The sequence below is a fragment of the Neodiprion fabricii genome, chromosome 2, assembly GCF_021155785.1.
Source record: "Neodiprion fabricii isolate iyNeoFabr1 chromosome 2, iyNeoFabr1.1, whole genome shotgun sequence".
NCBI classification, from domain to species: domain Eukaryota; kingdom Metazoa; phylum Arthropoda; class Insecta; order Hymenoptera; family Diprionidae; genus Neodiprion; species Neodiprion fabricii.
In genome coordinates this window covers 21,652,408-21,774,303 of record NC_060240.1, presented here as the reverse complement: position 1 = coordinate 21,774,303, position 121,896 = coordinate 21,652,408, and the positions used below count along the sequence as shown (strand labels likewise).

General features: G+C 38.6%; 4 protein-coding genes, 2 long non-coding RNA genes and 2 other non-coding genes across 16 annotated transcripts; 2 read left to right on the top strand and 6 right to left on the bottom strand.

Moving 5' to 3' along the window:
- Positions 1-1,517: 1,517 nt before the first annotated feature.
- On the top strand, positions 1,518-1,590 carry Trnar-ucg. Its single transcript has one exon. It is a non-coding gene; the product is annotated as a tRNA-Arg (tRNA).
- Positions 1,591-3,736: 2,146 nt separating this feature from the next.
- On the bottom strand, positions 3,737-3,837 carry Trnay-gua. Its single transcript has 2 exons — positions 3,801-3,837; positions 3,737-3,772 (listed from the first exon to the last, which is right to left on the bottom strand). It is a non-coding gene; the product is annotated as a tRNA-Tyr (tRNA).
- A 7,912-nt stretch (positions 3,838-11,749) lies between these two features.
- Positions 11,750-60,426, top strand: LOC124175157 (cholesterol transporter ABCA5-like). 5 transcript variants are annotated; one of them, XM_046555112.1, is made up of 25 exons: positions 11,750-11,913; positions 15,551-15,820; positions 36,251-36,369; positions 40,135-40,308; positions 40,530-40,711; positions 45,932-46,136; positions 46,347-46,419; positions 46,508-46,661; positions 46,745-46,931; positions 47,084-47,227; positions 47,304-47,454; positions 47,554-47,627; positions 47,696-48,148; positions 48,234-48,583; positions 48,656-49,062; positions 49,136-49,396; positions 49,482-49,749; positions 50,015-50,192; positions 51,161-51,497; positions 51,632-51,906; positions 52,143-52,286; positions 52,539-52,915; positions 54,979-55,185; positions 55,262-55,611; positions 57,134-60,426. In XM_046555112.1, the coding sequence occupies exons 3-25, from the start codon at positions 36,277-36,279 to the stop codon at positions 57,235-57,237; spliced, it is 5,148 nt and encodes a 1,715-aa protein (XP_046411068.1). In that variant the 5' UTR covers positions 11,750-11,913; positions 15,551-15,820; positions 36,251-36,276; the 3' UTR covers positions 57,238-60,426. The 5 variants fall into 5 exon arrangements, with proteins under 5 accessions (XP_046411068.1, XP_046411070.1, XP_046411065.1 ...); XM_046555114.1 differs by having other exon boundaries at positions 54,979-55,186; positions 55,272-55,611; XM_046555109.1 differs by having other exon boundaries at positions 54,979-55,186; positions 55,257-55,611.
- On the bottom strand, positions 20,661-21,593 carry LOC124175159. Its single transcript, XR_006869108.1, has 3 exons — positions 21,475-21,593; positions 21,074-21,321; positions 20,661-20,941 (listed from the first exon to the last, which is right to left on the bottom strand). It is a non-coding gene; the product is annotated as an uncharacterized LOC124175159 (long non-coding RNA).
- Positions 34,110-43,747, bottom strand: LOC124175158 (tubulin polyglutamylase complex subunit 2). Of its 4 annotated transcripts, none has more exons than XM_046555116.1 (3): positions 39,537-39,967; positions 37,867-38,412; positions 34,110-34,124 (listed from the first exon to the last, which is right to left on the bottom strand). In XM_046555116.1, the coding sequence occupies exons 1-2, from the start codon at positions 39,778-39,780 to the stop codon at positions 37,895-37,897; spliced, it is 762 nt and encodes a 253-aa protein (XP_046411072.1). In that variant the 5' UTR covers positions 39,781-39,967; the 3' UTR covers positions 34,110-34,124; positions 37,867-37,894. The 4 variants fall into 4 exon arrangements, with proteins under 4 accessions (XP_046411072.1, XP_046411074.1, XP_046411073.1 ...); XM_046555118.1 differs by lacking the exons at positions 34,110-34,124; positions 39,537-39,967 and adding exons at positions 43,503-43,590; positions 43,654-43,747 and having other exon boundaries at positions 37,849-38,412; XM_046555117.1 differs by lacking the exons at positions 34,110-34,124; positions 39,537-39,967 and adding exons at positions 43,503-43,605; positions 43,654-43,739 and having other exon boundaries at positions 37,849-38,412.
- A 32,012-nt stretch (positions 60,427-92,438) lies between the features above and the next one.
- On the bottom strand, positions 92,439-101,068 carry LOC124175230 (zinc finger protein 510-like). 2 transcript variants are annotated; one of them, XM_046555252.1, is made up of 3 exons: positions 100,753-101,068; positions 97,086-97,657; positions 92,439-95,879 (listed from the first exon to the last, which is right to left on the bottom strand). In XM_046555252.1, the coding sequence occupies exons 2-3, from the start codon at positions 97,641-97,643 to the stop codon at positions 95,244-95,246; spliced, it is 1,194 nt and encodes a 397-aa protein (XP_046411208.1). In that variant the 5' UTR covers positions 97,644-97,657; positions 100,753-101,068; the 3' UTR covers positions 92,439-95,243. The 2 variants fall into 2 exon arrangements, with proteins under 2 accessions (XP_046411208.1, XP_046411209.1); XM_046555253.1 differs by lacking the exon at positions 100,753-101,068 and adding an exon at positions 98,222-98,656.
- Positions 101,069-101,392: 324 nt separating this feature from the next.
- On the bottom strand, positions 101,393-102,574 carry LOC124175231. Its single transcript, XR_006869125.1, has 2 exons — positions 102,505-102,574; positions 101,393-102,416 (listed from the first exon to the last, which is right to left on the bottom strand). It is a non-coding gene; the product is annotated as an uncharacterized LOC124175231 (long non-coding RNA).
- A 9,109-nt stretch (positions 102,575-111,683) lies between these two features.
- On the bottom strand, positions 111,684-118,908 carry LOC124175124 (chymotrypsin-like elastase family member 2A). The gene is made up of 5 exons (XM_046555045.1): positions 118,312-118,908; positions 117,725-117,965; positions 115,374-115,519; positions 114,572-114,846; positions 111,684-112,610 (listed from the first exon to the last, which is right to left on the bottom strand). The coding sequence occupies exons 1-5, from the start codon at positions 118,403-118,405 to the stop codon at positions 112,437-112,439; spliced, it is 930 nt and encodes a 309-aa protein (XP_046411001.1). The 5' UTR covers positions 118,406-118,908; the 3' UTR covers positions 111,684-112,436.
- Positions 118,909-121,896: the final 2,988 nt, after the last annotated feature.

Sequence of the window (121,896 nt, the reverse complement as noted above, 5' to 3'; positions counted from 1 at the left end):
CTTGTAAGAAAAAAACGGAATTCTCATTTTAAAATCTTATAAGGAAGGTAATGTCAGGAAACAAAACATACTTGCAAGTAATGATACGTGAATTAGGCCTACTGGGGGCATCGCGTCAGAAAAAAAAACAAAAAAAAAAAAAAAAAACGCAACTGAAATTCTAATTCTGCGGTAGTGTGGAAAAGGGTTTTTTCACTCAAAATAATTTGAATCACATTTTACAGAGGCATTCAGTCGTCGAATGGTTCGCGAGAAATTATTTTGACGATACTTTTTTTGTTGCCGTTGGCGTACGACATTACACATTGACTGTAGGAAAAAAAAACGTAAAGACTAAAATTATACAAAAAAATCCCTACAAGTTTGTTTATGTTTATTTATATCCTGAAGTTAAAAACAAACAAGATAATGCAATAATTTTACTTCGTCGTTTTTTGCAGTTTTTAATGCAAGAACTATCTATCTTAGAAAAAAATGCGATGTCTTGACGATTTTTTTTTTTTCAAAAAAAATGGCCGAGCTATTCAAGGAAAACCATTTTTCTTAAAATTAAAAATGGCGGACATACGCATCAGCGGGATTTAGTTGTCATTTTGAAGTTAGACTACCAGCGAGCCCCCCCTCCACTTATGAAAATAATAAAAAATAACGGCCGAATTATTGCAAGTTTAAAAGTACATAATGATTGGGTTAGGACTCTTTGAGATTTTAGAAAAGCTAAGGAGTAACATAATATCTTACAGCATCATTTTCATTCAATACTTATGCCAGCTGAAACAAACCAAGTATGTAAATGTAGTTAAAAAAATAATTCCATCGAATGTCGGGTTGCGGTAAGCTAGATTCTAAACTGAATCGTGCCCTTTCTTATCCTGCATAACCTGTCATATTTAACAGAGTAAATTTGCTGGATGCTATTGCCATCTAGTGAGAGGTTTCCATAAGCTCTGAAACTTTGAAACCGCCTTATCAATTTACCGTGGGTTGTTAACACACCTATTATCTTACTTCTTTATCAACACAGTATGCATCTTGAATTGTATTTTAGGCACATTCTAAGGCATGATTAATTTTATTGTGACGCCAGTTCTGGTAGTCATGCGTACGTTATCATCAGACAAGACTGAACCAGAAGGTAAGAGCGTTTTATTGTTTAATCACCTATGTATACATATAGGTATGTAGGTATGCCAACCAAAATCCTACAGCTCATGATAATCGACAAAATTAAAAATAAATAGATCGCAAAATATTCAGCATATTATTGGTACGTGAATTGATGCTGAATGGTTTCCGTGTGTGGGAATGTTTTTTCCTCCATGGCTGTACATCATTAACGTTCGTGGTAATATAAACGGTAGCGCGGCGCCGCATAGCTCATCGGTACACAGCTTCAAAACTAAACAACATTCAATACACGCACACTGACAGTTCGCGTTTTACGATCCGATGATGCTTCGGTAGATTGCATCGGCGCAGATTTACTAAAGTATAATATAGTGTCAATGTTAACAACAGACCGTGTGGCCTAATGGATAAGGCGTCGGACTTCGGATCCGAAGATTGCAGGTTCGAGTCCTGTCACGGTCGACGAGTAGTTTTTTTTTGCAATTACTATTATTCAACAAACTGCAAGTCCGTTACTCGGCGACGTGATGATAAATGTCGACATGAAAAATAGACCCTAACGAAAGTAAATAATTGACAATATAATACAGCGTCGCTGGAAGCATCGTGAAATAGGATCATTTGTCTACGCCTTTGGCAAATGGATGTCGTAGATCACAGCGAGAATTCGTATCGCCTTCGAGTCTCTGCGTGCCACAGCAGTTATTACGCTAAAAAAATGTCTGCATGCTTGGTAGTTCTTTTTCTCACTTATTTTTCTTCAATTTTCCAATTTTATTTTCGTTTCCAATCATATCATTTTTCCAAGCTTATGTCATTTACTCGAATTTTCTGGCAGTCGACGTGCGCATCCGGCGTGAATTAAAATCAGACTCGGCTTCAAGAGCTTTGATTGTCAAGGTTATGCCGTCAAGTTCGATTCACGTTATCTGGTTGTCAACTACTCGGTGGATGTTCTTTTGAACGTCGCGTCGCCCTGCCTCCGAGTCACCCGGTAGAAATATTCGTGCGTGCTTCCATGCGGCGTGGCGTGACGCGTGATGCGTGGCGCCAGATATATCTAACTGAGTAATCCCCCTCCAGCCCAGCGCAGCGTAGGTAAGTGTTGTTAGGGCTTTGCCAATTGTTGCGGGGGAGCCTGGAACGGGTTAATAATGTAGTACCCACGCAGCGAGGACCTTATAGCCGAGTTGATTCGATATTCTTATCCTGCGAACGGAACGTGACAGGGAGTTTCATTAGCCGCGAAACTCGAACCAATTGTTTGAATAAAATATTCAAACTTCCGGCCGCCAACTCTGGAACGCATAATGTGCATTCTCGGTTTTGTACACATCTGTACAATGTGCATATTACAGTGCATGCCGTTATAGATAGGTTTTCACTTTGCATTAATTCCGTTTTCGTTTTTTTTCTTGGTTCAATCGTGGCGGGGGGGTCACTGGGAGTCTTCAATCCAAAAGTCGGCCAAATCGGCCCCTTGCTATCGCCGCCATCTTGCATTTTATGAAAGATGGTTTTTCTTGAATAACTCGGCCATTTTCAATTTTAACGAAAAATGGTGAAGACAAAAGTTGTAGGAAATTCAATTATATCCATTCAATTCAATTTCCTACAACTTTGGTTCTTGCGTTTTTTTTTCAAAAAATGGATATTTTTCGAATTAAACCTGAAAATAGCGGCGAAGTACATCTATTGTATTATCTTGTTTATTTTTGACTTTAGGGCATAAATGAACATAAACAAATTTGTAGGAAATTGAATTTCCTATAATTTATGTCTGTAGCATTTTTCGTTAAAATTGAAAATGGCCGAGTTATTGAAGAAAATTTCATAAAATTCAAGATGGCGGCGATAGCAAGGGGCCGATTTGGTCGGCTTTTGGTTTGAGGACTCCCAGTGACCCCCCAACGATTGAACCAAGAAGAAACGAAAACGGAATTAATGCAAAGTGAGGTCGATTTTTTGCCTATCTTGACTGGACTATTATGTATAGACGGATTTTGAAATGCGTCTTTTATTATTTATCACATCCTGCATTAAGCAGTCATACAGATATATGTAAATCACGATCTATGATATTTTGCATAGGATATTTGTAGAATTCGATTTTATTAACTTGTCGGAGACTTGAGTTCTATGATCCTTTGAAGATTACAAATTGAAATCCTATTAACTTGATGCCTAAGCTTTTTCACATTACTTTGCGCAGTTAGGAATTAGTTTTCACGAGGAAAAGAAACATTTAAAACGGTATCAAAGGTCAAAACTTTATCCTAATTCAGTGATTCGGAATGAATAGAATTCATTAACGTTCTGTCACTCGGCACTTAGCTGCTGTTGTTTTTAAATAATAATTTGTTCAAGAGAAAAATACTGTTCATTTCAAACAAATAAACTTTTGTTTATGCAGTGTTTCAGTGAATAGATTTGAATGCAATATGAATCCAGAATTCAGAGTATAGGTAAAGTACTATGTACTAAAACAATGCTTCAGGACTTTCGCCAAATCTAACACACTGTACAAAATTAGTATATTATATTTCTTACGATTACGATAGTTCGTTATAACATTAAAAATATCAGAATAAAAGTCGAAAAAAATGTATCCTTCGAGCCGGATTTGAACCAGCGACCTATGGATGTCTTCTGAATACAACAATCTTGACCAACTACAGTCCACCGCTCTACCAACTGAGCTATCGAAGGTGATATTTGATCAGGCATTAAAAAAGTGTTATGACCGCTGCCATTCTCTTTATACGAAACGTACAGTTATTGGTCAGCTTCGATTTAACATCAGCTCTTATGCTAATCGTTGTATGTTTCGGTTCAAGCGTGCGTGTGATGTAACAATTGGCGAAAGGTCTGACCGCGATTCGGGAGCGTAATTTCGTAATCTGAGTTTCGGGCGCGTGGGATCTGCGAGACGACGATCTTGACTGACCGCAGACTCTTCGGCGAGGTCACACGTTGAGGTCACCGCGAGACGGAGTTCCCTTCCTCCTTTGTACCGGCCTCGATTTTAAAGAGGGGAAGTTAGGGAGGGTTTCCGCTTCGAAGCTGCTAGAGCTTCGCGGAACATCCTTATCCGGCGGTCTGTGACCTTTACGTGCCGATAAGGGTAAGCCGCGACGTCACCTGATTTATTAAATGCCAAGCCCACCATTTCAGGGTTCGAGTGTACGGGGATGAGGAACGGTCAAACAGTGGCTACTTTTACCGGCAGCGTAAGTATAATATAATAAGCAATGCGCTGCGAAGCCTATAGATCACAGGCGAAAGATCCTTTTCGCCAGAAATTTTTTGCGGTCTCAAGATTTTCCAGCAAGAGTTTAGCCACCTAGGACTACGAATTCATTCAACTTGGTTTATCCTCCTCTTCTTGTACTCTCTCCCTCTCTACCTGCAGTCGAGCGCAAATCGGTCATCGACTGAAATTACCCAGCAGCAGCTGTAGATGCGGTAATGGATTGGTTTCAAGGTTTTGATTACTAGCAGGGGGGATAAACTGGAATACTTGTTAAAGATGATGGTCCTCTCATTCTGAGATCGAATTACTCAATAAATAAGACTCAATTAGTGTGGTGACTAATTGTGGAAAAAGTGTGAAAACATTAGCATGTTATGGCCGATATAATGGCAATTAACTTACATGTATTGCCATTAGATTCTTAGCAATAATAAACATCACCATAATCCACATTGAGTCGCAATTTTATCCTCAACTCATTAATTAAAAGTTCCAGGTAATAACTGTTCTTATAAACATTCAACTGATCTTTACGGGCAACAAATTACCATACTAGACGTATCAAAAAATGATGACAATGATCATTGAAATACCCACTCGATATTTGAATCAGATCAGTCGAGTGGGTCAAGACTCCATTACGACGACCCACCGGGAAAGCAATTTAATCGTACAAAAGTCAGAATATATAAATTTCGACATGCTAAGTAATGCTGTCAAACGTCGATATTAGTTGGAATTGTTTAGAAACATTAGTAATCGTTTAATAAGGATTGCAAGTTCATTGTAACCTGTGAAATGCACAATAGGAAGCTAGGTGTTTGCCGGAGGGACATTTCAAGCGCATTATAAGGCTTCGGTCAAAGGCCTGAGCAGAAGGATTACCAGGATTTACAGGGTGAAAAGGCTTACTTTTCTCGGCGACCACACGTATGGATATACTTACGTAACATGCGAGGGTAAGCATATTATCACATCGTTCACCGGTGAGTTACAGAACTGATTCGTGTCTGCCCTTCCAACCCCAATCCTCCATTGTCCGTTCATCTTGGTCACTTATCTGAAAAACATGTTTACACGAAGGCAAAAATTCCCCTGGTGCGAGATTGTTTACAGCGGTGATGGTTATACTTATGTATTAGGGTGGTCCTTAAAAAGGTCACTTTTGAAATTCGACCGGCTCGCCCCATAATATAAAAAATAATTTCCCAGTTTTTTCCGATTTTTTACTCAAGGCCAACTCGTGCCGTCAAGAGGGTGGATTTCCTGATTCAACCCTTTCAGGGCACATTAAATCCGCCGAACGGATTTCGATGAAATTTTGCATAGAAGGGTTTTTGGCATTGCTGATTACGAATCTGAACTCAAAGTTTGAAAATCCGAAGTGGCGGATCTAATATAGTGAACCAAAATCCCAAATGTCAATTGATATTGCCATATTGCGACGCATCTTTCGAAAAGTCGTGAATCCCAGATTTCTTACGAATACTAGCATGTTGTGGTTTTCACTGCGAAAACCAGCACGTTTCGACATTCATCGCGAAAACTAGCAAGTTTTAATACAGATTAGTGAGAGTTTAGTATTGCTGGGTGTAAAAGTCCAAAAAGACTGATTTTCAGTAAAATCTTCAGTAAAATACAATAGTTAATACACTCTTGTAGAAAGATTACGTATAGTTCAGAAAAGTACTAGAGGATATAAATATAGTTCAACTAATTAATATTTTTGTTGATAAAAAATCTGGAAAAAATGTAAATCATCTGTAACGAAGCTGTGAAACAAGCCTTAATTTTTCTAAGATCTGAATCGACAGCGTAATTTCGGCGATACTCATAAGATTATCTGGACGCAAATAAACGCACTTCTGCATCCGCAAATTGACTTTCATTTCGACTACCGCACACCGCACAAATCTTCAGAAAATCCTTATTGCACTAATCGAAACAAGATAGTTTTAGCAGGGGTAACCGAAATGTGCTAGTTTTCGCGGCAATATCTGAAACGTGTTAGTTTTCGTAGTGAACACCGAAACATGCTAGTTTTCGTAAAAAGCCGAAACATGCTAGTTTTCGTAAGAAACGTCGATTGGACCCACCACTTTGGATTTTATAATTCCGAGTTCAGATTCGTAATCAGCGACCTCAAAAAGCCTCACGTACCGACTTTCATCGAAATCAAATGACTTTTTGGATTTCCCTCCATCATATTGGATCTGTTATTTCGAATCTTGAAATTTTCAGCTCAGATTCGTAATCAACGACCCAAGAAACCCCCCTATACCAAATTTAATCTAAATCCGTTCGGTAGATTTAACGTGCCCCTGAAAGGGTTGAATGAAATCCACACTCTCTGGGGCTCGGGTTAGAGTTGAGATAAAGATCATAAAAAATGATGGAATTATTTTTTAATTATCTAGAGCCGATTCAAGGGACTAGCCGAACGAAATTCAAGAATGATACTCTTAGGGACCACCCTACTATATATACATTCATATCTACTCGATTTGAATGGTGTTATAAGTAAATACGGTGATTACCGAGAGAACTGATAGGTATGAGGATTCCGACGGAATGATTTATCACCCGTTAGATTCGACATCGTATAACTCATCGCGATAACGATCGCCTTCACTTACCCCGCGGGGTGCCGCGAAGTTTCCTACGCGAGGTAGGCTTGCCGCGCCTTCAGTTTCGCACCGAATAATTTCATTGTACGCGCGCGTTTCAGGACTCCTCGTATAGGCAACCCCAGACACACGTTCACCCTCGACTTGCCAACCGTCGATTCCTTTCTCCGGTATGTCATTACATGACTCACAGTTACTGCCAGCGGAGAGGTACGTTGCTTGCATCGTACCTACTGCACGGTTACGGAGCTTTCGATAACTTCTGGCGATATTTTCATCGTTTGTGACAATGCTTTCTTGTCACAATGCATGTTTTTACGTTCATGTGTACTGTTTTCAGACAAACGGTAATAACAAAGTCGAAGAATACACTTCTGCACGCATACTTCAACACTTCAGATGGTCAAGGTGGGAGTCATTGTTTTACAACACACTTGGCAGGCATCATTCACAGAAATAGTTTAAGACCGTGCTGGTACCTGAATATCTTGCAATGACATAATCTTTGTCAAAATTAACGGTCGCTGGTATTTGCAGGCTCTTAAGCTACAAGTTTTTCACGATAATTGCCAAAATCTTGGCAAAAAACATTTGATCTCAAGTATTAAAAATTGCATTGCTGTTGAATTGTTAGTTTTATCCAAAATTACGTGATCTTAGATATCTGTCGATTCAGCATAAAACCGTCGTAAATAAAATTATTCCAAACGCAATTGGTTCTGCCCTTGCAAATCAAGTATTCCATGCGCATAAAATGATTTATCGCATGAAGTTACCATACCGGGACAATCTCTTGAAACTATACATACAATGTGCATGCGCGAGTTTTATCGGCTGCACGGGCAGGCTGGCCACTCCGAGTTTCAGCTGTCAAACCCTGTTTCTGGCGTCGATGTAGTTTATACGAATTTTTAAGGTTAGAATCTCAAACAGTCGACATAGTGACTCGGAAAGTTGATGCTAATGCTCTTTGAAAATTGGCTTTATTCGAAAACATCGCCGCGAGGCGATTTCACCGACCAATGAGATTGAATTATTTGGCGCATGCGCATTGTATGTATAGTTTCAAGAGATTGTCCCGGTATACGCACTGACTTTTAACATTTCCAATATTACATAAAATTGTTCCAATAAATATTCCAATGTGAACGTATTTCACGTAAATTATCTGACGCAATATTGTATTATCCATAGAATTCGTATATTCTATGGCATTAACGAAAAGTTGTTCGTAGACACATGACGCAAACTACCTAATAACGCGTCAGTGGCGTATGCACCGTATAATAGCAAAATTTAGTCTTATAGTTGTAAAGGACAAAGATTATTTACAACAGCAGATGAGATAAGAAAGTTATGCCTCATTTCGCCACGTATTGTGATCAGGCATGTGTGTTTTACAGTTTTTTTACTTCTCACGTGTAATGCTGACGTTATAGTGGATGTACATTAGTTATCATCAATAGAGGCGTCCAAGAATTCTATTGAATCTTTAGCTATTAATTATCATACCCACATACGATGTGAATATTGTGTGTACATTTTATCGTGAAGAGCGATTTGAAGATTATCGAGTCCGCGTACCCTCGGCCGAAAGAGTAGCAGAAGATGGATTGATGATGTACACCAATCGATCGAAATTTTCGGAGTAGCAGATTTTTGAGAAAACATACGTTATGAATCCAAGTATCCATCAGATATCTAGGAAATCACACGAATCTATCCGTGAATGCTATGCAGATTTCTATCAAATGTATTCGGCATTTTTTTCCTTCTGTGTGGGTAAAGCTTTTCTGTGTGGATTGCCCAATACCACCTTAAGCTCTTAAAACTCAGTATGACTTAGATTAAGGATAGTTTGAAGCCGTAATTAGTGAAAATAGTTTAAAGAAAACGAGTGAAATCCACGAAAAGTCCAAAACAGCCGTGTTACCATACTTCTGTATCAGTTTTGACTATACTACCCTGCACTTTTAGGTTAATTTGTTTATCTCGAGACAATGATTTTTAGTCGTCTGCCATTTTGTTTTAGCCACCACTTGAATTGATTGTTGCCTACCTTCTACCGGGTTGTAAACCGTTGTTATTCAACATATGCAATCCACTGGACTCTTTTTCGCTCTTTAATTAGGCCATCGATCACAGTTTCCAAATTATACCACAATTAATGAAATATTGACTCTATAACATGTGCATTATCTACCTGGTTCATCCGAAACAACATCAATTTACATCCCATCATCGATCAAGACATTAATTCTAAGATTAAAAAAAGAGCGAATGAAGTCCATCGATCCATGGTTTTTAAAGACCATCCTGTTGTGATGGCCATATACGACAAGACTTGTTAACTAATCGCGGGATTCAATGACCGTCTATAAAGAGGCAATATTCCACTCTACCCCTAATCGTAGTCTTTCTTGGTTCAGCAGTTTACTTTGAAGTGTACGTCGTAATTTACATCGTAGCTTATCGAAACACACCGGTACTGACAATGACTTCTCCTCGTGCACATGGTTGTAGATCCGATACTGCTGATCTTCGTAGTCAGCAGTCTCTGGGTAGACTAATCTCATGCCGTTGCCAGCATTTCGAATGGCTATTGGCGCTGTTGGTGAATGGGAATTAAAGAACCATTATGACTGTGCCATACCGTACGTTCCTTATATCCAAACAAAAAGAGGACCACGCCCCGAACCTGAGGATCCGCAGGATTACACAGAAATAATGGGTATGCAGGGTACGACATGACACGGGTAAGGGTAATAACGGTCGTAACAAAAAACCAAGACCGAGCCAAAAACGGAGAAGCTACCGCAAGCTCGACCGCGATAACAGAATACCCAGAGCTTATGTGTTCGTTCCTTCGTCTACCCTAATTGCCTCGGTCATCACAATTCTGGATCATGTTACAGTCAACTGATTGTTCGGAAATATATTTAAAAAATTGACGAGCTGGTTGATAAAAAAAAAACTGCCAAATACTTTTTCTTGACAGGCTATGAGGACCTCCGAATTGTTCATTCTATCGCCTTGTCATGATCCATGGTTGAGTCTTTAAGTTCGTGGACCAGTAGCTTATTTTATTAGCGAAAAGGTTTTGAGTTCATCAAGCGGGTACAACAAGTTTCTGAATAGGGTTGTTATTCTTTCATTTCTGATTGAATTGTGTTTTCAAAAACTTTTTACTGGTTCCAGAATCTCATTTATAACGGATTACGTTGAAATATTATTCTAAGGGTTTTCAGAGAAATGGAATAATTGTGAATTACCCAAGAAAAAATAATGATGTCGCATACGCGACTCGACTTCGATGCGAAGAGTTGGTGCGTGGCGTTAAGATTGAGAATCTACACCTGAGTATCTATTTTTCTTACAATATATTCGAAGGACCGTTATTTTTGAAGAAACAAAACGTTAAATATCAAGAATTTCAAACTTTGAATTTTTTTCCCATTGGTTAAGTACACAATCGGTATTGTCCGTAAAATTTTCAGTATCTGGTTCCTAAGCTCTCTTTCTATTTTTCTCTAATCGACCGAAATTTTGTAACAATTTTATTTTATAGGAAAATTTGATTCTCTGATGCTTTCTACTCAATTCATCATATCCATTCAGTGAAATTGCAAATGTGTTTCGCAAGCTATAAGTAATTTTTTACTCGGTCAATGACAGATGTGATTGGTTTTCTTGATTTTTGTGGGAAGTGGTGTTTCTCAGTTTTTCAAACAGATCAATCAATTATTCTGTGTAGTGTAATACTATATGAGGCGTTACCGAGATTGGGCAATATCTTTTCGAACTCGATGATAAAAATCAGATAGTTCTTTCCCATGTTTACAGCCTCGAAATTGCTTTTTACAGCATCTACGCAGTACTAGTCGCGTGGTAACTCTTTGAAAACACCAGTTACTTTGAAATTATGGATCTTAATTAAATTCTTTGAAAAGTGTGAATCAAAAATGAAAAAAGTTTGGTACGAACTATTATTGAGAGCTATGTTTGCACCTTTTTTGTTATTTTATTGGAACCAATGCCTGCAATTGGCATTGGTGAAAGAATTAAAAAAATTAATGGCAGATTCTGCGCAGCAAAAAAAAATTACGAATTTTTTAAAGAATTGCCTACACTTGGAATTGAAGCAAAGCAATTTTTCGTAAATGGAGTGGTACAGTGGAAGTAAGGATGCACAGAAAACATTCTAGGCATCATTATCAACGGGGTATATTAAATTGGATATGCGTAACATTTTTAAGGGAAATGATTGAATTCAACCCTCGAGGTATCAAAGAAATATTGAAAATACTCCATTTAATTCGGTTGGCTTTGTTTTCTTTTTCACCAAAGCGATGCTTAAAAATTCTCTTGAACTATTTCCAATGCTTACGTTTTCTGGGAACCTCACGGAACAATTGCAGTAGGATTGAAATGTACAAATAAAATTTCAGTGCGCACCACGGATGATTGTAATAAAATATGCAACTCAAGTGACTATTTTGTAGACAAAAAAAAAACAACTGACCACCAAGTAGTAAGAAAAGTGACTATGGACTCGGAGTATCGGTTGGGGCGGAAAAAGGGGGAAAGATAGCACAGCCATTGACTAACTCTCTTGGTCACTGCAGTGAAAATGAGGCGCTGTTCGTGGCTGCGGGGGTGGCGCTGGGGCGGCGGAGACGCGCGTCGTGACACTCGGTGCCTAACGCAGACGCACAGCGACGTCGGTCTTCGGGGAGTTCGCAGTCTAGCGTCGCTGGTCGACGTCAACGGATCGCAGGGTTTCCGGTTAAGTCGGGGGTGCGGTTGTCGTTTGTTTGCTTTTCGTCAGATCCCGGAAGTGAACGCGTTCAACACTGCGCAACTATGGCGGCCAAATGGTGTTCGTGGAATGAAGCTTGACGAGAGGTTTGTTCAAAGCGGCCCTGCGACGATATCAACGATTATTGGCCTGCCGCTCCCCGCGCTCCCAACGTTACGATACCGACGGAAGTCGAAGACTTTCGAAATCCGCAACCGAACTGAACCTCCGAAATGCCCATCACCCTCGGCTCGATATTTCTATACGTCTACGTGAAAAATTTACCCGGGCGAATTTTTCCTCCCGCACAATAATATCGATCCTCGACACTTACAGTCAACTAGAAACAAGTTTAACACCGATAACAAAAAGGGTGAAGGTCGTGCCGACTCGTTGCTTCGTCACGCATAAGCACAATGTGCACAAGGATTATCGAGTGTGACGAAATCTGGGGCTTTTCCAATTCCTGAATATCAACCGGTCCCTTTCGTATCCGCAATCGCTCCTACCATTCTCGCCAATCATCGGTTAGACGTAACAAATCCCGCTAATCGCCAAGCAATGCGCAATGCTCGGACCGCTCTAACACCGTGTTAACATTGGTGAACAATCTCCGCGTATCAGAAACCCGTCTCAACAGACAATGTGACGTTGAGCCCCCTCGAGGCGGGTGCGGACGAGCTTTATGGCGATCCCGACGTTCCTGTGAATCAAATTAACCGCCAACTGGGCCGTGCGAACGACTTCAGGCATGTCTTACCATTGGAGGGAATTCGAGGGAATTCGCGACGCGGAGTTTCAGGGCCTGGGACCCGAGGGCTGCTGGTGCGCGGTGAGTCATGACTCGCGACAGTCGGCCGGAATATTCGCTGAACGGGCACGTGGGACGAGGCTGATTAGCGGGACACCTGGACACCCGGACACCGGGTCGGCGGGTCGCGGTACGCGGCGTGGGGCAGGGGCAATGGCGTGATGGGAGAGAGGCAGGGCAAGGAGGGGGGGGGGGGGAGGAGGAGGAGGCTGGTTGTGCGGCAGGCCGAGGCACCGCTCGGTCGATACGGGAACCGTGCGGCGCGGCGCATAGAGCGACAGAGCCCCTAGCCATCGGCGACACGACGACTCCCCCTGAGAACTGTATGCACGTACAACGCACCGTGTGTAACATTCAATGTCCGGCACGAGGAAAGGGACATCCATGTCTCGGTCTCGATGCTGATTGTAAAATTGCGGCGGTCCTTTTTCTCTTCGTGTAAGCTTCCCTCCGTCTCCCCCTCTCCTCCTCGCCGCCCCCCCTTATCCCTTTTCTTCTGTACACTCTACGGGCAAAATCCTGAATATTTGACCGCCTCTTGACGGTCGTGGACTTGGGTAAATATGGCCTCGTAGCACGCGAATCGATCTCTCGAATATTCTCCGACTGAATTAAGCGGCTTAATTTTCCCGCACGGCCGATCATCCCTCCAGCTTTATGGCGCACCTTCATACACCGCGACGAACACTCGAATCCCGGACAAAGAGGTCACGAATCATCTTTCACTTAGGTGGTGATACCTGAGCTATGAGTTTCAGGGCGTTCGGTCTTCTCTGCCTTATCGTACTCTTTCAATCAAGCGCTATTGAGGGTGCATTACGCGTGTATTATAATTTTTCGAAATTAAGGTACCGCGATATTTTAACAGACCTTTCATATTTGAAGAGACAAAATAGTTATAATTTTTTGATTTAGAAAAGAAATAGAGTGTCGATTTCTTTTAGTCACGAAAGTGAAAGAACTTTTCCATTGATTACGTATTTAAATATCAGTAGTTGAACTACAAGCTTGCCTTTCTTATTGATATTGAGAGTCAGCTCCGAGCGATCCGTTCGTTTTCGTGCCCAATTTACCACATGACATACGCCGCACACATACAGGTGAATCTTGCGAGATAAATTCTCAGTATCTAGGAATTAGTTGATTGTGAAATTACATTTTAGTTTCTCCTATCATGATTCTGTTTTGCGCGAAATACCGCTTGGTAGCTACCGATTGCCCGAAAATGATCGTTAAACTGAAATAAAATTGCAAGTCTTTCAACGACAGTGGCCACGTTGATTTTGTGTTCGCTTTCAAATTCAACCGTCAAATACCTTGGGAAGGTCTTGAAATCTTTAATTGCGGCCGAGTCTGGGATACTTCAGCGATATTCCACGCTAATTGTAAGTCACCAAATACTCGTATTTTCAAGATAATTTCTCTGCCAACGATTCGCAAAATACTCGGTCATTTTCGAGAACTTAAGCCGCAAAATACGTTTGTACGCAAGCACATGTTTTGGTAACAAGGAGCAAAAATATGATCGCTATTATGGTTTGCTCCTAAGTTATATCGGTTCTTTTATCTTACGTGCATCGATTTCCCATTCACGCCGCGCGATTGTGTCCCTATGCAGTTTATTTGGCGGGAAAAAGTAACGATTTTATCAAAGCGCGCACAAATTGACACAAATTCCAATCAGGTGGACATAAGCACTAGTTTGGGTTGAAGAGAACAGACAATTTATCTCATGACGAACACAAAGAAATATATCGTCCAGTGATCGATATAACCACATGATATGTTATTAGATACTTTCCGTTTTTCGTTCAAACAGAATGTACATTACGGTGTTTCGTTTGGGAGCAAACTTTTTTCACTCTGATCAGAAAACCTCATTATACATAGGAAACATCCAGTCCTTGCCTTACGCTGATTACCTCTTATTGTTAATTCCAATTTTATAACGTCGTTCTCGGAGTTTGAAGTTTTTCCATTTGAATAATATGGAAAGGACGTTATTTTTTGAAAAATTATGTCTACCCCGCCACATTCAATAATACACAGACTTGATTCTGGAAGTATATCGTAAAGAATCAAGTTCCCTGCAAGGTGCAGTTCAATTATGCGTGATATCCGTAGGTCATACGGCTTTAAAGTTGTAACTAAGCTTCGAAGGTCACTTTTATGTGAAAGTTCATCTTTGAGCGTCTTTAGCCGCGAAACTAATGACTTCACAACAAAAATGCTAACCATGAATTTGCTGACAATTCAATTCTTTATGAAAATATCGGGAAAGCAAAGTCCGCAGCTTTCGCGGCTCATACGTTTCAAGTCTTGAAAATGAATTTTAAGGAAAAATTTATCTTGAATCCTCTTTAGTGGCTAAACTATAACTGTCGAGCCGAAATGATATCTCTATCATGTTATTTACATGAGAACATTTCGAATTCCAAGAACGACCTTTCAAAATTGGATCCGCTGTGTACAAGTTTTTTAAATTTGTGGTCAGAACAATGTTGTTTTCAACCGAATCACGCTTGTACTCGAGCTTGTACTGTATATCCATAATTTCATACCCCTAGATGTTGCGTCTGGCAACGAGGAGGGCGTTATGGGAATCAAAAGGGCTCGTCTTTGCAAACAAAAGCCGTAACGCCATTGCAGAAAGCGTTCGAACTTCAACTAACGAGCCAAAGGTCGCGTGATTTCCGGTAGACTTGAAGGGCGCGGTAAAGCGTTGCAAACCAGGGGCTAATATCGACTGTAAATAGGTGGCCCCCATGGATGAAACACGGGAGCGAGCGAGCGTATACGTGGTGATTAAAAATGCCGGGTAGATCCTTTCTGTCCGGCCGCGGCGGAGGGTCGTGAATCCCGTAGGCCAAGCCCATCCAATTATATGTAATGTATATGATATTGGTTTTTTGTTTTGTTTTTTATTTCCGAAGGGGAAATAAATGAAAAACTCGTAACGCGTAAGGAAGGCTGCAAGCAGAGTTATATAGCGGCTGAGGATGGCAATAACTATAACGATAATACGGAAGACCAATGATCCTCGAGGAATATTCTTCGGCGTGATTTTGGTGCCATCGTGAGTGACGCAACGTGTTCCAGCGGGTTATGACTAATTAGCAAGAACCGCAGCCGGCAGCAGAAGCAGCTCATTGTCAGCTATTAGAGGCGCTTTACACTCCCTACACTTCAACTCTAACTAGAAAGTAAGCTGCTCTATGTATTATTACTCTCATTTGTTCTTAATCAAAGAACGACTCGCGGCTTAACGGAATTACACTGCACGTTTTACAGAGATCGTTCACAAAACTTATAATGAGACTCTCAATTATATCATGTTTTAATTTTTATGCCATGGCAATGGAACACGGTTTCCTATTTGTCCAATGAACACATTTAGTTTTTAATAGCTACGCTGCCCTGCTCGTTGAATTCCATTATGATGTGTCATTCATGTCTCTATACGCAATAACTCTGAACACCACCTTCTTGAAGTGTTGTATAGCTGATTTTGAATAAAGCGTAAAAATGCGCAGTCCAAAAGTGGGAAGTACGGTTGTCAAAGAACTGGAATAGTATATTGTGTAACAAGGACGTAAACTCGGTCTTTTCGGGCCGAGCGTAAGTCTGCAATATGAATCGTAGGTGAGCCGAGGACGAATATTGAAAATGCACAAGGCGAAAAGACCCTTGCATCTTTGTTGCTCACGATTTTTTGAATAATAAGAGAATGTTACGCGTTTTTCACGACGCATGAAATTAAGGTTAGGGTCACGTAATGTCAGATTTGTTCGCGACAGATTTTTTGTCTTAGGGTGATTGCATTTACCGAGCCGAACAATATCTCAGTTTTTGCAAGTTTTGCGGTTCTTTTTGACCCAAGAATGGTAACGGGGAGGGGGGGGGGGGGGGAGGGCACTATACACAAATTCGTTATGATGTACCCGAGAGGTGGAATTTACAAAATTGGTGAATCCCCCCTTCTTCCCCCTCTTGGCAGAATAGGTGAAAAAAAAATAACGTCACCGTTCTACTAGAGTTAAACCAAAATTGAGACTGTCACAGTGAAAGTAAGAAGGTAAAAATTACGTTTTACTCACCTGTTCACGTATTGCTGCATTACTTGCACGAAAAAGGTAAACAAGGGTAAGAAATTGTTGTTTTACTTCAAAGACTTCCTCGAATTTCGCTCAGCCAATCAAGTTTAAAATAACTTTATCTGAATAATTTTATTGCAGTATACCTGCCATAACATTTTTCAAGAATATTACAGAGTAAGTAAGGTAACACTTGGAACGTCAATCCACGGAAATCTGGATGTCTGTAAAGCATAGAAATCTAGAATACCCCCACTTACAAGGAACCCTAGGTCGCTTAGTCCTTCCGATTTTAATTTAGTTCATATATGTCGTAAAGCATCGAAAACTGAGGGAACTTTTTTTTCAATAGTCGGAAAACGGTTAAAAGTGACGAAAAGGACCCTTAAGGATGGGCACCCAACGGTGCGGTTTCTTGATGCGCTTGATCTCTTTGAATGTAACTAACGCTGAAACGTTTCTATTGACGAATGAATGCGTTTCAGCGTTGATTTCATTCAAATACATCGAGTGCTTCTATCGGAAACTGAGAAACCAACCCAAAAAAATTGTCTTTCGTTTTTCTACATTCAACAACATATGTGAACTAGATCAAATTTGGAGGTGTCGACCTAACTAGGGTTCCTTGTTAGTCATCAATTTTTTTTTTTCAAATCGTGTATTAAAGAGCTACTTGTGAATTTTGCAGCCTCACAAACCAGAATTTTTGAGCTCACCTTTGTTGTAAGATAAGCCATTATGAAAAGTGGAGGTGGGGGCAGCTTACTGAAAGTGAAAAAAAAAGTTTGAACTAGTATATTATACAACTGGTGCGTGAAACGTACGCATCCGTTTCACATACGATATGTTTTGCAGTATTCTGCGGAAAATACAGAAGAGAGGTTAATTAGGAAAAAATCAAATTCAAAATACTTATACTATGAATATATGGGTACAGGTTGCTGGGAGTTGGGACGTGGGAGCGGTTGCTACACGCCCATGGAAGGTGGGGGGGGTGCGCTTTTTTGAAGTATTTTCTGACGTTGGTAATACTGTAATTACTGCATATTGTAATACTTATTGATTTCTCACCTCGTTGTCGGTCGGGGTCCGTGGCTTTTTCCTTTTAATTACAAAAACTCTCTCTTTAATGTCCATATGGGACATTTCACGTCAAACCAACGGGTCATCCACCTGACTCCTGGGATTCGGTAGCCGCACTTAAGCACTCCGAACAAAATGACTCCGTAAAAAATTATTAGACATTTGCCGATAAAAATTTCGCGGTTTTGCAAAACTAATTTCATTAAATTAAATTAAATTAAATTAAATAAAATCACAATGCACGAAATTGACGATTAAATGTGCGATTTTGACGATAAAATTTTGTTAGGAATCATTTTGTGCTAAGTAATTAAGTGTCGTAACTTTGGAATTCTGATAACCAATAGATTTCTTTATTTCTTTTGGTCAAAAATAATACTGCTAATTTTTCAAAATTCTTCTGCAATTTTTTTAAAGGCTGGCAACTTTATGAAGTGATTAAAATATCGTTTACATGAAGATGGACATTTTTAAGGTCGATTAAACTTGTTTGTCAAATCAGGGACTTAAAGACACATTTTTATGTCATGGTCCTAAAATGAGACAATAATGGAGAATATATATTTTTTTTAAATTCTGTCCTATAAAAAAAAAAAAAAAATTCGGAATTTATTTCAATAATGGTTTCTTGTAGTGAAAATAAAATACAAAGAAACTCCGTGATCAAATTCAATTTTCTTTTTTTTTGTGTCAAAGTAAAATGGAGGAAATGATGCTCAATTCTAAACAAAAAAAATAAATAATAGAAACTCAACCGACAGGAACGTTGAATAAAATACAACCTCTATTTAAAGAAATCACATAATTAGCTTGAAATTTTCCTAGTTTAATGACATGTATACAAGTACTTTATTGTAAGAAAAAATCAGTAAGTCGTAAAATATTGGGGTCGTGCAAGGAGTACCTTAAAAAAAAAAAAAACGATCATGAGAAAATTATTCGCTCGATGTGGATCAAAAAATTATGCAACAGGCTTTGATCATTCTGGATTAATTGTAAGTACAAAAGTGGATGTATAAGAACTCGAATGGCAAAAGGTTGAGAAAAAAAAATCATAGAGGTCATTGCGCACAAGGAACCCTTTTCCACTCTGTAAATCGTCACTTTGTCAATTTTTCATATTTTTAACAAAAATTTGGAGTTGGTAATTCTCAGATGTGATACTTTTGGGGGAAAATAGTAGCATAGTACTTAGGCAGAACGTTGACCAGCGGGTCGATTCTACGCAGTATGATTAAACGAAGGGTCAAGGCTCCCACACTCGAAATAGAACCCGGTATAGTTCAATGGTCGGTATGGTTGTTTTTAAACGATGTTAAAGTTTTTATTCATTGAAGAGATAGCCAATTTTAGTCTCCACAGCACTTGTCGTCATTTTCGATATTCTGTACAATAGCCAATGAAGACTGAATTGCCACTGTAACATAGTTTCGAGTTTGGATCGGGAAATATGGTCACCGGTAGTTTGGAGTATTGACATCCACGAGTGGATGATCGGTGTTCCGCAGTGCCCGGGTGAAGACTACTTATGTCCGGTGCTTGGATAGCGCAAAATTAATTATCAGGACTGCCACCTATTGCACCCGTTACTCCACATGGTGGCGAAAACAACATTCGAGGTGAAGACAGGTCATCCATGAAGCTGAAGTAATTAGTAACGTTATTGTGATGATACATGCTTCGGAAAAATCTCTTTTGTCGCAATTTTTGTAAATTCTGAAATGTAGTAAATTGAAATGAGGCAAGACATATTTATATTTTTAAAATTAGAGTACTTCAAATTTACTGTAAAATTGTGAAATAGTGATTTTTTCTCCCCAAAGTTTCATTACGTCGACGTTACTATCTTCAGTCTAATGGTTATCCGACGTGTTCAGGAATTAAATTGATTAATATTTTTTAGCAGAAATCGCAAATCTTGAGTGAAATGAAGAGACGCTCAAGGTTCAAAATTCACTTTCGATATCCTCAGACAAAAATTAATTTTTCTACGTGTTTCCCGTGGCTTTTAAGGTCTGTACAAAAATTAATTCATCCAACTGTCGCACAGTGGTTCCAAATCCCGAGTTGCTGGCCAAATATAGAAGGTATTATGGAATCGTTATCAGATTTATTACACGGGGGTTTTTGAGGTCGCTGCACACGGAACTGAAGTCAAATTTCCAAAAAACAAAATGGCGGCCCAAAAATGGTGGATAACTTTATTTAAACTTGAATCAATCTCTATGGAATTAGGTACCAAGGGGTTTTGAATAGAAATAATTTATTATTACGTACATGTGTAGGATATAGTAGATTGGGAAAGTATGTCAATGTGAATACGAATTTGAATACAAATACTTAATTATGAAGAAATTACATTAAATATTACATTCATATAATAAAATGACTTAAAGAAACTTAAACTTAAAGGCTCCAATTGCTATTATCCAATTGCTAAGGCTCAAATTGCTATCGTTATTGCCGCTAGAGTCGCTGCAGTCAGACATTGCAACTACTCTTGGTTTGTTTGCAGTTGGCGATTCCAACAAAGCCATGGCTTCACGCGATACTGATTTGCTTGACTTAGCTGGTATATTCTTTATTCTTAGTTTTATTTAGTTATATTGTTTAAATTTTTAACTATTCATTAATCGCAAATGGAAAAAAGATGTCGTCTCTTCAAAGTTTATTGTTTCTGAATGGGATCAATTTTAATAATTCGAAATTATTAGTGATTGAGAATTTTTAAATTAAATAGTATGTTTAGATTCATTCAGAAATTGTTTTTTTATTTAAATTATTGAACTATTATGAATCTGTTGAAAATTCTTTCAGTTATTTTTCGAAAATATCCAATCTGTATTTCAAATAATTGAAAATATACAATAAGTGTCGCTTGCATTAAGTTTATAGCTTGAGATTTTTCAAAAATTGTTAATGGCATAAAATGTTTTCCTTCGCAGCTATAAAAAATTACTTCAAATAAAAGTTGTAGATGATATTTTTCCCTACAAAACTAAAAAAAAGAAACGATAATCCGACCAATAGGAGTCGAGATATCGAGGATTGCCTGTTTTTCATGTTTTCCAAGATGGCGGACCCAACACAAGGAAATTTTGTTGGATTTTGGCGGTTTTAGGCTTCTCTAATGACCCTCTACTTGTCCTAAAAAAAATTAAGATTTAAGTCCTTTTTGCCAGTTTCAAAATTTTTAATAATCAGTAATGATTTGTTAATGAAAATGATAGTCGAATCCGGTACAATAATAATTATATCTATGAGAAACAAATTACTCACATTCGCACCCTTCTGTGGTGCACTTCGCACAGTATAGTCAACGAAGATCGAGTCACATAGAAGCGTACGGCTTATGGTCAGCTTGAAGCAAAACTTTCCGCGACTCGCAAATCCGGAAGATGGCTCTACCGTCGGTCGACAATAGAGAGTTAGCACGATCACCCCAACTCGCCGATCGGAACCAACACACCGACACTGTGCGCATTAGTATAGAGCGCTGTACGTGAGCTACACAAGCAAAGGCGCCACTATAGAATTATTTAGAATTATTAACTTTTACTCAATGTGAACATAACTTTTTTCCGCAGCGAGCACGAGAATTTACGGTAGATGTTCATAATTTTTGTTGCTCGGTGTGTGATTAATATAAGAAATCGCAATAACATAATAAGTGTACTTACATCCAGGAAGAGAGTCCATTTTGCAGAATTGAAATAACTCAATTCTACTTGAAGATATATCACTTTGAACACAACTAAACGATATTTTTCTAGCGTAGCGCACGACCGACTATACCAAGTCGAGCGCTCCGTTGCGAATGAGATCCCAACGGCTAAAGGCAACATCTGAAACCTACCGAGCCTTGAAAGGGTTCCTTGAAATACCCCTCTACCTGACCCCGCAGGTGAAATTCCTTGAATATAAACTTCATTTTTCGGTTTTTGGCCAGCGATTCGGGATTTGGAACCACTGTGTGTCGTAGCGAATGAAAGACGGCCGAATTTGAGAGTTGTTTTTCAGATTTGAAAAATACTGACTGGACATTGATGAGTTGACTCGGGAGTATAAGCTGATGTGTACAATGTTAGTGTAAAAACTGTACACATAACGTGTTGGATTCTGACGCGGGTTAAATGGATGGTAGTAGAGGATACCGGTGGCCTTGAATCTGTCAGAATCGAGCACATTATGTGTTACATCTATCGCAAATAAAATTCATAAGGCTGAAATTAGTAATGTTTGCAATTTTACAGTGACTTTGAAGTGATTAACTTTAAAAAATATCAGAATGTCTTGGTTTATTATAATTTACTGCCTTTCAAACATTCCTGAAATTGTGGGATAACGGTTTTTTCGAAATGTCAATCATTATAGTAACCTTTTGGTACTTACTTCAGCCTCTTAAAAGTTAAGCCACTGCAACCATCTCATGTTTAATAAATAGCACAAAATAGGAGCATGCGAAATTTTACTTGAGGCATGATTCAATTCCTTCGTAACTGATAGTTATACCTTCAATAATTAAAATAACTGAGTTGCTTATTCAAAACTTTGTTGAGCTAATCTCACGAACTTCAGCCTCGTGCAATCTTTGTAAACTTGAAGAAAATATGTAGACATTCAGTGAGCAAATAATTTATTACATGAAAAGCTACAGATCTTTCAAATTTTCTCGACGATAAAACAAAATAATGGTAAAAAGCTGAATTAAAAGAAATCATTTTATTCGCGTAATCGTTGAATACACTATACGTGATTTTATCAAGAATCTTAATTGTAAAAATATTGTTGTATAAATAATTATAAAAGTTAAGAGTTTCAAAAGAAACGAATTAAAACGAATTCAATATTTTTGCATTTGTTGAATAAAAATACAATTCCTCCGCGTGATTTTATCGCTTATTTGTATACAAGTGAATGCCCTCTGATGTAACGTTATGCCTAATAATATACATGGAAAGGCTGAGAATGAAATCCCACGTATAATTGGGAATTTCAAATTGCACACAGAAGTTGACTGGATCCTGATACAGTTGCGTATAACTTGATTTTGGTCATCTTTATTATTACCGTAGCGTGAAAGCTTGCTCTGACCTTTCAGATTGTTTACTGGAATCTCATACAATATCACCTTAGGTCACGAGATCAAGGACCTTTTCATGTACGATGAACATGCGAAACATAAACTCCTTGTGAGAATATCACAATTTTGTGGAATCTTCCATGGTTGCAGTTCTGAATAAGTAAGAACTTTGTAGACGCACCAAATAAATCACAATGTGTATATTAGGGCGGTTCAGAAAAGGGCCTTTCTTTTAGATTTCGCTCTTCTCTGAGATTCTTGCACTTTTTCACTAAAAAATAGCTCACGCAAAAGGGCTGGGCTGAAAAAATTTTACTACTGCCTCACCGATGTTACGTCCGTGAGTTGAGTTTACTCCTGAGCGGTAGGAGTAAATAGGTTGGCTTCGCTTTTACGTTCCCGGTCAACCGGAAATCAGGATGAGGATTGAATAACCTTGGGTATGTTTGATAAATCGATTATATGTTTATTGCGTAGAAGTTGAAATACTATTAGGAATGAATTGTGCTGTGCGAAAGATGTATAAGAAGTCTAGACGTCAAGTTGTTGAGAGTTAGAATAGGAGTGTCGCTAGAGATTTGAAACTTACGGGTGCAGAAAAGGTGTGAAGATGCTAAAGGTAGGGAATAGAATTTGATGAGTAAGCGCGATAGTGAATAGCGTGAGACTACGTAGAGATAAGAGGACAGGACAGAGACCATGAGCTTTATGTAAGAACTGTGGGAGAGTTAACGAGTAGGAAAAATAGAGAGAAGTGGTATGCTGGACGTAACACCGACTTTGAAATTTTGCAAAAGGCCATTTTTCAGAAATTTAAAAATTGAGATGTCGCATGAGCCATTTTTTAGTGAAAAAATGTAAGAATCTCGGCGAAGAACGAGATTTAAAAAAACGACCCTTTTCTGAACCACCCTAATGTATATATATGTGACATTATACATATATGTAAACCATATAGCAACATCGCTGTAATATCCTCACGTCACATCATCAGGTTCTATTACCATCTCACTTATAAAAGGCAAGCTTCTGCCGTCGCGAACAAGAACAATGGAAATATATTTCTGGCAAAAGTTGTCGACTAGAGGCTTCCTGCTTGTTGGGAGAAGATAAATTTTCCAATCTTATTGTTAAAGGCAGAGGTTGCAAAGGAGAATTGATTACAAGAGCGGACTAATTCGTTGTTCGACGACTTTGAGAATATTTAGTCGAGAAGTTGAAGCTGTCGTGCGAGCTCAACGACATCGAAGACATTTAATAAATATGAACCACCGTCAAGAAATGACATAAAAAGTTCTTAATTGGGTACTTCAGGAATTTTCAACCTTCTATTTGATAGTTGGATAATCTTGTTTAATCGGTAAGGATAGGGGTTCAAAAAATATTATTTTTGTATTAAGATTTTTTGTGAAAACGGTTATTTTGTGTTCCAACCATTTTTTTCCCAGAGTCATTAGCTCTAAGAAAAAGATATTGGAATCTATCAAACGATAATTATTCGAGAGTTTCGATCTGCGTCACAGAAGCTCGGGCTGCTCAGCATCAATATTTTCATTTATTTAAAACAAAAATTGAACACGGATCGGATTGTAATACTTGTTATATATCATATAATACCCAAGCCAATACTCATAAACAATTTACTCCAAAACATCGATGAGATAAAACTTTGTACACGATATTTTAACGTTGGGTACTTAAACATCTAACATGGGTAATATCATCAGACGTGAGTTTGTTTTTTCTTTTTTTTTTGTAATTCAATTAGTAATCACTTTTTTCTCACTATATGCCAGGCAATAAAATTGTCGCAGTGATATCACAGTTACGAAAATGTATTTGAAATATCGAGCAACACTTCCGTATCCGATCTGAAACACGGGGCTGTTTCTTCAAATATTTTTTCAAACGCGTGCAACTAAATACCGCAGCACCGAACTCAGTCGTACATGAACCTATCGTTTTCGTTTCATCATATCGCATATCGTTTCAGCAATCGCTCAGCCAGCATTAGTAGGTACCGGTTAGTAATGGGCCTCACAGGCAGCGCAAGAGTTGTTATCAAAGCACTTAGTCAACCCTAATTGAATTCTTTGAATTATAACGTAATAATTTCTGGCATTTATAGCTTCTTCAAAACAATCTTTCCGCAATTCTCAGTCTGACGTTTTCACCACTTTTAAGATATTGCATAGTGTTTGCTGAAATTTCAAATTTTAAGTATTACATGACTAAATTAGCGTGAAAAGAACCCGAGCGTGTGATGTGATAGTTTTATTTAGATTTTCCGTAGTCTGATGCCAACAACGTACTAGTTACATGACAATATAAGGTTATTTTATTTGTGGTGTTCAGATAATGTGAACCGTAGCATAGCAATATGAATCTCAGCTCTTAAGCACGTATTGAATCTACAGCCAGGCCAAAAAAGTGGTTGAAGCAGAAATGTGATGAAATTAAAGCTTAAGGTCATGTTGCAGTCCTACGTTTACCGAGCGAGCAAACTCTCCCGTTTTTTTCCTATATTGAATCAACAAATGAATCGAAAGGGTTGAAATTTCGACGATACATCGCTCGTTCGTAGCGAAATTCAGGAAAGTTACTCATATTCCGAAGAAAGTATCACTTTAATCAATATAATTATATGTAATGAAAAAAACTCCCGTGTCACAGGGAAAAAAAAGAATCTTTAGCTGGCATTTTGAGGTCGTTCGTAACCTAAGGGTTTATAATCTAGTCTTTCGTAACCTGAAAGTTTGAACATATGATTTAACCCCTTGAGTGCCGCGGACAAAGATCTTTGTTTTTCTCGACTTGGCCCAAAGTGCCGAGAAAGCACGAATCTTTGTTCAATGAATAAGTGCCCTAGTAACGCCTGATAATATGTCACCCGTAACTAAAGCGTATTTTCCTATATTTTGGGCCATGCTGAAAAGGATCACATCATTCATTTCCTGATAGCCCATGCTAGGAAACTACTTTCGCGCTTACAAAGTTATAGTTTTTATCATTTCCAAGAAATCTTTGTCCTGACATAGTAGTCAAGTAGACGGGAGAAATGATCACCAAATGATCAGATATTGGGCACTCGGGGGTTTTCGGGGGCGCTGATCATGAATCCGAAATCAGATTTGACAAATTCCTTGATGGCGATCTACTACTGCGCATGCGCATTAGTATGACTGGTATATAATTGAGGAATTGCTCCGAAACTGGTCACTCGGGGGGTTTTCAGGGACGCTGATCATGAATCCGAAATCAGATTTGACAAATTCCAGGATGGAGACCTACTACTGCGCGTGCGCATTAGTATGACTGGCGTATAATTGAGGAATTGAACTGAAATCGGCCACTCGGGGGTTTTCGGGGGCGCTGATCATGAATCCGATACCACATTTGCGAAATTCTCAAACGGAGACCCACCACTGCGCATGCGCATTAGAAAAAAACCTTTATAATCGAGAGCGGGAATGTTATCGAGTTCACAAAATTTCAATATCCTGACCCAGTAATGGACATATGCGATAGGATATTCCGTATGAATGTGACTGGTATACCTGAATTGATGATTCAGAAGTTTGCGGGCACACAGAGTGTACCATTCCAGAGCGAATCCTGAATTATACTGGAGCCATACCAATGCGTATGCGCAGTAGTCGGTCGCCATCTTGGAATTTTGTAAATCCGATATCGGATCCGCGACTAGCGCTCTCGAGAACCCCGAGTGACCAATTCCAGATCGATTCCTCCTTTATACGCCAGGTATACTAATGCGCATGCGCGTTAGTGGGTCGCCATCTTGGAATTTTTCAGATCTGGTTTCGGATTCATGATCAGCGCCCTCGAAAACCCCCGTGTGACCAGTTTCAGAACTATTCCTCAATTATACGTCATACTAATGAGCATGCGCAGTAGTAGGTCGCCATCTTGGAATTTTCCAAATCCGATATCGAATTCGTGATCAGCGCTCCTGAAAACCCCCGAGTAACCAATTCCAGATCTATTCCTCAAGTATAGATCAGTAATACTAATCCGCATGCGCAGTAGGGGGTCACCATCTTGAAATTTTGCGAATCTGATATCCGATTCGTGATCAGCGCCCCCAAAAACCCCCGAGTGGTCAATTTCAGGTGAATTGCTCTAAGTTTGAGTTTTAGCACTTTGGGCACATTTCATCAAATTGACTTGGCACTCAAGGGGTTAAGGTCAACGCTCACTGTCGCGGCACAGGATAGGACCGGACAGCTCCGCTGTTCGGCGAAGTTCGTTGCTATCCGCCACTGTCCGACGCTGTCCGACGCTGTCCGACGACGATCTGTACGGTACTGTAAGTGTAACACCATAATAAGACCGTTGGGCGCAAAACGATATAGTTCATTCCGCTACAACTGTTACTTGTAACGAGACCAAAGATTTCTTACGATCACTATTCGCAGCTGATCCCAATAATCGAAGTTGAATCTGTGAATTATTTCATTTCTAAAGTCTCAGGTTTGAAATTGATTGAAAAAAAATTGAAATCATGCCAATTTGAATTCCTTTTGATTCCTGTGAATCTGAAGTGTTCAAAAACGGGATTCGCCAATTCGTGTTCATTCACTGGGCTACTCTAAGAAAAAGGTGCTAATAAACTATTCACTTTAGTTATGTATACGATTCCACGTCATATATGAATCCGTTCCGACACTTGTAGTAAGTATAAACAAGTATTGAAAGTTATACGGTATCAATATCCCGAAGCCTTCTGACCAGTAGTGCAGGCAGAAGAGCCGTGCAGCGGACGAGGTATTATACAGGCAATGAGACTTCCATTTAATTTTCGATGAATTTCGAACGACGTTATCAGGGGCGGTATAATAAGAGCATGATGGGAAATTACGCTTGGGATTTGACACGAGAAAATCCATACAAACGTAGAAGTACGAAAAATATTCATTTTCCAACTTTGCTTATCAATTACGATCAAACTCGGATTAGACAATTTTATACACATAAGATGAAAAAGGATAAAATAATTAGATAAAAAAAAAAAAAATTTATTTAAAAAGATTTTAAAATCGACTAAAAAGTATAAAATAATTTCTCCTAGCCCCATACAGATTTAAAACGAAGAACGTGGGGCGCATTTACACTCCGTAAAACAAGAAACGAAGGGTGCATGCAATAGACACTAGTACGGAATGTAAATGCGCCCCACGTTCTTCGTTTTAAATCTGTATGTGGCTAGAAGAAATTATTTTATATTTTTAGGTCTGTTTTAATAACGTTATAAATTGAAATTGAAATTTTTATTTAAACAATGATTCTTGGCTTTGTAATCTTGTGTGTGTGAAATTTTGCAATCGATTTTAAACATAATTGATAAACAAAGTTGGAAAATGAATTTTTTTTGTACTTCTTCTATGTTTGTGTGGACTTTCTCATATCAAACCCTAACGTAATTTCCCATCATGCTCTTATTGTACTGCCCCTGATAACGTGGTTCGAAGTTCATTGAAAATTAAATGGAGGTCTCGTTACCTGTACTATACTTCGTCCACCGCACCGCTCTTTTGCCTGCATTACTGGTTTGAATTTTTCGGTATGTTGATACGATACAACTTTCAATACATACGCATGTAAACCTACTACAAGTGTTGGAACGGATTCGTATGTTGCGTGGATTCGTATACGTAAATTGTATAAAGTGAATAGTTTATTAGCACCTTTTTCTTAGAGTCACCCAGTGAATGAACACGAATTTGCGAATCCCGTTTTTGAACACTTCAGATTGATAGGATTCGAAATGAATTCAATGTGGGACGATTAAAAATTATTTTCCATCAATTTTAACCCTAAAACTTCGGAAATGGAATGATTCACCGATTCATCTTCGATTATTGGTATCATCTGCGAATAGTAATCGAAAGAAATCTTTGGTCTCATACAAGTGAGAGTTATAGCGGAATGAACTGTATCGTTTTGCGCCTAACGGTCTTATCATTGCGGTAGCAGTGTTGCAAAGTATACGGGGGTTATCAGCGGTGGAAATTTTTCAAAATGAATACTTTTTTTTTGGTCAACAGAATGAACCTGAATTTTTCTTAACAGTATCATATATCGACTGTATCTAGTTAATTTTTTAGTTTTTAATGTCAAAAATCATAAAAGTTATCAATTGTGTTATAAAAAACGTCATTTTTTTCACTTTTATTGCAGTTTTTCAAATTATTTACTACCTACCTTAAAATTAAAAATTATTGTTACGATCTTTTTTATCTTGTAAAAGAAACTTACGTGAACATCTAACAAAAAATTTAACTAAAAATATTAAATTGCTTCGTTACAACAGGCAATTTTCAATTGGGGTCTTTAGCAACCCCAAGGTACCAGCAATGTTACATCAAATAAAGGTGCTAGCTATAGGTTAAAACACTGTCTTCCATATGTAAAGACCACGTGATATTAACAACTATCCATAAAAATAACATTATGTCATCATTTTTAACGAAAAAATCGACATTACTCGTCCGATTCCGGTCAAAAATGGCACATTTTAATACCTATTCGTTAACTATTATTCATGAATGAATTCTCCGTAGATCATTTGACAGGTAAGAATTTGAAAAAAAATGCACGTATCTACTGACAATAACAAGTTTATCAGCTGCAAATTACAATGAATGTACACAATGACTTTTTTTTAAAATAAGTAATGAGTTTGCAACAATATGTGAAAGATTATTTTTAGTTGTTGTTTACTGAGATCGAAAGCTGAGATGATAGATGACTATAGTCACAGGTGAAATAAACAGTATCATTCACCCAAGAATCAGAACATAACGCAGAGTGGTATATGCTGAAGTAACATAGGTGTACGCGTGTCAACACTAAACTGTTGGTTAACCGTGTAATTTTTCAAAAAGACAATTACGTCGGCAATGCAGATTCAGGCCGTAGCGGCCGGCCGACAGTGGTACTGCAGACCAAATCTCCATTGCCAACGTAACTGACTTGTCGAAAAAGTTAGAAGTCTCAGAATCCATTTCCCCAAGTGTACATACACAGCAGATACTACATGCGGCATTCTGTTCAGTCAAACATTCAAAACACTTTTTACTCATAGAGCATAAGAATATTACCGAAGTGTATTCATTTCTGAATAAGATACGTTATAGTTTTATGAATATTTCAGTGAAAAAATAGGAAAAATAAAGTTATTTCTCTGGTCTTGTTAATAACAGGTTGCTTGCAGTTGAAATTCAGCGTTCACAAATTTCTTTCTTCATCACAGTGAGTTTTATAAAATTTACATTCAACTTGATGAAGTTAGTCATGTTTTTGTTTTGAAATATTTTTGACTTACCTGTACGTTCTATACATTTATAGAAATTCGAGATTCGACTTTTTTGGTGACTAGAAAAACTTTCTTCAAAATTATTCTAGCGAATACGGGTACGTTCTTAGGCACAAGTTGTGTACCGTAGCTGCACTCTGTCTACGAATGTATAACATCTCTGTGTGATAGCTGCACCCATCCGCCTCTAAACAGCATAGTCTCCAATGTGCTATGAGTGAATAAAATCCTGCATTACTAGGTCCATTCAATCTGAAACGTTTTTTACATTCATTTTATAAAACTCCGGAATACGCGAACGAATTGTAACGTATCGTCTATGGCCTATTAGCGCTGCGAATACGTTTCCTACTCTCTCACTCGCAGCACATCTATGTAATCCACTGCGTAGGTGTTTTCTGTAGTTTGTGTACGTCTAGAATAGAATAGGTACTCGTATAATTGAATTGAGTCTTGTACGACCGTAGGTATGTCGGTAAATCGGACTCCGAAAAAGTTGAGCAATACGTACGAGTCGCCACGTCTTAATATAGTGCGACGAATGCAGTGCAATACCGAATTCTTATTGGTGTGCGTGCTTAATGATAACAGTTTGATGGCGTTGAATTGTGATCTACACCATAGAGTTGAATTATGTACAATATAATTACATCTTTTGTATACCCAATACAGAACATATAAAGAAAGTAATGAATTCACCAAATCTTACTGCAGCAGTTTGTCAATTATGATCTGTGTAGAGGAAATTTCGAAGACAAATTGAACAAATCAACAGCTGTGTGCAAGGAGGTGATATTATTTTCAACAAGTCTCATAACTAAGTACAGTTATAACCTATACACTGTGGAGACGGGGCGTCGAAAATCTATTGAAAACATGTTACGACAATTGGCCTCAGCATGTGTGTACTTAAGGGGGCACTTCTATCTGGCGGCTTGGAATAAGAGTCAAGCTATGGATTTTTTTCCCATAACCTATGTGAGGAAATGAACTGATTATTCTGCTGAATGTATCTGAAATCATGCAGGCCAGCGGAGGTTATATTCCACAATTGAATATAACTGAAGTATGTCCTTCCTCGCCAAACATAAGCGGCACGTATATTATATTGTTACACAAATCAATTTTTTACGCCTAATAATGATTTTTTGGGATGATAAGGTAAATTTAATTTTTTTTCTGATATTAACATATCATTTCCGAAAAATAAGCGCCAATTTTGCAATTTTGAGCAATTCTAAAAATTCTTGTTTTGGAATACGTCGAATCTCACGTTCTGTCAAATCCCATCTTCCCAAAAATATAGCGATCCGAAAAAGCACAAAGTCATTTTGTGCATGCCTGCACCTACACCCATGGCCTGCATAATTTGAGATGAATTCCGTCTTATATATACCTATATTTCGAGTATGTCAAAAGAAAGTATTGCTTGCAAAAATGTGAGACGGGTCACACCGTTCAGGCACTGAGTTGTTAGTCGGTGATGCGGGTGTTTCTTTCTATTGCGACTGCCAACCTGCATCACTCTTCTCCTTACTCCGTTGTTTACAAACACAATTGTAATAAATAAAGTTTATTACTAATGTTACTATGATCATTAATTGAAATTGACGTACGAAAAATTCGTGAATAATTTTACCGTTTTTGCAAAATTTTTGAAAAAATGAAAGCCGATTTTGATAAAGTAAGATCGTCAACGATATGTAAGTACCTCCGCGTATTTTATGTGAATTTCGGAATGATCTATCGAACGGTTCGCGAGATATCGTGTCTAAAATTTTCAAATACACCATTAGTCATTAATTCCATGGACTGCTGTAGCAATAAAGGCAACTTCGTAAGAAGTCGATTTCCGTTGTCGGCGAGTGATTGTTCTTGCGATCTTGAGCGCTCGAGCACGTTTTATACAAACTGTCATAATTATGTGAAATTTCCAGGGTTTTTTTCTAGCCTCTCTAAGTAGATGTGTCCTGAATTCTACTTAACATACATACTCACTTTGTCTGAAAATATTTAATCAATGTATGAGTTTACCACTTGAAAATTTTGGCGACCAGTGTTTATCAGCTTTTGATTATTCGTCTAGCTGCTTTGAATAATTTTCAGGTTAGGTTCCGTAGTATCGCACAAGATTCGAAGCTTATAACTGTGAATATCAGTTCAACTAATTTTTTTCTAATCCTAGTCATTTACATATATGAAAACTTTCACATTACTTACACGGGGTTACGCAGACACCAGCCAACTTTGGAACGTTATTACTGTACACAACATTACGTTACGACTTGAACAAATCCTGAGACAAAATTTAACAATTCAGAAACAGACTTCAATCTTAGTTTTAGCAAAAAACGATAGAATCTGGGAGAAATTCTTGAAGGAATAATAGTAAAATAATATGCAATACACACATGGGGTCTCTGAGACCAAAGCTTTTTCAAACATTCTTCGTATTATTTGCGTAAACAACTTTGACTACGCACGCTGATTTTAAAATTGTACGTCAAATTCGGTTCTGGGGTCAACTGGATCCCACGTAAGTGACTAATGTTAAACATTCTAAGAATTTAAAAAAAAATATTAGGATAACTCATGTTATGGAAAGATAAAATTTACTTTAAGCTTGTACCGATTTAAATATCCCGCCTAAAATCAATTCAATTACTCGTTTGTAATTGACCCTACTTCTACATCACGTGGTGTCCACCTTTTTGGACTCACACCTGTCCTCGGGGAGATGAGATCTCTCACTGCGAAACCACCGTCAGTGCACTACGTGTGAAATTTCTTTTCCTAATATGTGACTTATTTTTTTATTTTTTTTATTGAAGAATTGAACTTCGATAACGAATAAAATAATTTACTAATCTGAATATTCCGTTTCACGTAATCAAATCAGAGATATATAAAACATCAATTATGTGACATATCGTCAACAATATAATTACGTGAATCCACGCTTGAACCAACCTGTCGCCGTCATTGGTAACATCGATTAAACTTGCTCTGCTGGTAATAAAAGATGAGTGAATAACTGCTATCAAAACAATTCAAAGCATTGAAACGATAAAACTTCAATGAAACAAATATGAATTAAAGCGAGACGCTATTTGAGAATGAATGAGGAAAAAGAGAATATTTAAAAAGGATTAAAGAAAAATTCGAGAAACAATTTTATTGAAAGAAAGACGATTTATATTTACAATTTTAATCTGTTTCACCAGTTGATCGATATTTTATGTACTTTATGAGTGAATTATTAATTGGATGAATGAATGAACATATAATATATTTTTCGGCTATTGCCATAAATTTATATAACAAAAATAAAAGGAATATTTACAATTTTCGCAATCTCTGACATGAAATTTTTTACTAATTTATTTTTCAAGATTTAAACCTATATTTACAAGCTCAAATGTGAGGTTACGTTGCTCGATGGCTGTACCATTCCTATTTAAGTTAGGGCTGTATGATTATCGGTTACTTGTAGATTTTGATTAATTTTTTTTCCAATTAATCGATTAATTGCTAGTTGAGGGTTTTTAATACCTCGAACTCAAAGTAGTATCGAAAGTTCAGAAAAATAACGTCCATACCATTACTTCAATTTCAATTATTTCGTTACGGGCTGCATGTGATTCCATGATTTAGAGTACTTCGAAATAATAACATTACACGTAATTGCGTAATTAACAAGATGTTATTCGAATGTGTTTTATACACGATATATAATCCACTCAATTCGGAAGTTACCTGACAAGAGCGGTAGATGCCATCTTACGCCGATCGGAGGAGGCAAATACCAGACAATTGTTGCAAACTTGTGTACTGCACACAGTAATATTTATTTCTTGAGTTATCTCGGAGTTAGATCTTTTCCGCGTTCTTCTCTCCGAGTTACTAAAGTCCTGTTCAATATTTGAAAAATTTAAACGTATGAAACCCCGCCACCGTCAGGTAAAAATGAATTTATAGGGTCGCGAATCCATTCGAAAAAAAATTATTGTTTGACAATGAAGTTAGAAGCTATCCTTTCCTTAAAACGTTGTTTAAACCGAGCGAATAACACATATACGATATGTGCATTTGTGAAGCCTATTTTGAATAAGCTCGTCATGTTTTAGACGATCATGTTAAATTAGGATGTAAAATTTGTGGTGCTAGAAAAGTTAATAATTATATATAACCTTAAAAGCCTGTAACAAGAACGCTCTTATGCCGCACCATAAATCCTTCATGTGGTTTCGATATCCAAGTTTTTTGAGCTACTGAATATGAATCTGAACTACTGAATGCGGAAAAGATAATGTTAATAGTTTGAATTTTTTTCTTCTCGAAATTAGAGTTTTCGAGCTCGTCTCTAGCAAATAGAAATTTGGCTGTTTATTCACTTGATGGTCTCAAAATTTCCACGTTGCACAATCATAGCTGCCATAACGTAGCTTCGATGTGACGTATAATGTTTTTTAAGCAAACACGTACTGAGGCATCTTGAATATACAGTCTCTCTTTCACTCCAAAATTTGAATTCTCTCTTTGAATAGTTACCATTTTGCTAAAAATCTATTAAAACGAACGAATGGTACATCATGCAAAAACTGTAATTACACAGTCGAAGAAAAATTTCCTTGAGGATTGAAGGTTCTCGGAATTGAAGCTCGATTTAAAATTTAAAATTTCGTTAACGTTATTTTACATTCAGGTCAAAAGAACAGCAAAAATTTTTGTTCTTTTTCTAATAAACAATACTAGAGAAGGCTGGCTGAGCCCAACCAAAACATCTAGAACTAAAATTTTAGTTATTCTCTCTTTGACCTGCCCCGACGAAAAATGATGCATAAGTCACAAGTGTCACGAAATCACACTAATGTTAAAGTTATTGTAGTTGAGAATCGTTCGTCTGAATTAAGTGAAAATATTCCAGTATTTTATCGCTCGTTCACAAGGTTTGAAATCCAAAATAGCATTAAATCTTCTCTAAGTTTTTACGCAAAAATTTTAATTTGCCAGACGTATACATCGTTCTGAAAAGGGCTCTTACTTGGATTAAAACGTTAAAGAAACTTAATATTTTAAATCGACCTTTATTTCCAAAAACCCTTCAATCTTATAAAAAAGTTTTGTTGTTTTGAATTCAGATGAACGCATTGTTTTTTTTTCATTGCTTCACCATGCTGGGAATAATTCTGCTAGTTGTGAATATTTTGCAATTTTTTTTTCTGTAATTCTTTAAATGAAATGAATAAAGGTTCATAAACATAAATTTCATACATTTCTGTGAAGAAATCCCAAGATACACTGTTTCAACCCAAACAGCAACTTATGCTCGCAACAATACTCGGAAATTTTTAAAAATTCTTCGTTTTTTATGACAATAATTGTTATAAGGCTTTTGAAGTTAATAAATCCGTATCATAGCCGGAAGTTTTATACTCAAGGATTTCCTAACAGCTATGCCTTCAGTCACCGGGAGTGAAAATTTGTTTGTATGAACTTTACAATTAGTGGAACAGGGCTTATAGATGCACGAAATTTTAACCCGATATGAAATCTCGCTCTTACGATAGTCATTTGAGAAATAAAACTCCGTGTATCGCATTACTGACAGCGAAGAAATAAATTAAATTTCAACACGTACGAAAGATTGGAAAAATGCTTCCTAATCAATTTGGAGTCCAAACGACATAGTAATTCATTTTTCAAAAATCAAACGTTTCATAAGTTTTACGTAAAAAATAATCAAGGACTAGATCCGTTTTAGGGAAATCGTTAAAAAAGCATACAAATCGCCAATGGCCTAACCAAACACAAAGTGAGTGTAAATGAGGCGTCGGCGGTCACTTAATTCGCCGGAAATCAACACGCGGTGCAAGTTAGCAGGAAATTTGCCCAATATCAGCAGACTCGTGTATAGCATACTTCGTACAGGGCTTGGTACCCTCGAGTACTCCAATTTGTCCACAGCTATTATAGCCATTGCTTTCATCCCTAGTTTTGCATCATGATTAAAATGGTTTTCGTTTCGTTGTTGCAGACATCGATTCAAAGGTCAGGCTGAGGATGGGATCCTTCGGGGTGTACATGTCTCAGCTACGGGCAATGCTCGTGCGGAATCTCCTCTTGAAGAAACGAGATAAGCGAAAAACAACGGCGGTACGTATCACGTCTGTTACCGATTTAAACTTAATGTTGTTTGAGTTCCAAACGCGCCATCCTCTTTTGGTCCAATTACGAGTCTATGTAATGGTATGCTTTATTTTTTATGCAACAGAGTTATCTAGCGAACAGCCTGCAAACGCGTTCTATACCGAGAGAAAAATACCATTTATATAGACCTGAATATACGTACCCTAAATAAAATCATGGTGAATTTTGACGCACCATAAACAATTTCCACATAAAGTAGTCGTTGCACGTGTCACGAAGTTATTTTATCAAGCCATCAGAATTTCGTCTGTAACACTTTCACGTACAATCGGTTAGCGTTAGCATATGAATATTGACTTCTTTTCATACCTATAAAATGAATCGTATTGCGCACAGGCATCTAACGTTAATGTTCCTCAAATGCGAGATCGATACTTCACCTACGTTGACGGGAGGTCGTTATACTATTCGTAAACTGACGGTAATCATTTTGCCGATTATCAATATTAGAAGAGTAATGATAATGTGCATTGGAAAGTATTGATCCAGATAGGCAGAATAGCATTCGTACCGTTCCGACACTATTAATGACGTTAATTTATCGATCAGGATTACTATTATTAGTATATATTTTGGTGATTCAGGTAAAGCAACAGAGCTGTAGACCTGGACGTCCAAAATGGAATTTGTGTCTAGTTTACGTAATAAGTCGAGGATGAAAATGTGTTCGGATCAATCGTAGATGCTTTGAAAGCTTTGAAAAAAATATTTTATTATATGGAAAGTGTGATACTCGTATAGTTTGATAGTGAGACCAATCCCATTGTAACGTCGATAACTATCTACTGTGTGTTTTATGTATTGATTTTTTCACTTCATACGTAACGGAATGTGTTCCGCTAATCGATTTTTTTTAGCAAAACTCTTCTACTATGAAGAAAATAACCATTTAAAATAATACAAATCCTTTGAAGGTGGGTAAGAACTGTGAACTCCCATCATGAATCTAATCAGTTGTTACATATCTAGTGAGATTCCTGAAAAAATCAGACGCTGCGATAAAAGTGATCCACCTTTAGCTTTAACCATTTAAAACCTGGGATACAACTATCAAAAATGAATTCCAGATTAATATTATACAGACCAGAATCTTTGACTCCATCACAGTGAGAGAAGAAACAGGATTGTGTAGTTCTACTCGAGAATATTTCTCTCTGCGAACCAAGGTGCCAAGTCAGCGTGTGCCCATAGTTTGCCAATTTATCGAGAAAGTTTTTCCGCCAAGCCCCGTGCCAATTAGGCCAAGGAATTCTGTCAGAAAAGAAATATCGAAAGACCGCATCGGCGACTGCACGCGAGCCAAGGCTTTGCCTAATTTCAATGGGAATAGGAACCGACAGTCGAGGGTGAGAAAGCGGATGCAGGGGTTGAAAAAAGTGAGAGAAAGGAGTTGGTGACAAGAAAGAAAGACAAAGAGAGTCAGGCTCGTCGACGACGCTTAACTTTATTCGAAAGGACGAGAAAGTGTCGACTACTTCTTCCGGACGTTCCTCTGCTTGAACTCCTTGCTCTTAAATATCGCTGGGTCGATTGCGTTCGGCGAACCCTCGTTCCACATCGTCCGGGAGACGGACTGCGACGGCTTTACGGTAGTTGGCAGGAGATTCGGCCCGACGAGGAGATATATCTGTTCCACCCAGGTGGGCATGGGCAGTCCTGTCGCACAGTACTGCCAGAGCGGGAGACCCAGGTGGATCAGGAGCATCCGGAAATACTTGGTGAAACCATCGGCGAGGCGAAGCCAGCGCAAAGACGCCTCGTGGTAAAGCCAGATCCCCGGATCCACTTCTGGGCTGACATAGGCGAGGTACACTTTGCTGCTCCCGCAGTGGCCTAGCTCGAAAAGCTTGCAGCGCGGGCTCAGCGACGGAAGATCGGGGTTTTCGGGGAGGCTGGCTTCCGCCTCGGATTGCTGCTCTTTCGTGCCGACGAACCGTTTCAGCTCTCCTAGACTTCCGACTTCGAGGCGTCCCAGAGGGAATTCTTCCCCTGTAGTCAAAAAACTGAAGTTAAAGAAAATGAGGTCAGATCTGACGCCTAGTCCGTGCTGCCGAATAATAATTATTCAGACTACATGGTCTGAATAGGGTATCAACAGTTACATTTGTATAAATAATGAAGAGGTTGGGACACCGGAAATCGATTTCTTTCATTGGTTTTGTTATGAAACAGTATTATATTGAGTACTTGTCAAATTATGATATTTGTAAACTGCAATGATTTAGAAAAAAATTATAAATCTGAAAGTACTGAAATTATAAATAAAAACTTATAGATCGATGCTTAATCAAAAACGTTGAGGTCCGTTGAAGTTCGGTAAATTACCATACATTTGCAAACTCTACCCAGCCACGGCGAAGATTAATCTAATAAAAGATTAGAACCGACTACTAATAACAACATTAAGCTCTGCGTTAAAAATTTCGTACAAAATATTTCAGTAACAAAAAAATATCATTTTCTTAAAAATAACATCGCGTCCGTTCCTCTTGTCTACCCGTCATACTTACATACTTAGGTTCAAGCTCATTCTGTAGCCACAGCTATATTGGCATTGCCCCCTTCCTGTGGTTTGGTTGTGAATTTTACATGCGACTAAGTCGATCAGACTTAACCTAACGAAATGATCAAACTTGCACCATGCTGAAGAAACAATGCCTGGAGCATCAACAAAGACGGTACGAAAGCAATAAGTCCTCTTAAGTCGTGTACGCAATCTTAAAACTTTGCACACGTATACCACGTGGATGAATTTCAATCATTTACTGCCTCTCGATCCTTCTATTGTATGCTGTTGTATATCTGTTGTAATACTTCGCGAAATAAATAATTGAAATTAAGAACATATTATGAGATCCGGCCATGGGTTAGGAAATGTTTTACTTTTTAGTCAGCTGTAGCTGCTCTTTCGGGAAATTTGGGTATTTTACAGTCTTTTGGATGGATATCGAATGAAGCAAAGTCAATCGCGGTTTATTCATGATTGCCAACCACCGACCAGCCTTCCTCCTTTTCATCAAATGAAGAAATGGCTGCGATTACTCATCACCCGAGGTTCAAACGCTCTGTTTTCGCCCAGGTCAATCGATCACGTCAAAGAGCCAAGGTCTCACCTGATATTTCGAGGGACCAAGTGAGCAGGAACCCGTCAATGGATGCGTAAAAGTTTCTCAGGTCATCGGGCATAACGCAGCAATGCCTCTGTTCCCAGCTCGCCAGAGCATTTCTATCGCACCCCGGCCGCCTGTCGACCTGGACATTTTTCACGCAGGGGGTGCCCTCTAAAATCTTAACGATTCCCAGCGTCAGGTTCTCGTAGAACGAGTCCTCCGTCACGATGTCAACAAAGAAAGACATCACTCCCTCCTCCCCTCGCGCCCTCACACCATCGCACAAATGTTATCCGAGAGCTTAAACTCTCCGCAAAGCCAGGGCTTCTTCGGCGCGAAGCGTCAAACTGGGGAGCGGAAAATCGGAGTGAAGAGAGCCGGATGCCGCTTGTTGACTACCATAGCAACCTCAACGCTTCGTGACAACGAAGCCCCGCGTTGCCACAGAGAGCTTTGCCGTTGAAGGATAATACTATAATACCAATTTTCTCTTTCCTCATGCTCGCTTGCATCGAAACTCGCAGACTTGCGATTTCAGCACTTTTTTCTTCGAATTTATATGGTGTTTCATTCATTTTCCGTGTACACTTTTCATTTTCAGGAGATTATTTTGCCGCTCTACACCCTCGGAATACTGATTATCGTCAAGGTCTTGATACCCAACCCGAATTATCCAGCAATGACTACGCCGCGGGTTAACGGTGGCGTGTTCGACGACTTCAGCCAAATGCAAAATCACACGATCGCAGTGGTGCCAAACACTACTGAGACCCTGGTAAGTCGTCGGCGAAAAGATCGATAACGAGTTGCATCTCCACTGTCGCTCAAGATTCTTCACCCCCCGCCCTTAGTTATTCAAAGTAGTTTTTTCTAGGCTCAGCCAAACTTCGGTCTCTCCACTCGCGACATGGTTTCGCATAATATTTCCCTCCCGACACTCACCGTTCACGCGGGGTCACCAACTGCAGACACTAAGGTTGAACATCTTATTTACAGACCTTTCTTAACTGCGTGAACACTTTGTGGATGTCCATGTGGGATACTCCGGTGAAGATTCCTCTGAATTTCATGATCTTCGACACGGAAGACGACCTGCAGGCTGCCTATTGGCGTGACCCTTCCAGCGTACCTATGGCCGTCATTTTCGAAAACCCTCTGCCGGTGTCGGACCGCCTGGAGTAAGTTTAATGAAGCCAAATATTGCCTATCACAGTTCACCGAAAATCTAACAACAAAGGCAAAGATCTGCAACGATGTCGGATAGGGTGAGGCTGATTTTAACAAAAGAATTTGTACAAGTTCTTGCGCCGAAATAAAGAGACTTAACTACTTAGGAGTTAAAAGTGGTATTTTGTGTATTGCGCACATGCGCTGTCGCAAACAAATCTGACATTACGCGTCCCTAACCTCAATGTCGTGTTTCGCTAAAGAACGCATAAGATACTCCTTTTATATAAAAAATTGTGTGAAACAAGGAAGCAGCGGTTTTTTTGCCTGTACTATTATCAATATGCTATTCGTCCCTAACGAATGCAAATTTCAGAGAATCGCTGAAGTAAAGGTCTCTTCATTTCGGCCCAAACGTGTGTCAAATTCTTCTATGTTAAAATTGCTCTGTTTTATTGTTCGACCACTCCTTGCGAAAAGCAAAAGCTGATGAAAAATTGAAGAATCCCAGCGTGGAAAGAAAGGATCGAGGCGGGTGGATACAAGGCAGGGTCAAGGCTTTGCGCCGCCTGCCAACAGCTCATCTATGTAGTTTCCGCAATGTTAACGCGTGCGACGACATTGCGGTCTATTCTCGTTATTGCCCACGTGCTTAGTCCATAGTGCGTCGCCACATCTAGATATGTTGAAACAGCAGTAATGAACTTGCGAAGCATTCAGATTTTCTTGAAATATAAATAACCGAGCTTGTAATTTCACGGGTGTAGCGTATCTCCGGTTATACCGACGCAATAATAATAACATCCCTCTGCATTCCCGATCGAATTCTATTCAACTATCGGTGCGGCGTTCGATTAACTTGACGTCACTCTACAAAGCGATTCCTATTATTCATTACAGCTATGGAAAGCACCCTTAGTGTACCCTTGGAACGCGCCGTGTCTTAATAGCTCGGCTAGTCATTTCGCCTCTATACCTCGACCAGGGTTAAGTTACTCTAGGTGTCAATAGATTCGAGTGGAATTTTATTTACAAATATTGGGATTAAAAACACCGAAGAGAATATCCGGTGTTCGATGTCACGGTATTTCGGTTCAGCATCTTTGAACTAAGTTATCAGATTTTTTTCCGAATTTCCCTGAACCTATATCAAAATTTATAAGCATGTCCATTACAGTGAACACGGAATATTTTTGAACTTCACAACTTTTCATTAATAGATATTGAACTTATATATTATTTTTCATGTACATTTAAGACTATTCTTGAAATATACTTTTTTCTCGACAAAAAAATTAATTTTTAATCTATAAAATTATAAATGGAAACGAAAATTACACATACCTTTTTCGACTACTTTTTCTGCACTTTTTTGACTAGATAATATAGTTAAATAAAGAGCAGTCTTCAATGTGTTTTTTCAGATAGGTATTGGAACTTTTGATAAAATCTATCCCTTAAAAGAATGTGATGAGTGAAATTTTTGTTATGAATTTTTACAATGTATGTCCACCTGAATATTCGACCGTATTGAAAGGGTTGATTCAATTATTCTTTTTTAACGACAAGTAAGTATGGCTGAGGAATATTCACGTAATTTCAGGTGCCTTAAATCCCCCAAATAATCACTTGCTTCGAATAAAATTCACCCAAACTAAAGAATTTTCATTTGAATGAAGTAAATACTTCGGGTGTAAAAAACACGGGGGTAAAAAGAGCACCCCTTCGTCAATACTTACTTGTCGGAAACGAAAAATTGAATCAAACTTTCATTGATTTTACGTGGAACATTAGTTTGGTGTTCCCCTCCGAAATTGTTGCAACTCTTGTATGTTGTAGAAGATTGAAAACTAGAAGACGCATAATTTATTTGCTTGTGGAAAAATGATTTTAAATGGTGAAAACGACTCCCAACGATGAGCGTCCAATGGGGTGGTTTCTCAGTTTCGGATAGAAGCACTCGATGTATTTTAATAAATTAGTTTCATTCAAATAGATCAAGTGCATCAAGAAATCACCCCATTCTATATCCATCATTGGAGAAGTTTTCACCCCTTTAAACCGTTTTCCTCTGATAAAAAAAATACGTGTCTTTAATTTTTCAATGTTCTACAATATACATAAGCTGCTACGAATTTGAAGGGGACACCCAGCTGGTATTCCTTGTTAGTAAACGTATTAAATTTTAGCGCGTTTTATTTGAATTCAACGAATGACTGATCGAATGAAAAAGATCAGGGAGAACATATAAATGCTATTTACTGGTGAAAAGCAATTTTTTACTGTGTAGTCACAACGGTATTGTAAGTTATGTTTTCATTTGTCATTGAATACATGTAAATTACAATAATGTATAATATGTTTCATACTTATTTTATTATCCTTAGACTCTCGAACAATATATCTTGTAATCTTATGTTTTCGATAGTTTTTTATAGTGCAGTTACAACGGTATTGTAAGTTGTTTTCCTTTGTCGTTGAATACATGTAAATTACAATAATGTGTATATGTCACACTGATTCTATTACTCTTAGACTCTCGAACAATATGCCTTGCGATCTGATGTTTTCGATAATGTGGATTGAATACAGCGAAAATCTTTATATTTATCGTGAATTGAACAATTTTATCATTCGAACATCTGCGCGTATCTGCCATGTAATCCAACCGGCGACTATACTAATTCTCTCTTTTAGGGACTCTAGAAGAAATCGCAGTGAAGTGCTTTGGTATTTTGCCAATTTTTAGTCTGGTTTTATTGAATGTAGTCTTGTATTGAAAACGAAGGACACTTTACTTACGGCAGAAAAAAATTTTTTTCGTCAAATTTTGACGTAGAAACACTTCAGTAATGGTGATCAACGCAAAATACGGCTTTATTTCTACCAACTGTTTGATAAATTTCTGATAAAATAGAAAATATTGCAATCATTGAATAAGATAATGACTTACCATTAAATCGTATACTCAATTTTATAGCGCTCGGAGTACTCTTGAAAAGCAAAATGCGCGAAGTATCTCAGAGGTGACTGATTCGCCTCAAGTGGAATGGCCGTTTCATACTTTTGAGCGTGTGCCAAATTTTCGACCGTGTGTAGCAGGAGCCCATCTTTTGCGATGCCTTAAAATAAACTTCGGGAAAAAGAAAGAAAAAATCGTAATTATTTTCAACCGTGGTAGGAGCTTCGCAGTCTTCACACCGTACGTGGTCAGCAAATTCCATTCCACACATCGCGGGTGTCGTTTTATTCATGTACTTCGCGCATATGGCGTTTTGACTGTTTAAGCAAGTAATCGATCGATTGCTCAGATAATTTTCCAAATAGAGTAAATTCTTTATAACCTCCAGCCGTCGGTACGCTAAAATGTTATCTTGAAATATGGACGTTACTTATCGTGATGACTGGAATGAAATACGAACAACCGCTTTATTAAGTCGCGCCCGAATTTTCAATAACTATACTTTCGGTCAAAGAATCATAAATAATATGATTTATCTAGTAGCCTTCATAGAATCCTAATTTGTCTTTCAAGGTGCAGATCTAATTCCACAGGAAAAAAAAATCTTTCGTCAAGTTTGTTATTCACTGACAATGACAAAATTTCGAACTGTCAAGAGATTTTTATCTCGAATAAAAAAATTTCAAAGAATGTAAATCTTGAAAATTGCTGAGAGAGAGTGCGCACCTTGAAACCTGCATCTTTGCTGCAACATCAAGATTATTGCCGTACATAAACCCTGAGTCAAAGGAACAGAAATTGCTATTTCCGTTTGGCAAATTGTACACAGAACAGAAACTCGTAGCACAAGCATCACTATCATTACACGTAGAAGAGTTTGCGATTTTTTTAGTTACGAGAACATTTGAATACAGAAAAAACATTTTTATCTTTGCTACAAAATTCGTTCGTTTACATACGTTTAGTTGTGAAGTTCAAAAATTGAGAAAAAATAATTCTTTGACGACGAAAACTCGTAATAACCAGCCGAGGTTTACAAGGTCTTCACACAAAGCGCACATTTCAAAGTAAAATTGAGTGAAAATAGTATCAGACTAATATAAAACCTAAAATATACCTACCGGAATAATCAGATTTTTCTGCAAGAACAATATAAGTTAGTAGTTCAGTTACATTATTTCGGGAACTTGGTTAATACACAAGTTTAAAGCCATGATTAATCAATCAATCATTTCTGAAGGATCTTTCCTCGTGACTAGCTGAAATCAGTATGAAATTCGCACTTGCAAATTTGATTAAATATTTTTCGACGATTTTATTTATTTTGAATATTCCAAATGGCAATTGCGACTCCAAGATTCAAATACATGCGGTTCTTTCTTGATTTTCTCTTCGGTGGTTTTCAAGCGTTCGTTTACTTCAATGTTTCACAAATCTTCAAGTATAATAGTGATATTTTAGTCGTATTAAAAAGTTGAATGTGAATTGTAATAAAATTTAATTTCTAAGGTGCTTGCAAGTAATGATAGAACAAGCTAAGAACGATAGTAAAAATCTCTTTATCTTGATAGTTATAAAAAGCGCCAAATGACAGATTCGATCATGGAAGAAAAAGTACAATTTTAAAATATATGTCGCATGTATGATACGTCAGATGAAGCTCAAAATTAGTGTAATATTTATGAGGCCAGCTTCGACAAAGGTTGAATACTATCGAACAATAAAACCTGAATTCAAGGCCTTACAAAGTTTCTGTAACAATTTATGCGACCGGCCCTTTTTCCGGGGTTTGAATCAACATCTAAAATCGTTAAACTTATTTACGACGTGCAATCGACCGGCGAGTAATTAACTATCTGTAATAACTCGCTAGTTACTTTTAAGATCACTATCAAGTAAAAGCTGCCCCAGAATGGGAACTGAAACGATCAGTTTCGTGATGATTTTATGCCTTCAATCAATGGTCCCGTGAAACCGTGTCGACTGTTCGATATCTGATGTTACGCAACACTTCTCTACTTGATTCTCGTCATTAAATTTACGACAAGAATTGTAACGCACTGAACCAATAATTCACATCCTATTTTATTTTCATATGAAAACTGGTAGCTCTAAGACGCGCTCTAGCTCGATCGGAATGTGTTCAAAACCCAAAGTAACGACGCGTCAATTGCCTAATTATTAATTTTTGTAAACCACAGAACCTAAACGAAATCGCAAAACTTTAGAAGAGCTATTTTGAATTTAATGTGAAACTGGTTTGTTTTAGATACGAGATACGAACAAATCCTTCGTATCAGTCGACACCCTCACCAACGGAAATGTATTCGTCACCTGTCACCTGTCGAAAGGACACCAGCCACTGGATGGGTGGAATCCTATCCATGGAAACTGGAGGCTCGTGCCCGGTCAAAAATTATTACGACTCCGGCTTTATAGCTGTACAACTGTTATTGGATGTAACGAAAATAAGAGTGAGGGTCGCAGAAATCTTTGTGTAGATTCACAGTATTCACCCCACGATCTTTTCGATTGTCAGAAATATTTTTACCTTGAGATGTGACCACCTGACTTACATCACATTTTGTAAAATTTTCATTCTGAGTTTATATGATTCATCACTAATTGTACGTCAACGTACGTAGAATTGGTAATTGGTTAAGTAATTGAATCCGAAATTTCAGCTCAAGACAGAAAAGAATATCACAGTGCCTACAATCAAGCTAGAGATGTTTCCAAAAGAAGCATATACGGCGAGTGAGTCCATTTTTTTTCTAGCACTTGTCGTATTTTAGGTTCTTACTCGGTATCACGTGACCATTGACATTCGTTCACCCCATTTCAGATTGGATTCTCTACTTCAGAGTCGTAATCCCACTTTATATGGTCCTGGCACTATCGCAGTTCATTACTTATTTATTGATACTAATCGTCGGCGAGAAAGAAAACAAAATTAAAGAAGGAATGAAAATTATGGGTCTCAAGGATTCTGTGTTTTGGTAAGCTCCTTCGCGTCAAATCAGTACAAAAGCTTGGAGTTAATTGAATTTCGGGAAAAACGGATATTTCTTCTTTGTTCCAGGATGTCATGGTTCATTATATACGCTGTTTTTGTCCTGCTACTCTCCGCAGTTGCGGTAGTCCTCTTATTTACTCTCCAAATGTTTCAGCACACTCATTTTCTGCCCATATTTCTTCTGGTGGTGTTGTACAGTTTTTCAGTCATAATGTTTGGATTTATGATTACACCTTTCTTCGATAAATCACGGGTAAGTCGCGTGGCGATTTCGTTATTATTGCGTACTAACGCTGTCACATGTTCGCCCGGATACTTTCCACCTCTATTTACATTTGTCTATAGCTTGTGAACTTCATCTTTACCCAAGCATCCAGCACAACAGAAATTTCTTTAAATTTTCAGACTGCTGGTGTCTTGGGAAATTTCGCAGTGACTATTCTAAGCCTGATGTACTTTATTCAAGTTTTTGTGGATGATTCGAGTTCAATTGCGTTCTGGGTGGCTTCCTTGATCAGCCCTTCGGGGGTTGCTCTGGCAATGGATAAGGTGAGTGATACTCTTTTGCAGGATTCCTTAATTCAAAACACATCTGTATCATCTCTAATCCTTGTCCTAACTTCAGGCCCTTGTCCTGGACTTGCAAGGCCAAGGTGTGAATTTCGACAATCTATGGTCAGGCCCAGGGATCCCCTTTGGTGGAAGTCTCATCATGATGACGTTGGACATTTTCCTGTACAGCCTGTTGGCCTATTATCTCGATTCGGTCGTTCCTAGTGCGTGAAGATTTTTATAAGACTAACCCATCCAAATCTACATACCTTTTTTGTCCACAAACTTCTCCATTATTCACGGTTATTCCTTCACTCCCACAGGTGAATATGGCGTGAAACGATCGCCTTTCTTTTGTTTCACTCCTGGATTTTGGTGCAGAAGAAAAGTTCCACTGGTGAGTAAACGATAATTCACGGACGGCGAGACTGACTGCATAAACCGTTGTTTCTTTGATTGTTAAAGGTGCCATCGTCGAACGGGGAATCTAACTCTTTCATCCCCGGTGAAGAGACAAACCGGGATGTTGAGCCGGTTGTCCGTGAGATGAAGGGAAGAGAAGCCATCAGAATAGTCGACTTATACAAATCGTACCAAAAGTGTCGGAAGCCTGAAGTGAAGGCCGTTAATGGGATCAATCTCACTATTTACGAAGGCCAGATCACCGCGATTTTAGGCCACAACGGTGCAGGCAAGACGACGCTTTTCAACATTCTGACCGGTCTGACAGCGCCGTCCGGTGGTACAGCGTTGATCTTTGGCTATGACGTGAGGGATCACAACGACATGCAGATGATCCGAAGTATGACTGGTGTCTGCCCGCAGCACGACATTCTCTTCGATCTCCTTACGCCAAGGGAACATCTGGAGTTTTTCGCAGCGGTTAGAGGAATACCGAGGACGATGATAGAGATAGAGGTAGGGAGGAAGTGGATCGAACGGCGGAATAGCGTTGGGTTCAAACTATGCGTGAATCAGTTTCAGACGAATTGTTGGTTTTCAGGTGAAAAAAACGTTGAAAGATATTGACCTGACTGAGAAGGCGGACGCGTTTGCAAAATACTTAAGTGGCGGGCAAAAGCGCAAGCTGTCTGTCGGGATCGCGATAATTGGTGACCCTAAGATAATCATTCTGGACGAACCGACAGCCGGCGTTGACCCATATTCAAGACGACAGATGTGGTCCTTTCTTCAATCCAGACGACACGGTAAAGTGATTCTTTTAACGACGCACTTTATGGACGAAGCGGACATCCTCGCGGATCGAAAGGCCGTTATTAGCAAAGGGAAACTTCGATGTTGCGGTAGTTCCCTGTTTCTCAAGAACAAGTTCGGCATTGGATACCACTTGACGTAAGTTTCCTACTTGACAGTTCTAGCGCTCCTTTTGAGGATGACGGTCATTTCAATTTCAATTAACTCCAGGCTGGTGCTGGAAGGCAATCCTCGGGAACACGCGATAACTCGACTTGTGTCTTCGCACGTGTCGAAGGCCGAAAAAGCGAGGCGACACGGCCGTGAGCTTAGCTTCATTCTGCCTCATAATTCGGTCGAAAACTTTGCTCCATTATTTTCGGCAATCGAACAGGAAATCAAAACAAAAAACTACAGGCTTGGAATTAGCAGCTACGGCGTGTCGATGACAACACTTGAGGAGGTTTTCTTGCACTTGGAAAGGGACGAGGAAACTGAGTGTACGATGGACAATCTCTCGAAAAAAATGGTTAGAAATCGAGCTTTGAGCAGATCTTTGTCTTTGCAGTCGAAAAGTACTTCTTATCAGAGCTTGCAGAACGAAGGTGCAGCAGTTCAAGCTGACGGACAAATTAAAGGTGATCAGTCCTTATCTTTCCGCTCGTTCGAAAAGTTTCTCTGTGCAACCTCGTTACCCGCTATTTGTTTCAGCTGCTGGCGATGTGCCAGACGGAGTGCATAACGAGAAGAACCCAGTAGTTTTGGGACTGGGACTGGATCCCGTTAAAACCCGGCCTAACTTTTGCCAGATTCTCAAGGCAATGTTACGATTAAGGATATTAAGATTATTTAGAAACATTCAGCTACTTTATTTCACCATAGTTGCTCCCCTGGCTCTCGTTGCTCTTAGCCTATATATCAATAGCATTCAAACGGTGGACATCAGAATGCAGTCTCTGGACCTTAATCCTGGTAAGTTGGATTCTCTGATCCTGCTAGTCGATCGTCTCTACGATTACACAGATAATTGAAAATCTCTGCTAATTTTGTCCCTCAGATACTTATGGCAAAGAAACGAGAATTCTTTACACAAACAATACCGATAAGAATATTACCCCATTGATGAATTATATTATCAAAGATATCAAAGAGGTTGATGAATATGACGGCAGCTTTGTTGACCTACTACATGTAGCGCCTCGTATGGCGGCCTTCAACATCAATGATTACGATATTGCAAGTTTGAATTTGACGATGATGTACAACGATACAATGCAGCACTCTCTTCCTATTCTGGTCAACATCATTTCAAAGGCCATGTACAGGTAAGATAGTATTGGAAGATGTGGGGATATGAATTGTGGTGATGACGGGAATTATCGAGGGAGGGAATAATTTTCTCAGATACAATATTTGACTCTCAATTTTTCGCAAATGTTTTTTCTTGTCATTTGAAGTAAGAACGACAATGAAGTCTTGATGAATCAATTCAATTAGGATTTGTCACAGAGACACAATAGCATTTAATTTCGCATTATTCTCAGTCAGTTTTGGTTATTATTCAAATTTAATTTAAATTGTGTATTAAAGATTATTAACAGGCGACACAGCAGACCCTCGGCCTATACAAGTCAAAACGCATCCGTTCCAGCAAACTTCTCAACCGCAAGAATTTAATATAGGAATCGGAAGTTCAGCACTCTTCATTGGAATGATATTCGTACTTATTCCCATAATACTCGCAGTAGATATGGTATATGATAGAGAGGTAAGCTGGAATTACAGGCTTTAGCTATAGAAAAGCAGTGTTGTGTAAGCTACAGTCTAAAAAAATATTTATCCCTATTTTCTCTTGTGTATGCTCAATATCTTCAAACGTACGTTTTACGTCACTTGTGATCGGCTTCCAATTCCACTATATCAACATCGTGTAGGAATATGATGTATTCTGTAACGTCACTTTTAGGAGTTTTAAGTATTTAAGTATGGGTTTTTTTTGTTGCCCTCCTGCTTATGCGCTTGATGAAGCAGCAACAATATGCAAGATGGTTATCTTTATGCTGTGGCAGTTATGTCTCGTAAAAGAACGAAATGTGGGATATGTTGAATGGTGTTTGAACATCTCTAGGGATCCTCAAGTAAGAGTTAGGCAATTCTGTGAACAGTTTTTTTTATTTTTTTTCTACTATTTCAACGATGCGGCGCTGAACATGTATAAATCATTTCGGGTTGATGATGAGAAACGTATTCGAAATAATGGAAAATGCAATAAATACCTACTTACTGGGTGAATTCATTTTTCTTATCCTCAAGCATAATTCGAGTATTATTACAAGTGTGTTGGATACTCGTCCGAATTGACTGTCGGAATTCCAATTTGACACGAAGAGTTTCATATATTCAATTTTGGTGATTCCGTTTGATAATTAAACGTTGCAGTGAATTTAAAATCTGCTGATCAGCTGAATTTTCAAACTGGCTTGCTGCCCAACTGATTTGTGGTTCGTAAAATAATAGTGGCACTCGCCAAATTTTGTAGATAGGCTTCTTTTAGATAGCTATAGCTATTAGCTACACGTATGTGGAATATTCTATGTATGTTTTTGGTGGTCAAAAGAGCTGAGCATGCGCCCGTAACGAGAAGCTTGATTATAGCCACCAAAACGTATCTATCACAACACTGCTGATGTATAATAATGCAATTACGTTGAAAGAACGTGCTTTTTTCTTTTCTAGATAAAAGCTAAAAATCAACTTCGAGTGAACGGCTTATCGTTCTCCATGTATTTTTTGACTTACTTCATCGTATTGGCTGGACTTATGGCTGTGATCAGCCTGTGCATCCTTGGAATAATATTTATATTCAACGTTCCGTCCCTGCAAGAGCCACCCGCGCTCATAACGTTGGCAGTCTTGCTAATGCTCTATTGTCCCTCGTCCATTCTTTTCTCGTCATGTCTTAGCTACATCTTTGACAAGATGGATTCGGCGCAAAGTATTCTGCCGAACATAGTGACGATCGTTGGGATGGTCCCCTTTCTTCTGGTCATGGGACTCGACATGTTGGGCTTAGGTAAATGTAAACTTTATCTGCGATGAACTTTAAAGCTGCCAGCAACTCTTGTATTCGTTGCCATTCTTTATTCCGTTTCACGTATAATAACCCCACACTTGTTGTAACCTTTTGGATAACTCCTGTTAACAAAGGTGGAACTGCGGCCTTTGCTCTTCATGTGGTCCTTTCGCTACTGAACACGATGTACGTCCCATATGCGGCCGTCTACTACGTAGACCGCGTCCACTTAATGTGCTCAATAAACGCGGCATGTCATCACTTGACCATGTCGGACTACCTTACTACAGAAATCATATTAATGGCTGTCGGTGTGATACTGCACATTCCGATTTGGTTCATCATTCTCGTTATGTTGGACATCAAGAAAACCGGCGGGAACATTAGTGACGCCCTGAAGTACTTCCTGGTAAGTTTGCGTGTTGAATTACTCACGTCAGCTTAACAATTGCAAAAACTCATGATGACAGAAACTTACTTTCAAAAATAAATATGATATTTTCTCTTCGTTGAACCTGCTGGTATGTCATTTGAAATATCGAATACTTCCAGCTGTATAACCCTATCAGGGTAAATGTATCCTTGTGATTTCAATCTTAAATCGTTCGCACTGAAACATAAATCTATGCATGAATATTTCTCTAGCGCAACGGAGGATCGATAGGGGAAGAAATAATGGAGAACTCGGACGTTGGTGAACACGAAGATGGCGACGTGAAGGCTGAGAGGCAAAGAGTATTCAATTTGATGGCCGCTTCCGTTCAAGAACCACCAGTTGTGATGGTCCAGGTAAGTGAGTCACGAGCAATAACCAAGCAAGACCATGCCAAGTTAAAGAGAGACGGATTCGCACTTTTAATTTTCTGATACTGAGTTCCAAGATTAAAATTGCGAAATTAGTTTGCGTTAGTTGACTATAATCGTTGGTCAACGGTTATACCTTAATCACCACAGTATAGCTGACCGTTTCGCACCAAATTCATGAGACATCGACTGGAAAAATTTACTAGTGCTTATTACTTTCTTGTACTCCATTATCAGAACTTGCGCAAGGAGTATCGAAATCGAGAAATTACGCCGTGTAGCTGCTGCACGAAACGGGACGACGAACCCGCGCCGAAGCGAAAAGTCGCTGTGCGAAATCTTTCGCTTGCCGTCGAACCGGGCGAGGTATTTGGTCTCTTGGGACACAACGGCGCTGGAAAAACTACCACGATGAAGATCATAATTGCCGAGGAGGCTGCGACTCGGGGGCGAGTCCAAATTGGAGGTAATAACATAACGTCCCAAATAACCGAGGCCTTTCGACAAATGGGCTACTGCCCGCAGCACGACGCTCAGTGGAAGAACATTACTGTTAGAGAACATCTCGAGTGTTACGCTGCCATACGAGGTGTACCCCCGAGTGAAATTGGCAGGTGAGAAACTTTATCAATATTTTTTTAAACAACCAAAGTTTCACCAAGTTTCAGTAATGAGAATGAAACACTATAAGAATTTAGTCACAAATCAAATGAATAGAACGAAAAGACCCGTTGCAGATAATTAGGTAACACCGTCGACGATCAAATTAAAATTTCCGTAATGTTGATAGTAATTTTCTATCCTGACTCATGAGTTATAGCGTTATGTTTCGGCGAAACTGCAGGTATCGAGATTGACGTAATTCTGAACGACATTGTTTCGAGTTTATTAAAATATCTCATATAAATGCCATGCCACATTACATGAATAATGATTAACGGAGCTGTTCACTCATTATCTGATACACGGTATAACGTTATATGTCGACGTTAGACGATTAGACTTTGTTTCTTTAACTCCGAACTTTTTTTACAGTTTCATTTGTAATTGCTAGTCAAATCAATCTCTCAAAGAGGTATATTGCATCACGAGCTGGAAGGTGCTTCATTGTTTTGGAATGCTACTTCCCGAAGTATATGCAAGAATCGGTATCTGAACGTGTTACTGTCGCACTGCCACTCGTGTATACAAATCAGTTAGGCTGCAAACGGCTTTTTTATTTTCCATGTTGCTACATGACAAGTTGACATGTTTGTGCCATACAATCTTTCGAGTTAATAATAATTGAATGATAGTTTAAAGAAATATAAAAAAATTGGTATGACGCCTACTGTAAACCGAATCAAAGTTGTGGGTCCAATCCAATCGATATAGTTGCTAGGCCCCCTCGTGCAGGCGTTTGGCATGAACATATTGTGAATGAATACAAGTCGAAAACATGCTAAGACATGCAAGAACCATTAAAGAAATACTTAAACGTTACTTACAGTAATCAACTTTACATCTTGCTTGAAAATTAATTTTTTACTGAATCGATATTCAAGATGGACGATTTTACTCCATAACGATTTTACTCTGTGCTAGGTCGTTTTATTTGTTAGATAGGCAGTGAGATTTGAATGTGTCCATGAATTAGACAATTGGTAGTAAAGATGGCTAAAATTTTTCGGCCATATGAATCTACTTACTAGAATTTATGTTCTCCAGTTATATTTTTACTTTCAATTCCATCACTTTGCCGTGGAAGCTTGAGAGAAACTCAAGTACGTTATCAATAAAATTAGAAACGTATTACTATGTTCGAGAATAATACACCAATTCAGTAAATTTCTTTAATGTGTTATTTCGTACAAAGGCCTCATATGGAATTGTTTGACATAAAACTAGTACTGCAATAGCTAGGACTCTTGGTACAGCACTCGCTCGACACGCACCGCCCATGCACATCTCCCACTATGTATTTTACAATTCCCCATAATGCGTTTGGGAGCTCCCATAAATTACGTAACGCACTCTAGGGGGGAAAAGAGTCAAGGGATTCATTAGGCTTTGGTATATGGGGGGGGGGGGGGGGGACTTGATATCGTCGTTGCGTAACGATATTTTTTCGTTGAACAATAAATTTCATCTCTTATTAATAATTAGCTTTAAATTTTTTCGAAAAAGGGGGTCATTAATGGAAAATGTTACATCACATTGTGGTAAGGGAAGAGACGCTTTGTTAAAAATTGTTATACAGAGGAGGGAGGGGTACAAAAATCCAAATTTTTCTCGTTACGTAATTTGTAGAAGCTCCCTTTCGATGGAACGACCCGGTATGTCCTTACATTTCTATGCAGTATTTTCTGTAATCAGCATGGCTGATTTCGGATATTCAGTGAAGTTAGATTCGGTTCGATCGAGGGGTCGCATCATTTAAATACCTTCGAAAAAAGTTTTTCAGGGAATTTTTTTATTTTTCAACCCACGTGGTGTTCATAGCTGATTATTTTTTTTTTCATAAGGTCCGTTACGGAACCCACAGTTCAGAACCAATTTCTAATAGCAGTATTCCGGATGATCATGTTTATCATCAGACACATCATCGAGTGATTGATTTCCGCGCGACGCTTGAGGCCCGTCGAAAAACAATGCAGTCCAAACCTTAAATAATTTACACTTCCGTTATCTCCGATAGGATCGTCGACCTGTACTTGTCAGGTCTTCAAATTCACGAGCACGCTGATAAACAATCGCAAGAGTGCTCAGGGGGTACCAGAAGGAAATTGAGCTTCGCCATGGCAATGGTTGGAGGTCCGAAAGTCGTGCTTATGGACGAGCCCAGCACCGGGATGGATCCCCGCTCGAAGAGGTTTCTCTGGGACACAATCCTCGCCAGCTTCCAGGTAGGTAGATGAGTGAAGTTCGCTACGTTAACTGTCCAAAGGTACACGAAGCGTACAACAGGATATGTGGGTTTCGGTTGCACAGGGGGGCAGGGGGGCGATCCTCACCACCCACTCGATGGAGGAGGCCGACGCCCTGTGCTCCAGAGTGGGTATCATGGTCAAGGGCGAGCTGAGGTGCATAGGCTCCACCCAGCACCTCAAGAATCTGTACGGAGCCGGGTACACCCTGGAAATGAAATTGTTGGGGGGCGATTGCACCCCAACGACACCATCCGGGGACCGGATATCTGGACTGAAGGAATTTGTCGCAGGTCTTTTCCCAGACGCCACTCTCGAGGAAAGTTTTGCCGACAGGCTGGTGTTTGGTGTTCCGCAGCATGCGGTGCAGTCGCTGGCTGAATGCTTCACGCAGCTTGAAAAGGGTGAGGAAATGCAAGAACGAAACTTAAGAAATTACGGTTAATAATAGGACTCAATTAATTATAAGCGGTCGGGAGAAGAATGTAGAAAGAACAGAAAATGGCAAAGTGAAGATATGGAATTTTCAAGAACGCGAAAGTATGTTTCACATAATTTCGAAACGTAGAAAATCAATGTATACTTATAAAAACCTAAATATATAAACTTCTACGTATAGAATAAACCAAAACACGTAGAATTGTCGTAATTCTGATGATTATATATTTTGTTTTTCTATAATTTAACTTTCTGGGTTTTGACTTGTCGACATTTCAAATTTGTACAATTTGAAACTCCCTAAAGTAGATTTTTGGATTTAAACATTTTTTATTACTGCGATCTTTCTCTCTTCTGATCTTTCTGCACTTTCACCCTCGCCCTCAATTAAGAGATGTGAAGTCAGAAATAGTACCGATATCGTGACTGGCTTCTGCGATTACTCATCTCAGTGAAACTTCTCGAAGTAAATTAAAATTATTACGACTCAGAGGGTGAAAATATTGAACACACGAAAAAAATTACCTTCAAAGTAATATTCACAATTAATGTAAAATTCACAAATATTCACGCTTCATTATCGAGAAAATATTTTAAATAATGTTCGTGTAAAGTTATGAGTTAATCGAACTAATAATTTTTACGCTGGACCAAAAATCCTAGTTCGACTAAAAAAAAAAAAAAAAGGAACCCTACCATTATCTCAAGAAATTGGAGCGCCTAGGTTTGAAATCCGATGACTTGATGAAAAGAATGCGAAATATTCCAGTGAAACTGTATGAAAAAGAATACGTACTGCATTTAAGCAGCCTTTATTGTTTCATGAAATTTGGAATCAAAGTAGACGGCTATAATATCAAAAACTGTAGTTTTAGCTTAATTTTTGCCCATAACTCATCTTAAACACGTTACAATTCGTCTAGTATGCATGTTTCAAATAACAACTACTTTAACATGTTGGAAGAATGGAAGTAATTCTCAGATAATCTTTGAGATTTCTTGATACGTGCGTCCATATTGAGGAAATTAAAATACATGGAAATTTATAACAACTATTGCAGACCAAGGAGCGATTTCGTTCTGGTTACTGTATCTATTATCTATTATCCAGCAGCCGGTCTTACTTGTTTTGTGGCTAATCAGTATAACAGAAAAGCCAATCCAAAAATGGTAGCTTCTTCAAAGTTCACTCGTCAATTTAGGTACTGTACTTTACAACTGCGCTGGTAGCCGAAAAATTGTCGGGATAGTTGACTATAACCATATGGTATCTGATGTGATACCCTCGATGGAAATTCCTTTAAAAAATTTGTTAAAAATGCATAAACTTGAATTATCAATCACAGGGCTTGACTGATTGCACATGTATTAGCTGGCCTAATTTTTTAGAAAACTAGCATTTCTTGTATCAGTTTTCTGTCTCTAGAAACCCTCTAAATTCAGAATTACTCAATTTAATTAACGACTTGAGTTCTGGTTGAATTTCAGCAAAAATGGAATTGGACATCGAAGAATACAGCTTCAGCCAGACGACCCTCGAGCAAGTGTTTCTTAAATTTTCTCACTATGACGAAGTGAACGGGGGCGAATAATGATGCGAGTGAAACATTAATATTTTGAGTGAAAATAATCAAAGGGAACTGATCGAGTCGCCGACGACGTATATAGTGACACAATAACGTCGATCTAGATTGACAAGAAAATTAAACGAAAAGAGCCCGGGACCATAGAGGGTGAATAGTGTTCGAAAATGTATAAAATGAGCAAATAATAATAATAATTTATCTGTACAGATAATAATAGCAGTCATAATGATAGTACCGTTAACTATTATTATTACTGTTATTATTGATTGTTATTAGGGAGAATTATCTAGTTTATCAATATTATTATATATACAGATCCGTACGTCGGTAGTAACATTGCACTGTCACAAAACTAGTACTACTCGTACTATTAAATACTTAGATGATAGATGAACAAATTATTTTACGTAAATTATGAAACCGAAACATATTGAAGTCGTTTATGTTCGTTGGAAATTGTAACGATCGTCGTCATTTACATGTGTATTTTTTATTTTATTTTTTTTTTCTATATATAAACGGTAAATGTTGTAAATTTTACTTATAGAAAAAAAAAACAAAGCAACAACAGAAACAACTAACAGTTATACCGTAGTACGATTATGTAAATAGCTACAAAACACATATACAGTTACATACAGTGTTATCAAAGTAAAAACAGAAGTTTCACTTGAGTTCACTCATAAAACTTTGGACTAACGAGTATAACTGTAAACTCTGAAGCTTCGACTGTAACTGACATTTTGACCGTGGTAAGTGAAAATGTTATATAGTATGTACGACTGACGAAAGTAGCAGAAATTCTTCTTCTAGTTTATATAAACATACAAAAGCTTAGTAGTTAAGCTACTCTATTGCATCCTGAATGTACACGCTAATTTTACTGTGTAACTTTTAATCGTTTTGTTTTATTTCTGCGTATTGCACAGGAATTATTCACCATTGATGGCATGTTTACTTAGAATACCGGGGATATTATACTAGTTATTGTTTTATTTTTGTCTCAAAAAGTTTTTATCTTATTATTATCATCACAACGAAGGTTAGAATATTGTATTATTACAAGCATTCCATAGTATAATGACCGCACGTCGACAAAATTTTTGATTCATCATTAGCGACTTACGTTGAAAATAATAATTCATCGCCGGTGATGTTGATAGATGTAATTCACTTTATGGCTTTTAGTAAGGATTTAGAGCGATAATGTTAGAATCGATGCATGAAATAATCTGAGGGGTGTCATAGTCCTGTTTTTGTGTGCGTGCGCGTATGTTGTTGGTGACAGGCGATTGGGTTACGTATACATACAAATATTTATAGACGTACTCTTATACATATTATATGTATAACGTTGCGATGATTGAATCACCGCTCGATTTGTAGATATAACAATGCTTTTTATATTCTATAAATTGTAACACGTAATTTATAACCTTTAAACGGTCGATTGCGAATTTTTTTCTGATGTTTGGGAAACATAATTCAGTGAAGCCCAGATTAGAAAAGAAATCATATTTTTCAGTGACATATCTTGATGTTACAAATTATTGGAAGCTGTATTTCGCACTGGCCGCGACTGGGTTAAAATGTTCATTTTTGATGAAATTTTGAACGAAATGAATTATTTAATATCTTAAATTACTATAAAAACTCTTGAGATGCTATAAAGCTTTATGTTATATGTATTGCAAATACAGGTTAACTTCAATTATACAAATTATGCCGTAGGCATTGTTATCGAATAGGCATATTTTATTTCAATTTTTATTGAAAAATGTTTAGAATTAAATTAAGAAGAAGTGAATTTGTTATTTCTGCCTAATTAGAGATGTTAAAAGAATGTCCCATTATTATTGTATAATGTATCGTCTGCCTCAGAAATAAGGCGACGTTTTGTCAAAGTGATAAGTTGAAGTTAGGTAATCGTGTAGTAAAATGATAATGATGCGAGAACGTTAATTCCGGGAAAAAGAATTTCACGGCGGAACTGCTGACAGAAGTGCACATACAAGAGTGACGGAGATTTTCTGGACGAAATTTTTCATAATGGAATCAATTGAAAATTGTCAAATAGACAAGTTTTGTAAATATAATACTCTATGCAAAAATCGGACATATATAGATTTTTAGGGATTATATACATATACAGGTGTAAGTCTCTTCAATGAATGACGTAACGTTAGTCAATTATGGAATTATTAAACTGCAAAAAATTTCATGATATTATACATATATATGAGGTATTCCATGCCAACTGAGGGGACATTTTCCCTGACCCCCGTCAATTTGCTTCATTATTTTTTATATGATTCTACAACCTGAAAAAAGCACTAACCATTTTTTTTAGATTTTTCGTCCCAACCATTCTTTTTAAAAAAATGTTACAAACCGTTTTATGGTCCTAAAAAAAACGCCATTTTTTATATTTTTACAAAAATTAACATAATTTCTAGGTCCTAAAACAAAGATTTTGAGCCATAGTTCAGAGTGGAGAATTGATTTTATGTATTTTTTAAATATTTTTTTGGAGGAATAATTTTTCTTATTTTGTACGTATACAAAACATATGTTATGTTTGTAACATTTTTTAAAAAAGAATGGTTGGGACGAAAAATCTGAAAAAAAAAAATGGTAAGTGCTTTTTTTAGGTTGTAGAATCATATAAAAAATAATGAAGCAAATTAGTGGGGGTCAGGGAAAATGTCCTCTCAGTTGGCATGGAATACCTCATATGTATACATGTAATACATATAAAATTTTTTAAGCAGTCATTACCGAAACAGCGGGGAACATAGCAATCGCGTAAGGTATTTAAAATTTGAATTCTAGTAGCATTTTATGCTCGAAAAAAAAAATCAATTTTCTTTTTTTTATTACATGTTTGTAATTTAGATGAATTTAACTGCAATTCAATTAAAGTATACCAGGGTTTTAATGCTTTCGTTATTGTAGGTTGGTTTTTATACTTATTTTATATCATGCAACGAATAAATATATCGATGTTTTCCTGTGTTTTTGTGTTTCATCTTGCTATAATTTGCGTCGGCAGAACGATATAGAACAGGCAATTGTAAAATTACATAAATTACACTTATTAGAAATAGGTGTCGTGAAATTGATATACGATAATATATTACTTTCATTTCTGTAACAATAATAAACTGAATATAATAAATGATTTTATCAATGCTTTTTCAGTAGTAAAAGTTAGTAAAAATATTCCTAAATGATGATGCCCCCAATCATGGGTCACTTCACGCACGTCATATGCCACTTATACAATATGATACATGAGAAGTGAGTCTAATCGGAGACGAGTTTAAAACATCCACGGAGCCTGTTTATTACATCCCCGCGTTAACATAACTAGATCATACATTTTCACCAACAGAAATGATAAAATCAATATAGACGCATACAAGAAGATGAGGATACAAGGGTCCGGTATGTATGTACATCATATGCAACAACAATCAATCAACAAGAGGTAAAACTCTAGGCGGCGTTGGTTTTAATTAGACAGCAACCGGCCGCGGCGAGGCGCTTTCAGTTCCCAGGTAAAACTCCCGGGTAGCCTGTTCGCAGCGGAAGCCGGACACGTGACGTTGAGCCGCATATACAGTTCCGGTCGGTAATTACGGGCGCTCAATTGTTCTAGATGATCCAACCTCAGCGCCGCTCTGACGGCCAGCGGCGCAAGTTCCGGAGAGCAGCGTAACTCTACGCCGACGACAAGGTCGAAGCAGGGCGGGGGGTCCTCGTGTTCCTCAGGGGTGTCCGGGTCCTCGGGGTTCTCGGGGTCCTCCCAGTCGCCGGTCGGTGCCGCCTTGAACTTGCTCTCGAAGGCGTACTTGTTCATGTTCCCGTAGTAGAAGAACTGCCCACCGTATTCGCCGTACCCTGAGTAAGTCGAGGCAGGCGGGGCACGCGGCGAAGGCAACGCGGGGGAGCGGAGCAGCCGCTCCCTATCATAGTGGGACTTCTCGAAGAGGTGCTCGTTCACGCTACCGACAAGCCGGCGCAGCCTGAGATACATGAACCGCTGTTCGTCGCGCCAGCTGTTCTCCTCGGGAGCCGGTGGCACCTCCAGACAGGTGAACCAGGCACGCCGCATCACGTAACGCAGCCGCATACTGACGGCCCCGTTATTACCCCTGCCCCCGCCGCGCTCCAAGGCGACGCGGAAGGCCAACACGTGGCGACCCTCCGCCAGGCAGTCCAGCACATCGACCGCCTTGCAGCCTGAGACCAGCGCCGACTTGTTCACCCGCCGTTCCGAGACCTTCTCGAAGTAGTTCATGAACCGCTTGCACAGCACGACGAAACGCGCGACACCGCCATCTGGGCAGTGGCTTGTTCCACCCAGTGCGGGGGGCCGCTTCCTCGCGAGCCGCAGCAGACGGTTGAGCTCGTCGAGGAGGGAGCCCGCGTAGAAGCAGAGCTGGGGGGGATTCCCACGCCGCGGCGGATGTGTATAGCGCCACGTGACCGCACGCAGCATCCGGTATTGGGCCCGCAAGAGCTCCAAAGCGTTGAAAGCGCGGCTGCACGCAAGGAGTTCCGTCTCTGTCGAGACGCGCGGCATGCTGGCTTCGACGAAGCTCATCGTACCCTCGAGGCGAATGCCGGCCGCGAGGAAACCCGCGTTCAGAACCGAGATGGAGACCGTTGAACAGCGCCGCGAGACCAGCCTAACCGAGTAGGCGACGTCGCAAAAGGGTAGTAGGCGCAAAATCATCTCGAGAACTTCCGGCGGCAGCGTGTCCAGCGTTTGTGTTGCCGACAAATTCGAGGGACGGTGACGATGATGGCTTACCGACGAAGATACGCGCGCTCGCTTCGCTCCACTCATCCTGTTTCGCGCTATGTGAGTTTCTTCCCAGATCCGAATCCTCGTTGCGGTGCTTGGTCCTTCGCTTTGTAACCCTCCGATTTGTGTCTCTTTCAGAACGCCAAATCGCGCGTTGATCCAATGTCCAAAAGATGTTGGCACCCTGACGTCACCGGTGCGCCATTGTAACACAAGTCTTACAACAAATAGTAACTCCGCCCATCGCGAGAGAATTATTTTTTTCCCAGATAAAAATTTAATAAAAGATAAAATGTCTGGTATATCCGACAACGAAACAAAAGCGTCACTTTGATGTGAAACGAGTTGCTGCAAGTATTTAGCGCCCTTCGCATGTTTAACCCTTTAGCATAATATTGGTTCTGATATCGGATGGGAAAGGATTCAATAATTCTAGGCTGCAAGCATTACGAAAAAGGTCATCAAGTGCCGAAATCAACTTACAATAAAAGGACACGGAAAACCTATCGCCAATCTGTGTCGCGAAATCAGGAAACGATGCCAAGCATTAACGATCTCACAATTAGCAGTTATATCGCCGTAGAGTTGGGCCTAGCTGTTCCGTGCAATCATGTCGAATTATTTTTCCACGAGCTACATACTTGGCGGGTACATTCCTTTCTTTCAACTGTCCCCTCCTAGGATGCCCTTCTTTCCTCAGAAAAAAAAGCTTTAAAACAATTTACTGAGGGACAAATTTTAGTCAGCTTAATGCAAAATTTATTTTATTCATCTGCGTTTTGTTTTCATCAGTTCCATTTCTTCATTCAAACTGTTATTTATTTAACATGTTTGGTTCTTTCAAAACTATATATTGTGTTGAAATACGAAAAGTGGGCGATTTTCGATATGTGAGAAGTTTGCATCGCAAGTCGCAAAGATGAGTGCTGCAATCGAACGAGTACTAATGTGAATACAGCATAACCCACGAACCCACCCACACACTGTGAAAAATTTCAAAGTTTAATTTATCCGTGTAGGTAGTGCAACACCTTGTCACGTCGTCTGGGAAGAAGCAATTTCATAATTTTTTGGATAGGTAAATTCACATAGTACGTGCAGGGATAAGTCGAGATTATTCTTGTTGAAGGATAACAATACCTGCAAGGTGAATAAAATTGATTTCTCGTTAGAGTAGGCACATATGCTTACCCAAGGGTACGTAAGTTTATCATTTTTTGGGTAGGTAAGGTCACACAATACAATGAGACACTTTTTGTATGAATAAGTTATATGTTATCGTGCCATTTTAGGGATATTCTGGAATTTGTTTCATAAATTCATATTGTGCATACTATTGGATAAATTTGATATTTTCCTTTCAATAAACGAGAAAACTGTAACAACTCAATCTCAATAAACATAACATAGCCCGTGAACGTCGAATCTAACCTTAGAATACCGCGGGGATAATGACTTGTTAGATTGACACTGTCGGGACATGGGTTATGTTATATTTATTGAGATTCAGTTTGTTTCACGCTCGGCTGACTATGGCGCTGTAGGTTTCTCTGTATTGCCAACATAACTGTCTAGTGTAAAAAATTAGCCATCTCAGATTCATTGCCCCCAAGTGTACATATATACCGAGCCTGAACTTGAAAACAAGCCATCTCGGCAGACACACTCTTACGGTTGGCCCGAAAAGACCGAGTTTTCCTCCTTGTTACATAATATACTATTGCATACTTGTTTCAGAAAAAGTAATTTTTGTAACAGATGTGCACACGTACAGATGATTTTCGCAGGTGAAATTCTCGGTTACTAAAATTTAGTTGAAGGAATTATACCCTACCAGATCTAGCTGTCATTTTGATCGACGTGAAATAACATTTGATACCCAATGAGCTCCAAAAACCAATACACAGTAGGGTGGTCCTTATTTGGGGTGTTGACGAATTCCGATAAGTGCGCCCCCTAGACACGTTTGAAATAAATTAAAAAAAATGTGTGCGAAAACGGAGCGCTGTAGTCCAATTAGAAGACGTGCCTGTAAGCTCGTTTTGTTTTTCATTTGAATAACATGGGATTTTCAGACTACTTCAGTCATTATGTTTTTGAGTTGTCCCCATGAACGCAAAAAATTCTTTTTTCACATAAATCTGTTGTTCATGGATCTCGGAATATCGTAAAATCTTTTCCGATCCAGAAAAACAGACGGCGATCAAAACATTTTAATTTTAATTATTACTTTTTAAAAAAGTATAAAGTATAAACGATGTGTTTTTAAATACACTAATTGAAATACATATTTTTTCCCACATGTACAATTATTTTTTTTTACAAACTTATGACGTAAATAAGACTGCCTTTCAATTGGTGAAATACTGTCAAGCACCAAGCGGCTAAAAAGAGGTATTCTCACGTTGATCAATTTGCCGTCGTGTATAATATCAGGGGGATGGGGGGCGTAAAGGTTGTGATAACGACTTGTGGAAAAATATACGCGTAGTTGTACCCATGAACAACAGATTTATGTGAAAAAAGAATTTTTTGCGTTCATGGGGACAACTCAAAAACATAATGACTGAAGTAGTCTCAAAATCCCATGTTATTCAAATGAAAAACAAAACGAGCTTACAGGCACGTCTTCTAATTGGACTACAGCGCTCCGTTTTCGCACACATTTCTTTTAATTTATTTCAAACGTGTCTAGGGGGCGCACTTATCGGAATTCGTCAACACCCCAAATAAGGACCACCCTAATACACAGTGAAGTTCAAATTACAAATAAGTCTAACAGTAGCCGTTTCAATTTTGAGCATCAGTTGCGGTTTGATGAATATCGCAGAAGACAATGTTTCGATAATGCGAATCTCCAATTTGCGAACGTCATTCTTACGTCAAATACTTACCCGAAGAATACCCAAGCATTTTCGATTATTATGCTACTGGAAAAGATTGAAATTATTTATTTTATATTTATTTCAATTCGCTATTCTTTCTTTTCTTGCGTTACTTCTCGGTTAGATGAGAACACGCGGGTTGAAGTGATTGGCAAAAATAATGTAATGTACGATGATATACACACATTAATAGCTACATACAGATGCTAATGTGCACATGTCAATAAGTCACACACACAAATCTAAAATGTGCCGCTCGCGACGAATTTCAGATATGTAATCATTTTTGTGTTCATTAATCGTGACAACTAAACAACGACTAGTTTGACCAATTATGGTGTCTCACAATTTTTGCACAAAATTTTATACATCAAGTTGAACTGTTTTGCTGTCGGTAAGCTGCCTTTTCCAGTGTCAAAAACAACCGCAAATCATTAACACTTTTGCCCACAAACTGTACGTTATATTTACTAAACGTTCTATTTAATGCTTCAAACAATCCATTTACATAAAGGATGGAAATAAAGGTCTTCAAATTGTTGTTGTCAACTGAGGTCTCAGAGCTAACATTATTTTGTTGTAGAATTTTGTTATATCTACCAGTAATGGTTTTATGTTACAAAATAGGTGGATAATCGTTTTTGATTAAAACTACTCTTATTGTTTTCAAGTTCTTTAGGTGGTAACAATCATTTGACAACGTTATACCTCTGTCAACTAAGTTGATAATTGTGCCTATTTTGTAAGATTACGGATGGTGTGAATGAAAATTGAGGTATCTTTGTGACCAGGTGGGCTTCTGGTACCAATCGGTTTCAGTAACAGAGGAGTTATTAATAAATGTAACATCCAAAAAGTTTATTCTATTATTCACCTCTGGTTCCACCGTGAATTGTAATTTCGGGTGGACTCCATTAAAGACTTGCAACAGTTGATTAATCGCTACTTTAGGCACTGCAGTTAGAATATCGTCCACATACCTATATCAAATTTCGTGCGTTATTTTATGATATTATCTATTTCTTTTGTTCGCGTATTTTACGTTCCATGCCACATCCCCCTCTGAAATGTGTGTGCATAGATAGTTTCATCTCATCACGATGAACTTAACTGAACTAACGAAATGGAACGGAACGTAACGAAACGGAACTAGAACGGTATGGCTGTAGTGAAGTGGGATTTTCAAAAAGTAGCGATGGCGCGATTGTGAAATGACAGTAGTCATGAGTGCCGTTTTGTTTCACTTGTGACATAAAAATGCCGGTGTTGCGAGATAATTATTTAATGTTCAATTTGCTTTTTGCTGGGTATTTGTACATAAGCATGAAAAGAAAAACGAACTGTGAGTTCTGTCAGGGTTCGTAATATTTTTAAAAAAAGAATCCGGCACGAAGTAGAACACGAACTTCTTTAAGAACTACGTATGGGCCATCTCTACATGTTTTTTACATGCACCAGAATGAATCGTGAAAAGTAATTTGAATACGCGACTAGTCGTAGTGATAGTTATACTAAGATTGTAATATTCTACAGGTCAAATGGATAGCAAACCTTAATAATATAGAAATACCGGACAATGTAGCTGATGTTTTAAAAATGGGACCAAAATATGGTATCCTCTTTGAGCCTAAAGGTATTCCAACCAATAAACTCATATCTCACTTTGAATCCAAAATTTCTTTTGTTTCTCAAGAAGTCCAAAATCAGGGAAGACTTGAATTTACCAATAGATTAATAAAGTTCAAAAACACTCCCTCTTTTAAAAAAGTACTAAACATTGATATTCTTGATAAGATCAAAGAAACCAAAGCCTTCCTACATATGGGCTCCCCGCTTTCTCCGGTCTTGTTTAATTTGGTCATGGATGATTTAGAACAACATTGTTTAAACAAACGTGAACGTTGATGACATTATCATAGCTGTTCCATCCAATAAAATAGAATCAATTCTGGATGTCTTGAACCAATTCCATCTTTGTTTACAATTCACATCTGAAATGGAATATAATGGTCAAATCAGTTTTTGGATGTACTAATTATCACAGAAAATCATCTAATCAAAACTGATTGGTTCCATAAAGTCAGCTAGTCACAGAGGTACCTAAATTTTCATTCTCACCATCCTAGATGATACAAGATTGGAACGATCAATTGACAGAGCGATTAGATTACCCATAGTAGTGAATTTCATAACACTTGTCCTTGATCCATCATGTACTACGTAAGAACGATTACCCTCCCCTCCTTCTCAATAAACTCTATTGTGTCTATTGTGTCTGCTTGTGATTATGATAACATTAACGAAACAATCGTCGTAACTAATAATCTAAAAAAGTTTGTCTCTATCCCTTATGTTGCGAGTCTATTCGAGTCACTAAATAGAATCTTTTCAAAATTTAATATTCAATTTGTCGGTAAAAACGTACATGACTTACCTTCCTTATTCGATTCAGGTAAAGATTTGCTACCCTTGGATAAACGTTCTTGCGTCGTTTACAAAATTCCACGTAAACAATGTAATATATTACACATAGGACAAACTAGCAGGCAGTTGCATACTAGAATCAAGGAACACAAACAAAATATTTTTGAGCATGAGGATAATCATACAGCTCTAACGAGACATTTCATTGAATTTGATTGTACTTTTAATTATGATCAAGCTAGTATTTTAGATGTTGAGCCTTTTTATTACAAACGCCAGCTATTAGTAATGTGTAACATTGGTGCACATCCGAATGCTGTCAACCTTAGACAGGATATCGAACATCTCAGTGCAATTTATACTCCGGTGATATATAGACCTTAACTGTCCTTAACTATTACCAACTGAGCTTGCTTTTTACCTTATCCTATATCTTATTTTCGTATCTATTTAACTCTTTGCGTCACTGCCTTTGCTTCTTATTGAGACAGAAGCAACTCACTACCTTGCATTTGTTTAATAATTCAACAAGATTATTGACAATTTATACAGAATTATGTTTTATTTTGAATTGATTCTACTCGACGCGGCCTGGGTCAAGACAATTTTATTATATTATGCTGGGCGCCAGTTAATTATCAAAATTAACGAAACCAAAATAACGGCTCAGCTCAGTTGGCTGACAAATAACAATAAATAGTCTCAATTATAAACTCTATTCGCAACAGTTAAATCACAAAATATACTATGTACGAGATTTGACGCAAGAATCAAACTACAGAACTAAGTACCATGTACGGGGGTTGACACAAGAGTCAAACTACAAAACTATGTACCATGTACGGGGGTTGACACAAGAGTCAAACTGCAAAACTATGTACCATGTACGGTGGATGACACAAGAGTCAAACTACAAAACTATGTACCATGTACGGGGATTGACACAAGAGTCGTTGTGCCGGCTCCTGCCGCACGTGGCTTGGGTCGATAATTTGCTCGACAATTTGACGCCTGCGCGCTAGCCTGAATTTAAATGTCTGTACCCTATTCGTCTCGAGTTAATACGGCGTAAGGGCGCGTAATATTTCAATGATTTTAAGTGACTCGGAAGCTATTTGAATTATGGATAACCTTATAATTAGGGATTTCGACTCTGACGTTGAGTTGGATACGATTATCCTATGTTCCTGTTACATTATTATCTTGATGATTTCGCTCTCTTCCCGTTTACACGTTGGAAGATCCAATTGTGGAAATCGATCTGTGTTTCTAATAAACTAGCTTTAAAACGGTCGGTCGCTAAAGCTCGCTCGGGGTCGGATGACTATAATAGTGTACCTGGTTTTTGTGGTCGTCCACTCGCTACGCTCTATTACTCGTTGTCAGTGTTTTACCAAATGATACGAGATTTACCAGATACCTCACGCCCTCACTGCTTGACGATTGTTCAATGGGTATTAAATGATAATCAATACATTATCATAACATGCGTACAAATACACAATTCAAGATGTGCTTATGCGCTCACTACGATAATTAACTCAGTTCTTTTCATTTCCACTTCAACACATAATCATTAACTCAGTTGAGTACGCTGCTATAAGGTTGGCATGCCTAGTACAGCTGATTTTTGTGCTCGTTTGGATAAAGCCTTACTGTCAGTAGCTTAACTTACATTAGTAGAATGTTAAAACATAACTCACCATCTGATAATTCTGCTCGTATATATCGTAATATACGATTTAGCAGCTAAATTTCGTAGCGCCTGTATATCCACATACGACATTCACAGTTGATTGTGCGAAGCGCTTATATCCGCCGTAGGAGATTATATTCATATACATCTTTAGCACTTAAGTTATCATGGCGCTTATATCCACGTGAGACACTAGCAGCTGATGACATTGGAATAAAACATATTTTTATAGTACAAATGTGTATACAGTATTTATTCGTTCGATTTTCAAGGCACCTAATATTTCTTTGTAAGCGATATTTTTTGTACACGATTTGACATCGTTCGACTTTTCACTATTTGCAACAACTAAATTTTTCGTCAATAACACTTTTAGATTGTTTTCAGACTTAACTCTGGACAGGGCGACGTACAACTGACTATGACTGAATACTGGATTCGGTAAATATACACCGACTTTATCAAAAGATTGTCCTTGGGACTTATTGATTGTCATTGCAAAACCTAATCTGACAGGAAACTGTCTTGTAACCATCTTAAACGGAATCTCCTCTTCGAATAGCGATAAATCTATCCGCGGTATCAATACTATTTCTCGAGCGCAATATCCGCTAATAATCTCAGTACAAATAAGATGCTGATGCAACTTCTTTACGACCAGTCTAGGTCCATTACATAACCCTTGTGATAAATTCAGATTACGTAGCAGAATAACAATACTTCCTACTTTCAATGTTAATTTGTCCGGTGGAAGACCATACGGCGTCAATGAGTTCGTAAATTCAATGGGAAGAACATTCGCGATATCTGTATTATCTGCATCCTCACATGGGTCTACACTCAAATAATCAAGTCCAAAACCTTAGATTTTCAATAAGATTTCATTATTAATTGCGGCAACGTCGGTATTTGTTGGAGCTGTAGTAACTTTATTATAACTTAACGGATCTTGTAGATCCACACATTCTCCAAATATTTCTTGCACAATATTCCCTTCCGACAAAATATAGGACGGAATGGCAACAATCTCATTATTACGTTCAAATGAACTGGCAAATATCCCATCCCCAACTTTCAAAAGCCATTGCTCGATATCCGTTTGTCCGTCACGCACACAAATGTTACCTTGCAATGAAATATATATAAAAATAATCCATAAACTACTTCTTTTGACGCACGCTTCCAAAATATGTGTTCTACTGCCATATCGTACGACAGGTAAAGTTTGCCGGAAATCCCCTGAAAGTATAACCACTTTACCCCAGATGGTTCATTGCAGTGGCATATGTCTCTTCACATACGATCAACGGTTTCTAAGGCGTATTTTGACTCCATTGTTATTTCATCCCAAATTATGACTTTCGCATCACTCATACGTAGGTACTCCAAGTTCCGAATTGAGTCTTACATTGCATGTTGATTGTTCATTCAAGATCAAAGGCAGTTTGAACGTCGAATAAACCGTCCTACCACCCTGTAATAACCGTGCTGCGATTCCAGTCCATGCCACAAGCAATACGATATTTTCACTACTTAAAGTGGATATAGTAGTGCTATGTAAATAGTATTTCCCACTGTCACCGGGACGATCCAAATAAATAAGCTTGTCAGAAGACTCACCACGAACAGCGACCATAACTGCATTGAATACAGCTCGATGATTTTGGGTCAAACTATCAATCAATACTTTGAATTCCTGTTTGGACGCCATCATACTCTCAGGATCTTTGTCACCATTACCTATATAACACGCTAATGTAAAACCTTCTTCAATATCCGATAGATTAAATATTTGCAATGTAAAACCGTGGAATATAAGTACTTTATTTATCACTCGCAAAGCTTTTTGATTGTTTTGTTCGTTGTATTCATTATGATCGACTAACTCATATTTATATTTTTCAAATAATTGTTGAGCGTTAATCAGCATACCAAATACACATATCTAAGCAAATAAGCGACACATCTCGGTCGGAAATTTGAGACTCGAACCATCGGCAAGGCATTTATTCCATTCTTTATCATCAAAAACTAACTTACGCACTTTCCAAATACGGCTTTACAATTAAATCTGCTTCTAACTCCTTGACTTTTTGATAAAATACTCTCGCTACGAGATCGGGTTGATGCGTTGCAATTTGACCAAGCTTCAGATTTTCAACAATCCCCTTCCATTTAGGATTACAGGTCATGGTTATAAATAAATCGGGTTTGCCATATTTTCGCAATATTGACATTGCATCAATAAAACTTTGCTGTAAAGCTCGTCGAATCCCACTAAATGAAGACGGTAATATAACCATTTTTCCTGTTCTTGCATTTTCCTGTCCGGCTTTGTTGTGTAGATAATCGATTACTCCTTTCTACATTTCTGCTCGTAATTTGCTTAAATTTCTTACGTAATACAGACGTTGACTTTCGACTTCTGTCCACATATCAACAATATATTGTTGCGACAAACTCCCCATACTCAAACATGGATTGAATCCACCTCTATCGCTCAACATATTATTATATCTGTAGTATTGCAACGCGGTTATATCGGATTTTCCTTCATTTTGCTTCATCTTTGGCGTCCATCTAGATTGACCAGATGGAAAGATGAGAGGATATGTCATCGGGTCGACATGTTTATACAGAGTTGATGTACTTATAGAAACGTCAATTTCAGAATATGCACATATATCTTTTTCTACTGGAGGATTTCCATCGTCAGCAACAAACACCACCGCCACTTCATTACATGTTGGTATGTTGAAACGATGTTTATCACATTCTCACTTCACGGGCTGGGCAACCGGTTGTATTCGACAAAAGTCTTTATTTTTCTTTCACCTCGTACATCAAATGAAACGCCTTCGCATATGGATTAACCGTTCGTATAATATCATCCAATACGTTTAACACCTCTGGCAAGTAACCGCTATTGCCGGGATGCTGCATACGTATTCTAGTAGCGATTTCGTTATCAATAATATATAACTGACCGTATTTACGTGCTTCATTGACATCTGAATGAAGCGCATATGTATTATGATACGTTTGTCCACATATACGGAACTCAAATGGACCTCGACCTTTGAAGGAATCTAATTTAGCACCGAAATTTGCAAATGCCAAGGAATTGTTATAACTTCTGAGATTTCTCATAAAATTCTAACTATACGCATTGGTACTGGTTAGCAATTCTTCAATTTCTTTCGGGTAAGGACTATCTTCTAAAATACATACTTTACCTTTGTGACAGAATGTACTATGTTTTTTATTACCGAGAAATACGAAGTAAAATGTTTAGCACGACAAAACTAACATGAATGATTCATTTTCCCCAAATATTATAGTTCCACTTCATCTTCTCTAAAATCTGGATTTTTTAACAACATCTTTCCATCAGATATCACAGAAGAAATAGTTCTCCTTTTTTTTTTGTAAGAGGTGACACCAGGCCGTCTGTCCTATTACATTTTCTTTTATTCAAACGTTTCTTCGAAACCGATTTCCTCATTTCCGTTTTATATGTTGCCTTGTGTCTGTTAGCCAGTTGTTCCTCAGATTCCTTTGCGCGACTTTTTCTCATTCTATTTCCATCTTTTTGACGTATCACGGACGCTTCTGTGTTTTCCACATTATTGATGGTTTCACTTTTTTGCTTTTTATATATTTCAGCGGCCTTAAGTCTGTTGGCCCGTTCTTTCTCAGATTCTTTTGCTCGACTTCTTTTCATTCTATCTGCATTTTTTTTTATGTATCACGGACGCCTTTGTATTTTCCAGATTATTTATGGTTTCTCTTTTTGGCTTTTTATACATTGCAGTGGCCTCGAGTCTATTAGCCCGTTGTTCTTCTGATTGTTTCGCGCGCCTTTTTTTCATTCTATCTGCATTTACGTTGCGTAATGTAGCCGTCCGTATGTCGTCTGCCTTTCCTATGAATCCTCTGATTTTCTTCGTATTTGCTTGTATAGATTGAAAATCAGTCCCAGTATTTGTATTGAGGGATCGATACGGTTGCTTCTACTCCTTATTATACATAGCGACGTTCTTTTCGGACAAACCTATTTCTACCACTGATTCACATACTTCAATATTTATCTTACTGACTCTCTTCACAACCTTTGCTTTATTATATTTTCTAAGAATACCTATAGAAAACGTTTTGCACGGCATAGTGCTCTGCGAGGTGACTTCTATCGATGGAAACGGTATTAAAGAGTTTTAATTGAACATACTGATTAAATGCGGTCTTATCCTTGGAATATCATACTGAACCTCACAAGGATTCACACTATAAACAATAGAAGTTGCAAAAGCTATAGAAAATACACCGCAGTCCCAGTACCTAATTATTTGTTGCTGAACTGTTTCGAATACGACGCGTATGTTTTTACGTAACGCAACAATTTATGTAAAAATATCATATGGTCACCGTGCAATACTCTCTTGTTAGCGCTATCATATACGTGTAATACTTCGGTATCGTAGTAAACACAGATCCAATGCCCTAATTCTCTCGAGCCATGAAACAATATTTGAATGCATGCTTCATTTTCCAGAACCCTTAGAATTGGTTCCGAAATTTGTACCAATAAAGTACTTTGCATGATTGTATGCACAGCATTTACAAAACCGTATACATACCATGATTTTGAATTATTTTTCGTCATTGCATAGGATTTTGAGCGCAAAAAGATCCTTTTTTGTATAGATTCTATTACGACTTCTAAAACTTGAGCGATTAACCGGATGATATGCAATAAGCGCATACGTTCACTTTGACCCCGTCAAATCATGTACGACAATCCGCAAACTACTGACTGTTTTGTAATAAAAGACATAAGAGATTTTTCTTAAGTTATCGATGTGACTTTCAGTGTATTCTATGGAAACCCATGTGCGAGTGGGCCACTATTTTTACACTTCTCAATTTTTAACTGAACGAAAGCTGGATCTGTACTGTGTTCACAACATACCACTCAATCGTCTATACGTTGATATCAGTAGTATAGCTCTGAGAGTTCTACACGCAGATTCCTGTTACCGACACTTACCGACATTCTCCCCTGACTCAAACCCTTTTCCGCTCCGCACACCCCAAACGCAAACCCTTGAAGGTTACCCCCACTCTCGTCAGATAAAACGTGCTCTGCCGTACCGACTTGCGGTAAAAACCATGCAACCTTACCGACAGCTGTATCGGTCGACGGTGAAAATCGCACTGCCTTGCCGGCAATTCTTATCGTTCAAGGGTCAAAATCGTGCTGTTTTACCGACAATCTTATCGACCAAAGGTCGCCTGCCCACGGTAGAGGGCGCAGCGGGGGCGAGAACTTTTTGACCGTCCCGCATTCTTTTCCCACGATAGGACTGCTGATGTGTAACATTAACCACTCCAAATTCCTTTCGCACGGTAGGACTGTTGATGTATAACATCAACCACCCCCACATTCCTTTCCCACGTTATCAACCACGTGACATTCCAAAATTAACGGTACCGAGAATTATTTTTCACTTATTCGGATGTCGGTTTGATATCAACCACGTGACATTTTTTGGCTTGTAACTGCCGTGTGAACTTGACGATGAATTTTGAACGGGTTCAGTCAAGACCAGAGTGCAAGGTCGACCGATAGCCGCGGTACATTCAGAGCCATGGATTTGCGGTGTTGGGTTACTATCGCTCTGGAAATGCTAAAAGGTACGCGCGCATACACGAACGTAAATCTGTAACATCTGACCAGGTTCACCGTTCGTATAAAATAGGTCAGCACGTGAAACTTGTACATCAGTCAGACTGCTATTCTTGTGAGACGAAAACCTTAAAATCATCATGATACGTAATAACGAAGAAGTAATTATCGGATTTAGCAACGCGACGTCAGAGTTTTCGCTACAAGATCTTCGGTGGCTCGTTGAGTGTGTTCGGAGAGCTCGTGTGCAATCGCACAGACTACACACAGGATACATTTTCAGAACAAAACGTTGATCCTGACTTTTCAAAAATGGCAAAACGAAGTAATTGCAGTATTATCGGACATTAAACCGGATGACGTTGAAGGCAAAGCCGATTTGATCGAGTGTCGTCAGATCAACGAGAAGTAAAAAAGAAACCGAACCGTACACATCTAATGTTACCCACACAATCGAAGACACATCATTTCGGTAGCTTCTAGAAGTTTTTCGAGGATTCTGTGTGTGAAGAATACGGCTACAAAAGTCTGAATTTCAGGTCAGAAAGACAGTCTTGCATCTTCAGTCTGACGTTTAATGCGATGTTAAAGTGTACCGACATCGAGCTCGAGCTACTCGCCGACATAGATATAAAGCAGAACTAAAACAGCGTATCGATCTGTTCTTGAAAAATATTGACGACTTGAAAACCGTTATTAACCAGAAGTCAGAACTCAACAAAGTGACAAAAAAAGTTAGCAAATCTAAATTTATCAAGAAACACATAACTACTGAACATTAAAAAAAAAAAAAAAAAAAATGGATTTCACATAACTCAACAAAGTTGCAAGCATGAACGAATTTCTGTCGACGATGAAATTGAGGGAGCTGGAAATTTTTCAAAATCTATAAAGTCACCAACATTCGACTAGTCCAAACTAGGTTCGGGCAGCGTGTCGTCACAGACCTGAACACCGAATTCAGCGTGTTCTTACCGGCACGGATTGTGTGACTCCTGAACGAGGACGAGACCCAATATCAGAAATTGGTGCAGACGATGGAGGAGGAGCGGTTGTTCTTGCAGTATCTGGACGGTCAGTACGGTCAAATTGAATTCAAAGATGCGCCGACTCTCGCTTAATTTGTACACCGTACCTGGACAACGTGTGCAGCGTCTCCAATTATTCTACGTTGCATAACCTTTAAGAAAATTGTATACATTTTTTGACAGAGCTTTTTATTTTATACCATTTTATTTTATACCATTTAATGGTACGACGTTCTGTATTGAGTAAAAAAATATATGTGTTTATCACTCAGCGCTTAACCACCCTGTCCACCTTAATCTCAACGAATTGTTGGTAACAGCAATTCGGACTTTCTATTTTATACCATTTAATAGTACGACGTTCAATATTGAATAAAAAAATAAATGTATTTATCACTCAGCGTCAAACCATCCTGTCGACCTTAAACTCAACAAATTGTTGGTAACAGCAATTCAAATCGACTTTTACAATCTGAGAAAGTGCTGTTTTGAACACCGATGAGCAAAGGCGAAGGTTTTCTAAGCTACGTTTTGAACCTCGTAACTGTAACGTGAACAGTACGATGAGATTTCAGCGGACTCAGTCAAGGACAGAGTGCAAGGTCGACCAACATCTGAGTTAGCGTACGCTTAAAGCCGCAGGTCCTACGGAGTTGGGTTACTATCGCTCTTGGAATGCAAAACATGATGACGTTGGTGTACAGATTAGTCCAGAATGAGATGCAAGGTTGAGGCGCAGTTGAGATTTCGTTTGACAAGTTTTTATTAATTTTGTAAAAAAAGTATTAAATATAATGTATAGATATATGTTCGATTTCTCAACAAAATTTTGTGAAAGGCTTCAAAGATTGGAGAAAAACGAGAATTATCACAACGATCGGACTCTTGAAAGCGCTCGCGGAAAAATTCAAACGTCTTCAGAAAACGGATGGAGGTACGCGGTCGACGAAAATAATACTTGGAATCGTCGAGTTTCGACTTGACGGCGAGCGGCCTGCGGACAACGGATTGCGGTGCGACGTCGAATTCTGGAAGTTTCTGATATTTGGAATTAAAAACGGTTGGTAATGATAATAAAAAAATATTTTATTGGAAAAAAGTTAAGGTAGTGAGTACAAGAGAGAATCAAAATACGATTTCGTTCAAGGATTCCGGAAGTTTCTGGAATAAACTCTTAACTAACAGGATAGAGGTTCTGAATTAAAAACGGATCGTGAAACAATGACTATAAGATCTGGTATTTATTTATTTAATGAAATTGAGAATCTGTTTCGTAACTTAAATGTATTAAAATAATAACGAAGACAAAAAAGGTCTGTACGTTGTGTGACTATAATGTTCTGGTATTTATCTAAAGAAATTAAAAATCTGTTTCGTGGGGCCAGATATCCTCTGATTCGTCGTAACTTAAATGTATTAAAATATAATCGAAGACAAAAAAAAACGGTCTGTACATTGCGAACTGCAGCATCAAGTCGTGAAACAAAGACTATAATGATCTGGTATTTATCTAAAGAAATTAAAAATCTGTTTCGTGGAGCCAGATATCCCCTGATTTGTCGTAACTTAAATGTATTAAAATATTATCGAAGACAAAAAAGGTCTGTACATTGCGAACTACAGCATAAAGTCGTGAAACTATGACAAGATGCGCACAGTTTGAATTAGTATCTGACATTTTGTTCAATTTCTACCACGATGGTCAACCGAAATCCATCAAATCAATGACTTCAACTTTTTTTCACTCAGAATTTTCCAATCTTCTTACGTCAACTGTTGAAGCATCATGCAGCGACACGCGTTCCATTGTGAAATTTTTTTTTTTTGCAAAAAACCCTGTTTATCCCACTACTGTGACATTATTCGTATATTACTGTATGATACACTACTACTACTATTAAACTGTCTGTCGTTGGTTGATCATTAAAGAGATCTGAAACAAAGAAAAGACATATTTAATGTACTTTCTAAAAAAATTTACGAAACCTACAATCATGAAAATTTACAAATTGTATGTTTACATGCTCTCATGGATGCGAGTTACGTAAGACATCGTCTGGGTAATAGACCACCACAGTCCGCCGTTGGGTTCATCTCCAGACTTGCTCTTTATCGGTATAGCCCACGCATGCTTTGAAAAAATATCAATGACTGTGAGCATGTACTTGTAGCTTTTGTTTTGTCCAGCGTACGACGTCATATCAACAAGATCCGCCTGCCAGGTCTCGTCGATGCCGCGCACGTCTACACGTCGACGCGGGTAATTCCAGCGTGCAGGCTTGCTTTTCCTCGTTCATATTCCAATGCTCTTAGCCTAGTGCCAAAGAAAACACATATTCAATGTAATTTCTAAAAAAATTCAAGAAACCTAGAATTATGAAAATTTACAAATTGTATACTTACATGCTCTCATGAACGCGAGTTACGTAAGACACCGTCTGGGTAATATACCACCACTGTCTGCCGTTGGTCGAGTCTTAAGGAGATCTGAAACAGAGAAAACACATATTTGATGTACTTTCTGATAAATTTAAGAAACCTAGAATTCTGAAAATTTACAAATTGCATATTTACATGCTCTCATGTAGGCGAGTTGCGTAAGACATCTTCTGGATAGTAAACCATCTTTTCCTTCTGACAGTACAATTCCAGAAGATGTCTGCAGAGGCCACATCGATGCGTTCGCAATTCTCATTGGACACGACGAAATCGCACGCAGGATGGTAGACTCTCGATGCGAGAGAACGGTATTCTTTCGTGTTTCGAAAACGATGCTCTCTCATCGAGACCCTCCTCCCGCGCGCAGTTTACGCAATATACACCCTGTGCCCCCCTCGAGTACAAGACCCTGCGGCAGACAGTGGTGGTATAGAACCGCTGGTGAATGTCGCGTTCTTGATCCGCCCAGTGGATCCGTAGCGGAACCACCGATCCAGCAACCCGGATGATGTCAAAAATTGCTGGATCGGTGTTATCAAATAAACCAGCCATGCAAGCTGAAATAAATTATTTTCTGAGCTATGTGATCTGATATATACATATATAGTATTTTCAAAAAATAATCAATCTTACTTTCATTCAATTGTTCCGCCATTACGATGATCACTCTGTGTTGTTTTTTTTTGCGCTGAAATTTCTGAAAACAAAGCGCACGCGTTAAATTATCTCTATTCACTCAAGTCAAATCGAAAATTGTTGAACACTCAAGGTAAAAAAATTTATGAGAGCACTGATTTCAATCACCCACCTTGACAGTTTGAAATCTCAACTGCTAATGAATTCATGAGACGGACGGAGCACCCCACTCTTCGTACTGCTTCTTCATATGTTTTAGGTTCACAATTAAACTAATACCAAATCATGAAGTGGTTGACACTTGTCGGTTACGTTCGCAGGATATATCCTTCTCACTCTGTCCTACTGCACTAGTGCGTAGGCCTCGAAATCGTGAAACTGACACCGTGGGCCAAAGTAAAACATCCCCGTAATGCTCCTGGAGAACGATATCTACTAAGCCTATCAGAGTTCCACGTATAACTCTAGCGATTAGTTCACTCTCACAGCTCTCTCTCGTACATGAGGCATGCGAAACCTCTTCACCAAGTTCCAAGAACTGCCTCGCCATCTTACACACGCTGCAGGTTCGTTCGAGAAATATTTAGAAATTTCTATCAAAGAATATTGCATACGGTTGTCCGCGAATTTTCGACAATGCGTGAGTCAGGCTGTTGTTGCTTGCCCACAAAAGGGATTGTGCCAGCGTAGAGCAGTTCTTCTAAAGCAAATCTTGCTACGATAGCTTTGTCAAGTATGTGCGATTGAAAGAAGGAAAAACAAATAAGGATTCTGAAAATTGCTTGAAAATTAATAAAAATCATGGAGACGGCGCCCAAGATTTTATCTAAGAAATCTTCACCGACAGAAATTCAAAAATAGTTTCGATTTGGAACTCAAAATACCAGAAGTATTGTCCAAAGTGGTAAATTTCCAAGAAAAAGACTCTGGTTGACCGTTGATTGAAATAATCAATTTGATTGTGAATATTAACAAGTACGTACTAGTACGAGGAGGTGTGTTCACATGCATACCATTCCCTAAGGATATTCAAGATAAGAAGGCTGTCGTCAACATACGTAACAACGACTCTTACTGCTTTCTTTGGTCGGTCACCGCAGCTCTGTTCCCAGCCGACAACAACCATCCCAACGCGATCAGTTCGTACTCGCATTTCAGCTCAGTGCTACGGTATGATGGTATGAAGTTTCCTATGTCTCTAGATCAAAATTCCTAAATATCGGGGGCGGTGAAGTGGTATATTAAACTATCCGCGTCGGTATACATTAATTTTGTCTGATGTTCAAATATCGTTTCAACGTAATTATAATGGAAATTGTGAATAAAGGATTTTGAAAGATCTTAAATGGAGAAGCCTACATACATTGGTTTATTGAGTTTGACTCTCGTTTTTACATATTTCAACTGTTATCATATTTTCATTGAAGATTGTACAGCTGTGGAAATTTGGTTTGGCTATAGTAGCTCTAGCACCATACCTTCCACCTCATTTCGTGATCAGCCTGACATCTCTATACTTCCTAACATTTTCCATTGTTTTGCCGAAAACTGCGTTGTTCATCAGTTTGTAAAAATTTTTCTCGAATTCGTTGTGAGATTTTTTGCGCAAATCGGTATTCAAATCTATGTATTTTTTAAGCCACGCTGTTTGTCTGAACTTGAGAACTCGATGAATTTTGACTAATTTTAAACCTAACTCTAAACATTGTTTTAAAACGCGATAATGAATAACGTAGTTTTGCTTGGTAAGTAATTTGACCGTCAATTTAGGTTCCAATGCTTTAGTCAGAAAATGCGAATCGTAACCTGACAGATTATGGAATATCGGAAAGTATGTGAGTTCTGATTTGAAAGTGAGTCAAACATCTATCATATAACCAAGTACGACCGTTACGGAAAATTCTGTTAAGAAGCCGAATATTTTGACTTCCGACTTTTATCCATTTTTGAATTTCTGCTGTTAATAATGACGATTTGTCCAACGCGCGAGACTGTCCGGGTGCGTGGAGCGGTACGCACCAGAACAATTACATGAATCGAGATAACGACATTCGGTGAACATGGGGACCACCCTACGATATCACATTTTTATGTTTGCAAAACATAAACACAAGGGTTCATTATATAAGACTGCAAGTCCTGGACCAGCTTATTGGCAGTCAACCTCCGGTGATATTCATTGTGTCTCCGAATAGAAGAGAAAATTGACAGTCAAACTCCAGTGATATTCATTGTGTCTCCGAATAGAAGAGAAAATTGGCAGTCAAACTCCGGTGATATTAATTGTGCCTCCGAATAGAAGAGAAAACGGTAAGTCCTTACACCAATTGCTACCTGAAGTAAATTTTTTCAATTTATCACACTCCTTCACTTCTTTTGTTCGAAAAATTAGATATATTTCAAACTATTTAGGAAACTTCAAGTGATTTTAAAAACATTTACAACTACTCACAAATCTCCAAACTCTGTTTAATAGCTTTCGAATTTGTTTCTCACCTGAATATTTTTCAACTACTGAAACATCTTCAAATTTTCTGAATAAACCTTTTTTTTTTTTGGTGAACGTCTTGTTTCAACATACTCATCTCTTGAATTCAAATTTTTTTTTTTTCTCTTCCCCAGATAATGATTCCCAATGTATTCAACTTGTCGCCACGTCCGGAGCCGGCGCCACAGGATGTGATGTTTCCGGAACCTGATCTACCGAACATACGTCGCATATATATACATCGTCAGATCAAGACACGGCTCCAAGAGAAACAACTGCATGATCTCATAGTCGTAGTTCCACGACTTGATGCTGCAGTTCACGGCGTGCAGACCTTTTTCGTCTTTGATTATATTTTAATACACTTGACTTACGATGAATCTGGAGATATCTGGCTCCACGAGACAGATTTTTAATGGAAGAACGAAGACGAAAAAGGTCTGCACGCCGTGAACTACCTGCGTCGACGTGTAGACGTGCGCGGCATCAACGAGACCTGGCAGGCGGATCTTGTTGATATGACGTCGTACGCTGGACAAAACAAAAGCTACAAGTACATGCTCACAGTCATTGATATTTTTTCAAAGTATGCGTGGGCTATACCGATAAAGAGCAAGTCTGGAGATGAACCCAACGGCGGACTGTGGTGGTCTATTACCCAGACGATGTCTTACGTAACTCGCGTCCATGAGAGCATGTAAATATACAATTTGTAAATTTTCATGATTGTAGGTTTCGTAAATTTTTTTAGAAAGTACATTAAATATGTCTGAAGTAAACATTTTGAAGAGGACTGACTCAGCCAGAAAACCATGCGGAATCGGTTATCGGATGTTCACGCTACGAAACAACTCGACTCGAGAGCCCCGAGGACTGCTCTCGGAGGAAGGCGGTCCTGGAGACATTCGACTGTTAGCCAGGACACGAAGCGCATCAGGCCGAAACCGAAATATTCTCTACAATTTCAAATCTGTCAAAGTTCCTGTTTAAAATAAAATACCTTCTACATGTCTTTTCGTTGTTTCAGATCTCTTTAATGATCAACCAACGACAGACAGTTTAATAGTAGTAGTAGTGTATCATACAGTGATATACGAATAATGTCACAGTAGTGGGATAAACAGGGTTTTTTAAATAAAAAAAAAAAATTTCACAATGGAACGCGTGTCGCTGCATGATGCTTCAACAGTTGACGTAAAAAGTTTGGAAAATTCTGAGTGAAAAAAGTTGAAGTCATTGATTTGAAGGATTTCGGTTGACCATCGTGGTAGAAATTGAACAAAATGTCAGATACTAATTCAAACTGTGCGCATCTAGTCATAGTTTCACGACTTTATGCTGTAGTTCGCAATGTACAGACCTTTTTTGTGTTAGTTATTATTTTAATACATTTAAGTTACGACGAATCAGGGGATATCTCGCTCCACGAAACAGATTCTCAATTTCATTAAATAAATAAATACCAGATCTTATAGTCATTGTTTCACGATCCGTTTTTAAGTCAGAACCTCGATCCTGTTAGTTAAGAGTTTATTTCAGAAACTTCCAGAATTCAACGTCGCATAGAACAGATTCTTGAACGACATCGTATTTTGATTCTCTCTCGTACTCACTACCTTAACTTTTTTCCAATAAAATATTTTTTTATTATCAATACCGACCGTTTTTAATTCCGAATTTCAGAAACTTCCAGAATTCGACGTCGCACCGCAATCCGTTGTCCACAGGCCGCTCGCCGTCAAGTCGAAACTCGACGATTCCAAGTATTATTTTCGTCGACCGCGTACCTCCATCCGTTTTCTGAAGACGTTTGAATTCTTCCGCAAGCGCTTTCAAGAGTCCAATCGTTGTGATGATTCTCGTCTTTTCTCCAATCTTTGAAGCCTTTCGCAAAATTTTGTTGAGAGACCGAATATATATCTATATATTATATTTAATACTTTTTTTATAAAATTAATAAAAACTTGTCAAACGAAATCTCAACTGCGCCTCAACCTTGCATCTCATTCTGGACTAATCTGTACACCAACGTTATCACGTTTGGCATTCCAAGAGCGATAGTAACCCAACTCCGTAGGACCTGCGGCTTTAAGCGTACGCTAACTCAGATGTTGGTCGACCTTGCACTCTGTCCTTAACTGAGTCCGCTGAAATCTCATCGTACTGTTCACGTTACAGTTACGAGGTTCAAAACGTAGCTTAGAAAACCTTCGTCTTTGCTCATCGGTGTTCAAAATAGCACTTTCTCAGATTGTAAAAGTCGATTCGAATTGCTGTTACCAACAATTTGTTGAGTTTAAGGTGGACAGGATGGTTTGACGCTGAGTGATAAATACATATATTTTTTTATTCAATATTGAACGTCATACTATTAAATGGTATAAAATAGAAAGTCCGAATTGCTGTTACCAACAATTTGTTGAGATTAAGGTGGACAGGATGGTTTAGCGCTGAGTGATGAATATATATATTTTTTTATTCAACACAGAACGTCGTACCATTAAATGGTATAAAATGAAATGGTATAGAATAAAAAGCTTTGTCAAAAAATGTATACAATTTTCTTAAAGGTTATGCAACGTAGAATAATTGGAGACGCTGCACACGTTGCCCAGGTACGGTGTACAAATTAAGCGAGAGTCGACGCATCTTTGAATTCAATTTGACAGTACTGACCGTCCAGATACTGCAAGAACAACGATTCCTCCTCCATCGTCTGCACCAATTTCTGATATTGGGTCTCGTCCTCGTTCAGCAGTCGCACAATCCGTGCCGGTAAGAACACGCTGAATTCGGTGTTCAGGTCTGTGACGACACGCTGCCCGAACCTAGTTTGGACTCGTCGAATGTTGGTGATTTCATAGATTTTGAAAGATTTCCAGCTCCCTCAATTTCATCGTCGACAGAAATTCGTTCATGCTTGCAACTTTGTTGAGTTTTGTGAAATCCATTCTTTTTTTTTTTTTAATGTTCAGTAGTTATGTGTTTCTTGATAAATTTAGATTTGCTAACTTTTTTTGTCATTTTGTTGAGTTCTGGCTTCTGGTTAATAACGGTTTTCAAGTCGTGAATATTTTTTAAGAACAGATCGATACGCTGTTTTAGTTCTGCTTTATATCTATGTCGGTGAGAAGCTTGAGCTCGATGTCGGTACACTTTAACATCGCATCAAACGTCAGACTGAAGATGCAAGACTGTCTTTCTGACCTGAAATTCAGACTTTTGTAGCCGTATTCCTCGCACACAGAATCCTCTAGAAACTTCTAGAAGCTACCGAAATGATGTGTCTTCGATTGTGTGGGTAACATTAGATGTGTACGGTTCGGTTTCTTTCTTACTCCTCGTTGATCTGACGACACTCGATCAAATCGGCTTCGCCTTCATCGTCATTCGGTTCAATGTCCGATAATACTGCAATTACTTCGTTTTGCCATTTTTGAAAAGTCAGGATCAACGTTTTGTTCTGAAAATATATCCTGTGTGTAGTCTGTGCGATTGCACACGAGCTCTCCGGACACACTTAACGAGCCACCGAAGATTTTGTAGCGAAAACTCTGACGTCGCGTCGCTAAATCCGATAATTACTTCTTCGTTATTACGTATCATGATGATTTTAAGGTTTTCGTCTCACAAGAATGGCAGTCTGACTGATGTACAAGCTTCACGTGCTAACCTATTTTATACGAACGGTGGACCTGGTCAGATGTTACAGATTTACGTTCGTGTATGCGCGCGCACCTTTTAGCATTCCCAGAGCGATAGTAACCCAACACCGCAAATCCATGGCTCTGAATGTACCGCGGCTATCGGTCGACCTTGCACTCTGGTCTTGACTGAACCCGTTCAAAATTCATCGTTGGGTTCACACGGCAGTTACAAGCCACAAAATGTCACGTGGTTGATATCAAACCGACATCCGAATAAGTGAAAAATAATTCTCGGAACCATTAATTTTGGAATGTCGCGTGGTTGATAACGTGGGAAAGGAATGTGAGGTGGTTGATGTTACACATCAGCGATATCCGAGTGGATAAAAAACAATTCTCGGCACTATTAATTTTGGAATGTCACGTGGTTGATAACGTGGGAAAGGAATGTGGGGGTGGTTGATGTTACACATTAACAGTCCTACCGTGCGAAAGGAATTTGGAGTGGTTAATGCTACACATCAGCAGTCCTGTCGTGGGAAAAGAATGCGGGACGGTAAAAAAGTTCTCGCCCCGCTGCGCCCTCTACCGTTGGCAGGCGAGCACTACAGACTTTGACCTTTGGTCGGTAAGATTGTCGGTAAAACAGCACGATTTTGACTCTCGAACGATAGGAATGGCCGGCAAAGCAGTGCGATTTTTACCGTCGACCGATACAAGTGTCGGTAAGGTTGCATGGTTTTGACCTCAAGTCGGTACGGCAGAGCACGTTTTATCTGACGAGAGTGGGGGTAACCTTCAAGGGTTTGCGTCTAGGGTGCGCGGAGCGGAAAAGTGTTCGAGTCTGGGGAGAATGTCGGTAAGTGTCGGTAACAGAAATCTGCGTGTAGAACTCTCATAGCTATACCACTTATATATTACCTACTCACCAACAGAAGTTTCAGTTTCCATATTTACAGACAGATTGTTCATGAAACGTAGATGTTGCTTTGTTATGACACAATATTCACGGAATAAGATTTTGATGATTGATTTCATCGACTGTTTGTGAATATATGAGTCATGACGCGTCAAAGTGGAGGGCATGAAAAATTTTGTTTTTTGATTTCTTCATTTTTTTGATATTTTTTAATACCCCTAATGAGAGCCTTTCAGGTAAATTTTGAGATTTTTTTGATCTTTTTTTAAAAAATGCCAAATTTTCCAAAAAATCGCCCTTTTTTGGTTTTTCGTTCATAACTTTCTTAATAATGGTCCAAATTAAAGTTACTTTTTTTTTAAAACTTTGTTTTTATATGGCCTTTACAGAAAAAAATACAATGAAAAATATTTAAAGCGTTTGTGATTAACATTCTTGAGTTTGAAATTTTAAATCGTGTTTTTGAAAGTGAGAATCCCTTTCGATTTTTTTGAAAATTCTATATTTGAAACTACCATTCTTGTAACAACTTTTAAGACCGGTCCGGTCGTGGGCCCTCCATACTCACTATTTGTTTTCGATTTTTGAAAATTAAAAAAAAAAAATTTCCGCTATGACTCATCGTACGTATTGATTTTTGCCAATGTATACTTCTTTTTTACATATTTCAAATTAATTGTAATACTTTTTAATTGTTAACAGGTGTTTAAAATCAATAAGTAAATGTTAAGTCTGTTAATAAAAAATTATAACGAACGTTTTCATTTATTTTTTCAACAAGTACACCTTGAACGTCTCCATGGTTTCATTAGGCTTTTGCATTTTACATCGACCAGCGGATCCAAAATAGGGCAAGGAGGACGCCGCAGATTTTGTGTTCGCGATGCTTAGTCTACTAGACGTTGATTGCATTTCCGGAGAGCATGAGATGAGTATCCGGATGTTAGAAATCTCTGACAACTGTGAGGTGGGATTTGTATGATTCAAGCACGTCAATGATTCTGCCGTAATGTCTACAGGCAGTGATGGTTCCGAGTCATCTTCCGTAGGCGATCAATTAGATCGATTCGAAGATGTCAATGTTAACGTGATAGACGAAGAACTACCAGAGTTGCAAGCCGGTTGCTGAAAGTTATCGATGGATCTGTATATAGATATTTAAAAAAATTAGAACCTGACGGTAAATTTCCATATTGAATACATAACATGTGAAAAAAAAACAATACTAGGTACATATTGATCTTATAGTAAAAATTTGTAGTACTTTATAAATAATTTCTAGATAGAAAAACTCACTTTCTCAAGCGCACGTGAGAGCTCAAAAAGCTTATTGCGCTCCAATGTAGCCACTCCGTTTTCATAAAAGCCCCAACTCCACTTCTTGTCACTGCTTCTGGTATCCTCTTCTCTCTCGCACAACGTTCCCTCAGGGTATTCCATCTGAGAATGCATTCGGCTACACTTGCTACAATTCAACAAACAGGAATTGAGCCATAGCTCATTTTCGTGATTTTCCTGATTGCTATATATATGTGTGTAATATAACAAACTCGAGCTCACCGTTCGATTCCCGATTAATACGACCCCTTTTTCTTTATAATATAATTTCGATTGTGTAATAGTAATAGTGTCCGCCATCTTGGTGGCGACTCTTTTTGAATTTCGTGCTCAATTCGCTCGCGCGCCCGAGCGTTCCCAGTTCAATGTATCTGACCTCAACCTCTTAGCGAATTGGATGTACCCTGTAATCTCCCGTACCCGTTGTACGAATTCTTATTGTAGTTTTTAAGTCAAGTATGAAGGTAATCACACCAAGCATGTGATATGGTCTCTTGTTGCGTCTCACTTTGTTTCGCTGTGAATGTATAGTCAGATTTCGTAATCGCCCACTAAGTAGTAGCGTAAGTCAAAGCATAACGAGACTGATGTAGAATACATTTTCGGATGGCCTAGCGACGTACGATTAATTTTTCTTGATTTATACCAAGTCCGTTGTAATCTTTTGCACATTTAATGTTACCTTGTAAGCGTATGTTATAATCGATTTCTTGATTTCTCGGTAATTATTATTTCTCTGTATCGTATTGAGTTCACCGCTTAGTCTTTGTATTATTGTAAGCTTAGCTTGTGATCACGTTATTGATTCTCTCACTGAGGCATCGTTCCCTGTATTGTTCTCAAATTTACATATTAATACTTGCATTTCCGTACGCCGATGTCCTAATCTTTATTCTTTAAACACTGAGGAGATAAAACCACCCTACAAAGTAAGGCATATCGAGGGGCGATTTGGTAATTTTTTTTCAATTAAGAAAATTGCATTTTCCTAACAGTTTTCTGAGCTAAACCAGTGCAACTAGCGCCACTTGATATGATGACTCGTGACTAGGATCGCGTCCGCTGTGTGGCAGTAGAGCAACTACGTCCGGGTTAGGCTACCATGTTTAATATTTTCTCGATTCGAATTTCCCATTACAGGTGTTACAAAAATGATCGTGCCCTGATGTATGCGAAGTTTGTGACACGAGCCGATGCCGAGTGCAGCAATATACTGTGAACCTGAACTATCCCCGTAGGTTAGCAAGCGGTCTGACGGGTAATAATGCATAAAATTATAATTTAGATGACAAATAGATAGCATTGAAAGTTCGGAGTAAAATACACTTATATCGACGGCTAACAAGCAGAACACCAACGTATCTCAGAATTTTGTTCAAAACCATTGTATCTCAGAAATTGATCAAAGACCGTCGCACCTCAGAATTTGGTTCAACATCCTCGTATCTCAAGATAACATATCATCTACAAAATTCTTTGAGGCCGTGCCACCGCTGGGTGCATCAGCTTGATTCTTGAAAAATCAACAAAAGTACTCGTCAACTTTTGTATTACTTTAAATCATAACTCAATTCTTCTAGAATTGATGATCCGGGTAATTCTTTGGATAGTTTAGCTTGAACTCGGTTCGGCTACACCTAAACGAGGTTTTCTGCATGACAGTTCTTTCTCCTTGCATGAATGCGGGTATTTCTATTGAAACTTTACGGGCTGTAGACGCATAATGATGGTCACTAATCCATCCTCTCTCTTGTCACAAGCCTAACGGCTCATAGGGATCATATACTATCTGATATGGAGGGTGTTGATGGTGATTACTATTATTGTGATTATTAATAATAATTCGTCAAAATATGCTACTATACGTTTTGAGTTACACCCTTTTATGAGGGATTCTACGTCAACTCGGCCACTTTTTTTTCGACCATCTCAGATCTGCCCTATAATTGGTTATATCAAAGTACTACTAAAAGGTACTCTATGTGAATTTTTTCAGATTTTTTAATTCATTATTTGAGAAATTGCCGTTTTTTTTTTCAAATGAATATATCTCGGAAACTTGAAGTAACTGAAAAAAAATGACTGCATAAAAGTTTTAGTTTTTTGTTAGCTTTCGAGAGGAGTTTTGAAAAAATTTTTACGTTCCGGTGACGCTGATTTTTTACAAAAAAAGGAAGAAATTATTTTTTTTATTCAAAAAGGACCCTTTTTTTTGCTGAAAAAATTACAGTCTTCCAATATGTGTGACAATGTCGGTAAAAAATCGCCAGAGTGGCACGGATCGAGGTTCTGGGGGAAAAAAAAATGAAGCCGCACAAATTATTTTTTTATACGGGAACCTCGACCGAATCTGTGTGGCTTCATTTTTATTACCCTAGAACCTCGATCCGTGCTACTCTGGCGATTTTTCGGCGATATTGTCACACATATTGGAAGACTCTGTAATTTGATCAGCAAAAAAAAGGGTCCTTCTTGAATAAAAAAAATAATTTCTTCCTTTTTTGGTAAAAAATCAGCGTTACCGGAACGTAAAAATTTTTTCAAAAATTCCTCTCGAAAGTTAACAAAAAACTACAACTTTTATGCACAGTCATTTTTTTGGGTTACTTCAAGTTTCCGAGATATATTCATTCGAAAAAAAAACGGCAATTTCTCAAATAATGAATTAAAAAATCTGAAAAAATTCACATAGAGTACCTTTTAGTAGTACTATGAAATAAGCAATTATGGGGCAGATCTGAGATGGTCGAAAAAAAAGTGGTCGGATTGACGGAGAATCCCTCATATGTCAGCCTAACGTGTGGTCAAAAGCACTTTTTAGGAAGCGTGTGATATCGAGGGCTAAAAACCATAAGGGTGTAAGCTACTATTTTCTAGCTTCCGATGATCTTACTGCCGAGGGGCATATCTTCAATTTTAATATGAAAGTTCCATAAACGGAAAATTAAGCAGCCCGATGAGTGTAAGTCATATACATTTTCGTCGCAATACCGTCAGAAAGGCGCAACCGCCAGAAAATACAAGCGTTACGCCCTTCTGGCATATAGCCGGTCGAATTTTTCCAGATTTTGATCACCTCCTTTCAGCTAGATGGGCGTAACCCTCGTTTTTTAATTTTCGCGAACTGTGGTTTTGCAATGTTATATCTCGGAAGTAATAAATATTTTCGATGAAATTTACAGGATCAAGGGGTAATGCCCACGTGACCTCACTAAATAAATGACCCCGCAGAATCCTTATGGGAATTGACTTTCGGTCGAATAATCTGAAATTTTAGTATGTTGTAGTACATACGCTCCCGATCAAAAGTGCTCTGGATCGATCACAAGTGTCAAAAATCCGTAGTATCCAAGATACAGGCCTCGGAGGTGGGTGTGTGCGAATTTTTTGTTTTCTCCGGATCATGCGATTTTTACGAATTACAAAGCTTCAAGTTGGAATTAAATTTCAATATATCACTCAAAAACAGCACAGCCCATTGATACAGACTCCGCACGCGTGTGAAAAACAGGACAAGTCGATTATTGCAAGAGTCGGAGGGTCTCGTGCTTCACGCGAAATCTAACGTTGCTCCTCCTTCCAGTAAATCAGCGAGTTCACAGATAGAATAAATGCATTGATGGAATTTCTTTCTGCCTATCTTTACGAATCGACCGTGCAATTTTTTGAGTGAGTTGTTTGATTTCAAGTCCCATTAAAGCTCTGTAATTCGTTGAAATCGCGTGATCCAGAGATACCAAAAAGTCTTCTTGACCCTCTTCCGAGGCTTGTATATCGGAAACTAATGATTTTCGACACTTGCTCCCGTGAGAACTCTTGATCCAGAGAGTATAATACATGTACGACAACATACTAAAATTTTAGCCAATTAGACCGCGAACCAGTTCCAAGGATTCTGCCGGGTCCTTTGATTACAATCTATTGCGTGATTCCGAAAATATTACCTGTCAAAATTGATGATAAACACAATTTTTTAAATCTTTTTTTCGGTTTCTTCTATGCTTTCACCGCTCCAGTTTTGCATAGAGTAGCTTGAGGCCTCGATATCTATCGAATGGTTGGCGAGATCGGCTTCAAATTAAAAATATGACTCCAATGCCATTAAAATCTACATTCCCACTGATTTCAAAGTGAACTCGTACTTAGAATTTAGAAGATAACGAAGGTTCGCAGAACAGGTCGACCACTATGGATTTTGAAATGAATCTGAACACGTACTCAGGTGACATTATCCAGGGACTTGAGAAAGATGAAGGGGCGGGGGGCACCTATTAATGCTGTTAAACTCGGGCAGCCATTTTTCTAGAAATGCCCGTGGCAAGATACAAAATGTGCATCAGATGGCTTCGGTAAGATATATGACATACGTACATACATTTGTAATAGACGATTCGAAACTCTTACAACGAGAAGTCGGTACTACAGTGGCGCTCAAAAGTCTTACGACGATATAAAATCCGTTGTTATTTTGATCTATTATTTTCTTTATTTTATCTTTATTTTTTAGAAAACAAGAGTTCGTTTCCTACAGTCATGTAGAACATCTAATTTTTTTCAATCAACAATTACATTATATTTGTATTTTATATTTGTTTGTAACTAACCCAATTACTATCTTTGTCATAATACTTTTGAGCGCTACTTAGGTCTAATTGTGCAGCATATGAGTTTACGGCGATACGGTTGAAAAAATTTGAAAAAAACTTGAGATTACAGTTTAAAGTTTCTACTGTAACATTCAAGTTTCGTCTAGTCGGAAAAATGATATCAGAATTCTTCGATCGTGCTATTTTTGGAGAAAGAAGTAAACGATATGTTGTACGTTACGCCTACTCAAAAATGACTCAATGTGCTGTTCTATGGAGTTAACGTAAGAAATCAAGACAACGCCGCAAATTACGACAAAGCAATTTATTACCATGTAAGTATTACGTTGATTTATATACTCTAAAACATATAACGCTTTCGTCCCACGCATAGATTGCTATAACTTGCTCATTTTCTAATATTTTATTGTAGTCCGAGGCCCATGTACCTATTCGTACGTAATAATGATAATTTTTAATTTACTATGAATTGACTGAGCAACGGACAAATGTAAATAAATAAGGTTCATCGCTTTGTAATACGTAATCAACAGTGAACAATCAAGGGGGTATTTCAGTCTGGAAATTTCGAAACATATATTTATTTTTTTTCGTATATCTTTATATCTTTGAAGTCGAATCCTTCACGCGTATCTTGAGCCAATATGATAGAAAAAAATTCAAGAATAAGACGAAATTACAGTCGTTTATAGGAAACGGTGCTCGTCGTGACTTTTCGGAGATCCGGGGAATCGGCGTGACGGTCAGTCGGGACACTTTCTAACAAAGAAAAAGCCAAGATGTTTTTGTGTCGATCACAAAGGTTCGAAAATAAGTCCCGGTAGACTGTGCAAATCTAGAAAAAAGTAGCTACCGGTAAATACAGTAATATGAAGCGATGGAAACAGCGAGCACGAGCACATCGACTGAAAAACTGAAAAATATATCGAGGAACAGAAATCAATGCCAAATTCGGATAAAGAATTTTACATTTTGTTGCTGTATTTTCGGCTATCAGTGATTAAGTAAAGAGCAAAGTTTGTGATGGCAACGTAGAGTTTTTTGCATTGAGTATTCGTGGGATGCGTTTTAAAATTCTTGTAAACTGTGAATCCTGCGACACAAGAGATCCTTTGAGTCCGCCTATCGGAGGTCACGCTTATGATATAAACGGTCGTATTGATTTCATCCTGAAATTGTTAGGACATGGCTTAGCTGGTATTCAAAAGTTTTGTGGTATCAGATTCATTTAAACTAATTACTAAGACCGCATATTCAAGTACAAATAAAAATATCTGGTGTGCGGCGAAGATTCTGTGTCATGAAAAAGTCAACAGCAGCAGCTCAGAAGTGTGCAGAACCGATTGGTCATATTGTTTTCAGCGACGAAACATGGAAAAAGAGAGGCTTCCCAACTCTGTGCGGTGTGACAAGTGTTATTTGTTATTATTCTAAGAAAGTGCTTATTATTGTTATCATACCTTTTTACTGCAAGGCTTGCACTAGCAGGAAAAACAAAGCTGACCGCAAATACAAGCCGGCGGCTAGTTGATTCATAAAAAGAATCATGATTCTGACCCTTAAAGCGTGCTTCCAGACTGGGATATCCCCATTCATGATAAATACTTTCGATCATACAAGCCTTTGATCATTTTCTAAAAACTGCACTAGACAACAAATCGACACTTCCTTATTATTATTAGCGTCCCTTGTCACAGATACGCAGTTTCCACAGATCAACACGATAGAATTTATCTGTGCCGATAAAACAACACAATGTCGACTTGAATTCACTGATCTCTTGGTATTGCTAAGTAACTGTAACTCGTAGTCGGCATTTGGAAACGGTACTTGTCTCGCTCTGTGAGTACAAGTATCTCGATTTATGTCGCAAACCCTTAACTATACGAATTCTCAAATATGTGCAGTAAAGCACACAATCGAACAATACATCAGACAATTGCCACATTCCCAAAACCTTCAGTGCAACATCAACGACCATGCTTCACAATTCATAGCATAATCAATCCACATGTACCTGTGATCTTTTTAATTACTGTATTCAAGTAATTGTACAATCACCGACGTTTTTGGTTTATATAGGCATAAATTGTAACCACAATACATTTTCTACACTGCGAGAATAACTGATTTATAACATTAACAGCATTGATCATACATTCTTCTGTCGTTAGAAATTTTCTGTAATATGGTTATGTAAAAATCTTGACACATGGTATATTATAAAGAACTATCGTGTCCTAAAGGCATTTTTCGATTATAGTTTTACAGGTATATTCAATTTTCATTTTCTATAGTAATATATGATACTCCTGTTTATTTTCTGTTTAAATTTCCTTTGTTGAAAACAATTGTAAAGTAGATAACTTCAAACTGAACTAGCATATAATTAGATTCCTTGGAATTGTCTATACTCTGACTACTAAGAATAACAGGCAGCAGCAGGAAAGGTGATCGTCCATCGAAAGAATATGCAACTACCGAGGTGAAAGACGATGATTAAAAAAATCCTAAAGGCACGTCAGTTCGTTTTAAATATTCTTTTCCAATGTGTATTGTTATGTTTAAAGTAGAGTAATGGAGCCAGTAAGCAACCGGTTAAAGTAGACAAAAACAACATTTAATTACCGTGTAGGTAGGTACTACAATGAGTGTATTGAAATTGCTATTCACTATGACATCTACCATATCTAGTCATGATGAGAACGATTTGAAAAATCGTGAACAAGGTGGTAGAAAAAAAGGTATTACAACCTGGCTAGATACTGTTTTGTACTTATAAATATTACTTTGAAACGTGCTTGGAAAGTTCAATTTTCGAAATCTAAGGAGCGTGCGTAAAGTGCCCCATTCTCAAACAATTCGGAAAAACAGCTTTGGAGCGCGCGCAGAGCTGAAATGTTCTATTGTCCACACTAGACTAGTTTTTGCGCATGCGTAATTGCAGTAACTGAATTTTCCACACTGTATCTTGAGCATAAGTTAATTAGCCTCAATTTGACGCGCTGTGAGTTGCGCCTTCAGTGCTTCTCAAAAGAAACTTTCCTTCACGGAAATTATATATATACAATAAATAGCGTGTGTCACGAGTACGGGTAGACGATATCTGATTCGTGTGATTACTGGCAGCGCACACCTAGGCTCATGCTGCGTTCATACAATACTCGTGCGATAGCAGCACGCCTTCAGCCCACGCTGCAGACCTCAAATTCAACGAAAATAGCCCACTTTCCGCATTTGTAGCACTGTATACTATTCCTCGACCTATTAACAAAAAATTGATGGTACCACGTCTCCACATACCGAAATAGGAACAATGGTATCAACAATTAATGTTGGCATAAATTTTCCTCTACACGCTTCGGCAATCTTTTGGCAAACGAATGGTGTAACAAGATTGCAGAACTCATGGGTTGAACTCTACAGGAACGAGAAGAGTGAACTTGGGTTGGTCGATCGAGGACTCCTCAGAAACGCAAGCGCTGATACTGTCCAAGAGATTCTGGACGGCATTCCGAGTTCCAGGATGTTTCCTCTTGATGTGCTCCCTGCGATGCTTTGCCTGCTTGAAGGTGCTCCCGCATATCTCGCAGGCGTACGGTCGTGCGGCTTCGTGTGACCGCCTGTGACCCTCGAAGTGGCTCTTACGGACAAACCTTTTGCCGCATTGATCGCAATCGAATTGGAACCTGCCCTCGTGGGCAGCGACATGCGAGTTCAACGTCCATTTTGACTTGAACGTCTTCCAGCAATAGTCGCAACGGATTTTGTCAGGTGCGTTGTTGTTCGCGTTTTTGTCAACGTCCGCGATCGCGGGCTGCTCCGAAGCCGCGAACGTCTTCCCTTGAACCTTGTCAAGGTGTTCCTCATTTGTGAAAAACTCCTCCTCCGTATTATCGATCTGAGGTAGTGACCTGATGCTTCCCAAAGACGTCTGTGCTCCAAGGAGGCCGCAGCTTGTGTGCTCCTTCATGTGCGTCTGCAATTGACCGTCGTCTTCAAACCTCAGACCGCATAGAGCGCACATCGTGGAAATTGATTTCTAGAATAAAAGTATGATCATTTCTCACTTATTAGATACCCACCATAATCATGTTCTCGTGGTTTAAATCACAAACTATTAATTACTTTCTTTGTAAGTTCTTCGTCGAGATTAAAAGTTTGAATTCAACCTAAAGAGTATTTGACAATATGTATCATATTCTTATAGAAACAAGTGGATCAGTGGTTTGAAACATTGCGGGGTGAAAATCACTATTCTGTAGGTTCATCATTATGAATAAATCATTGATTTTGAAATAGTCAAGTTTTTAAAATATGAATCTGTTTCGCGTTATTATAATTTAATGCATTTCATATAATTCTGTAATTGCGAAATAAAGATTGTTCTGAAACGTGAATCAGGACCAATTTTTTTTTCCAGTCAAATAAATCCCTTGTACATCCATCAAATCTATTTTTGTGTGTCATCACCCCATCTGGATGTATGAAGCTTCGATATTAAAAGCAGATCGTACATAAACTTCACGATATTTATAAAGCCCCCAAGTCACGTTTAAAATCTTTGCATCAATATACAAGTTTCAAAGTACACATCCAATCGGCATCAGTTGAAAGTGTTAATCGTATCAGGCGACTCGTGGATGAAATGGTAATACAATTTGAATTGTAATCACTTTATGGAAATTATTGAACCTAAATTTCTCGTTAATATCGACAATATATGTACAGATATTAAATCGTCCGTCAATCATCTTCCTGTGAGCTTGTGTGTTTAAGTCCGACAGATTCAACGTAATTTTCATTTCAATTTCTTGCGACATTCTGTATTCAGTGTAAAATACAGAAGTCGGCCATCCGGGGGAAGAATTTTTTAGCCACTAATATAAGTGCTTCAAATTTTAATTTTAAAGACGAATGTTTTCAATTACTTGCAATAGGTTTTGGTAAGTCGCGATGAAAAAATGTATAATCCGCAAATCAAGACCACGCTAATGTTACTAGAGATTATTTTCAATCATGACATCATGCAGACACGAAGCATTTGGATTATTTTAAAATTCCATAACCGATGCCGACAGTTCAACGACACATAAAGAACGTTTCTTAAAATTTAATCAAGCCCAATTGCAAAATACATATCCTGCCTGCTTTCGTTTCTAATGAAAAGACTCAGTTGAGCCTCATGCCAAGTATATTAAAAGAAAAAACATATTTTTAATCCAGAATCTACACTTAATTGCAATACCTTATCATGCGTTGCCAGATGAACCTTGAGTTTCTTTTCGTGGCCATATCTCTTCTTGCAAATATGACAAAGAAAATTCTGCGATTCCTCCTCGCGTTGAATCGTCCTGTCGTGGATCTGTGAGTGTTTCTGCAGTACAGCGTCGCTGAGAAAATGTTCACCGCAGGTCGAACAGCGATGAACGCGGACGTTGACGGTGTCCGAAAGCCTCTCTTTCTTCGCCTCATGCCGAGCTATGTGTCGCTTGAGGTCGTGCGCCCTGGAGAAGGCCCTGCCGTAGCGACTGCAGGTGGGAAAAGGGCATCCCTTCGAGTTGTCGGCTGGTCGGGATCGTCCTGGGGCAGTAGCAGTGGCCGGATAATCCTTGCCACAATCGTTGCAGGCACTGGAACGCGCCTCCTCCGTTGTCACTTGGCTGGCCAACGTCGAGACCTGAGCCGACAGCGGAATCACGATCGAGATCGTCTCGTTGGATCCACTCGTCACGATCGGACCGACGTGGATGGCGGAAGAGCCGCCGAGTTTTATCTTCTCCGAATCCGTCGCGCTCATCGTCATCTTCTTCTTCTCGACTGTAAAATAAATGGTGCAGATAAATTGAAGGGTGGCCACAATTTTTCCTGACTCAATTAACCCACTCAATTTTTTGCAATAAGAGAAAAAACAACGGGAAAACTCAAGTAAAATATAAGGATACTGTAGAAATATCCGTATCGATTTTTACTCACTACATTTTCATTATCGACATGTAATACGAAAACCCGTATTAATGAGTACCATTTCATCCTCGTAGCATAAAAGGAATTGAAACAATTGATACAGGTATGTGCTATATAAAATAGCCAATTTTGGTCTATTTCTATTCGATATTCAGCAAAACATACCTTAAAGAGGTATAGAGTACCAGAATCAGTTTATTGATGAAAATCATTGATAATTGTGTCGTACATTCGGAATCCCGGAGAGAACCAAAAAACTCCCTCAAACAACAACATGGGTTATTGGGTTTTATACCATCCTAACTGAATTAGGTTTTCATAATTCCTCGACTTTTCCCTGTTTCTCTGGCCAAAATGAAGCTAAAATTCAAATACATTTTTTTGACTTTCCCATCGCAAACGTTTTCTTGACATTACCCGGTTTTCCAATTTTTCTAGACGAGTGGCCGTCCTGTTCCAGTAATATTTGAACTGCGAATGGTGTCCATATTGTCCTAAATCGAGATTCTTAAGGTTCGTGTTAACCGATCGGCAAAAAACGCTTACCAACAGCTTGTGGAATTAGATTCGTTGGAAAGCAACTCATGTCTACACCTTTCGAAAGCGCGTGTGGTTACCTATTGCAATTTGTTGATAAAAACGAAAGTAGGCGGCGAAGATATATAAAATAAACTTTATGACCAGGGAGTACATGTGAGAAGAAAATCTTTACGCATTTTCTTCTTCTATTCTGTAACTCAATTCCCAATCCTCACTTTCCATCGGCGCGACGCGACGCCCCCAATGACTTTTAATTTTTAAATCTGATTTTTAGTTGTACATGAATTATCCATGAGGAAATTTGTTTCTGCGCAGGTAAGAAACATACAGGTGGCATTTTCACATATTTTATGGGCATGGATCACAACTCTCACCTACATGAAGTGGATGCCATAGTTAGTCTTTACTGACCGAGTAAAATTTCACTAATTTTGACGATATTATTCACGCTTACGCATCACTGAAGCGGAAAAGCTGTAAGTAGGGCCGTTGTACATGAAATGACGTTTACAATAAAGCCAAGAAATGTATTTTTGTAATTGAATAACACTTATCACTGGAATGAATTTTCTGCCATTATTCTTGAGTAAAACATAAAGTTTTTGGATATTTTTATTTGACATTGCATGTAGAATGGCGCTACGTACAGCTCTTTGCTTCCGTGATGCTTAAGCGTGTATGAGTCTAAATACGTGTAATTTTCCTTGGTTGCTAAGAACTGGTATGTTATACGGGATGACAAATAGTGACCATTGAATCAGCTGATGAACTACATCATTTAAAAGTTAATTAAAAATTATCAGGAATAATAGTTCGAATAACATAACTAACAGTTTTATGTAGTGGATTCCAATTTCATTAAAAAAATTACTGTCTTTTTTCCGCGACTACTCGTAAATAATACTAAAATACATGTGAAGTCCAATATGAACTATCGTCGCTTGAACAGATGTCAAACAATTAGAAGTTAAATCACTCTAAAGATAATTCAATACTTATTTGCTTGACGGATGTTGAATGGTGTGAATATTTTTAAAACATACGATTCATCGACAGAATATAATTTTCATACAGCATCGATATGATGGCGATGAGTCGTTCTTGCTAGCATACAGATATTCATACACGTGGCGAGATGAATGTCAAATTTATTTTGAAAAGCTACGTAACGCCACCTGTATACAAATACAGATGGTCGCAAGATCCTGCTTACGTGATACAAAAAGACTATTGACATTATAATTATTAAAAAGCGTTACAAAGAAACTTATATCCAAGATTATGTTGAAAATAGAAAATATTTGAAAAAGATTTGCGAACGATGAAATGTACCTCTTCATGTATTAAATGTGACTGTCAATCTCGCAGGTTGTTATCACAGAACATGGATGATCAAACTCATAACAATATTACTTTAGTGCTGTATAGATAACATTAGGATTCTACAAATACTGAAGTTATGATATAAATCCTGTCAAGTATGTGCTGTTGTGTTTCAATTTCAAATGGAAGATGACGCAACTAAGTGTTTATGTAGTGGCACAAGACTTCAATGATGAGTTGTATTTCACGCGAAAGAAAGGATTATCGATTAAAATCTAAACATACCGTCTGATGATGAATTGCTACGAGTTTCTGTGGAATATCGATAGAATTCTAGCGGCACCGGATTATGCTGTGTAAAATCGGTGACAGAATTGCAGTGAAAATATAGTATCATAAGTAGAATATCCGCACTAAAGTTTAGTCAATATCGCACTCGATGACGGATTTCAATAGGCAGGGAAGCGGATGATCAGTTGTTCTAAATACGTACAACTGCCTCCGTAACGGTGAAATAGTGCTTGGCGCCATTGGATAAAGCAAACAGTCTATGCTCAGCGAAAATAGCTATAAAGACCACGTCTCCGTCTGAACTTACGAAAATGATAACCAATCGCAACTGTCTTACCCAAGATCGCAAACCAACACAAAAGTCGCTTCGGGAGTCTGAATATTAGATTTAAGGCGCGACGAAGACGTAGTCGACATAAAATGGAAGAGCAAGGTTTGAAAGCAGGGCGCTCCAAATGAAATAAAGTCCCATGTACACCATGTTCTGGTCACACGTGCATCACGGTGGCAAATCAGCGATCGTTGTCAGTATCAGCGAATCATCGAAAAGGATGAGGTGTCTCAGGAGGCCTTGAAATGTTTAATACGTATGTATGTATGTACATGGAGAAGCCCGCGTACGCACGCAACACTCGGACGACCCTGAGTGTAGGAGAAGTTGAATATCGGTGGTACGGTAGGCAGCGAGAAGTAGGAGAAATCCACAGCCTCACTACATAAGCCGCAAGAGCCGTGGTCAACGGTCTAACGCATCCTCCAGACGCGCGCCTATATGTATAGTCTACGTGACTCACCGTTATTCTCTGGCCGCTCCCGCTGCCAGCTGCGATGGTTTCGGTCTGATCGAGGGGAGCAGGCCAGCCGGGCCAGCCCCAGGTGCAAACGAGGAGTAAACGAGCTTTGCGACAGGACGGTTCCGGGGATTGTTAAACGACCACGGGTGAATACCACGGGAGACCTCGGGATGCAGCGGTGAGGGAGAGAGTCTACCGTTTGCCCACGACCACCCGTCACTCACTTTCTGCCGCCCGAAGAAAGTGTGCTACTGCGCTGTGCGCTGCGCCGTGCCGCTAGGTATCCAACACACAAGTCAACTCGAACGGCGGCGATCGTCCGAACCGAAACGTTACCCAGGGCCGTGAGCACTCGGCACCGAACCCCGACCAACTCTCGAAATCCCCCCACGTTGACTTTTATGGAAAAAAAAACCGGCAGAAGTGATTGGAAAATCCGGGGTCTCACAATCACCTCACATTCACCGCAGGCTTAAGGAATTTGAATCCATTCTTTGTCTCCAATACTTTATAATAATAATTGGACGAGAATCGTTAAGTGTAGACAAAGGAGATGTTTCTAGAAGTATAAGATTTTTATTTTAACATTCATATAACGTCATTTCTTCACCACGTTATGTGACAGTTTTCAGTAGTCTTAAGTCTGCGCTATGTGTACGGCAATAACTTATAGATGGGTGAGTCATTAGCACCAGTTTTGCTCTGACCATTGAGTAATCTATCTACTGGTTGTATAAATTCCAACTAATAAAAGGGATGTATCAAAGAGAGAAAAAACTTTGACAACTATCATTGTTACTAGGATGCAGCATATCGTTTGCTGACATTAGTCGGAATTGAGGATAACATCCAGCTCCTGTCTCGTTTTTGGAAGCCATGTTCCTTGATATTACCACAGCATGCGCGTATATACGACCTCATTTTTATTTAGATATCAGCGTCCTGAAGTTGTTTTGAACTAGATCGGCGCATAAGACATCTTCAAGACGTATTGAAGATGTCCGAGAATGACTAAATTTTTCTTGATTATCTGGGCTTATGTATTCCGGTTTTGGACAGAATTCCAATTCTCACTTCTATTTATACTGCGGAAACTGGATGAATAATAATCTGGATGAATTTGAAAAAGGCTATTTGTTTCTCTAACCCGATAGCTCATCATCAATTAACGGTGATCAGTTGAAAGCTTGTAGATTGAAATCGAGATTGAAAACTGTGAAATTTCTACACCATGAACTCGTACAGTGTTACAAAATCGATACGATGACCGTTGACATACGCTTAATATCATGTTTCTGCTTTCCAATGGCTTCATAGCTCTTATCCCTTATTGAGCGGTATTCCACGTTTACCAAAACTAGACGAGTTACAATTTCATGTTCGACAAGAGCCTGATCACTGAAAATTTCGAGACGAAAACATATCGTCAGTAAAGGATGTCTCCTATGGCCTTTGTCAGTACAGAATGCAGAATGAAATTGTTGCTTGAGCAATATGTCGAAACAAATATTGTTTGAGTTTGAACAATTATCAACTGAAGGTAATGAATGGTAAGGATACTTTTAAACACTGGCGACGCTTTGATCTTCTTTCGAAGATATTTCGATCTGTGACATCGCAATGACTGGAACACCAAATTTTTTCGACCACGGAGTGCGGATTATCTGCAATAAATTCGGACGTCGCTTTTAAACGTTCAAACAAATAAAATTGATGTGATTTTACGCAGCTTTAGCATATTCTATAACTTACAATTAATTGAAACTGAAGCTCCCAGGTGCTAAGAACCAAATAGTTGTACGCCCTTTCGAGTTCAATGCGCAAGTCTAGCGGCACTAGGGCGCCCTAAAAAGCGATGGCCAAATGGCGAACAACTCTACGTCGGGAGGCGTGCACATGCGTGATTCGTTTGGACCTACCTATAATGCGTGTTAATTAAATGAGTACGGATAATAGATACGCTGGAAGGGTGAAACACCCGTACGACACGTATATTATTGCCGCACACTGCTACTAACAATAAAACTTACAAATTTTCTACTGTTGTACTCACGTAATTGATACGATGCGCAAAGAGCAAGATTTTTATGAAATTATAATACGAATATGCAAATGTTTTCGTTTCTGTACCTGGCAGGTGTCGTTGATTAATTGTGCCAGTTACTTCACGTACAACATGTTGCGGTATGCACACTCCTTATCATATTTTCATTTCTATTCCATGACATATATTTGGTTATTATCTTTTTTTCCAACCAAAATATCTGCCGAGAATTAAGAGACCACTGTTCTGCGTGCAGTTTTGAAATTCGCTATGACAACGATGGAATCGTACTTCAGTTGTTTAGCTGTCATTCCGTTCGACCCAAAATAGTACCTTATTGTCAACAAATGTCAAACAATTATGGTAACATTAGAAATGTAACGATGATCACATTGATTCTGCGCCAGTTTGAAACAGCTTTCGAAATACGTACGATATCTGGAAAACGATATTTTCCTCGATATCGGCGAATTCTCAAATCTTTGAAAGTTATTTCACGTTAAATATGGTTACATATTAAGACTGATTTCAGCAGTAGGATGTCAAATCGGGTAAACCTACTTCTCATCTTTAAGTGTTCAATAGAAAACAAGAGAATCGCTTGAGATTCGCATTCACTTAAACGAGGTAAGTGATGCCGAACACGTCATTATTGGAATTGCAAAACATGAACACAAATGTAGTGACATACAATTTGATTACGCAACTAGCGAGGAATCCTCCCTTCGGGCTTCGAGCCGTATGCATGTATGAGTGGTCTACTCAATTTCTCGGAGCTGGTTGAGTTCTTCAATCAAGTAATGGTGAGGATTACGCACCGAATACTAGGCAAGAGCTTAAAATAAAATACGGCCGTACCGCCGGAGTGCTAATTAAATTGAAATGCGCGGTATATGCAACGTCCGAACCAATATTCTTGCGGGTCAGCCGCGTTTCATGCAATAACTACTGCAACTGCGTGAGATTGATTTCATGAAACTGTGAAATACAATTCTTCAAATATCAGCGTACAGAATGTAAAGGCAAAGTACTTATGAAACTACTTTACAAATTGTTGTGAGTATATTTGTCAAACTACTGTACGCGGCGATTGAATCTTTGATGTTCGTCTTGTAGATAGCATTAGATGCAAAACAACATACATAGCACAACCGTACTATGTTCAAAATTCTGTCCTATTTTTGTAGCTCCAAAATCGTCATGCGGAGATATAACGAGGCATAGTTGAGATATCAGAAATCGTTACAATTATAACACTGAACTGATTAATGGTGTTGTAGTAAAAATTATGCCATTTACTGAAATGAAATACGTGTTTCACAATATTTTCCCGATTGCATTTCACTATACCATTTAGGGCTGGATGCCTGTGCGTGGCTATCATTTTTGAGATCGGTTTATAATAAATAAATTCCTGTCACAAAGGGGGTTGCAGGAGTTGGTTTCTGAGCTCAAAATAATTTGAAATTTCGGATGAACTTTTGTCAACTCACTTTGTGTAAGAAAAATTATTTCTACTACTAGGGGCATCGCCCCTGCGCGCTTCGCGCGCCAACCCCATCTCGGCGCTACGCGCCTCGGGCACTCGGCGCTGCGCGCCTCGTTGTTCGGCGCTTCGCGCCTCACTATTTCCTTACGCGTTGTCTAGTAGACAGGCGAATTTCTTCATGTTGATTTAATGACAGGTCCTGCACTTGCTGTCCACTTCAATTCCTTCTGTGCTTACTTTTCTTTTTTTCATCAATCTAAGCTTCCATTCGTTGGTTGAAAATTGGTGTTCCTTCTCTATTGATATCTATCTATCTCCTTGACTTACTGAATTATTTTTGCTACCGCTCTGCCCGTTATTCTCCAAAATCACCTTCTTTACATTATTTTTTTCTCTATATTTATGTTGCTGTTCACTCCGTAAAACACCTCTTTCTCTTGTGGTCAACATCGATCATGGTCGTCCTCTTGCCTGGTTATAGGAATATTTGTTTATTATTATTCTCTGGCTTATTTGGTTCTTCGCACTTAAAATTTTATTTTCCTTTTTCCTTTGTGATACTTCCGACCATCCACCATCTTCATCGCCTTGTCTGCTGGTTGAAACTCCTTTCTGTTCGTTGGTTGAAAAGCCAGTATGATATTTTTTGTTCGCTTCCCTATATTTTCGCTGCTGTTCCCGTCGTCTAATTTTTCGCTCTTCTATGTCCATCACATTGGTTGGTCGTCCTCTCGATTTATTTTCCGAATCAATCATCGCAATCGATTCTTCTAATTCTTCGACACCCTTCGTTGAATTATTTTTACTGCCGCTCTGCCGGTTATTCTCCAAAATCACCTTGTTTATATTATTATTTTTTCTATATTTGCGTTGATGTTCATTCCGCAAAACACCTCTTTCTCTTGTGGTCAACATCGATCCTGGTCGTCCTCTTTCCTGGTTATACGAATATTGCCTGCTGCTTGAAACTCCTCCTTTCTCCATTGTCATCGTAAATCGTGGCTGCCCTTTTGACTCGTTGGTGATATATTTTGATTTACTATTATTTGATTGTTACTTTTCATACTTATTACTCACTATCTGAATTTTATTTTGGTTCTGCAAGACATCAAAAGTGTCCACTGTCTCCGTCGCCGGTGAAGAGTAGCGAGAATTGTGTTCCACACGGAAAAAAAAATTCAGCTCGTGGAACTAAATATTAGATAGTTACTTGTAAACAGTTCGTCGAACTAAACGTTCTGTTATTGGAAGAGCACTGCATGGTTCGTATAACTGACTGTTAGTCAGCTGTCATAGCTGTACGTTGTTCAGCTCTCTCAGCTAAACAGCTTCGTTCGAAGATCTAGACCAGAATTTTTCGGCTCCGCTCACAGCGCTTATTATTAAATAGTACAATTATATTGCTATTAGTATTATTTTTCATCATTATTATCATTATTTATTCAGTGTCATTTACATATTTGAATGGACTATTTAAACAATTATCTATCAACTGTATTTAAATCATACTCATGAAATTTGAAGGTTATGAAATATGTCAACGCACCAGAGCACAGCGCAACTTACAGCTCTTAGAGCAAAACCATTCAGCTGTGAGAGCTGAACAACTTGCAGCTATCAGAGCTGACTAATATATAGTTGCTGTAACTACAAGATAGACCGTAGAGTGCGTATAGTTACTGGAGCTGTAGAATACAGCTCGCCGAACAGAATTTTTTTTTCCGTGCATTTTGTTATCCGATCCGGTGTGGATGAATTTGTTCTTCGCGATACACGATTAAACGTATCTTAAAAATATCCGCAGCTGCATATATTGCATTTTTATTCATATGTGATTTGTAATCACCAGGTCACCTAATCACAGCACCGTTTGACTCATTACCTGTAATAAAACCCGCAAATGTAGACCAATTATCCACTATATTTGAAACGATACTCAGTCTTACCTCTGCGTGTCGATCTTGAGTGCCGTATACACGATACGCCAAAGCGCGAAAAAGACAATTCCTGTCGGGAATCATCTTGATAATTTTCGTTTGCATGTTCATTTTTTGCGCGTCAGAAACAGATACCTATAAAGATATTTGTCAAAGACTGTCATAAACAGCCGATGACAGCTGTCAAAGGGTTTGCTAGATGCTTTTTGTTTTGTTTTCGGGATCTCACCCCACCGCCAACTTCATGCGTATACTATTGTTATTATAATCTTTTTTTACTATTGTTATTATAATCTTTTTCTACGTTCATTTGTTTGAAACTTTTTTATTAGATAGAGAGATTCTTAATTAGTGTCATTTTATCGTAAATTGTAATACTGTTTTAAAACTAATTACTCCATTATTATCAACAAAGTCAATGATGTTATAATGTGTCAAATTTTTTCCCCGCTGCTTTTTACATCAAACCGGCACAACGTATAATTTGAATTAAATTCTGGATTGTCTCTGGAGGGACTCCGATGTTTATGATTCACAGCAAGGATTTCCCACCACAAATCTGTAGATGGCTGGAAATTTAAAAAGAAATCTTAAGATGCAGTACGAGGCATAAATTTACAATGATGGAACATTGAGATTGCATTATTAAACAGTATTAATGTATTATTGTCGACGATACCACTTTATATGGTAACTTCGACAGTATCAATGGCTTCTTTGCTGTCATTAATAGCTGTCTCTTCATTTCCCCATTTGTTTACCAACTCAATTCTATTTTAATTCTTTCTACCTACCCATACGCTATTGTCCCGAGTTTTTAAATTCCTGCGTCCGTCATAAGCCCTATTCCATTTCCTTGAAATGTAAACCTTTCTTCCAGCCTCATGCAAAACTTACAGCCTTGTCCATTTGAACGGTGCATACCCTGCAGGTATTTAGTACATCTTGAACAATTCTTGTTTTCATATCGTTCCATTACAAAATTTAGCACCCTGAACTTTTCATTAGTCTGATGTAAAAATTCAAATAATCGGCAATGTCACGGCCCAAACTGCGCTTCCGCACTCTGGAGGATGACAACGTTTGTGTACCTACTTGCGCCCATGGTGTTTGTACGATGAGATCCATTTCCTCAAATAGCAAACATAACAGTTAAATGAAGCTGAAACGAATTATCATCCACTCAACCAACGAAGCGAGATTAAAATAGCCCAGCGTAAGCGAGCGGCTAATCTGCGTTCTTTTTTATGCGCACAAGCTTAAGCTGTACCGTATTTGTACTGTTGTTGATATCTATGCGAGCTCCTGGTTGGTAACAGGTGTGTGATATCATGATATGCAGACTAATCGTATAATGTAATTAGTAATCAGAAGTTGGCATGGCACCCGAGAGATACATAGATAGAGAGAGAGAGAGAAAGAGAGAGAGAGAGAGAGACAGCACCCGTGGTCACTTGTGTTGAATATTTTGATAATTAAATTATTTCTGCTAATCACCTACATCCTGGTTGAATTTACCAATTTAGGTTGTTTATTAGATTTTCAGTGCTTGTGCGACGGCATTATACTGCCGCTTTAGTAATACTGTGTTCATATATTTCCTCACATTTTCATGCATGTAAATGTACTAAATGAAATTTTTTGGATTTCTTTCAAAATAGTTCGGACAACCCCTTTTTTGGAACATTTGTACATAACAAATTCAACAAAGGAATAATTACAATAAACGCCATGTCACATATTTAATGCACCGGATTTTCAAAGGCGAAAATTTCGGATGTCCGGAGGTCTAGCAATTGAATTTTGACGTTATCGAAAATTTTTCCTCTTCTAACGTTAACGATCGATAATCATCGACAATGAAAATCAGTTCACCGAATTCCTCAGTCCGGAAATAAACGTACAGTAGAGAGAAGCGCAGATTTTGAGCACCAGGTCCTCAACCTCTTGGATCTGGTGCTCCAGGTTCTCTACCTGATGGATCTCATTTTTCAGGACTAGCGCTTCAGATCCTCTATGTTCCTACATCCTACTGGAGGTACTCGTCCACCACAAGTGCTTCGAAGTTTTGGCACTTCAGGTTCTCTACAAGGTGGATCTCGACGTCCAGGACTAACGCTTCAGGTCCACTGCGTGGTGGACCTCGATGTCCAGAACTAGCGCTCCGTAGGTTCGGCACTCCAGGTCCTGTACCCGATGGATCTCCACGTCCACGACTCACGCTCCAGGTTCTGTACGTGGCGTATCTCGATATCGAGGACTAAACCCTCCGTAGTTTCGACGCTTCGCGTCCTCGACGTCGTACTCTGAACGTCCAGGATTAGCGCTCAGTAGGTTTGACACTGCAGGTTCTTTACGTCGAGGATTTTGACGTCGTGGACTAGCGCAGCGTAGGTTGCGCACATAAGTCTATTTTCCTGCATAATTTTAGCGATTTCTTCCTTCCATTAGTTTCTGCTCAATTCATGATTACTTATACGATTGTTTTATCTGAAAAACAGCCTTCAATCGGAAAATAAACGCGAATAATATTTACGATGGATAATTACGTATTACTCTATATTGTATGTCTACTGGCGTAAGGTCATAAGCGCCATCTTACCACGTTTTGATGTTGAAAAAGGCAAAAGTGCGTATATTTTTTTTGATCGTATGTCGGCTCAAAACGTGAAACAATGATGAGAAACGGCGAAGTTGAATAACAGCTTAATCCTGAGACAAAGGTCCTTTGGACTGATAGATATGACCTTCTGCTACTGATTCAACCATCAAATCCTACGTCGACTAATTCCACAAGGTCGTATCTGCCAAAAATGTATTTTTTTTCACTTCTAGGCTAAAGTATAAATTAATTGACTAAAGGTAAAAGGTCGTATGTGCTGGTAGATACGATCTTTTGGTCCTGATGAAAATTGAGAAAATGATCTACTACGGTAATTGCATAAGAGTGTAACCGCCAAAAATTATTAATGTTATTTCATTCATTTCGATAATTAACGATTCGGATAATCGACGTTCAGAAAATCTACATCCTCACTGTACGACTTTGTTAATTTCAATTTTTGGTGCGTCTTGGTAGTCCTTAAAAAGTTTCTACAAAAAATAAGAAGAAAAAAAAAACACTACGATCCATCCGAGCACAATTATCAGGTAGACAGTTATATTTTACCATTTTACGAATATCCGGTAAACCACTGACAGCAAGGCTAATCCAATCGAGTGAGCGAACGTAGCGATCGAATGAGTACAACAGTCAGCCATACTCGGCATACCGACTCCGAGCGAGCTATAGCGAGCGAGGGTTTTGAAGGTAATATATTGGTAATAACGACGCAGCTATTGCTCAGCAGTAAACTGTTATCTTTTTGTTATGGTATGTTGGTGCAACTGGAGCTCCAATTATAAGGATATCGGTTGTATGCATAATTTAAAAATAGTATCGTAGATCGCTGAAGTTTATGACTGTAATATCAATAGTGAAGCTTTATTTTCCTCGCTTTCACTGGTCCAATTTTACTAAAACTGACTCCACTTTTCCCCTAGAATGATAATGGTCAGATCCATCCATCACAAACAACGCAGATTTATCCCGTAGTCACATGTATGTGAAGAAAAAAGCTAAAACTACACTTACGTTTGTACGTATACGTATGAAAATATTATTGTCTCACAGAAAGGGCCGTGAGTAGCATTTTGCAAGAAGTTTTGTGAAGGAAATTAGAAAGTCCTTCTCACCTCTTTCATTCCTATTATACCATATTTCATTACCCAAAACTTTTTCAGCATATTCGATTTGTGTGAATCCAGAGGTTCTTATTGAAGCAAAAACACGCACCTCCCTGTAGTACAAGTTTAATAGTACGTACTTTAATGTGTTATACAGTGTGTGCAGGTGTTGCGGGTAAAAGCGAGAGACGGCCGACTCTCCCGTCTAAGTGATCTGACTATACTGCGTCTATTACTGCATGGTGTAATCATAGAGAATACATCCGTAGGCTCTCCGTGAGACGACGTATTAATAACATAGTACATCGAAGCTTGCGAGACAACGTGGCGTTCCGTGCGCGTGCCAATTGCAATGAGAAATCGATATCTCTATAATTTCACCACATGTCAAGTTAAGGGATCCATGAAGCCTGGATACATTTATAACAAGCTCATATTTATCGGTGCATGCATCGCGCCACATCCACCCTTGCAGCGTGAGAGCCTTGCCACGTGCATCGAATCGTTGCGTAACGGCGAGAGAAGCAGGGTGGGTATAGTAGAATGGAGCATGTTATGCAAATGCAGACATGCAGATGTTCAGATTTGTACAATGATACGAGTTGAGATAGGCTTTGAAATTGATTCTGATAGAGCGCCGTGAGACAGCTGTTATACCTATAGTCAGACCGAAGGTGCTCGAGGAAATGGGCTTTCTTTCAAAGTAGCGTCGTACGTCGTACCGTCCGTTCGAATTTTCATGAATAAGCAATCGGAGACAACCTCGCCTTGCCCCAGGAGTTGATAGCGTCCCTTCTCGCCATCTGTACCGGGGTGATTGGCAGTTTGACAAAACCTGAAACTCGGGGCGCTAAAATTTGAGCGAGAGCCTTTTGCCACCGAGTCTCCGCGGCCTTGTAAGACGAAGCCTTGTAGTATGAAATGGATGGAACTTTGTTACTCCAATAACATGCCGTCAAACACGGGTCAGAGCTTTCTCACGTAACAGAGCAAAGCTGAGCTCAATTTCAAATATCTGGTTACTGGAAAGAAAGATTTCACACTACAAGCACCATGAACTACAAATATATCTTCCGTGGCCAAAAGGCAAAAGTCTACGATGTACCTTTGATCGAGTCTGGCCAATCTTCCGACGAATTCGGTGCCAAAAGCAAATCACTTTCCGTTATCGGTTCGTATTGTTTACCCACATATCTTCTCACTTATGGATTCTGGCCACGTGGTTGTTTGCACAGAAATACAATGTCGGGGTTAAGTAATGAGTAGATCCACAATAACGCGGAGAGATCCCCCCCCTCCCGAACGAGTCAACATATGCGCTTTCATTTCCGCAAGCAAGATTAATTGCGACTTGCGTGTAAGGACAAATCAACTGAACTTATCGTATAAGCCGACTTCAGCGTTCATTGTCATATTGACTCTGCGATAAGAAGAAAAAAAAATGAAATTTCAAATCAAGAATGAGAAACTGCAGATAAAACTTTGTCTTGGTTCCTGTTTTTCAGTCACCTCTAAGCAACAAGAACCTAGTGAAGGAGTAAATTGTGATTGCGAAAATAGCATCACATTTTGTATTGACGGAGGTAATACTTTCACGACTTGGACGATCAACTTTTTCAGTATATTAATTTGAGCATTTCTCAAATTCACAACTTCGTCATTTAACACAAAATACATTGGTAATGAGATAAATTTCCAGCAATATAATTACCATCAATTTGAAATAGTACCGTCATCGCGGCTTTTTACTCATTTTATTTCGCTACAAAAACTTCACAAAACTAATTAATGGACAATGCATGCTTCTTACATCTACAAGGAACTATTTATCACAATGAGCGGCTCGGTGATTTCACTCGATAAATTTGTTGTGCAGGTTTCACCCGCTGCTTATGAAAACGTAGTTGATCTCAAGCTTTAGTTTATCGAAGTTGAAATCATAACTGAACTAGATACTCTTGCAGTTAATTTGTTCCACGTGGAACAGTGCCGCATATCTGGTAAGTGCAAGAAATACACAATCGCACGATCAAAATGGAATTGTTATCATTAGATCTCAAGCGTTTGTTCAAGATCGACAGATACATTGAAATAGTTTTGTCCATCTGAAAGTCACTCGCATTGTCCGTTAGACAAATATTTCGGTGCTATATTGAACTACTAATCTACTTTGGGTGTTCTTGCATTCAGGTACTCAAATATCATTCACTTGCTAATGATGATCAGGATTCGTCTTTTTTTTACTTCGCAAGAGGGTCGATCAATCCTCGAAACTCATCGACCTTACTTTACTGATTGTACAAGTTAATAAGTATCAAATCAAGCCATTCAAAGCATAATCAGGAACTGAACCATTCGATTCCCTCAATTGACACTGCACTCCACCCCAATGCCACAAATCAACTCTAACATCGCGTCTGCAATGGCGCATATAAGGAAGTGCGAACGTTTGAGTTGAGAAATGTATCGACAGTACCTATTCGTGATTTCACGAGTTTCTGTCAGCTCGAATGGTGTCTCTAATCCATGTTACATAGTGCTTCACACGGGTGTAGACATCCGGGTAACCAGGCTGCGCACACCCCGAGCCAAATGACGTGACACCGGCTAATTCCCAGTCGCCGTTTGCGCGCCGACACTGTAGCGGACCTCCTGAATCACCCTGAAAAATGGCGGATAAATACCTCGTCAGATTTTTACAGGTTTTTGAGATATTGTGATTGATTATCTCATGCACTCGTAAATAACTTAACGTTAACTCACAGTTTAAATTTATAATTTAAATAGTGACAACGATGTTTTCAAAGCCTAATGCGTCATTTCAAGTTCTGCTACAGATACTTGGAGTATATTTCACGAAGAGAAATCCTTGAAAGTAAAAGTCCTACGGTCGAATATTCAATTACTTTGTTCACCTGTAGCATCTATACTAAAACTGCAAAAGTGAGAAAAATCGAATTAAATATGAATTTGTATTTTTTTAAATTTATATTTCATTCGACCTTTCTCATTTTGCGATTATTTGTGTCGCCTGTAGTTTCTACACCAAAAGCTTGACCGTCTTCATCTTAGTCTCGAAATTTTCGTTTATTAACAAAGGGTTCATGAGAAAAATTTACAGCCAATCGATTCGAGCTAGTAATTCGAAAATTGAGTTGCTGTGTTTTTGAGAGCAGTAAAAATCGAAGGCGTGATCCAAAAATTCTGAAGCTCAGTAAAAAATGATTTTCTTGTACACTCTATCTCATATTTCAAAATTTAAGGAATCGCTGATGGTAAGGGTCATACGTAGGTCGGTTTGGTGTGGAATGCCTCATATATACCAGCGATTTATGTATGCTATGTATACTGGGCAATCATATTGAATCTATTATCTATTTCAGTAGCAGAGGAAATCGTGTTGCCGATTAGTACTTGCTCGTAACATGTTTATGGTCGGTTGTAACTTAGTGTAGATAAACATTCGAGTGAAAACACAAGAGACCGTCCAGAAAGGAAATCTGTTCTGATTCGATTAACCATGTCTGAAGTGTAATTGATCAACGCTAGCGGAAATAATTGATTCGATATAGCTTTCCCCTTCAGTGCAGCGAAGGAAGTGCAGTCACGGGTGTAAAGGCAATGCATAGTCGCTTGTATAGTAATAAATCTACGAATAAATCGATCACTATACATAATGCTTTGTGATCCTGCTGAGAGATTGGCCATTAACGATGTATCAGGTGTAGAGTTCAGTAAAATAAAAGTTCTATACAAATTCAGGTAGTAACAATCGATATTTAAAATCAAGATTAAACGAAGTTCTGAGAAGTTTGACTACAAAACTATTCCTTTGATGCAGGAAAAATTGAAAATCGTGGATATTGACCAAAATAGGTGATAGTAACTAATGATCTGAGGCAGGTTAAACTATCGATCTCCTATTGTTAGTGCCAAATTCGTAGAGATTACTCAATTTCAATTAATAATAGCTCATTTTATTTGTAGATTAATTCTATACGAATCACGTGATATGAATTGTTGTCATCATGAAATTGAAGCATTAGTTTATTACGTCTCATCTGTATTGATTTCATCCTCATGTCTTTTCATTCGATCAAAGAGCTAAGAAAAACTTTTTTAAATTTCAATCAAGGCTATGATTGATGATGCTCGAACGAATGTTCAAAGGTATTGAAAGGTATTGATAACTGAGCTCTTGCGTTTAAATTTGTTATTTTTTTGTTTCCTCGTATGTAGGAGACAATACCCTGACCTCATTTACATGGATTAAACTCATTGTCGGTTGCACTTGTCCCGTCTTCATTTCGTAATTCTTTTGTTTGGAAATTGCCATGGCTCGACTGTACACCTTACACATCTTTGAGAATTTAAATATTGGTAAAGCAAGTTTCAGACACACTAGAATGTCAGTTTACGCTGCATGATGCGAACCAAACTCTTAATGAGTCAAGTTCGTATAATTTACGTGGGCTACTCACTTTGTTTGATTTAACTTTTAATACATTCGAACAACTGTACTGTTGCTAATCTTCAAAGTCTGTACAAATTCGTGAAGATCTTATTCATTTTAGATAGGCAAGTTTTTACAGCTGAGCTAATTGGAAGTAAAAACCCCATTACCACGCAACTTCCAGTCGAACCATCGGTATGTCCAGCACAAAGATGCCCACCACGGATTGGCACGGTCTGTCCGTAGGCTATTTCGCAGTCTTCAAGCTCCAGCAGAGGGACGCTGGCCTCCAGAAGAGCTGTAGAAAGAGCTGGTGAAGGACCGGATCGACCCCAGCCAGATGCAACGCAGTGAGCTTGCTCCTGTAGCCTCACGTCCTTGTCAGGCAGACAGATTGTCCGCACCATGGATGACAGTGGGGCTGGTCTGACCAACTTTAAGAGAGCTGTATAACCAAAGTAAATTTAGATAAATTGCACAAAATGTATATTTGTTATCATTACGATAAAATTATAGCTGAATGGGTATCACGTTACAGTGACGGCTTACATATTGCTGGAATTACAAGAAAATGTGGTATATGTGGTACAGACATTTGGTGGGACTCTAGTTGTCGCTATGTACCACATCTTATGATTGTGTGGCAATATTAAATCTATCGTGTTTGAGTTAACTACATCTTTTCAGTCAAGTAAGGTCTTAACATCAATTTATTGGTTCACCAGAATCAAATCATCGCAATATTTACAAGAAAATCTACCACGAGTGACCAAAATCAACAAACATAGTGACATGCATACTGAATTCTCTGATTCCAGCTACAAAACTCATTTTTATTTTTTACCCAGGATTAATGGTTAAAAATGAAAATAGTCAAGGACTGTAGCGTAATCACGACTATTGGAATTTCTCTCACTGTGCACACGGATGGTATGATATAGGTGATGGGCTCATGGCTGATGATTTACTAACCTATATCGTGGACGTAGTTGTTGAAACGTTCGTGTTGGATGACCCTTTCCACCGGAAGCCGAGCAGATCCTCGTCGCCTAGAGTCCAGCTCCCATTCACCAACCACCGCTGTCCATAAGGCGCCAACGGGCAAATTGAAGAGTTCGCTGGAATCAAAGAAAATTGTTTTTTCACTGATAATCGATAAATCAGTATTATGCCCAACAACAAGATCTCGTGGGTCGTCGTAATGCAGATCAGTAAGGGATATAGGATGCTTTGTCAAAATACTTTTGTGAAAAACTATAACACATCATAATCAAAGTTCTGAGTTTCTGGACCCTAACAGAATTTCAGATAAAAGACTAGTAATGTATGCTTCTGGGTACAGTGAATGTTAAGATTCCAATCAAGACGGGGGGATTCGAAAGAACACATGTTGACATTTTTTACATAGCACTGATTGTCAGATATTATTATAATTTTTTTTTGACTCACGCAACCAGGATAGGTTCAGATATTTTGAAGAACATACATAGAGAATTTTCATCGATGATCTGTCGTAATTTTAATTTTTTTCGCAAAAAATAAATGACTATTTTCTACAGAATGAAATATGAGCGTAAGTTTCAGTTATTCTCACTAATAGAGCTTAATATTGTGGAACGGCAAAAAGTTTTAATTTATTCACACAAGTGACACATTTTATGATCTGGTTTTTTTAGTTTTTTTTGCAAACCCATAAAATCCTGCAATGGTTACAGTGGCCTATATAGAGTTGTTACATTATAAGGTTACTATTCCTACTTTGCCACGACAGTTTTTCTGTATTTCTGTAAATAATGATTCTAGTACACAATGATTTTGAGATTTTGAAAATGTCGAAATTATTGATTTGACTTAATCAGTTGTGAAAAATATACGTGCAGGATTAATCACTGACTAACTTGCGAGTCAGTTTATCACGTATTTAATTGTAGTGAGAATGTGACAATGTTATTGCTAAAATCGTAGGTAACTTGAAAAATTCCGCGGTCACAAGATATCATTGTTTTACTCTACTTTTTTTTTTACCTTCTGCCGGCTCATCTGTGAATTGACTGCAGCGTTTTGTGGACCGAATAAATTGAAATTATTAGAAATCTGTACAGCAAGTGAATCACGTAGAGCTGTACTTAGTTCGTGGTAAAAGTGTTGTCCTAGTTATCGCTGATTGCTGTGAGTTAACGGACTGTTGAGTGAACTATTTACGCGTAGAGAGAATGAAATATCTCTTCATTTCATTTTCACTCGAACGAGAACGAGTGGGAAGGAAAAAACTGCAATATAACCCGATGGCAAGACGGCATCGCGAGGAGAGAGTCATCGAAGTAGACAAAGAGTTCTCTCTGCCTAATTAACAGATAGTGAGTGTACTAACAGCATTGAAAATGTCTTATAATCCTCTGATTTCATGCGTCTGCATGGTGTGCCTTTGCGTATATGATTCCGATCTACGAGGGGAGAACTTGTATATGTATACGTATACGTATATGTGCACATCATTTATACTCGTTGACGAACTTAGTTTCGCGTTTGTTATCGAGTTAAGAAGAGCGAATACCAAAGTCGCAGTTCAGAAACTTTTCACTTCTCTATGTGCTGCTTCCAATTCCTTGGAAACAGCGCGAGGAAATAGCTGTCGACGCGACAAACGAAGCGGCAACTAAAGCCTGCCGAGCATTTCGCGATTTAATTGAAATTTCGCATCGAGTTGACCCTTTTACCAATTCGTGAATTCAACGTGAATTTTCTGATCCGACAAAGCGCTCCAAGGTGACCATTAACGAATTCTGTGTCTCGAACAACGTACGCAGAAAGTTTTCAGCGATTTAAAAAAATCGCATATAAGTAAATCAACTGTGTACAACATAAGTTTGTATGTCAATTTTATAGTCGTTGTAGTCTGTCAGAGAAGTTTTTTCCATGAATATTCGTAACTTTTGGCAAATTCATAGAATTTGCACAAATTGTCAATTGCGACAATGCATAAAAAAAACATGCACCATTACATTGCACTTTTCAAGAAATCGTTTAGACCTATTATATTATACGTTTTCAGAGACATTAAATATGGAAATAAGTTTTCAGAGTAATAACAAAAGGAAATTTCTTTGCATTTCGTATCAAACAAAGTCAGGTTTATCACCCTGTAATATCGTTGAATTTTCCGATAAGAAAGATTCAAAACTCATTCCTCGTATCGGATAATCAAAACAACCAAACTCACTGCGAATCCTGATCTTCAAAATCATTCGCTCAAAGTTTCATTCACAACCGACCAGTGTTTTGCACATGTTACTCAAAACGAACCGGGGTCATGTTCATCTTACTTGTGGATGCAGTGGGCTGCGGTCAGCACCCACATCGGATCGACGAGAACTCCGCCGCACCAGTGTCCGATGAAGCCCATTTTCGGGTGAAGAAGTTGGAGCGAAACTTGCCAAGGCCAAGCGCCCCTTTTGCTCGGCTTCCCGTTGAAGATTCGCCCCGTGGTGGATGGCGTAGCGGTAGCCGTCCTCGAGTCGTTCGCAGCCCGTGACTGCCTCTGCGTAGAAGCGACTCGCCCGCATTCTAAGCAACTCAAAGAGTTTTGATTAATCCCTGGATGAATTGGCAATTCGCTCCATCCCTCATTCCAATCTGACGCGGAAAAAGGGAACGTGGAATAGAATGGATGTACCAATTCTGGCCGTACTGACGACAGTACGTATGATCGAAATAAGTTATACTCACAAGTGGTACAGGGGTGCTTCGATCTCTACCGACGTATACTAATTTTTCAAATAATGAAGAGTGCCAAGTATACAAACGCTTGTGCAAAATTTGAAAAGCATTGGAATCTAGTCGGGAACCGTGTAATTGAAGAGAGTCAAAGTCAAATCAAGAAAAACAGAATTTTACATAACTGTGTACTCACTTTCGTGCTCGTGCTTATCCAGTTTCATCATGCCCAGTCCATTATGCAAGAGGGTGACGAGATGAGCGGTCGCTACAAATGCGCGTAAATTCATCGCCCTTGACGGAGTTCGATAGGCACCTTTTGGAGACAGAGCCAATCTCACAGACTGAAAGGGTCGGTTCTGGTCTCACGCATGCTAGAACGAGCACTGGTTCGTTGGCGGGATATAATTTTCGGACCAATTAACTGGGGCGGGATGGTCGCGTTCTTCACAAGAGAACCTGGAAGTGACAGCAGACTCCACAGGCCAACCACACTTTCGATTTTTAGTGTAACGACTGACTCTCTCGCGTCAAGACCAATTGCTCGCAGAAAATCTGCGGACGTTGTCAACGACGCTTTGACGCTAGCGATCGGCAAGGAACTAGACCAGTTCTGGTCTCGTCTGCTAGTAGTCCTCGTCGTTCGTATCTTTGGTCTATGAGGCCCGCACTCCACGAGGAAAGTGCTTCGCTGACAATGAGCAGACACCGCCGAGGAAGGAGGGGACTCATCTTGAGCTGTAGCCTGCGAGAATGGAAACGGGACGCTGTCTAGGAAATCTCGCCCCTGAGAATGCGGGATCTTCATTCGTTGGGCCTGCATTTTTGCCCGGCAAAAATTTCTTAACGTCATGACTAACTTTCACTCCCGCACAACTATAAATATGTGCCTCAGCAAAGGTTTGATCATGACATTTTTTACCTTTACCAAAGATTTTCCCTGTGACAGTATACGACTCGTGAAAACTCTCCGCAGAAATTTTTAATTTTTTCTCATCGCCCGTTTTCAATCTCTGATTTCTGAAATAAATCTCAAACATGAAAAATAGAAATATTCTGTTTTTGATTAGACAACTCTCACTCAAATTTTAGTGTGGACGTGCAATTTCAGGCACGAATGTACTTAGCTATCATTAATTTGTTATAAGGATCATGTAATTTGTGAAAAAAAGTACTTGCTCATGTATTTTGGCCTATGGTACATGGCCTATTTTGTGAAAGTGTGCCATAAGCTTTTAAACGTAAGGTAGGTAAATCAGTCTGAATTGGCACCATTCAGGCTACAGTTTTCCGATCGGCACATGCCTCGTGGCCCAAGATTGGAGAAATTGCGAAGTCAGCCAATTGTAAACACTGAGACAAATGACGATCGGTAAAACGTACTTTCGGTTAGTCGAGAAAAGATAGATTTCGACAAAATGTACCTCGCATTGTATAAATGTAGCCGAAGTAACCCTATGTTGAGCTATCCGTATGACATTTCAACGAAACAAGCTGGTATTTTTCGAAATTGTACATATATCTTTTCAGGTGGGCTCTCAAGTTCGTCGGTGAAATTATCCGCTGAAATCATTTCTTTTTTTCTTCCGTAAGTGAAATAAAGCACTGCACTTTACTTGATAAAATATTGGTACTGAATATCATATTGGAAGATACACGGCACAATTTGATTACAGATACTTACTCAATCAATCATTGCGACAAAAAAAATTTGTACCTACGATTCCGCGCAACGTTATCAATGCTGTACAATATTTTTGAAAATGACAAAGAACCCCACAATAATCTTATGCGAATTGAATTTTAGTGAAATCGTCTGGATATTTTATACGTTGTAGATCTTGGCATTCCGAACAAAAGTGTCCACGGGCACTATTCTCCCCTATGACTAGTTTGCGCGTTAGAAAAATATTCATCTTATATCCAGTATTCCTTTGCGCTAGACAAAATATTATACGGAAAAAAAAATTATTGCTAATAAATAAAACGTAGGCCTGTAATCGGACATGGCCACTTCAAGTTTATGGACTCATCCCCTCCTCCAATCTCAATGATTTTACCTGTAGATGCGGTGACTTGGTGAGACCTGGTGCAAATAGGTGTTTTTGGTTGTCCGATGGGAAAATGAAGATTAGAGAGTGCCTTATATACACATACATTCGTATGTATACACATATGTATATCTCTCTCTAGTCTCAATTTTCCCATCGGTGAACCAAAAGCACCTGCTTGCACAAGATCCCACCAGGTAACGTCATCTACAGGTGAAATCATTGAGGTTGAAGGGGGGGATGAGTCCACAGACTTGAAGTCACCATGTCCGATCACGTGCTCAAGTTTTATTTATTAGAAATAATTTTTTTTTTCAAATAATAGTTTGTCTTGCACAAAGGAATACTGGATATAGGATGAAGAATTTTCTAGTGCCGAAACTAGTCATAGGGTAGGGTCGTGTCCGTGGAGACTTTTGTTGGGAATGCCAAGATGTACAACATATAAAAAAACCAGACGATTTTACTAAAAGCCAATTCGAATAAGATTGTTCCGGGGTTCGTTTTTTTTTTGCATTGAATCTGCAAAGATCAAGGTGAAAGTTTTTAGTAGAATTCATATTGACAATGGAAATATATTTTTGACGGCAGTAACAGAAATCGCGCTTCTTATGAGGACAATTTTTGTATCCTTATCGCATTAGCTAAATACCATTAAATTTTATTTGACCGCGGTTAAAGAAAAAAAACAACAGTGGTAAATTCAGACGTGATTAGATGTTTTTCATTAACGTATACTTTATTTTAAAAAAAAAACGATACTTTTCTGTTATTCTTGTAGCAGTCAATAACCTGCTAGTGTCTTTCCTTCAAGCAACGGTATTTTCCAGAGTGAAATTCAATGTTGGCAAGTTGCCATTAGCTTCTGTTACGCTATTCAACGACTTTAATACAGATAGTTCATGTATAGTACATTTCCAAACAGTGGATGAGGTAAAATTGCAGTAATGTCAACGCATACGTATTTTTTTTTTTATCTGTAGTTCCTAAATGTTGTAACTTGATAAGCGTTGCTGACAGTGGGCGTCACTGTTCCACGATTTTTGGAAGACTATTGACGATTTTCCGAGAAGAATGCTTTATTTAGGAACCTTCGAGGTCTCCTAGAGGCTATTCCTTTAAAAATTAATAGTTGAAATTGTAGTAAAAAAAGCGATGTTCAGCTTTGCCAATTTTATTACACGATTAATTTGCTCAACACGTTTTGAATCAATTTTATTGGCGCGTCAAATTTCAGAATTTTAGTATTTAAATCCCCGAGGAATTAATGTTGCAATGAAGAAAAGACAATTGATTTAATTTATATTTTATTTTAAAGCCTTTCACCTTATAAAATTTATATATTACAATGAGTCGCACTCATTAATAACAGGAAAATAAACAAAGTGGGAGTTGCCGATTAGGTTTATTTTTAGGCAGCCTTCGACTGGTGAAACCCCGAAGATAAGCATGAATAATTGTTGATTACCATGCTGTATGAAAAAAATTCCAACTCTCCACGGTAATGAAATTAATAGACTGTGCCACAGTTATCCAGGCTCTCAATTTCCTATTCACTGTTGTTAACGCCATTTTCTGTTGACGTCAGTCTCTACCGAGTAGTCTCAACCGAGGGTGTAATTTCCTTCTTTCAAAAATACAATTTTCAACCTTATAGACTTCCCAAAATCAAATACTGAGATAACAAAAATAGGATAGACGATAATCAGAAATGATGCTATTAATTACTG

Bases quoted from the DNA above. Each gene is read 5' to 3' on its own strand.
- LOC124175124 (XM_046555045.1), bottom strand. From the start codon at position 118,405: ATGAATTTACGCGCATTTGTAGCGACCGCTCATCTCGTCACCCTCTTG. The intron at 114,847-115,373 runs GTTAGTAAATCA...TTGGTTATACAG, and splicing joins CAACTACGTCCACGATATAG to CTCTCTTAAAGTTGGTCAGA. The intron at 112,611-114,571 runs GTAATGGGGTTT...GCCATTTTTCAG, and splicing joins GTTCGACTGGAAGTTGCGTG to GGTGATTCAGGAGGTCCGCT.
- LOC124175158 (XM_046555116.1), bottom strand. From the start codon at position 39,780: ATGTCTTTCTTTGTTGACATCGTGACGGAGGACTCGTTCTACGAGAAC. The intron at 38,413-39,536 runs GTGAGACCTTGG...TTTTGACTACAG, and splicing joins TTGGTCCCTCGAAATATCAG to GGGAAGAATTCCCTCTGGGA.
- LOC124175230 (XM_046555252.1), bottom strand. From the start codon at position 97,643: ATGACGATGAGCGCGACGGATTCGGAGAAGATAAAACTCGGCGGCTCT. The intron at 95,880-97,085 runs GTATTGCAATTA...CTTTTATTCTAG, and splicing joins ATCTGGCAACGCATGATAAG to AAATCAATTTCCACGATGTG.
- LOC124175157 (XM_046555110.1), top strand. From the start codon at position 36,277: ATGGGATCCTTCGGGGTGTACATGTCTCAGCTACGGGCAATGCTCGTG. The intron at 47,628-47,695 runs GTGAGTAAACGA...TGATTGTTAAAG, and splicing joins GCAGAAGAAAAGTTCCACTG to GTGCCATCGTCGAACGGGGA. The intron at 55,187-55,256 runs GTAGGTAGATGA...CAGGATATGTGG, and splicing joins CAATCCTCGCCAGCTTCCAG to GTTTCGGTTGCACAGGGGGG.